At 36.5% G+C, this 118,639-nt stretch overlaps 6 protein-coding genes across 14 annotated transcripts in view; 4 read left to right on the forward strand and 2 right to left on the reverse strand.

Moving 5' to 3' along the window:
- Nucleotides 1–1,711: 1,711 nt before the first annotated feature.
- On the forward strand, nucleotides 1,712–6,085 carry PDCD5 (programmed cell death 5). Its single transcript, XM_062586076.1, has 6 exons — nucleotides 1,712–1,800; nucleotides 2,347–2,387; nucleotides 3,239–3,300; nucleotides 3,686–3,777; nucleotides 4,030–4,101; nucleotides 5,073–6,085. Exons 1-6 carry the CDS (start codon nucleotides 1,735–1,737, stop codon nucleotides 5,118–5,120), a joined length of 381 nt encoding a protein of 126 aa, XP_062442060.1. The 5' UTR covers nucleotides 1,712–1,734; the 3' UTR covers nucleotides 5,121–6,085.
- A 1,232-nt stretch (nucleotides 6,086–7,317) lies between these two features.
- ANKRD27 (ankyrin repeat domain 27) lies at nucleotides 7,318–56,288 on the reverse strand. 9 transcript variants are annotated; one of them, XM_062586069.1, is made up of 29 exons: nucleotides 56,232–56,288; nucleotides 45,982–46,112; nucleotides 43,882–43,992; nucleotides 42,636–42,792; nucleotides 41,018–41,172; nucleotides 40,643–40,702; nucleotides 40,487–40,540; nucleotides 40,342–40,407; nucleotides 40,183–40,259; nucleotides 39,675–39,796; nucleotides 38,733–38,811; nucleotides 37,741–37,873; nucleotides 32,257–32,349; nucleotides 31,299–31,426; nucleotides 30,725–30,807; nucleotides 29,809–29,924; nucleotides 28,920–29,012; nucleotides 28,345–28,542; nucleotides 27,959–28,018; nucleotides 27,711–27,830; nucleotides 24,044–24,088; nucleotides 20,395–20,517; nucleotides 18,393–18,590; nucleotides 16,504–16,623; nucleotides 15,725–15,886; nucleotides 14,014–14,122; nucleotides 12,524–12,605; nucleotides 11,835–11,907; nucleotides 7,318–9,931 (listed from the first exon to the last, which is right to left on the reverse strand). In XM_062586069.1, the coding sequence occupies exons 2-29, from the start codon at nucleotides 46,081–46,083 to the stop codon at nucleotides 9,656–9,658; spliced, it is 3,195 nt and encodes a 1,064-aa protein (XP_062442053.1). In that variant the 5' UTR covers nucleotides 46,084–46,112; nucleotides 56,232–56,288; the 3' UTR covers nucleotides 7,318–9,655. The 9 variants fall into 9 exon arrangements, with proteins under 9 accessions (XP_062442053.1, XP_062442052.1, XP_062442055.1 ...); XM_062586068.1 differs by lacking the exon at nucleotides 56,232–56,288 and adding an exon at nucleotides 55,764–55,831 and having other exon boundaries at nucleotides 14,014–14,104; XM_062586071.1 differs by lacking the exon at nucleotides 56,232–56,288 and adding an exon at nucleotides 55,764–55,831 and having other exon boundaries at nucleotides 7,318–9,599.
- Nucleotides 56,289–56,716: 428 nt separating this feature from the next.
- RGS9BP (regulator of G protein signaling 9 binding protein) lies at nucleotides 56,717–61,878 on the forward strand. Its single transcript, XM_062586306.1, has one exon. It carries the CDS (start codon nucleotides 56,765–56,767, stop codon nucleotides 57,476–57,478), a length of 714 nt encoding a protein of 237 aa, XP_062442290.1. The 5' UTR covers nucleotides 56,717–56,764; the 3' UTR covers nucleotides 57,479–61,878.
- A 4,512-nt stretch (nucleotides 61,879–66,390) lies between these two features.
- On the forward strand, nucleotides 66,391–71,232 carry NUDT19 (nudix hydrolase 19). Its single transcript, XM_062586437.1, has 3 exons — nucleotides 66,391–67,116; nucleotides 68,596–68,803; nucleotides 69,897–71,232. Exons 1-3 carry the CDS (start codon nucleotides 66,415–66,417, stop codon nucleotides 70,121–70,123), a joined length of 1,137 nt encoding a protein of 378 aa, XP_062442421.1. The 5' UTR covers nucleotides 66,391–66,414; the 3' UTR covers nucleotides 70,124–71,232.
- A 3,732-nt stretch (nucleotides 71,233–74,964) lies between these two features.
- TDRD12 (tudor domain containing 12) lies at nucleotides 74,965–109,900 on the forward strand. The gene is given in 28 exon segments (XM_062586598.1): nucleotides 74,965–74,988; nucleotides 75,861–76,022; nucleotides 76,350–76,486; nucleotides 77,927–78,046; nucleotides 80,029–80,084; nucleotides 81,536–81,621; nucleotides 83,505–83,706; nucleotides 84,323–84,402; nucleotides 87,185–87,289; nucleotides 87,683–87,868; nucleotides 88,570–88,726; nucleotides 89,873–90,000; nucleotides 91,103–91,294; nucleotides 92,405–92,533; nucleotides 94,098–94,212; nucleotides 98,063–98,202; nucleotides 98,305–98,525; nucleotides 99,290–99,393; nucleotides 99,595–99,778; nucleotides 100,203–100,413; nucleotides 101,203–101,295; nucleotides 103,332–103,507; nucleotides 106,004–106,116; nucleotides 107,700–107,754; nucleotides 108,854–108,967; nucleotides 109,053–109,206; nucleotides 109,300–109,366; nucleotides 109,739–109,900. Coding segments are annotated over 28 exon segments (3,597 nt in total). The 3' UTR covers nucleotides 109,825–109,900.
- A 2,252-nt stretch (nucleotides 109,901–112,152) lies between these two features.
- SLC7A9 (solute carrier family 7 member 9) overlaps nucleotides 112,153–118,639 on the reverse strand; it is an 11,880-nt gene continuing 5,393 nt past the window's right edge. The window contains exons 6-12 of the mRNA XM_062586528.1: nucleotides 117,999–118,043; nucleotides 117,591–117,714; nucleotides 115,735–115,838; nucleotides 114,855–114,951; nucleotides 113,995–114,144; nucleotides 113,194–113,368; nucleotides 112,153–112,217 (exon numbers count right to left, since the gene is read on the reverse strand). Coding sequence (XP_062442512.1) covers nucleotides 112,153–112,217; nucleotides 113,194–113,368; nucleotides 113,995–114,144; nucleotides 114,855–114,951; nucleotides 115,735–115,838; nucleotides 117,591–117,714; nucleotides 117,999–118,043 — 760 coding nt within the window. The remainder of the gene's footprint in view (nucleotides 112,218–113,193; nucleotides 113,369–113,994; nucleotides 114,145–114,854; nucleotides 114,952–115,734; nucleotides 115,839–117,590; nucleotides 117,715–117,998; nucleotides 118,044–118,639) is intronic.

A 118,639-nucleotide genomic window follows, 5' to 3' on the forward strand; every position in this document is an offset into this window, starting at 1 on the left:
TGAATTTACAGCAACAGAGATGTACGATATAGATTAAAGCTTCATCTGTGAGAACATACTGCACAGCAAAAACCAACAATTACTGTGTTTTCTGCTTTATAGCATAATGAGCAACAAATACTCTTGTAGAGCTAGGGCTCCCTCTGCTGCTAACATTAAAGAAAGAAGAGCTTTACTTTAAATCCATTACAAAACGTGCTCCTGAATTTTAAATTTAGGGAGGTTTAAGTATGCTTGACAGGTGATTTAGAAGGATGCAAGATTTTAAGTTACAACTGATAGACTCATGTTATCTATATGGTACATGCAAAGTAGAAAGCTCCACTCGAGAAAAATTAATTTCTACCAATTTTTTTCTCCATTCACTGCAAAAGTTCTTAATTAAAATCATTAATGAAACAAATACTTGACAATTTTTGTTGTTTTTAAAAATGAGGTTAGAAATATTTGGCAATATTTCTACAAAACTTACCTTTTTAGGAAGTTACGACTTACCTACCCTCATAGGAGAGCTACTGGCATTTACAGTATTTGTGGGTTCTGATTTTTTTTTTTTTTTGGGGGGGGGGGAATAAAAATCTAAAAGTGTTACTGGACCAAGCACAGCTTTTAACAAGAATGTGCAACTCCAACCAATATTAAAAGCTGTATCTGGGACATCCACATCACTCGATCAGCAAGATTGAAGCCATCAAGTGAATGTTTCCATTGCAGTCACCGGAGCTGATAATAGAGCAATCTTGCACCAGCTCAGAGGAAGGCTGGTGCCTGCCGTCAGCTTTCTCCATGGCCAGGCTCCAGGCCCTCCACGTGGCTCCTAACTGAGCGGCGTCATTTCATTCCTGATGTCGCAGTCCCCACGGTCAGCTGTGACTTTAGGGGGCACTACTGAAGCGCAAACAAACTATATGCGGTGGATATGAGACTGGTGGTAAGCTACAAGGAGAGAGGAAAACGGACGTACCAGCATAACGCTCTTTCCCCAGCCTAGCAGCAGCTCGCCTGGCGCTAAGGGCTCTGCGCTGCGTCCTCGGGGAAGCCTCGCCATGGATCAAGGCCCGGCCCAGCAAGGCCTCCCTGCACAGCAGCTGGGTCAGCACTTCCCAAAACCAGGCGATTTTCCCCACTTTCTCTTCATAGGGTCGGTCCTGCTGCAGGCACAACTACCCCTCAGCGAAATCACGCTGCAGGCGGGTTGGCGAGCCCCGACCCAGCAGCAGGGCAGCAGGCTCGCTGACCAGCCGCCGCAAAGCAGGCCCCGGGCAGCGCTGCCGCAGCTCCCTCGGGAAGCGGCAGGGCGCAGACCGGCGGGGCAGCGGCGCCCGGCCCGGCGCGAGGCCCGCGAGGCCCGGACGCGGACAGGCACGGGCGGGCGCCAGCAGCTCCCTGACAGGGACGGGGCGGCCCGAGCCCGGGGAAGGCTGCCGCGGCCGCCGGGCGCTGAGGAGAGCCGGGAACCCGCTCGGTGGCCGCGTAAGCACCGCTGAGAGGCACCAGTGTTCTCGCTCAGCCCCCTCCCGCGGCCCAGGAGAGGGAGGAGAGGGGCCGCTCTACACACAGACACGGCGCCATGAGGCGACGCGAGGCGAGGCCGCGAGGCCGCGAGGTCACGCGCCCCGCCCTATCCCGCGCTCCGTGCTCGGCGCTGGATTAGTAACGCCTGGCGCGGTGGCGGCGGTGGCGCAGGCGCAGCGGGTGGTGCGGGGGCTGCGCCTGCGCGAGCCGCCCGCAGCTATGGCGGACGAGGAGCTGGAGGCGCTGCGGCAGCAGCGCCTCGCCGAGCTGCAGGCCAAGCACGGGGTAAGGCGCGGCGGCCGCTCCGGGCCCGGCCCCGGCCCCCTCGGCAGCGGCGCGGCTCCGGGGCGGTAGGGCCTGCCCCTCCGCGCGGCCCTGCGCCGTTATAACGGGCAGCTTCCGTGAAGCGAGGCGCGGCGGCGGCCGCCCGGGGAGGCGTTCGCGCGGCGGGAGCCCTGGCGGCGCGGCGGGCGGTGCGTTGAATCCGTTACTAACGGACCTTACCAGGTTTAATGCCTTTGCCTGCTTTTAGGCCCCAAGAAAGCTTTGTTCCGTTAAATCTGAGGAGGAGACCTGGTACGTCCGGGCCTGCGGCAGTCTGCGGATAAATCCGGCAGCACTAGTCCCTGCGCTAGCTTACCTTCCTGCAGCGCAAGGAGAGCGGTCACTAGCGTCGCGTGCTGGTTTGCTGGGGCAGCCAGTTCTTATTTTCCAGGATCTAGTCTGTGGTCAGGCAGATTTGGCTTACGTTGGTGGCTGCGGCAACACTTATAGTTCTATGTGGAACGTTTCTGGATGATCGTAATGATGTATCCTTTTCTTACCCTTTAGGATCCTTCTGGTGATCCATCGCAACAAGAAGCAAAACAGAGGTATAAACAGGAGGGCTTAAAAAAAAAGTGTTCTATTAGCTTTGAACTAACTGTTTTGATTATTTATTTGGAATACTCAAATGAACTTTTGTTGCTGTTGGAAAAGACCAATAAATTGAAAAGTTAAAGATTTGATCCAAGGGCATCTAACATCTGGTTTTTGAGTGGTCCAGATGTGATTCCCATGCCATGACTACATCGAATGTTCCACAATATCTCCTTTTGCTTTATGTCGGGCAGTCTGAATCCTGACTATAAAAAACAACAGCTAGCATTTGCACTAAGTAGAAATAAAAAAAAATAAAAATTAAAAAGCCAGACTTCTGCAAGAATTTGAGGTGAGAGCACATAGTCAAAAGTTTAATTGAATTACGTAAATTCTGTTTTGCAGACTGTTAGTCAAATGTTGTAAGTATGTGAAGACTTACTGAAAAATGCTAAGTAAATATCAATTTCTGCTTGAGTCTTTCAGTTGCATGGGCTGTTCCTTATGTCTGCTCTAAAAAATATTGTCTTCGATGAAGATCCACATGGAATTGAATGGAGAATTTTTAAATGGATAGCATATATCTTTCTAGCAAGATGCAACAGTAAACTGTAATAAGCTGTAAACTCCATCTTGACATTTTTTTTGGAAGATTATATAAGTTACTTAGCTCTACGTATTTTGAGTATGGCGTTACCCATGATAGAAAATGCTATGAAGGGAATCGTGTGAATGTGAGCTTATAAGGGATCTCAAAATGTCACTTACGGGAATTGAAAGTCTTCTGTAAACTTGACTGTTTTGTGCATATTATTCTAGGCACCTGAAATTTCACTTCTAATGTGTAACTAACTTTTCATTACAGGGAAGCAGAGATAAGAAATACGATTTTAGCTCAAGTCCTAGATCAAGCAGCTCGTGCAAGATGTAAGTGTTAAGTAATTTTCTAATTTAAAGTATCTCTTTTACTGTACCCGTGTGCTGCTTAAATCAGACACTTAGGTGGCTGTATAGAGGGCAGACTAGAAAAATAGTGTAATCAATGGGAAGATAGAACTATTATAGCTTTTCAAGCTATAATATCAATGATTTGTTGGGATAGGATTAACCAATATCTGAATGTTTTTTATCAAATGCTTTCTTGAATTAATGATAATCACAGTGAGAGGAAAAATAGTTCAATCAGAAACAAATATTTAGAATGAAAGTGACTATGAAAAAGATAGTTTTATGGTGGCGTTTGTCACTTTTTTAGTACTGGTGAAGGTATTCATTTTAAAATAAAATGAACAAAACCTATTTTTCTTTGCAGTAAGCAATTTGGCACTTGTGAAACCAGATAAAGCAAAAGCAGTGGAGAATTATCTTATACAGATGGCAAGATTTGGACAACTACCTGGAAAGGTGAGTTACGTTTCTCTATTTCTCTTTCTTGTATCTATTCATTTTCAAACATAATGCCTTCAAGAAAGTGTCTTTGTTTTCAGTGTCTGTAAATTACCGAACTAGAAGGGATGGTTGAGAGTTTCTAAATACTATATACTATACAGTTCCATCAGCCAAATACGTTTTATATGAAGGGAAGGTGCGACTCAGTTACTTGATACTAAGCATCTCTCAGAATGTGTTTATATGGCTTTTGTTCTTGTTTTGTAGGTGTCAGAACAGGGTTTGATAGAAATACTTGAAAAAGTGAGTCAGCAAACAGAAAAGAAAACAACGGTAAAGGTAAGCTTTGTCTAATAAACACAAATTTAATTTGTTTTAAAAATATGAAATATAGTTTATTATGAAAACAAATGAGTAGAAAAAGGGCATGTATTGCACAATTGCATGTAAGGGTAGAATTTGCTTTCTCCTTATCACCTTCTTCCCCACACTGGTAAGTATTGGGGTTTAATTATAGCTGTCATGATCAGTAGATAATTTGCAGATTATTGCACCGGGAAATCAGGGTTCTGTTGTGAGGCAAACAGGCAGAACAGTGTAAACAGACGGTCACAGAAGTGCAGTGACTAGTAGAAAAGTACTTGGCTATGGTAAGTAGAAAATACTGCTATAGCTAGTGCTATTAACCGATTGTATGCTACAGTTCCTCTAGTAGGCTCACTTGAATTTCGAAATTCTTATTGAGAAACATCTGAAACTATTCACTGGGTGGATACCTGCCCAACAGTGAAGATACCATTCTCTAAAAACATAGAAACATTGCAGAGGTATCCATAGTTCTGCTGCATAATTCAGACCCTAGAAATTCTGTATGTGCAGACTCTTCCTTATTACAGGACCGAGTTTCAAGAAATGTGCCTGTGAGTGACCTTAAAGAGGCTGAGGAGATATAGATGATAATGCTTAGATGTTACCAAGTCAGACAAAAAAAACTTGTCATGGACCATATCCTGTATCTGGCATTTGCTAGAAGCAAGTACTGGGGAAGGAAGATAAGAACAAGGCAAGGGAAATGTGACCTCTGATAATTAAATTATGTAAGGTAGACTAGCTATGTAATGCATTGCACTGGGGAAGAGGGGGTATTGCAATGGGAGGAAGTCTTCTGCTACTGTGTAAGCTGCAGTAATTCATGCTGTGAGAAGACTGAGAATTTTGTACTTACTGTCAAACATGTAGCATTTCAAAGGCTTGCTCTGTGTTGGATTTACTGTGACCCTGATATTTTCATTTCATGTATTTCATTTTAGTTCAACAGAAGAAAAGTATTGGATTCTGATGAAGAGGAGGATTATTAAATACACTGTAGGACTGTCTGCCAAACAACTTGCCTGAAAAAAAGGCATTATACTGTATCAGGCAGAATGAAAGATCTGAAAATGTTTACGTTTCTTTACTTTTTTTTTTATATACATAAAGGCCAACAAGTGAATGTGTCTTGAAAAATAGATCTGAGAAGGGGATTTTATAATTTACACTGCAAAAATTTAAGAGCCCTGAGCAGTGTGGAGTTCCCCACTGCTTCCTTATCATGAACATTTTGTTGCCCCTTACTCAGTGTGTAAGCTATGCTTTCAGCACTTGCACACCCTTAACTTTCTGTTATTGGAGATAGAGATACCATAAGATCAGGAGCCAAAGTACAAAGTTGGGAACAACTAGAAGTTTAAAGACTTACCTCCAAGTAAAAATCACTGAAGATCAGTTTTAAGCAAGATTTTTCTGAGTCCATGAAGGAATCCTATCCAGCAGCTCACTGGTTCTTGAGTCTTTACTGGAAATCTAGAAAATAGTGTTTGGTATCAAAGTACTGACGAGCGGAGTTTGGACCAGAGGATTTCTTATCAGGCAGTCTGTGTAAAGAAACTGCAACTAGCATGTAACTGAACTGTTCCCCCATGAAATAATCAAGTTATCTCAAAACAAAGCAAGTTAAAGTTTAGTGTGTAATGCAGCACTGTTCAGACACTTGGTATCGTATGTTTTCTAAACTACCTCCATTTTTATCAAATGGCTGGAGTGTTTCTTATTTTGAGAGAGAAAAAGACAGTTTAGCTAGATTCTCTAACTCCTGCATGCATAAAATAAAACTGAATTTGTGCTATAGCTTTATTCAAAGATATGGTTATAGAAATACATAGGATAAATACTGTAACATTGTGTCAGACATTCTACCACTAGAAAACACTTTCCTGACATCACCTGAGAAGCGTGTGATTCAAAATGCAATGTTTTGGGGACAGAATAAAATTGCTTAAAATGACCAGGAGTGGGTGCTTTTTTCACCTTGTGTGAATGTAGCTAAAACACTTATTAAATTCTGCTATCAACACTGTAAGCTTTATTACCTTCTTCTTGGAAGGCTGTTCCAAAAATCTCAGTTGTAAAGACAAGCAGTAATACTTCTAATTTATCTTAATTTCTACCTTTTGGAGATTAATTGGATTGTACAGTAACATACAGTAACATTTTGCAGACAGATAAGTGTCCTGAAGTTAACTTAGCAGTACAGATTGCTGGGGAAACATCCCATGGGTACTTCCTTCAAGTACTATTCCATTTTAACCTTTTGTCATGGTATCTTTGAAAATTAAGGAATTTAGTAATGACAGTTTGCACAAGTCTGTTGACAGGCCTCACCAAGCTTCTTTCATCTACTTAAATCATTTGTTGGGCAGGATCCTTCTAGCAGGATTATACTGGAACTGTTCAGGAACTAAGTGCTTTCTTATATATCCAAAATGCCTGGAAATACATTTTTATCCTAGACTGAACAGTTTTATAAACTGAAGCATGATTTGGTTTTTAAAGCAGTCTCAGGTTCAAAGGACAGGTGATACTGTAATAAAGTAGAAAATTCAAGTTAATTCTAATACACATGTACTTTCTTTAAAACTACCTTAAAAGTGTTAGATATTTGACTATAAATTTTGTTGGAAACTACAGTAGGCAATATGCACCAGGTTTGCATTAAATTGCCTTATTAAGCTACTTTCCCTGTCTCATATTTCTTTCAGAAAAAAATAATTTTTAAGGCGTTAGTTTAACACTGTAAAACATAAGGACTGCTTTTCCTAACTCCTCCAACTCCTTGTGCCCATATAATTTTAGTTGTGCTTAAGGTACCACACTTGTACACAGTTTAAGCAGTATCTGTACTGCCCACCAACAGAAGAGCAGCAAATACACACAAGGGTGTATTGTGGACTCTTTATGTACTAGGAATGTACAACTCCCTGCTTTAAAAAAAAAAAAAAAAAAAAGCCATTATAAAATGAGCAGAGTCTCCTCTTGTAGGTGCACAAGTATCCCAGTAGAGTGGGCAGACAGAATAGGGCAGAATAGTTCTCTAGTTAAATAGTCTATAAGTTTTTAAAATAAAATTTACCAAACAATTATATAATTATTCATATCAGAGCTGAAAGTTGGACTGCTGCAGCTGTTTCACTGCTTGCAATAGAATGCAACAAAACATTTTATGCTTCAAATGCAAGTATAACAGTATTTAATAGATTGTGCTTTCCAGGTATAAGGAAATCCAGTTTGCTTTTAAATAGACACTAAGTAACTAAATTCAGCAGTTCACATCCTCTCATAATCCTCTCTTTAATTCTCTTTAACCCTTTTCAAAGGTATTTAATCAACAATATCGTAAAACTTGTTTCCAAAGCCATATGTGGCCTATTATTAAGGATCAGCAAAATTGGCTTGACACTGTTATGATCTTCCTATCGCTCTGTTGACTCAGGTTCTGTTACAGCAGTATAATCTGTACTTTTAGTCTAGGAAGATAGCACCAGTACTAAACATCTAATAAACTGATTTTTGTCAAAATGTCTTAAGATGAGAATCAGTCTTTTATTTAAATGCATGGTGTAATTAAAACACAAGTTAAATTACTTCTCACAAGATAGTCTGAAAATCAGTTATATAAACATTTACCTATATTTTAAACTTTACAAGTAATATCTAGGTATTTCATAAGCAGCATAGCCTAGTATCTCTTCCCCCTTGCCCCTCTGGCTTGCAATAGCTGAACATCCATCATACAATTGGTTTTTAACTGGAATTCAAGGCTAGAGAATAAAACTTTGAATAAATGTAAAATATTCTTCTTCAAATGCTCACTTTCTCTAACAAATTTGTATTGCACACATTATCATGTGTGGCAATCCACAAAAACAGGACAGAAGGCAGAAGAAGAGAGGCACATGGAAGCTAAGACTAAATTCCAGTAAATCCCCTCAATTTACACACATGCACAAGGTGAAATTTTCAAATGCCTACAAGAACAAAAGTAAGAAAAACTGGATACAATGCTTTAAATAAGCACTCAAGCAGCTTTTTCAAGAATTACTTTTAATGTTTTTTTCTTTTCCATCATTTGGCACAAATCCAAGGCACATTAGAAAAATCAGAGGAACTCATAAATTATTAGAAAAATAAACAAATTAACCTTATCTCCAAATGTCCATGTTTGTATTTTTTGCACAGTTTACCCCTTAGATTAAAAAGTTACTTGAAAAAAATCACCAGTCTGTCCTCCAGCTTGGTACTTTCTCAGACAGTTATACTAATACCACGGTTAAAAGAATTATTCATAAAAATACCTTCTGAAATAAACTGCAAGCTGGACATGATAACTCAAAAATTAAAAATATTGCATTTAGAAACCTGGTTTACGCTATTTACATATTCCTCCTACCAGAACCACGTTTAAAACTTTTTAACTGAAATAGTGGAAAATGAAGTCCAAAATTAAGCTGCCATTTCATAGATATTTGTGAGCTTTCTATTCTTCAGCAGTGGTCACCTCCAGAATTCAGTCTATTCGAACAAATGCTTACTGACGTCAGTAATAGCCTTCGTAATCAAGAAGTCCACCTGTTTAAATAGCAGTCAGATAGGAACAGGCTCTTAAGCAGCAGTTTTGTCTAACAGTTTTACCCATGAATTGTGAGTATTTGTGTGGTTTTTGCATGATTTGCTTTAGAGAGGGAAAAAAAAACTTCAAACAACTTTACATGTCCTTATACACACTTGTTTCTGCCTTTTTTTTCTTTTTATGAGGTTGTGAACAGTGAGTCCAAAGTCTAGCTTCATCAAGCGCTCTCTACCTTTTCTCAGCATCTTGGCTCCTGTAAGAACTTGATCTTGCAGACCCAATACAGGGGTACATTGCAAAAAAATTAGCACAGATTACTTCCCTTCATGTTAATAGCATGTATAAATCACTAACATAGTGTCACAGATTTTATCAACTTGTTTTCCCAGCTACTGAAATATACAGAAATATATATTATAATGGTTTGTAACATTACAAAAAAAATAGAGACATTTGAATTACTTCTGGCAATAAATATGTATTCACCCAATATATCTCTATATATAAATATATATCCAATGTTGTGATAAAAACTGAAAATGCAAAAATTTAGATTTTTTAAAACAAAGTGGGCGGCTGAAAAGTACAATACAGGATTTTGGTTGGTTTACCATTTCTTATAATTTTTTAGTAAGTGCTAAGTGGAATAGAAAAGCAATTTTGCTATCTGCATCTCAGTATGTCCCTGTTCACTGAGATCAATAACAAACTAGCTAAATAGCTATCTCAAAAAAAAAAAAACAAACAAACAAAAAAAAAAAAAAAACCAGAGGATTCAGTCTTCAAAAGTGCTAGGAACATTCTGTTTCTGCTGAAGAGTCATCCTTGTGTCCTGTTCGGAAGGCAGAGCTCGCAAGCATCACTGAATTCCTTGACATCCAGCAGAGCGATTCTGAAATCGACACCACCTAGTTCTTCAGCTTTTGTCACCAAATTCACAGTCTCTTGTCAGTGTTCTGAAAATAAGTCATCACTGCACTCTTCTGACTGTGAAATATTTGGTTTTCTAAGACTGGCTAAACCGCTTTTATTGCTGATACTCTCTGCTGAAAGCGGCACATTAACAGTGTGTCTTCGGTGCATTAGTTTACTCCTATCAAGAGCTTCTCTCACATCATCATGTTTCACAAATTCAGTGCAGCCTGTGTCAATAATCTTAACCTTGCTCTGGTCCAGCGTTTCAACAGCTTTTAACTTGGTTTTATCAAAGTTTTTAATAGCTAACTGTGAGGGTGGAAAAACAGGACATATTAAAGCATTGTCTATTTTCTTCATTTTTCTTCATTCCAAAAAGTAAAATGATTATAGTGTTTCTTGAATATAATTATCACACTAATTTCATGGCATTCTTGATAATGAGAACACAGCCGATGATTAAAAATAGCTTACTTTGTAGGCTAGTAATTATCCTCATTATATATAAGAGGAAACAAGGAGAAAACAGGCTAAGTTGCCCCAGGCTACATATAAATCAGCACCAGAACTGAAAAGATAATCAAGGCATTCAAAAACTTTTTTTTTTTTAATCTCTGCACTATCCTAGTTTTATCCTAACCTTCCAAACACCCTTTTAATGCAAGTCTCAAAATATTTGAGCTTCACAGCCATTTCTTTTATCATTAAGTAATATGTAAGCAATGATGCAGCCAGATTCAACCAGGCACTGCTGGTTGCCTTTAGAACGATGTTCTAAAGGCAAAACTCTCTGCTTCCAGATCTTATCTCTCAGGGAAGAGGCCACTGTAGTCCCTCTTCTTTAAGACTCTCTTTTGGTCACTCCAACTATTCTTGTCTTCTATTTCCATATCTGCTCCTGATTCTTCCTCTGCAGAATGTGTGGCTCTCCTTGATAACTGGCCACTTTACAAATGTGAACGTAACTAAGGTATCAAAGAGTCCAGGCATGCTAATAAGAGATTTTCTAAGATTAGAGGAATTAAAGGCAAAAATTAATTATGATACGCTTTTACTGAAATAATAGTAATAATATTGAAAAAGTTTCAAAGAAGATTATGCATGACTAAGCCCACTAATAATTTAGAGCTGTATGATCGGCAGGTTCACAGAGCCGTGACAGTCGCACATGGTGAAGGTGCTATACTACGTATCATTGTCGCGTAGTAGCTTCTTGACATCTACCATGCTTTCATGACTTACTGCCTTCAGTGATCCACAAACATAAAATTTAAATCTCACATTTAAAATGGGGTATTAATATTAGAAAAGATAAAATAACACAGTTTTATGGCATTTCATCTGACATTTTCAAACTTCTTTGCCAATGTTAAATCTCAAAAGGGATCTCTGAAATAGGACAGCATTCCCTTTTAGAGATGGAGAAGAGAAACAAAGAGACTGCATTTCGAAGGTACTTAGGTCAATCTAATGGGTAGCTACTGAGCTAACCTAGCAGAGAACTGTTAATTTTCATTTGAATAGGGTAGTTTTTCTCGCTAGTTAGCATGCTGAAATGGCTCAGCAGAAGGTCCCATGAGAGCTAGTCAGTGCCAAGAAGGGAGGGGGAGCACAAGCTCTGGGGGAAAGGCAGCAGTCAGCAGTTAGATTGGCTTAGGTGCCATGGTACCCCCAACCGCAGATGAAGTGACTTATCTAAGATCACACTATACATTCGTGGTGCAGCTGACAATGCAACATGCAGTTTGCTATCTCCCTTGCAAACAAACCCTTTCTTGCAGCAGGCTTATCATGCAAACCCCAATTTTAATCTGGTATTTCAACAGTCTAGCTGTTCCTTTCTCCTCCAACCTTCTGTTTCAACCTACTGAAAAATTTCTCTCTTGTCAGTAGCATCTCTGCTTGACTACAGCTTTTCTTACATGCTGTAGACTTTTCAAGCCTTGGTATATCCCAGATTTTGCTGGACAAGACAGACAACAAAGAGATGAAGCCTGCAGTAAGTGACAAAGAATAAGAGGTTGTAATAGAAGCACCACTGAAATTTGGACAATGAAGAAACGTTATCGGTCTAGCAAAATAGGTCAGGCCTTTTGGATTCACTGACCACCATTAGTAAAGAATCTTTCCTGTTAAATGTATTATATTAATAGCAGATAATACAAATAATGACTACATTATACAAATAATTCAAACAAATATTTCCTCTTACCTGATGCAATAACTGATAATCAAAATTAGGGACACTTTTATCTCTTGTTATTGTTCTCCGTAAATGTTTTGCTCTAAAATATATTTTAAAAGAATTAAATTTAACTACATAAAGCAACATACTTTCACAGCAATTTTTTCCATAAAAGCCTTGTTCACTAAAAATCCACCAGATGGCACTATCTCAACACAGAAAGACTCTATTATCTGCCAACACAGTTTTTTTTTCTCTCTGAGAATGATGGCCTACTAGTATTTCCCATATTTTATCACAGAATATATGCCAAAGTTTAAAGTGATCAGAGTCAAAACCCACACGCTGAGTGAAGTACTAGCATGATATTTTTCAAGTGGTCTGGCATAAACGTTCCTACCTTATGGTACACCAAATTCTACTAGTGCAAGAATATTTTAAATAAGTTTACAAGTACTCCCCTGCTGGCCAGCTTCTCCCTCCTGCTGCACAGCACGTCACTGCTGCTCACCATCAGAGCGTATCTCGTATCCAGACCATCAGTCTGGCGTTATTAATGCGTTAGCCTCTTAACAATTCTCTTAAGTATTCTCTTAATTGTCAAATTAGTTTTATCTGATGTGTAACAATGCTTGACCCACTTTTGGCCTTTACTGTATACTTTTTTGGCTTATGGGAAACAACAAACATACTTCCAAGGAAGCTTCTATGCTTACTTGTTAAATCTGTTAATTGATTGGACCAGTTGCAGTTGTCTGCTTATGGGATCATCGGCTTTCTCACATGGCTTAGAATTCACTAGGGGTTTAAAAGAACAGGCAGCTGAAATTACAACTGAGTCACACTTAGGAATTAAACAAACACAGCTCTGAAGGAAAAGTGATCCCTATTCACATTCAATTTAAAATTCCACAGTAAAATTATAGCAGTAGTAATTTGAATCAGAGTCAGGATTTCTGTTTGGAAAACTCACAGCATTTTAAGTTGCAGGAGTCAGCGTTCTCAATCAGGATTAACATGATTACCTGGCTTCTGATGAAACAGTGCAATTCAGGACTTTGAGGCTCTAAATTCAAATTATTACAAACCTGAATTAAGACAAACATGCTATTCCACCTCTTATTTATATTATTCATGTTGCCTACTATTCTTTTAAAAATATTTACAGAATATTTGAAAGGACTATATCAGTCTCTAACATCAGCATACTGTGATAAATTTCCTTTTGTTATTACTCAACAAAATATTGACAGTCTTTCTCATGGAAGCAGGCAAGAGTTATTTTGAAAAACCCTAAAAAAAAAAAAACAAACAAAAAAAACCTCACTGATGCTGAAATGGGCACTCCTGCTCCTACTTTTCCCTAACTCCTGGTCATGGAGTCCCACCTTCTTCTTTACACAGCACTGGTGACACCAGATACTCTACGAAGCTGAGCTGTCTAGCTCACCACAAAACTCGTTAGTCCTGCTCTCCCAGCTTAGTGAACCGGATCAGCTTGGAAACCGATCCGACAAACTTCCGAGCCAGCATAAAGGAACTAGTGGATAAGCAAGACCAGAAGCTGAAGGGAGGAGGAAAGAGGTGAGGACAGACCAGGAATAAAACGTCTCCCTTTTAAGTGGCAATAACCAAGCACATCGGCTCAGCTGTACTGTCAAATTGTACCATGCATCTCAGGGTATTTGTTTAGAAGGTATTACATGCTGTCATTGACAGAAAGAAATCTGCAAATCTTGCTGACTGTCTGAGGAAGCTACCTCTGCAGCTCTTGATTTCTGTCCCAAAATCTGAAACCATAACTAACTGAAAGATCACTACCTAATCTGTTCTAGGGCAACTTAAATGGTAATTGGACGTGATTTAAATTAATCTCTTCTACTTTTGCACTGAAAAGGTCGAGTCTAAAATGGTTAATTATATCATCTCAAATATGCCAAGTTTTCTAACTTTTAAGTGCTTTTGTATGCAAAATTCTCCCCTATGCACAAAAAAGGTGAAAACTGAGTCTGCAGAAGATGTCATGAATATAATACAAAGTCAGTCACATACAGCTGTAGTATTTTAGGTGTTAGCTGTAATAAATATGCAAAATAGCTGGCTGTTCTTTAATGATACATAAATTAAGTATATTCAATATCTGAAGCAGTCATGTATTAATTCCCAAATCTCTTTTTATTTATACCAGTGAAAATACAACACACACCTTTTTTTCTTATCTTGATAGTAGCATGCTGCTCACAATCCTTTTCTCTCTCTTCTGATGTAGATACATAGCTTGGTGCTGTTTCCAGCAGCTTAATGATATTTGAATTCTTAAGTTTAAAAGTTTCCATTTTCACCATTATTAAAAAAAGAAAAACATCAGTAGAATTTAGGATTCTAGTTGCAGAGTGTGCTAATTGCTACTAAAATAAATGTACCACACGAAAAGTACATCTTTCTAAATACAAACTTTAAATTACATGAGTTTAAGTAGGGGCAATTGCACTGTATTGGAGTAATGATTTTATAGTCTTGAGCTAGTATTTTAAGCTGTGTTATTTACAGCTAATCTAATTTATGAATAAATGATAATATGCATACTGAAATTAATGCAGTAGGGCATTTCAGGGCCATTATCCTGCATCTCAGAGCCCATTACTGTGCACAAAGCTGGGGGACGAAGCATCAAATCTTTCAAAGAGTGTAACAATTCCGTATAATGTAGTATTACAGAGTATGTTATTGCTATTAGTAAAGGAGGTCAGAGTTCTGGATGACCCGATAAAAGGTATCAAAAGGCATGAAGGGGAAAACATGGTGGACAGAACAAAAGATTGCTAGCAGAGATGCTGATTAGCGTTTGTTCTCCTACACTGGACATTTCTTCTGCTCCTTCTGTCCTTCTTAACTTTCTTTCATACATGGTATATCTGTGCTTTCACTCTTTCTGCACTCACACTTTTTGTCTTGGATAACTTACTTTAGAAACACCACAGGTACTAGTCATATTATTGTACATAGTATTTATCATCTCCCCAGCTGCTCTGATTTTTGAGCAGGAAGCAACTTCTTGATAATTTAGGTCAGTTCATATGTTACTCTGCAATAAACACAACTTTCAGCTCCTACAGAAGGCAGATTTTCATTACATGTTGTATATTGCTGCATATGGATTCCACACAGCTTTTTTTTTCAGAGAGTGAACTTGACAGAGTGGTTTGTGGATTCTAATTTTGTTTTAGTCACAATGTTTGCAGTATATTCTCTGTTTTATTTTCATATTTTAACAAGGATTCTCATGAAATTATGTTGAATTAAATGATTCTAAGTTAATTTCTAGTTATTTGAATACAGAGTCAGAATTAAGAGTTCAAGTGCAGCTCATCAAAAGAAGCACATCGAAGTGTTTAGCAAAATACTATCAAAACACTTGAGAGAAAGAGGAGGATAAATGAAGAAAAAAATTCAATGGCAAGATAGCAAATGAAAAACCTTCAAAAATAAACACTGTATTTCTGATACACAGAATTCTGTGCTCTCACATGCCATTTTATCTCATTTTTTAAAAGCAAGGATTTGGGGGAAAAGATAAAATTTAACATTAGTATGTCTGTAAGTACTTATGGTAACCTTGACCATAAAGAAAATAACCTCATTAGTTTAAGTGTACCATACTCAACATCTGATAATTTCACAGGTGCATGGTTTTTAGTGTTTTGTAAATGGATTGTCTATTTTTACAATGTAGTAGATTAAACAGGAATTTTAGTCTTTATATCACACTCCACTGTTAAATACAAAAGTCTTGATTAATGATGGGCTGAGAATGTTATTGTGATAAACAATTTTTTTTGTTGTTTTTATTTCCCTTCACATGATGCATATTGAATTTTAGTAAAGTCTGATCTTAAAAATAATCTTTCTGCACTCACCGGTTCAGCGCAGTCTGCGGGGGTACAATGCCTCTCGTTCCTTACGTGCGTCACTGCACCGTTCCGAAGCAGCAGCTCCACCAGAGCTTCGTTCTTTCCTATCACAGCCTCATGCAGTGCTGTATTTCCTTTGGCATTAGAAAGGTTAACAGAAGCTCCATGCTGGACAGCAAAATAAAATTGAAATTATCAATAAAAAGTAGAACGAAATGGAGATAGTGCATTACTATTATCTTTTCTCTCCTCTTTTTTTTTCAATATATGAGGGAGAACAATGCAACAGAACCCTTGTAGCTATATACAAAAAGCAGAAAGCATAAGCTAGCAATTACTAGTTTAACAATAAGCCACCCAACCATACTGTTTCGTCTCTCTCATATACACAATTTCATGGATCAGCTCATTTCATTTTTTCATTTATCTGCTACAAATACCAAGTTTAAGAGAGATTTCTAAGCAAAACACAAAAACATCTGCACAAAACACAAAATATCATACACTATACAACCACAAGCAACAAAATCTGCCACCTGCCACAAAAGAGTTCCATAAAAAGAATTAGCTGTACAAGAGTAAAGTAATATTTATCTAATAAAATATCTAATAAAAAACATGAAGGGAAAGGGCTGAAAGACTGAAGACAGGAAGATACACTCATTTTTTCCTGAGAAGTTTTAGTGGAGAAATGCGCAACTAAAAATACTAATCTTGAGCACTGGATAAACACAAATACTGCATGAAAAACACTTTTCTGAACATTTTGTTTTCAGTGATCTTACCTCTAATAACAAGGCAGTAGTCTCATACTGACCATTCGAACATGCATAAATTAACGGAGTATTTCCATATATATCCTTTTTATTTTGCTTACCATTGTAATCCATCAGACACTTGACCACCTACAGGAAAAGTAACAACATTTTTTAAGACACTAGCTAACCACAAACATGCAGTGAAAGAGTCCTATTTTCAAGCATGTTTTGGGGAATTTAGGTAACAGAGAATGAAAAATAGATGAAAGAAAAAAGGACGGAGAAAGCAAGTCTCATGTTGGCCAAACAGATTACCACAAACATCTATTCATAGCATACTGGTTTTCGTATTTTACCTGAAACGTCTAAAAAAGCCCTAAACAACTGGAAAAAAAAAAGGCATAAAATGAAAATACAAGCAAATTTGCTTCTGGGATATGTGAAAAATGTATCTATTCAGTAACTTTACAAAATATGAAAAACAAACCTCCACAGCAACAGATCCTACCCTCCTTTCCTAACTCACCAGAGTTTCCTAACTCACTTGGCAGAGTTCTGTGCATTGTAAAGACCCCATGAATTAACGTTCATTAACCTCCAAGTTGGAGTCATATTCTTCTGTGACCTTCTTGCTCCCCTCGTGCTTTCCCTCACCATCACCTTCACAAGTCTCTCAATTTTTATTGTGCATGCAATCATTCGCTTCTTTCCTCCTACACCTGATTTTCCACTTTTCTGTATCTTCCGATTTCCCATCCCCTCATCTGAACTGCTTTTTCATTACCAGTATTTTTCCCCTCTCGTTTACCTTCTCTCCCGAATTAATGCCCTCCCCTCATTAGTTCATGCCTCTCCTTCAGTGCCTATGCTTTGTTCACCCTGAAGTATAGGATGAAGTTACCCTGCTACCTTCAAAGCTCCAGCAGGCCCATGAGTTGGCCCATATACTTGCACGAGTGACTCTACTGAAGATACAACAGATATTTAATACTGTGGCTATTGAAGATACCAAGTCTATCGCACCAATAGACGTATATACCTCACCTCCTTGAACTACAGAGAGAGAGATGAATTGTTCTTTGTTTCTGAACAGTTAATAGAAGCTTAACAGAGTATCGAAGAGCCGAGACAGACCGACGCAGATCTCTGAAATGAACAGAGCCACGTAATTGGAAATCTAAAGGGAGGAAATTAATTCCCTGGCTTGGGATTTGTCGAAATTCAGATCTGTCCAGTGGTGACCACAGTTAATTTAAAATACAGCAAAAAATTCCAGTGATACCATAACCTCAGAAAGTAAAAGCTGCGCACAGCTCAGTTCTGCAATTCTAAATGTTGAAGTGATTCAAAATATATGAATATGTAACCACAAGAGACATATTCCTTCCAAAGGACAGCTACAAGCATGATACAAACTGAAGGCAAACATCCAGAAAAAAATCTAATTAAAATATTGTCATTTTACACTCAACAGGGCTATTTTCATGAAATCTGTTAGCAGAAATTCTGATAACAGGAGCTAGTTATTACAGGTTTGTTTCTTTACGAAACTTTAAGTGAGAGTAGACTTTAAAACACAAATTTACAGTTATCTAAAAAGAAAAAAAAAATACACAGGAATATTCAGCTGCATGAGGTATTCTTGTAGTGTCTTATGTAAGATGGTTCCACTATTGCCAGCATTCTCATTAAACCATTATTTTAGGACACTAAGACAGAAAAGATGCCTATAGAAACTGTTTCAGTAGAAAGATGCTCTTTCTTTCTGGGGAGTGAGAATTAAAATATAAAATAAAAACAGAATTCCCAGACTCTCTGCACTATTACTGATTTAGTTATGTTGATAATTTCACAAAATAGCTTTTTGTTGGTGGTCAAGTGCTAAATGGCTTGTATTTATGAAGAGGACCACTTACCTGAAAGTGACCTTTCTGGCAGGCTAAATGAAGAGGAACTGCACGTTTTGCATTCTTGGCACTGATATTGGCTCCATTTTTCAACAAAAGAGAGACAAGTTCAGAGTGTCCATGCAGTGCAGCCATATGCAATGGTGTAAAACCATCTTGATTTGAAACATTTACTCCAAGCCCATTAGCAGGGATCCTTGCAAATTTCTGTTGAGGAAAATACACAACCAAGCTAATTGATTATGCTACTTTCTATTGACCAAAAAGCAATCAAATACCTACTAAGTATACACAAACCAGAGAGAAAAACATTATAAGAACTACTGCCATGGGGTCAAACTTGAGACCTTCAGAAGTCACTTAATAAACCAGGGCAGCTTGGTTGTATTTTTCAAAGCTATCATGGTTTTATTTTTCTCTCTTCCAATACGATAGCTTCCTGTAGAGAAATTCCAGGTAAAGTATTCATCTTATTAGGGAATGCTAAAGCTGAGATGGAAGTAAAAACCACAACATCTATAGAGTTGTTAGGATGTCCTCACATATAGAGAATAGGTGTTAATATTACAAGTTATTGTACTTTTATTTACACGTAAGTTTATGTTCTTGGAAACAGATATTAAGCATGTATTTTACTGCCGTATGAAGCTTGAGATATCAAGGATAAAGTACAACTAAAATTAATTTTACCCATGCAGAAGAACATTGGCCCAGGGCACAGACTCCTACAGGGAATCAAGATAATGAAAATACCTGGCCCACAGCTTACACAGCAGTGCAAAACATCCTGCTTCACTCCTCTCTCAAACTGCACAGGTGCTCAAGACTCACAGTGGCAAATAATCTTTCATTCTGCCTATCCTCAGTATGCTTTAAATGTATGCCTACCTAATACCATGGTAAAATTAGTTAACAAGTTCCTACTACTCTTCATTCAGTAGGCAAGTAAATTCACTGGAAAAGTGCCATTCCTTCCTTGTCATCAGTAAGATGAACACCAGGGTCTCAAGCAGTGGTATCTTTAGCATATGATAAAGTGTACCCAGTACTCAGAGTAAAGGACACAAGTTATCAGAAAATAAATCACAGTGTGAAAGTGAAGCATCTAATGACAACTAGTGTACTCTACCCTGCACAGAATAAACACAATGTGTAGCAATGAGGAATTCAGAAAAAAAAATTAAACCATCTCACAGGGTGTTCTCTAATAGAGTCATGGTTACTTCAAAGTAGCCAGAACACCGAAAATTCATACTTAGTTTTATTTTGCAATGACTTATCCAGTTATGTAAACCTTCAGACAGACATAGTAACAAATTTTCTACCCGAAGTGAAAGCAATTGGTTTTCTATTTCCAAGAAGCTGGGGCCATTCCTTCAAAAAAAAGAAATTATGTATTGTAAAGTCTGATTTTTCTCTACACTGTGATAATTAATGGGAAAGGATGTCTTTGCAAACATATTTTAACACTGAAAAGCATTTAGATATAATTTGTATGAAAGAAGTTTTTTTAAAACGTTTTAAAACAGTTTTTTTAAAAAGGCTTTATCAGCATTACATTGATTAAAAGGAATAGCAGGTATTCCTAGATAATCTGATTACTAATCAATTCAGCAGATACATTTTTTAACTGTCACAGAGTAAGTCATAAGAGGCCAGAAGAAACTGAGGCTTAGAAAAAAAGACCGTCCTCATTTATTCAAAGTTGCTCAAAGCTTAGAGACAGCAGTCTACAAACCCTAAAAGCAAACTGTGAAATTTTTGCACTCCATTAGGTACTGAAACAAATTTCTGAACACTACTCTTGTATCCAAACCTTCATACAGTCTAATTAAGAAGAGAACTACTTCATGTCATCACATCAACTGTTATGGTCTGTACATATTCAAATGCTTTTTAGATAGAAATACAGAAGTGAAAGATGTAAAGCAATATGAGTACTACTCCCCTGGAGCTGAAGATTACATTACAAGAATACAAATTATACTGTTTAAAGAATTAATATTCTAACCTTTTGTGCTGGCCCACATTTTGAGCACTGGCATAACGGATGGCAGAATTCTGGTTTTGATGTACTGACTGTGTCATCCTCATCTTCTAAGTCATCTTCCATCCATTCCAAGAGATAACGTACCTGTCATAAAAAGCAAGTCCTCTTTTACACAGTCCAAAGGTTCCATGTCCTAATAAATTTGCGTAGGTACACATGTAAAATTTTACAAACATATGCTGCTTGTGTATAACTCAGGGAGACTACATATTATATAGAACTATATAATCATCTCCCAGCATCAGCTCCCCCAGGTCAAATTAAAAAAAAAGTTATTATTGACAAAGCAGCTAGAAAGTTCACCAAGTATAGCAGTAAATTATAAACGACTTCCTGCTGCCTAATGAAGACCTCAGTGTTAACCTCTGTTCAAACCCTCCAAATCCTTTTAGCTCAGATGATGAAGATTATAGAAAGATTTGTGCCAGCTCCTGTCAACATGAATTTTGTTTTTTTACTCGCTTTAATAAATACAAGAAGTGACAGGGATGAAGACATTTTACCACCATCAAAAACTACGGGGACACTGACTTGCCTTAGACCTGTAACTTCCCAAGCTTCACAGTTTTACTTCTTCTCAAAGCATAATGCCTCATTCTGGAGAGCTGACAGCCCCTTCAGAATAGTTACTCTCAGAACTTGGTGCATCCTGTGCAATCTGCGAGTAGGGATTCTTACTGTGTGTTAATTTTGCATTAAATCTGATGCAACAAAAAAAGCAGTTTAAGAAACACACTTTTACATTGGTGTTCATTAATCTACTGTGAACTGAAGAAATCTTAGAACTAGAGCGACTGTCCTAAGTCTCCATTATCATACCATCTGGCAGCTTTACACCTGACATCCATCTAGCCTAACACTGTGAGTTCATGTTACGCTTAGTGAGCGAAGACTTTCAAAAAGTTCCTAAGAGAAGTGGTTTTTTTTTTCTTCCTGAACAATCACAGCATATTTTTTTAAAAAAAATCTTTCAGATCCACAGCACTTTTTTCAATGCCTCCTCTTGCAAAGCTCCGCTAGCTGTCACAGCAGAAATCTGTAACAGTGCTAATGACCCTACTGCAGCTTCTGTTCCTATGGAAACAGATCTCAGGCTGTCAGAACAAGAAAATAAATTTTTTTAATAATCTTTTTCTTTCTAAATAGATATGCAAGCTGTAACCTTTGCCAGCCAACTGGACAATTATTTCCATAATGAACACTTTTATATGAACTTGAGAAACAGGGAAAGAAATAAGGTGATTTTGTCATCCAAATGCATAGCTTTATGCTTTACATTGCTGATATCTCTTCATCAGTGCTAGATACTAGTTTTTCAGCTAATAATAGCAGCATGTTTGATTTTCCATAAACATTTTTATGGTGCAGTTTAAATTTCAAAAAAATCAGTGAGAATTTAATTGCAACACATTCATGTTTACTATTTGCATATGCATTTTAGTCAGGAAGATGGTAAATGCCACCATTGCATGTATTGCTGCTTCCTGCAATTACTTAAGGGCTGACTAGGAAACAGTTACTAAGATTATGTTGGGTTATAAACTAGGATAATGATATTTACTTAACAACTGCACAGCCCTTTCCTGTATTTTATTATGTACAGAGCTGTATGACGCTTCATTAACACTTGTAATTCCTAATATGTATCACTCAAATGAATTTTTCAGAACACAGACCCAGCACAGAAACCTTGCACAGTCACTCAAAGTTTCATAATTTTGCCCTGTGAGTTACAAAACAAACAAGAAAGGTACAATCTTACACATTTTTCCAAATACAATACTTTTATGATTTCTGTGTGTCTTGTCCATTTTTTCAGTGGAGTGACTTTGGATCTTATTTTTCAAATTTCCAGAAGTAAATGGCAATACTAACTCAAAAATATGTCAGGACTGATGATGAGTATCACAAATTGTAGGATAACAATTCTGAAACTGATATGAACACAGTCATCAACTTTCTATTGGAAGTGAAATCCAAAATACAGGGAAGTTGTGAGTGTCTCAGAGAACTTCTTCTCTGTACTGAGCAGTGAAACCTAAATGTCCTCCCAGCATAAAATATGAAAAAAAAGTATTACAACAAACGAATAAAAGTCTATTTTCATGTGTGCAATACCTGTGCATACACAATTATTCCATGCACTACATACAGCAAGGAGTACTCTATGATCAAAGTCTTACAGAACTTGGCTACTCGGGGATCAAAAAACAACTGTGGATTAAAAAAAACTATATTACTACAACGCACCATAAATCAATAAACTGTAAATCTCACCATTCAGTTTCTTGAACTGCTTCACAACATTGCCGCTCAAATAATTGCATCAATTCCCATATGGGAAAAGATACAGTGAACTTCTGTACCATAGGAACAAGCAACAGGGAATAACGCTTTATATTGGATTTGATGCCAAAAATCAGATTTTCCTAAAATCTCACCTATCTTGCCCTGTTCGGTTTTGTTTGCTTTGTGCTGCCTGTACATTCAATTCAATACTGTCACCTCAATATATATTTTTACAGTCCGGCAAGGTACCACATTCCCTAACAATGACATCCAACAGTGCAGAGTGAGCACCTGCAAGCAAATAAATTGTGCTTTCCCGTAATACTTCATTTCAATATGCCTACCCTGAATTGTGTTCTACCCAAGTTTCTATGCAAAGATCTTTAAAGAGTAGGCCTTACTTCTAAAGGGATGAAATTACTTAAATTGTCCAAAATAAAAAACAAAAGGATTCTAACATAGAAAAAAAATACAATGTTATAGTCACACAATGCCCTCAGAGAATGTAGCTATGACCCTCGGGAGCAGCAGCAGGAACAATGACCAAGAAAACTTACAAAAATAATACAGAGGAAAACTGACCCTGGCTATTGGGAATACTGGGGGTAAACCAAGGTAATTCCACCAAGATTCAGAGTTGCTCCAACGCAAAATCAGCATAAGCAAGTACAGAATTTCCCTTTCCTCCCCTTGTATTTTACTCACGATCAATTCTAACTCTTCTGATGAAATGAAATCTGGAGCTCTGTTATTTAAACCAGAGCTTGGGTACAGGAAAATAACAGGACTACAATGGATTCTAGTATGCACTCATCCCATCCTTTTAAATAAATCTCCAGCTGTTGCAGGTCATGAAAAATTCTTGGGTTTTTTTTTGCAAAAAATGCTACCAAGCAAAATTCTCATCAAGATGACCTAGTCATAACTTAGTCTGGGGCTCTTTGGTTTTTTTCAGAATCAGAAGGGTGCCCAAACAGACATAATTAATGTACTTCAAAGCAGTGATTAAAAGGATTGTATTTAAATTAGTTAAATCCACAGCTCTCTTCTAGCTGGTACTGCATTGTACTACTCAAATTTAGAGTAATTTCTTTTTTGTAAGAGGTCATGGAATTGCCAAAATAATGACACTTAAATTACCGTAGGTAAAGTAATTCTGGGATATAGAGTGAATATTCTTGGTAGAAAGTGAGATGAATTTGATTAATTGTGCTGAACTAAGCAGATGATACATTCTTCATTTACTATTATTCATAGTTTCCCCAATTTGAATTAGGTAAACTGAATTTAAATAATATTCAGCAACCATTCTATGACTTACCATTTCCAGATCTCCATCAGCAACTGCTCTTAGGAGTTTTTCCACCTATTCATGAAGAAAACAACATTTATCTGCTTTGTTGTTATTGGTATTAAGCTGTACTCTGAGCATCCTGCGTCCTTTACTAACCTCCCAAGCTTGATTGACAGGATTACTGCTGGCCCATCTCACGTTTATTGATAAAGTTTTAAAGGAAAGGGAAAAAACATTTATAAAACACAAAAGCTGTGTAAGCCCATGGCCATTTGATGGTCGCTGACTTGCTTGGTTGAAGATAACCAGTACTTACCTAACTGCAGGACATGTACAGTCTCCACATAAGCAAAACCATGTAAGCTGATACACCACATGATGGTGCAGCACATACTTTTGTTGTGAACCTAACACTACAAAAAAAATCCTCAAGACAAACGCTCACCGTGATGAATAGTAACTGTTTGGACTCTTGCTGAACTACCCTATGCTATCAGAAGCACACAGAATGGGAGGTTGTTTTATTTTATGTTATCTGTGATAAATGTAAGTTTAAGATCAAGATTAAATCCAACCTCAATATAATTACAAAATTTGTTTTTTTACCTAAAATCTGAAAAGATTCAAACAGTATTTTAGTAGCAGCAGCAAAAGCCAGGTCTTTGACTGTGGTAAGTTTTTCCAAGCGACCAGAAGTAGACCAAGTAGGTAGGTATAGACCAGTTAATGTGCAAGAACATCTGCTTGGCACAGGTATTCCTCTGTGCAGGAGCTCTGTTCCCACTGCCGTATGTGGGAAAGGTCAGCTCGGGGAAGGCGAGCAGAATGTGCTTCCATGCAGAAGAGATGGAAGGTGCTCTGCAGAGCACCAGTGCCATTCCCTTGATCCCTCCTCTTGTTCATGGAAACAGGAGAGGCATGTGTATGACCCCACCACCACTTTTCCTCCAATTCGCTACTCTCACGTGAAAGAGTTGAGATCTGACTTGACAGAAGTGGGATACGTGCCAGAAGAAGGGCAGGGAGAATCCATTAGCACCATCAAAAGGCAACATGTCTGGCCTCTACAGGTTGCTGAAGAACTATTAAATAAGCTGTGAAAGACTGGTTCAGCATTGTAGGAACAGGATATGCTCTATCACCAGAGATGCTGCTTTGTAAACAAAGTTGTTTCAATATTAAGAAGCAGCACGTAAGTAGAAGACGTCATGGAATAACAGAATTGCATTTCAATCCATATCTCTAAATGACCATCTTGTTCACTATAACTGTGACACAACACACTCATGACAAATGTTCTGTGTGCTGGGCTGAAGGACTGAATTATAGCATAAAATATTTTCCTCTTCCACAGTTGGGTTAACCCTAACAGTTCCACAGCATGTTTGTGTTCAGGGAAAAGCACAAATCAAAGTATCTTCAACTACGCAAATATGGGAATGGAATCTTAGATGAAAAGCAAGCTGACTCTGACAGCACTGTCTGGACCTGCGAAGAATGAGACTAAAAGAAGTCCCGTTTTACTGGTCTGATCATTTCTTCAGGGTTTTAGCAGAAGACCAGGATACATCTACTGCAGATTAAGTATCAGAGCTAGATTATGAATCCCTCCATCCATTTTTATCTGTTTTTAGGGACAACTCAGTATCTAAAATATTTTAGATTAATTGCTCTCTGGAGATACCAATTTCTCTCCACTGATAACAGAGGGAAACAGATGACTGAAAAAATTTCCTTTCAGATATCTGAAGTTATGTCAAATTTTGCATGTATATATCTAGAATGGACAATACATAATACAGAGAATAGTACCTCTTACACACTTCCCTTAACAAAATTCCCTAATTAAGTCGGGTAATGCCACCAGAGACTGTGAAGGCCCTGAGGATTGTCAGGGGGCAATTTTATCACACAGATGCTCAGCAGTAACAGTAAGTGACCCACAAGGCTCTGATAATTTCTTTCTAAAGTAAATACTTCCTTACAGTTCCAAAAAACTGCCTGAGGCCTTAGCAGTGGAGAAATATATAGCATCTGTTATGCAGCTATTATATAATTCATTAAGAATACTTCGGAAAAAGTCTGCTACAGGCATTTTCCCATCCTTCCAGCTTTCTCAATCCTCCATTGAAGAGTAGTGCCCTCTTTCAGTGCAAATACAGAAGAAACAGCCATTTGATGAAAGCTACCGCAATTCACTCACATGCTCAGTTTTTCTGTCACTGTACAGAAATTGCGCTGCAAGTTTTGAGTCCTAACCGAGGAGCTTCCAGATGTACACGCCTGGCTTTCTACTCTCTCTTTTCTAAGTTGTAAAGAAGCCACAGACAAAACATACAGCATGACTGACTCATTTCAGCAAAGAGTTTAATCCACCAGCAGTGTGGATTAATAAAGATCTCACTGTGTCCCCTTAATCCATGGTCTAAGCCCTGAAGTCTGGGAAGCTGGCAAGGTCAGTTTTCCATTACTTCCAGCGGCAGATTCCTTCATGGAGAAGTCTCAGGATTAGGCCCTAGTTTTTTTGCTTAGTATGAATAATAACAGTGAGCCCATGTGAAACTTGGCAAACAATAACGAGCTAAAGCTGGTTTACAGGAAGAGGTCATTAACCCCAAGTAACTAAGGTATAAGCTGCTTGTAATCTTTTTCCCTGGTTTGAACTACAGTCTCAGCTCCAGGGTGTGATAAATTTGTCCCCTTAAGAAAAAAGCAAATCCTCAATCTGCTATAAGGTGAACTTTTATGTACATTGTACCTTATCTGCAGACTTTGGTACTGTACAAACAGGAAGGTACACACCAACATCAAGCCTCTCACAGAGCAACTGACAATAAAGTGTGAATTAATTTTGTCCAATCAAACTTCACATCTTTGAGTTTCATAGAATAAATAGTTTTAAGAGACAAACTTTTGGAAAGAGAAGAATTGTTTCATAGAAGGAAAAGGAAGAATTTGTATGCAGAGATGATATGGACAAAAAAAATGAGGAGCTCAATTTTGAAAAATGGAACAGGAGGATAAGAAAAAATAGAAGAGAAGACTCAGAAGCAGTGCTGATAAGGGCTTAAGAGAGGATAAATGGAAAGTAAGAATTTAAGATGTCATGTGAGAGAAAGATGAGAAAGAAAATGCAGAGGAAGGCATCTTGGTCAGTTTGGTCAGAGGAAAATGAATAAATGTACATGCAAGATGTTCAATACATAATATATATTTCTTCAGATGTTACAGAGTTAGTTTCCTATGCCTACTTTGAAAATTTGTCTTAATGTTCTAGTTTATCATCCTGTTTGCCAGTTTGCTGGTACCATTCTTTCATCCCTGAGAGATTTTGTAAGCTGACAATGGCATTTAAATCCTGGACAGCAAGGTCCTTGGGGCACTGACTACCATTATAATTTTGTAAAAATCAGCAAATTCTCAAATTATGTAGTTAGCTATAGTAAGTTTGAACAACTACTCCAAATATGCTTTTGTTTTTTTACCCAAAACTGATCCAGAGGAACAGTTGATACCATATAAAAATAAGTGTTCAGATACGTAGGTGCAAGCACATCAGAATAGCAGCACATCATTTTGCAAACCAGAGAGAAGGCTATTCCTGAAGAAACAGTTTAAACTAATGTTGCAAAGCATCACTGCTCCTTGTTGCCTTCACTTCGGTTATTATCAAACTTGTATCTCACAGTCTTACCTCTCTGTAAGTATTCTTTACTTCTTCTTGTCTTATATCAATTGATACTGATGACAAGCTTGAGACAGATGATCCTCTGCTGAAAGTTTCTGTTGAGCGCTGAGGAGACCTCAGCGGCGACTTTAATAAATCAGCAAAAAACCAAAAACAAAACAAAGAAAAAAACACAAAAAATAACAGTAAAACTTGTGTCAGATTAAGTAGGTAAAGCTTATGCAAAAAGATTAGAAATTTGCACTAGTTGTTACCTCAGAAGCACTCTGTCCCCTTTCAAATGTTAGATAGTTTAATTCCATCAATGACAAAATCTGAAAAGAAATATCAATAAAGAAAACCAATGTAACTCCACTTAAAGAGAAATTCACTGACTGAAACAAATTAGGCAACAAAAACTGACCAGATTAAAAGCACCAGTTTACAAATTTATGTTCTATGCTGCAGAGAGACTGTATTCATTCTATTAAATTTAAAACATGACCATTCTTCCTCAAATGCAAACATACATTTTAATTTTAATAATTAAACAACAAAATTCTATTAACAAGTAAGCATCCACCTCTGTGCAGTTGCATTAGGAAAAACAAAACAAAAACAAAACAAAAAAAAAAACAAGCTAGATGATAAAGAAGAATACCTTGGAATTTAATGCACACTGTAAGGAAGTCTCTTTCATCCGGTTTTGAATATTTGGGTTGGCCCCATTTTGCAAGAGCACTTCTATGATCCCTTGATAGCCCCAACGAGCAGCTATATGGAGTGGAGTATCTCCCTTTTCATTACCAACATCTAGTCTACAGGAATGCACGTCATAGTAGACTAAAGCTTTGACACACTGGAAAGACACAGAATGCCATCAATAATACTAGTCTGTCAATTCATACAGCATGTGCAACCCTAAATAATTATGTTGTTTTTACTGCTCATCTTATAATCCATTCCCTATGAGGCAGACTTTTACAGCTCCATGTCACTAAACAGAGTTAAAAATCAAATAACTAAATTTGCACAATAATACTAATTTTAATGTGAATACACAACAAAAATCACTATGAACTACTGAATAACACCCCAATTTATAGCAAAGAATAGCTACCCTCCAAATCTGTTTATTTACTTCTTAAAATATGCAACTTTAGTGCAAACTGGCATCACAGTTTAATTCCATTCCAATAGGATGTCCATTTAGTTTGATATAAAACAATTACTTACATCCTCATGACCGTAAGTGCAGGCTAAATGAAGTGGTGTATTTCCATTATTGTCCTGAACATCAGTACTTGCCTTATAATGCAGTAAGAGGAGCTGAAAATAAAAATAAGAGAGGACATCTGAATAACTAAAAAAATAATAAACAAACAGTTGTTGCTCTGAAGATTGCTTCAGGTTTCTAGCATGATAAAGCACTTCAGAAAAACTAGCTATGCCTCTTCTGCTTCAAATAGCAAGTTGTAACTGTCCGCTTGGCCTTCCAGCACTGTTTATGCTCTACCCTCTGAACCAAATAAAAGCTGCTTCTTACATATTCAGAGTTGTCACTGAAAAAATGAATCATCTGCTCCAGCAAACACTGCAATACATTCTACATGAAAACTTACCCTATATTTTAAGAACCTATGCAAGTGAAGACATAGGTTAACGGTAATTCAAGGATCATATATACAAAATTCAAGCACACACTAATTAATGTGACTGCATATTTCATCTATCTTCAACACAATTTGAAGTAATTGAATTTATCTCAATGACTGCAATGGTTCTTTTGCCTTAATCAAGAGCAGAGAAACTAGTAGGATATCTACTTGTACTGTGTGTCGGAGATCTGAATTAATAAAGCAGATGAATTTATCAGGCGTACATAGTTGCCAATTATTGGTTAACACAAATGGCAGAAAACCTTGCTCTGTACGAAAAGAAAAAAAAAACATCACGCAAATTAAAATGCTGAAAGATCCTTAACTCTGACAGCACACACAGTTCTGGTAAAAGCTCTGGAAAACCTAAATGACAGTACCAATAGAACAGCTTAGATGAGAGTCTCATATTAATTACTTAGGATAAGTATTTGCTTTTATTTCTGATGAAGTGTTTTGGTGCTTACTGTAACATTTTGATATCCTTTCTGACAGGCAAGATGAAGTGGAGTTGAACCGTGGTAGTCTGTAGCATTGACAACAGCTCCTTTGGCTACTAGTAAATCCACTAATGATGTTTGCCCTTGGAAAATATACCATCATTAAAAGACAGAAGTCAACCTTGCACAAGAACATAGCTATTTTTCAAATTAAAACATGAGCTATAAACCATGACACCCTGCACTTTGCATACTGTATATTCACTTCCTGAGAGCTTGTTTTGGGGAAAGTGCATCATTGTATTGCAAAACACTCAAGGTCGCAGCTCCATAAAAGAACTTCCAGCTACAAGGAAGCTATGCTTGTATCTTGAGAGTAAGAAAGGATAGAAAGGAAGTCATGTCACAAAAAGTATTCTCCTTTTGCAAATCAAGGTATTAAAAAACAAAAGAGATGATTAAAAAAAACTTCCAAAGTAAATTAATACATGTCTAATAAATGTCTAATAAAAGATAAATGTCACAATCAATAACCATCACAAGATAGGAGACAGTATAGACCTACCATGCATAGCTAGCTGCAAGAAAGATAAAAGATTAGTATCTCAGTCTCCCAGTTCTTTAAAAAGACTCGTTTCTGATGACACTGTGATACTTTTTTCATGACTGAAAAATGAACTACTGTGGTACTTGCTAAGGTAAAACTGAACAGCCAGAAAACAAGCAAAGAGACAATAACTTAGGTATAATAAACTGAGCCTAAAAGAAAATGCAATTAACTTCAGTCAAGGCCAAGATACCAGTTTTCATAGCCTATAACCAGAAAATAATTTAATGTAAAATTCATTGTACAATGTAAAGTTAGAAAACATGTTAGCATGCCTTCTTGTTTATGGATCATAAAAAGGAGAAAGCATTAGTGAAGAGAAACAAGATGACTCACCACAAATAGCAGCTATATGAAGTGGTGTATATCCCCTATCATCTCGGGAAAATGGAGTGACAATGGAAGGATCATTCAACTTCCTATAAAATATGGTGGTTTAAAAGAAGTTGTTACTTATGCAGCAGGGATAAGGAGGAGAGGAAGAGAGAAAAATTGCCAAGGCTGACAAGGAATGGATTTCATAACTTTTTATCCTCTATTGTTTTGTTTCACATCAATAAATTACGCTATAGAGCTTTACATTTAGTTAAAAGATCTATTTTTGTCCATGACACACAAACTAGGTTCAAGACAAGACGCATTCTTGTCTATCAAAGGACGTACGGTGCCCATCACAAAATTTGCCTGGTTCCAAACTGTTCAGTAATTTCCTTTTCATATACTCGTGTATTTTGGAGGATACCCATTATTTCTTCTGTCTTCTGAAAAAGTATGAACATATGCTCTGTATTCTATCTTGAAGTGCTACTAACATCTTCAATAACCAGAAGCAGTGTATCTTCTAAAGGATATCTTAAATCAAAGCTTTCATATAGCTTTTGGAGTATTCGCAGAGGTGAAAAGTCCTTACCCAGAAACTAGCTTCTCACATTTGTCACAGTAACAGAGTGGATGACACATTTTCTGTACAGTGTCTTTATCACTGTCACCTTGACTTAATAATCGCTCTACTTCCTCTTCATTACCTGAAGCAATATGCTACAAAAGGCCAAGAGAAGAAAGAGAATGAGGAACTGATATAAAAGGCCTTCTAAAAGAAGAAGAAAAGTAATTTACTGAAGCACAAAACCAAAGAAACTGATTATAAAAGACACACATTCAAGTATTAGAAAGCAGAAATGAACAATGCCACAGTACAAACTCCCTAACTGGCATTTAGTATTAAAAATGCTCTGTTCTTGGCTTATCTCACTTTCTATTAAAAAAATTAAAACAATTCTTATTGTTCTCTTTAGACTCAGTCACAGAACAACTCCCTCTGTGCAAACACATTACCATAAAATTACTAATTCTCTTGCCATAAGCTGTGAACAATGTAATTAGAAACTCTACTTTGTGTTCTTGTGCAGGCACAATTCTTTTAGTACGACACTAAGAGATTAATACATAACATGAAGGGACTGTCAGGTGACTACATTTGACGTTTCTCCAGCAAATTCTTTATCCTTAAGCAATGAAAGTGGACAGAGACAACCAGCTGCTAATATCGCATGTGTGCGTTAAATGGACTGATCAGTAACAGCAGCGGCAGCAGCCATATTTCATCCTCATTGACTTTCATATTTTTAGAATGTGCTTTTAAATCTACAAGATCATATTAACAACCTGTTGAAGTTCTGTCATGAAAGTGTACTAGACTACAAGCATACTTACATCATCTACTAAAACATATTTTACAGGGCTAACATAATTAATACTGGATTAACACTGCATTGAATTTCAGAAAATCATACAAAGGAAGGGGTATAAATGTGATTTTCGTAAGTATATGCAGCATTCTGCATATACTAAACAAGCAATTCATTTACCTTAAACAAAGAATCTATAGGAGTGGTAGACATCTGGGACAACAAGTTCATCCTTTGTCTCAAAAGCAACTTGTCACACAGCCTCTCAGATTCCTGAAAGTAGTAGATAAGTCAATTACCTATATATTAATTCACAGGTAAAAAGAAAGTACCTTAAAAATAAAACTGATTTTGAAAAATACTAAACACTGTATTTACCACCTGTTAGCTGTAAGACACACATAAATTCTACAAATTCATTTTCACATTTAGGATTCTATTTCCAAGACTTAAAGGTCTGTCCAACTGCTCTTTAAATAAAAAATAATCAGATGTTCACCAGAGTACTCCTTGACCAAAATTCTCCATCAGCTGACTGTGCATTAGTGAAATTACGGTTGACTCATCTAAAACCAAAAAACACAGTAAACCTAGAAAAGCTACAGAAAAGGCAACAGGAAAGATGAGAGATATGGACCAGCTTCCCCATGAGGAGAAATTAGGATTCTTCACTCTGAAAGAGATTTGACCGCAACAGCAGTGCATAAAATCACAAAAAGCACAGAGAAAACCTGCAGAGAATGATTATTCACTATTCCTCAAAATTCAAGAACTGGGCTATCCCCCCAAAATTACCACAGGTAGGATAAATTAGGTCAGGGAGAAAAAAAGAAGAGATGGAAGTGTTTCTTTTTTATTATTAAATACTGTAATACTGACTGCCATAGGACACCACCAAAGTCAAAAGTATAAAGGATTCAAAATCACATTAGACCTTCATCTATTGGTGGCTTTTAAACAGGATGACCCAAATGCAACTGTGACTCAAGGACTCCTCATTCTGCTGATTGCTGGGGGATAGAAGATTGTGCCAGCTGAAGGGTTAACTCTATACATGGCAGTTTTTACTTTCTCAGCAATCTCAAGATACACTTTAGGATTTGCTAAGAACATATATGTTTCCAAAACCAGGAGAAAATTCTTTAAGTAGAATAAGCTTTTAAAATGGCCGTACTGAAGCTCATATGAAATAAAATCGCAGTTTAAAGAAACCACTTTCTTTTGTCTAAGAAAGCAGATGGAGACGCTTACCGTCATCCAAAAGAAACAACATCCAAAGAAATTTTATTCACTGTTAACCACAGCCGGTGGCAAATCAGAATCAACTATCCCCCAAGACCTCCAATAGCCAAATTGAACATTACTGCTGTTAAGATGGACACACCATCAGATCAACTTCCTAGATGGTTTATGATCCACTCTCTAGCCTTCTTCAATTAAGTCCGTAAATGCCAGATATAAATGAATCAAAAAGTCTAACTCTGCTCTTAACATGAATAGTAAGTTAACATGTCAAAATTAACTTTATGAAATTAGTAAACTGCAAACAAACATCACCTGAACATTAGAAATACAAGTGCAGCAAATTTTATAGGAATTTGGATCACTAAGGTTTCAAAATTAACCCTGATGTCTCTTGAAGAGATGTCTAAAGAACCCTCATTGCTAGAACCAACAATGTTGTTAGAAGCATACCTACATGAGGTTTGCAGAGATAAAAGTTCAGACCTGTACTTCACAATGTACCTATAAAGAGTATTTTTCACAATTACTATTTTAATATAGATATATAGATAATCAAAAATTACAGCAGAAACTTAGAAATTGCAAAAGGAATAGTAAAGGTTTGATCCCTACGACAATTAGAATCTCCTTCATAAAACACATGCTTTCTTCAAAATACACTAGTCTGTAAGTTTGTAGACTGCTAATGTGTTACGTGCTTATACATGCTCTCTCCCTCACAGCACACTCCATTTAAACAGTAGTTTTTAAAGTATAAACTAATTATGAACACTATATTTAGCTACGTCTGCTAAACCAAGTTTTTTTTTTTTTAATAAACACACAGAGGGAAAAAAACATCAGTATAGAGATACTCTATTACAAAGAAAAGTGTTGTTGGCTGACCTGAAATTGTTTTTTCTATTTTTGTATTTAAATGTGAAGATGACAGTTATCAACAATCTTTTCAAACCTAGGTACTTTAGTTAAAAATCCCTAAGATTCTTCAGTGTAATCAGGAACAACTTCTGTAAGAACTAATTGACCAAAAATCACATTAAACAGAGAAAGATGTTAATGTTTTACTGAAGATACCAATTCTTGAAAACTCTAGTCAGAATTTCTAATGCAAATGCTCACAGTCAGTTTAATTCTTTAACTGTTCAGAATCTAAATAACTAGTAAAACCTAGTGTAGTTTCAGTGATAGTCCTTCCACAGTGGCTTTTACAAGAAAAGATTTCCTCCATGTGTGCTAATTAACTTAAAAAGCCACTTGAGGCAGCAATCCTAGTATAGCAGAAGAATCAGGTATTGGTTAAAGTATTAAGAAAGAAAATAGCTTCAAGACAAAATTGCTTGTACCAACTTAACATCAACCTTCCTGCTCTAGGGAGTAAAATAATAAATAACTTACTTTGAGGGTGAGCCCTTCTCTGGTATGACAGAGCTATTTGGAATCCCTATTGTCTGGAAAATAAGTGTATCTAAAGATTAATTTTTTTAAAAAAAATCTAATACTATCTCTATATGGGGGGGGGGGGGAAAAGAGAGATATTTGTACCTCTGAGAGCTTAACCACATGATAACCTACCTAAGATTTTAACAGATTACAGTTTAGGACTTTGGAAACCCCCCTCTCCTCATCCTCTTAGTTACAAGCATCGCACTCGAGTAGCCTCACTATGCATTGAAGTCTTCCTTTCCCTTTGCCACTTGCACTTCAGCTTCTAGGGGACAACTCCATCATCATCTAGAGCTCTCTCCATACAAGAATCTGGATGCTGCCTATTCCTCAGTGGCTGGTTTTCACTGACTACCAGCTCAACTTTGTTCAACCCTTTGAACTAGAAGTAGTACATATCAACTGTAACAGAAACTTAATTGAAATCCAGGTTAGTAAGTACTAGACCCTAGTTAAACAAGATTAACTACCCACAAGAAAGTCTACTGTGCTGCAAGTTACATGCTTCTTTTCTCCCTTGGACCCAAACTCTAAATGTCATTCCAGCCTTGGATCATATTGGGTGAAGAGATTTGGCAGGTTTCTAAGTGCAGTTTTCTTACTGACCTTAGTGTGATAATTTGGCCCATTATCCCACAGGATATGTAAGCTCCCTGCAGACTTCTTCTGTAGATAGCTTCATTAGGAACCGAACAACAGTCATTTGCCAGAAGCTCCATCTGAAGCCAGTTATGAAATTAAATGTAGCTGCAGGAGTGGTGTAGTGAAGCCCTAAGGCACAGCAATGTTCCTGCTTAGTTACATCCCATAACCCCTTCCAGCACAACAATCTGGAAACAGAGCCATGGAACACCAACCTCGTGACCACTGCTTTAAGTAGGAAGTTATTTCCTTTAGCAGAGAATAAAGGAAATCTTTCAACTGACAGTTTCTGAAGGGAGAGCAAGCAATGCTACCTGAAGCTCCTACCATGTACTCTCCATCTCCTTAGTTCTGTCTATTCCTGTCAAGTGATTACTTGCTTCCCAGTTTCTGCCTCTTCGTTATGTACTAACTTTTCTCCCTCAACCCCAACAGCTGGGGGAAATGGTCTAATTCCTTTCTTTCCAGCTTTGGTAAGGAGCAAGGGGTCACTCATTTCTGTCTTTAAGGTTCTACTGGTTCCCACTATCTCATCCTAAGGCAGCATCTCAGCTGCCTGCAAGTTGTGTTGATTCTTATGAAAGCCAGTGCAGAAGAAAGGAGTGCCTGCTGCTTGCGTACAACACACACTGGAGGCAGAAAGCAAAAGGAGACTAACAGCTGGCTCAGCTCCAGGCCTAGAGTGATTAATTGAAGAAAATATTACTTGCTCTTATGAATATTGTCTATTGGTGCAGATATTCTAACTTAAGTAGCATCAGGCTGCTCATGTTAGGACTTCAAGGATGTAGTTCACTTTTCAGGATGGAGGTCTCCCAAAGAAATCTCTTATTGGCAGTAGTACTTATCAAGAAGCTATAACCACTTAACAGCAATCCCAGCATAAAAGCTACTGCTATCTTTAGCTGTGTAGGGAGGGCCAGGACCAGGCATTTACAAGAAACAGTTTTTATTCTGGGAATTTAAGAGCAACCTTTCCCTTCTTCATCTTGCTGACACTTTTGTAAGAGACTGAATTCTACTTTGGTTCCAGTTCTCCATCCAGACATCAGCAATGCTATTTGTACATTGATTCGAGACAGCTGCAGGAAGTCAAATTGATTGGCAGGAGGTTTCTTTTCTTTTTAAACTAGTATTTTTTTATTTTTTAAACATAATTCAATACAGTATTACAAACAGTCATTACATAAGAGTGCTTTTTTTCTTTTCTTTTTTTAAGTGTACAAAACAGACCTATGTGTGACAGGTTCATGGAAAGATCCCAGAAAAATAACAAAATCACAAATAGAAGGCTAAAATATTAAAGTTACTTTAAGTGCTTTTGCTTTAAGACTGTGCCCCAGGTTGTCCCATCCCAAGCCCTGCACACTGAGCCATTAGTCTGGCCCCTGCAATTAGATTCCAGTGCTTTGCAGCTGGGCAGACTGAGACACCAAATTCCCTCTGGTTCCAAGCTCACTCCTTTTGGTTTCCACATCAGATCAGGAACACCTAATTTTGCAACAGTAGAAGCTTTTACAGGAGCAGTAAGACTGGATCGCTTCCCTAAATAAGCTACGAGGAGTTTTTAGATCACAGAAGTTTCTAAAGTCACATCAATGTCATCCTTCATTGCCCTGCAGTGATTCAACTTGATTGACAGAAGGTCCAGCTGCTCAGTAGAAAACAATTCATGCATCCACAAGTTTCCTGTCTCTGCCACGTTAGAGATCCTGAAAGCCAACATGACTTTCAAATATCACTAATATCATGCAGTCCTGCATTCCCACCAGACTTTCAACCTGAGGTTATGAAGTAATCTGCACTGCAAAATAAACTGATTTTTAGACTGCACTATAGCAATATTTACTGAATAATTCTAAGTTATTCTGTAGTCTCCCATTCTGCTATCACAGACAAGCTTTCTAAAACTATTAAAGAAAGTCTCAGTATTTCAGAGCACAGGCTATGCCTACTCCAAAATACTGCATTCCTTTCACAAGCATGATACAAAGGACAAATAGGAGGTACTAAAAATCTTACTGAAAACTCAGCTGTCAAGTAGTGCTGTGAATTTTTTCTCTAATCATATGAAAAGGCAGACTTGTTTGACATTTAACTATTTCCTCTTGGAGTGTAGAGGTATTGCTAGGTAAGGATAAGAACTATAATTTAGATAATCTCAGCATTTGCTTCACATATAGTTACTCTTAACCCATTCTTCAAATGACAAAAAAAATTATGTTCAGCTGTTAGCAGCCTCTGAACTAGATTACTCACCCTTGCTCTCCACTCAACAGCACAAAGCCTCACAAGCTTATCAAATATACATGTGACACACTAAGAGTAGCTTACTGTTGATCTGCCAGAAAGGTTGCCTTGTCGGATATATTCTACTGCAGCTTCAATTGAGGTTAGACAGTATCCCAATTCATCCTTCACTGAACTGCAAAGCCTGAAGTTCTTGATGTAACTCAGGTTGGCCATCCTGTAATTAAGTTAAAGTTATAGACCATTAAAGATAAGATGGCACTAGCATGACGCATCTTAATACCGTAATTCATTTTACACAACCCAGGCAGACAATAGGCGTAGATTAAGACAAAGGATTGTTAGGCTACCAGTACTGTGTCTGGTCTGAGCTTTGGAGATGGATCAGAACTCCACACATCAATAAAGTTATAGTTTAACTATTCAATGGAAAGTAAGGATGAAATAAGGACTATCTAAGACAAGACAAGGATAGCAGTGGGAGATAATGTTTCATACAATATACCCTTCAAGCATCATAAGCATCAGTGTCAAGTGATTGCTATAAGCTGAAGAAAAATATACTAATACCAGAGATCGTATGGCGTCTCTAACACTGCAATTCAGTTCAAGTATAGTTCAAAGGTTTAAACATATTTCAGAGGTTTAAATATACCTTTGTAACAGTGGGATAAGATTGAAACAATGGCATGTCCTAGCAGCAAGCAGTTAAAAATATTCTAGTTTCTGTATAAAGTGCAAACATCTGGAAAGCTGCAGAAGAAAGGTTTAGCAGCTGCAACACAAATAAGGACCAGTCTACTGTGAAGTCTGTGCAGATTTGGTAGAAGGAACCCCCTGCATTACCACTTTTTTTCCCAGACTTGAAATTAAGAGTGGAAGCGGAGCATTATAAGCAAGGCCTTAATTGTTTCACATCTATAATACAAACATCTCTGCTGTTTGTCCTATTAAAAATAGTATTTCCTGCATTACATCAGTCCTAAGTTAAGTGTTCAGAAACATTTGCCTCTACAGCAGCATCACATACAGAATTGTATCACGTACAGCTTTGTATGGCCAAAGTAGTTACATACCAGTTTGGGATTTCTGTTTTTACAAGCAAGTATAGCAAGACAGAGAGAAGATCATCTGCACACATTGTCTCCATGTTAACTAAAAGAAAGAATTTATATCCAATTATTAGTCATGCAATGGCTCAAACCAAGAGTTACACCTATATATGAAGTTCTGCCTTCTAAGACAGAAGACAATGTAGTCTTTCAAAAGTGTTCTCAATCTTCCTCCAGAATAGGCTAGCAGGAGCAAAAAACCCAAATACAACTGCAGTATTTGATCAGCATTCTTTCCTGTATGGAAAGAGCCAGAGCACAAAAATTCTGCAGTTTCTGATGGCAAACCCTCCTTCACTCAACATGCCTCTCCATAGCTCACGAGTCTTCCTGGAGAAAATAAGATATGCAAAGTTCGCTTTACTACCACATTTGCTCAGTGGAAGTATCTTCTCTCTCCAGGCTACATAAACTGAGTACCAGATTAAGAGACTCATGCTTTCCCACAATGGGATTAATCCATTTTTACATGCTGCATTCAAAGGGCTAAAAGTTGTCCATCCCCTATCAACAATGTATTTTGCAAAGATGCATCTCAAGAGTTGTGGCTGACCCTGCTTCATTGTGTGTAATTTTGCGTATACACAAGAGTGATCTAGCAGCAACCAGTGTTAAAATGGATCATCCTCACATCTATGTAAGAGTCCTAGCACACACAACTTTTCACATGTTCTAAAACATATGTAGCTAACCAAGTATCCCATCTCATCTCGTGAGAAGTAACGTTGAAGAATCTTCTATCTTGGCTTAAAGAGCTGCAAGGGAGACCCCCCACTACTTAATTATGCAATTATTTAACCCACAAGTAGGTGATTTGAACAGGTGTTAGCCAATACGCCTGAACCACTTTGGGATGAAAAGCAAAATCCAAATTTAAAATTAGTTACTAATTCACTATTTACTGACCTCTTTGGCTAGGAGACTGCATAATAATTTGTACCACTTTTCGTAGACAGAGTAGCTTCTGTTGAGGGGAAGTACATTTGTTCAGCTGACCCAGTTCTCGCTTTGCCCGTGGTATATTAAAACTATGAAATTTTTGAAAGAAAAGGTTAGGATACATCAGATACATCCTGTGAAGAATGTGCAAAACTCAAAGTTCAAACTGATTCATTACTGAAATGAGTAATGGTATTAAGAGATTTCTATTCCCCCTCCCAAGTGTGCTTGCACTTCTGTAGTCTGTAGATGGAGAGAGAAGCATAAGAACACCAAAACAAAGATGATTAAGATTGGTACAACTGCCCTAACATGACACTTGCCAAGCATTTTTTTTTGGTCTTGAAAGAATGAGAAGCATTAAAAAAAAAAAAAAAAAAAAACTTATACTGTCTTAGAAAGCTACTTTGTCTACAAAGAGTCCTACTTATAACAGTCTCTTGATGACTTAAGTCCACATTGTCTCATCTCTCACCTGAACTCAGGCTTTATTCCAATGTCTTTTTGCTGGAGATCTTGAAGGCTCCTCGTGATTTTGTTAAAAGCAGCATCCTGACCAACAGAAAGGCAGCAATTTTTAAAAATGCATTTAAGTAACCTGTAGCAATCAACTAACCAGTTTAACCTTACTTACCTCACTTGCCTCAATAGTCCCCACATATTTAAAAATCAGATCATAAATAGCATGGTGAATATACATCTGTGGAAAAAAAGCAGTAGTTTAGCCATGAAAGGGAGTTAAAAATAGCTCACTATTTTCTTCAGTTTCAGACGCTTACTTCAACTGCTTGTTTAATCAGACTCATCTGCTCTTCTTGCTTTGCAAGCATCTTCTAAAAAAAAAAGAAAAACCACACAAAAAAGCAAGAGAAAGTTAATGTTACCTAAGCAGTAAGTTACCTATGCACTACATATTTAGGAGAGTAAGTATTTACCAAGTGTGAATCTCTCAAAAGATGCTGGAGACATTTAGTGTAGAGTGCATTGACAGAATCCTGGGGAGTGCAGAAGAAAAAAAGATTTTAGATCCAAGTTAATCTGATTTAAAGAAGAAAACAAACAAACAAGAGAAATCTTGCCTGCCTTAGAGAAGTATACATTTTTCAACTATACCAAGATACAATTTATAACTGAAAAAAGCACTTTTTCCCAATAGTTAAGATGTGGTAATTTACAATTAAGAATTTTCTTCCTTCTCATCACCCCCACAACTTTGGACTGTGCTGATAGAGAATCTCAAAAAGAGAAGGATACCCAAAGTGAAGTGAATTGTATTTAGTAAATTAAACACCGAATATCAAGATACTGACTATGTAGTGACGCAGGCTTTTCCTTTCATGTTCTTTAAACGCTCTGTAGAAAGATCCTATGTATTTATCAAATCTCTCACAGTGCTTTCCCAAGAATTCCCTAACATCTTCAATATTTTTAAGAGAATAGGAATTTGATGAAGTTGTAGATTCAGCTGAAATGAGAGCCAACAGTTAGCACAAGTTTAATACATATGCATAATAAAGTACTGTGTCTGTAGACATACAGCTAAATTATGTGCAATGCAGCATTAATTCAGACTATACACTTAATTGAAGATGTTACTTTTAATGAAAAGAATTCAACGCATTTAAATAATCACTTTTAAAATAGGCTCTCTTGCAGAGAGATAAAATGCATGGGATTCCTCTCTTGCATGGGATAAAAGCATTTTATCCCAAGCATTTCTTCAGAACAGCCAAAACCCTGATTTTGCATGCTACTCTATTCAGTCATAGTTTATTGTCACAACCACAACCTGAAACACACAGGCTGGAAAGGGGAGTAAGAAAAGCAAGCCACAGACTGAACTGGAATGCCCATTCAGGGCAGTCAGCATGCTGTAAAAATCACATCCTGGATTTTTATATAACCTCTTCTTTACTTAGGCAAGCTCTTCCCTGGAGAAGAGCTAAGTTACTCCGTGTAAGCTTTATTAAACAAAATCTATCTTCCCTCTGAGTAAGACAGTTGTATCACCCACTTAGAATTCATGTAGCTTCTCCAAAAACATTCTCTGGGCAAACCTTTCATTTGCAATCTAGGAAGGCCAACTAACAACAGGCTCAGATCTCACTGATCTCAAGTTACTTCGAAATTACAAATTACCTCACTCCTGAAAGATTGCTATACAACTACAAGTAACTGGGGGAGAGCACATTAAAAGAATTTTTTTCAGATCTGGATTAATATTTAAGCCTACATGCATTCCAGCTATTTTGTTTCAAGCTTCCCTGTCATCGTTTGTTACTAACAGAGATTCTTATCAATTTAGAAAGACTAGACAGTTTTTATGTTAGGAGCAAGCACGTGTTTTAAGAATCTTCAATCTTCTAATCAGTAAACAGAGGTTACTTGTTATATAAAATCAGCAAGGAAATCTAGTTGTAGTCACAGCTTTAACAGCAGCCTTGGAAATAGTGCTAAGTTAAACTTAAAATAACAATGAGACAGACTACCACCAGAAGGGCTGCTGCTTAATTATGCTATACTACTTCTAACCACTGAAAATGATTGTATAAGAGAATTTATCTCAATTCAGTTTTTGTGCATTCCACCTTGCATCTCAAGACAGACATTATGTTTAAAAGACTACATCCTAATTTTAAGGAGTAAGCACTAAACTTAGATGCATTGACCTAACAATCAAATTGGATCAAGTATTCTGTGGATGATTTCTAGGGCTTAGACCGGGTCATAAACCCTACAAAACTAAGTTTGGCTGGCAACAACCTAGTATCTCTCTCCATCAGCACACCAGCAACTGCACCAGTACATTAATAAGTGCTGAGAGCTTTCAACCAGTGTTTTTCAGAATGAAAGAAAAGTATTAAATCTCAAAGACATTAATTTGTTCACTTTTCAAACAAGACCAACTGGTCACATTTCAATACATACCTGAGCTTTCTGTTTTTTCCAATGGGTGGGCTATACACAATATACTAAAGCTTTCTTCTTTCTCATTGTAAAAGGTTTCCTCAAAAAGAACGGGTACTGAGAGATTATAATTAAAACCAGTTCCTAAAATGACGATGTTTCCTTGTATAAAGATCTCCTGAAACAAAAAAGAAAGTGGAAAACTCCTCCAAACAGAGTTACTCTTTGACATTGCATAATTACATTTTTGAGGAAAGAATCTTGCAAGACAAGAAAGCTCCAGATGCAAAGACTCCACATTCTGGGCTGTGTGGCTCTGAAGCAGAGACTCCTTCAGTCTCCAATAACTAGCTAAATCATGCTTATACTTGCTTTCATCACAAGTCCACTCCTGGAGGAGGTATTAGATATTCTCCAAAATGTTAAAGTAAATACTTGCAGATTTTAAGGCACTTTCAAAAGAGGCAAAGAATTGAGAAAATATATACAACTGAGGCCTAAATTCTGGCTTCAGAAAGAGGCCATATATCTTGCTTACATTTCTTAAGCTCAATCTTATCCTCTCAAACAATTCCTGTGAGTACATCCACAGTAGGAGTATCTAGATAACAGACTAGAAACCAAGCTCTGTCTCCACTGCAAAATAACAAGGAAAGAAGTTTTGATCCAAGACCTATGCAATGCTAGCACTGGTTATCATGGCTTGGTGCCACATTACAGTCAGTTTCTACTGGACTTACTGAACTGAATTTGTGTATCAGGCTTCAGATGCCATTTGACACCATCCTAATTTTGTCTTAAGGCTTCGTGAACTTGCATCTGTATACAAAGCATGTATGCTGCTATTTGCCTGAAATGAGACATTGGATTCTTAACTGAAATAAAGCTCATTCTATCACAAATCGTTAAGTCCTAACAGCCATAAATGAGGATTATTATTTGGTTTATGTATTCAAATCAAGCATGTCGTAACAGAAAAACATCCTTAATCTTTACAAAGCTGCTTCAGCAAAGAAGCAAACTGAAATCAAGAGGCAGTGATACAATCTGAATAGTGCATATATTCTCATCTACATGTCAAAATACAGCTCCTCCTAGAAAGCAGTATATCCATAAGAACTTTGGCTTAGATTGGGCAACATAATATTTTGCCAGGTATTTCTAAATCCAAGTTACTTCCTGTAGTCACTAGCTCACACTGTCATCAACTGCAGTGATTCATTTAGTGGAGTGTCCAAGCTACATTCAGATATCAAAACAGAAATACCTTTCCATTTAAGGTCTGAAAATTTTCTTCTAATGGTCTTAGAACATAAGATTCAAACTGGCAAGTAGAGAGACTGTTGCTTGAAAGACTTCCTTTGCAGGGAACTAATACCTACAGAAAAAAGTTAAACACACAGTTGCAGAAAAGTTAAGAAAAATGTAGTGACACCAGTCAGACCCAGACTGCTTTTACCCTTACGCTTCAAGAGCAAAAAATTGTTTTTTTAATGGAAAGAGGAGACCATTGCTAGACATACAGTTCAATGATCACCCTAGAAGTTTCATTTTGTGTCTTCACTCTTCAAGAAGAGTGATGTAGCTGAAGTAGGCATTATGAAGAGAAGCAGTATCTTTTAAGTTAGTTAGTACTAGCCACCTGAATGAGTTATATTAGGTAGCCAGTAACATTAGTCAGAGTATATTTTAAAATTAAAATTAAAAAATTAAAATCTATCTGAAGGAAAAACAAATCTAGAAACAAAGCCAGAAAGTACAAATCAAATCTGTAAGAAATTATCTTGAGGCTACTGTTCACTTACAAATTAACAGTTTGAGATGAATTCTTAATTAATAAGCAGCATATTATATTTTAACATCTGTACACATTATGTTAGCCTGATTTTCAACCTGAACAACCTCACAAGTACTAAATTACTCAAGAATATTCCTGCAGAGTCAAAACCAAACTATATTGATAAACAGAACAGAGCAAAAAGTTTTTTGCTACATCATCTCAAGCTTTAGCATTATAGCTAATCAAATGTATATGTTAAAGTACATTAACATACACTTTTAGTCACACTTTAACACATAGACTGAATTCAGTCTATATATTAAAGTGACCAGAATAAATAGCACTATGTAGCAATTAGTAACATCATCATCAGAATTTTACTGAAGCCAAGCTCAAATTTATTTTATCAATCCTATTTCATCTAATCTTGGAATTTTTAAGCCAAGTATTCTCCACTGGGACGACACTGTTTCAAAAACTTCAGTGCTATGAATCGGTACCTTCTAGTTATAAGAAAATATTATGCAATTACGAAAAAATTACGAAGGAAGCAAGAGGTGTCTTAAAAACAAAACACCCCCCCACACATTTAACTATTTCTACTCAAGAGCTAAGAACCTTCTTCAGAAATGTCAAAATGACCTACAATTCAGACACTTATTCTGGAAGCATGAAGAGTAATGACATTATCAGCACCAGAATCACAAATATACAGAGATCAGACTTATTTCTAAAGGTTAATAAAAGTACATAAAAGTTCTACAAATGTTAAAGCAAAATTTTGCTTTCACAAGTGCTCATTCATTCGTTATTCAGGTTATTACCTATCCCTCTGACCCTATAAAACTACTTAAGAAAACTGAGTATATAGGTATTTAAAGTATGCTTGTTATTCCACATGAATGCTGAGACAGTCATACCCTAATAAAACTTGTCAACCTTATATAATGAGTCTGCAGTATAGTTAATACAGGGAAGTAACAATATCAGAGATACAATAACTAAGTCTTAAAAAAAACAGGACTGTTGAACAGATTTCAGCAGTTCTGCTGATCACATCACCTTAAGTAATATGCAATTCAAAGAGCTTTCTCCAGTTTTTCAGTTTCATAATCAGGTAGTGATCTGCTTCAAGTTTAAGAGTCTCCACACACTTTGTTTTGGACAAAGACTGAATGTAGAATACTCAAATTAGAAATATTAAAGTACTATAGTTCTTATTCCAATAGCCTGGTTTAATGGCTTTGTTTTGCTATGCTGTCAAAGGAGAAAGAATCTGTTCATCAAGGTGTAGAGACCAATTCCATTTTAAATTACAAAGAAGTGCAAGAATATATAACTTCAGTTAATAGTTAAAAAAAAAAGACTCCTCTAAAGGAGGAATCATTTTGACCCTTTACCACCGTACAATACATCAGAAGGTCCATATTTGTAGATAATGAACAACTTCAAGCTAAGCAGAGTAACTTTTAGATTAAGTTTTGTGGGGGCTTGTACTAATCTTCACATGAGTTTTTAGCAGGTATGTGATTTAGATATGTATTGTTTCTGTTTAATAAGCAGCTGTATAAATATATTTATACTTACAATACCATGAAATTCTGCAACTTTGCTGCAGAGATCAGGACGCCGTTTCTGAATGGCCAAATAAAAAGGATTTTTCAAGAGATCTTCATCATACATAGCCATATGGACTTCAGATACTCCAAAGAGATTTTCTAAGATACATATAGAGAATGATTAATATATCACAAATGACATCTGTGAAGGCACAGAATTTGGAAATACACAGAGAGCAATTTGTTTCCTCTTGTTTAAAAAGAAAAAGCAGTTCTAGATTTTGATGCGAGATGCCAATGGCATGCTTAACTAATAAGAACATAAAAATTGTTCATAAAAATAGAAAAAATAGTTTTCATAGTAAGACATTTTCTGTTACATAAACTCATTATGTCTCCTTAACTGTTCCCAGTGCTATCATCTAACAACGCGTGATATGTTAGGAGAAAAGATTTTTACATTACCATCACTTTGATGCACAAGTAACTTGCATTGCTAAGGTCTAAACCAGGCCAAGAGACATGAATTAACAGCTCCTCTACAGCAGATTCCACTTCATCACAAGACACTGATGTTTTTGCAGCAAGTTCATGCAAGTCATAAAACTTGCCTGTGTAAGTATTACTGACTCACACACATCAAAGACACCCAGAGAGTTTAACATGAACCCTTGTGTAAGGCAATCCTCAACTTTCCAGGGAAAGTTTCAGGGAAGAGGCACAACAAGTATATCTGAATATTTAAGTCTTAATTAAAAGGACACCATGAAATTCATAGTTTATGGTCATCTGTACTCCCACAGAAACAGGTTAAGTGATCTGAAATCAGGCTAGGTTCTGGAACACTTCTGCTAAGTATCACTACTGGGACTACTTTTGTGGACAGAAGTATTTCGGCTGTAAGACAGATGCATAACACTCAAAAAAATCAGTGAATAAAAAGGTGACTGAAAAAAGCTCCAACCTGTAGACTGCAGATCACTAGCTGTTTCACAAGGACGAGATGATCTCTAGAGGCACTGAACTCTGTTTCCTACCTCAATTCCAGTTCTCAAAGAATATGGCACATGCTCTAGACACACAATAGGCCCCTTCTGGAGCAACGCCAGAATTATTTTATTCAGGAGAATGGAAAGTAAAAGGCTTACAAGCACTGAAGAAGTCTGCCCTGTGTCTTCCCCTCCCACCCAGCTCCATTTTGGAATCAAATTTGCACAATTTCCTCACATAACTTCAGCTATATGCCCTAGGAGAGGGTGAGGGCAGTAACAGAACTTTAATATGAACACGATGACTTTGCCCCAGTTAGTATTCCCTTGTGCTTTTTTCAAAATGGTTAACATTTAACACATTACATGTTCAGCGTGAACTTCTAATGCTTATTCCACTCTACCTGTAATATCTTACTACCTAATGCTGTACTGGTAGCAGAAACATGTCCTTCTCCGCACAGGAGAGACTGAAAACATTGTATGGCGGTTTAATAGAGTGGAAAAAAAGTACACCCAACTCCCAGAGATTTCTAGATAGTACTTCAGTTTCAGCAATGCTGTTAACTGATCTACAGTGTTAGCTGATCTGCAGTCTGGTACCTCCTTACTATGTGCAAGGAGATCTCCCCTAGAAAGCTAAATACAAACATGATCCATTGAAGTTGCAGGCAATTTCCAACACAATTTCCAACACCAGTTACTTAAACATGGACCTGAGCTTGAATCACTGAAGTTTACCAGATAACTGACACAACCAGAGTTTACCTGTGAAGTTTCAGATAAAATGATTCAGTCATTTTTAAAAATAAGATAACATTATAAGATTAAGAGCTTCTACGAAAGAATATTAATTTACCAATTTCAACACTTCAGACTTTGAAGTACATAGCTGAAGTTTATTTATGTAAAGGAGAAAATAAAAAGTTGCTTGATGACATCTTTGCAAGAGTAGCCAAGTTCAGAAACTACAAAAGAATTCAAATTCAGTAAACTAGAGCTTTGCATAAGATCTGTCCTATCACATCTATGTAAACATAGTATTACCACTGGCAATTCCACAAGTGAGGATTGCTATAAACACTTCCAGAGAGGCAGTTGCAATAAAAGTTCAAGATGTGGGCTTCCTCAGCCTGTGTCTGGGGTGGTGGGGAGCAATACAATCCAGTGGAGGGTCTGCTATAAAGATATCTAATCATAAATCCACAGAACAGAGCTAAGCCAGACCTCAATAAGCAGCACTAGCTAGTTATATAAACCTGTTCGCTGAACAACTGGCTAAGCAGCAATTCCAAATCAGATCTTGGCCACAGATCACGGTCCAAACAAGAATCAGAAACATTATTTTAAGTCAAATGCCATTCAGGGCTGTACAAACACATGTGTAACCTGCAAAATGCTCAATCATGGCAAGACTTGCTTTAGAGTCCCATGTCCTGTTTCAGGTGCTGTACTTCAGGGGAAATGGAACTGACTGAGGAAGAACGTAAGCGAGAAAGGCAAGAAAGGCTAAGCAACAGGATCTAAGAGAATATGACAAGTAGATGTTGTTTAAGCTGAAGAAACTGCATGAAACAGATGGAGTAGGTTTTCCTGAACATGTATCAAGCTCCTTTCAGTGAAAAGAATTTTGTCCATAAGAAACAGACCTCAGTTTAAGTTAAGACAACTCAGATTACAGATCAGGAACTCATTTCCAAACAGAAGATAAACGTGTTTTAGATTGCTTGGCAAAGTATCAAGTCTCTGATGTAAATCTTTAAGAACCTGTTAGACAAACCACTACTAGAAGTGATATGGATATAGTGAGGCCAGGAGGCTGGATTAGACGATCTTTCACGACATCTTCCAGATCAAGGTTTTATTGATGAAGTTGGCTCACTAAGGTATCCTCATCTTCCTTTATATTTGGTGAATTTAATGGTCAGGATCTGGTCAAGTAGCCAAGGACACTATGATCCTCCCCATGAGACAGCACCCTGGACAGTGGTAGAGAATGTACTTGGATACCATACAGTATGTGGGGGAAAAAAAGAGCACGCTGACACTGGAAGGCAACCAAGCATTAGTGATTCCAGAGGCAAAACTGCAGTGTGCGAGTGAGTGCTTCCAACTGTCATGTCTATATTGCAACTTTTCAGCCTATTTAATCTTTACATTCGAAGTCATGTTCTCACAGCAGGAAAGAGAAAAAAATGAAATATTATGAATTTTATCTAAAAATCTTTATCTCATACTATCAAGAGACTGACTACTGTCTAAAAAGGTAAGTTAGGAACAAAATTTTATGTAGTGCTTGGAAAAAACAGGTGAAGAGATGTACTGAAGGTGAAAAAACTCCCACAAAAGCCTACAGCTTACAAAGCTTGCTACCTTTATTTATGGTTGCTATTTTATTTAGGATGTGGTTTTTAAGTTCCTGCCTGCACCCCTAAAAAATACAAGAGACTAAAGTGCTTCAAAAGCGACTTCTTCTGTCACAAGAAGAGTTCAAAGTGATATTTTTCACTTCCCAGTTCACGAGACCACACACCACAAATAACTCATTTTGGATCATTTAGCAGCAGCCTTGCAGATTCATTTACCACAGACAAAGCTACCGATTGCACTGAATCATGTTCGACAGGTCCAGCAAAAAGTCACATGACAAGAAATAGCATCTGAACATAGAACCCTCACATTTTAGCTACTATAATGTACCAACTTGCTATAATCCCAATAAGGAAACCGTTAGTTCACAAGAGTGCTTATCACCCACCCTGAGCAGGAGCTGACTGTGAAGACTGAACTACTAGCTGAACACATGTAGCAGAGCACGTGTTCCTGCACAGCAGGAAATAACCACCATTAGCCAAATGAGTACTATCTTGAGAATCACTGTTCTGAATTTCCTTCTCTTTTCTCTCACATTTTCTTCCTGCACCTGCTCAACTCACAGTCAGTGCTACATTGGTAGATGGCCACCATATTTGATTAAAATGTGGGTATGCAGTAGGAGAGCAAAATGTTTTAAGTTAACTGAAACAGTTACATTCACTATGTTTACTTGGATATCCTTCACCTATCCACAGCATTCTCCGTGGAGAGAAATAGAAATTGGGAGGTATAAGCCATGTACAATTTAAGTAATTACAAAACCACTAAGTCCTCTATACTGTGCTTAAATAGGTTAAGTTACAGAATCAAAATAGTACACAAGTTTCCCAAACTTTGGCTCAGGCATTTTTAAGATTAAATCAATTTCTTTCTACCTCAAAAGTTAAGTGCATCTGAAAATACTTCCTAATGCATTGCTGTAGTCCTAGAAATGCATTAGAATACTCCATTGAGAATTTGTTGGCAGAACACAACATCCAGCATGAATTCAATTTAACTGGGGGTGGGGTGAAGGAGACTTATTCCTCTATCTTCCTGTTAGACAGCTTTAGATTTACTTACATTAAGGAAGGAGGAAAAAGCACAAAGCTATATGTGCATTACCAGAACTGTTTAATGCTTAACAGAAAAACCATTAAAAATTGTCACAAACCTTATTCACTAGGACCTTTATTAAATTCTATCATGCTGAGCTGTAAAGCAAAACACATGAGTACTAATCTCATAAAAGGTTTAAATGGAAGATATAACTATCACTTAAGTGTATGGCTTCATGCCTACAAACACATATAAATAGCTCAGAAATTGCTGGAAGAATAGAACACAGCTGATCAGAGGATCAAATAAGCATTGTTAGTGTTAAAAAAAAAAAAAAAAAAGCATGATCACAATTTAAAAAAAAACAGCCGAATCCTTTCTAGCTTAACAGTGGAACAATAGCTTTTAATGATACATTCAGCAGAAGAGATAGCTAAAGTGAAAAAATCATATCATTGAATCTAATCGTGTCACTGTTTTCTCTAGAAGACTAGAAAAGTCCCATGACTTTTAGTATGGAATACTGTGAGTGGGGCCTCACTGTGAAAGTTTGGAAACTGGAGTTTTCCTTTAACACAGAGCCTTTTTACAGACCTGTCCAGTTTTCAGTTTCTTTTGACGTGCATTTTGAAATAAAAAGACAAGCACGCATAAAAGTACAGATTAGAAGATGTCACTGCACAGTTACTTGAAAAATGTGGACATGATGCAAGCATCAAGCTGAACAACTATTTACTTATTTCTTAAGCACGGTATCTTCCGAATGTTCTGCTACACCACAATTAAAAACCTCACAAGGCACATCACAGAGAAAAATCTCTCTTAACAAAATTAAAGGCCTTTGAATATAAAACAGTATTTGAATATAACACTGAACAGAGTAAGATTCAGTGTTTTTACTAACACATCTTAATAATACTTCTGCAGAGCAATGACAGTAAGGTAGATACCGACACTGGTAGAAAATGATTGGCCTAATACAGTAACTTGACATTTTCTGTAAGAGAGCAAGGAAGTTAAGAAGTTACCACTAGGATGCCAGTTATCAAGTATAGTTGTGTTCTTGTAGAAAGGACACATCTACAAAGAAACAGAATGGTTCCCAGTCATGCCAAATTCTTCAAAATCCTCAACACCACATCCACTAGCACGCCATTCAAGAAGCACAAGTCCACTGAATTTTATTTACATGGTAGTATCATGAAGTTTCACTCCCCCTTATCCTCCCATACTAACTCTGATCTTAACTCATACACTCTACAGCAGTAACAACTAAGCTAACAATAGCTAAGAGAACACCACTTTGTGAAGGCTCAAAAGAATGAGAAAAAGCGGAACAGAATTATGGATGAAGCATTATCCATAACTGTAAGATATTTTGTTCAGAGAAGCAGCCAGATATACATTTTTGACACACAAAGCTTGTATGGGTATTTATCGCATCAAACAAGAGGGAGTAATTACTCTCCAGTTCTAAAGGGCTTGAATCTCTTCTGCAGAGATACTTTTTTCTCTTTAAAAACATCTCGTATTAGCAGGAATGGCTGAAAGCTAAGCATATCTTAAAGTGATTTGGTGAACAAGAGACAGGAATTTATCAGTGCAATTTAACTAGTCTCTGTACAAATGAAAAAGCTAGTTAATACTGTTTTACCTAGACTATTATTCCTAATATTTACACTACTTTACACTACTTCAGGGTAAAGGTTACAATCTCGACTTGAGTCCTTAAGTCAGCATTCAACTAAAAAAAAAAAAAAAAAAAAAAAAAAAAAAAAAAAAAAAAACACACTTCTTTCTCAGTCTATCAGTACACAAGAAACTCTCTCCTCTAAGGGACAGATGCTCAGCATCTTACAGAATGTAGCTCTAAGGCATATTCCACTGCACTCTGCTTAACAGGAAGGAATAAAGGAGACAATTTATCCCTTTTAGGCTCAGCTGCAGCTTATATTGCTTTCTATTAAAATGAAGTATGTCAGAATTTCTAACAGCTCTGAGGTCTCAGACTCTGAAGTGGCAAAATTGCATCAGTCAGCTCAAGGCTTCCCAGCAACCTGAGAAAAACTAACTTCTCAATTCAAGAATTTCAATCTGGCTGCAACAGAATGTATTTTGGAAAGGAGGGAGCAGGAGAATTTCAGGAAGATATACACTAATTTTTTCCAACACACACTTACACACACATTTTTTTTTTCCAGTGAAAAGTTAGAGCTGACACTGATCTCCTGGATCTTTTCTGGTCCATCTCTGCTTTCCCCAACCCTACTTCTCTTTCCAGGCGTACAGGCTCTCCCACCACCCAAACAGGCCTCCCAGAGACACTACAGCACCCAGCAGCAACAGCAGAGCACTGTGGAAACTGGAGTTACATCAGTTCTCAGGTAGGTTTTGATTATGAATCCCATTTTGTAAATTCTCAACAAGCAATTATTCTTATAAAGAAATAAGAACATTCATCTTTATTTGAATAACACATTTCCTCTTACTTGTCTTGGAGCTGAGGCCAAAGAACATACAGGCCTGACTCTTAACAATCACCTAGTTTTCTTCTCTGCAGAGAATCAGCATTTTAATGAGGAGCTCATCCCTCAACAGATGAGCTTACTACTTTTATCCAGCCACCTCTACTGATTTGGAGACAAATTTTCTAGTCAGTAGCCGCATATAGCAACAAACAACATTCTTCTCGAGAGAATGAAGATCACATTTCTAAATCTGAATTCTCTCTCTTTTTTTAATATTGAAAAGCTGTTATCCCCCACCAATACTATTGCTGCATGGAGGTATCAGATAGGAGACCCTAAACCATGCACAAGCAAGCAGCAGAACAGACAGCACAGGAATGCCAAGCAGCGAACCAAGTAAACAGTTAAAAGGAACACATTTAGAGGAAAAAATATTAACCACAGAAGGTAGAAAGTTCTCAAAATAGCTTTTCAAATAAGAAAGCTTCCTCCACATATTAGCAAGCTGCTCTTGTATAAGGCCATCTCCTTGGGCTTGCAGAGGTGTCAGGGAAAGTACCTGAAGGTGCAGCTGACAGGGCAGATCCTTTATCAGCAGTCAGGACGTGCACAGGTCGGGGCAGGGGGAGAGGAAAAATCAACACAAACTACAGGGTTGAAACACAAGAATAAAGGATGTTTTACTTAAGCCAATTATTTTGATCCTTTAGTTACTGGCAAGACAGTACCAGAATTCCCCAGCCTACACACTGGTGCTGCAGTGGGTCTGAACACTGCACAGCTGGAGATGTGTCTGAGTAAAGCTTCTTGACTATGGAGTGACAGAATACCACTGCTCACAGCAGATTAATAATATCTGATATAGCAGATATAATGCTGATACCAATTCAGCGCAAGACTAAAGTGCAAGACATTTGAAGCCAGAAATTATGAGCTTTCTTGATTACCTGAGTTCAGATTGCTCTGATATCAGACAACTGGATAGAAATATAATACATTCCTTGTTTATTACTTACATTGATTTTTGTGCATCTCAATATGAAAACTGGCTACCCTCCTGGCTAGCACTTCATTCTAAAAGCTTAAACATCAGATTAAAATATCTGCTTATGAAAAACATGTAGAGTTACACCAGTTCCCTCAGCAGGCGGAGGAGGAAGGTGAGAAACAACTTAATGGGTAAACTGTTCTAACAAGTGAAGTAAATGATTTTAACCACTGCTGGTCTTTTGATACTCCATAATGCGCTACACACAAAGCAGACTTGCATTTACTTAAAATTCTACTTAAGTCTACTGAAATGAGATAGAGGATTTAAACAAGTTCAAGCATGTTCAAGAAGCATCACAGAGTACTTTACAAACATTTTTAAAGGTACCAGTATAGGAAGAATATGCTCTTAATGTCTGTTTTAATTAAGCCTTTCCATAGAAACAGGAAATGCATTTCTCCTCTTACCCATTACACTGCTTCCTCATTCACTTCTAAGGATTTTTAGACTTCATCCTAATACTTTTCCCAGAACAAGGTGACTTCAGCTAGTCAGCATCTTGCTTGAAATTATTATCAAGATTTTGATTTTCAGAACAGCACGCCTATCTGACAAGCTACAACTGAATTTTAAGAATTTCTTCAATCTGCCTGAATAACTGTATACAACCTAACTCAATTTAGAACTAATCTAACGAACAGTCCCTTTCTTCCCACGTGGTACATCTGAAGATGCACTTAGGCATTATCTGATACAGATTATAAATACTGCCACCTTCAGGCTTAGGTCACATGTTCCTAACACAGTAAGGCCCCCCCTTTGCAACTAGTTTTAGAGAAGCATAGTTTCAAAATTGTGATATGCTGCAAAGAATAGTAACTTCAGTGATGTGCAGCAGACTTTAAATGCAGCTACTATATATAAAATGCATAATTTAGTTAGCAATAAGCTTAACTCTCAAGCCACATAAGACTCCAGATTCAAACCAAGCGTAATCCTTTTTCCACCTGACAATGATTAAGCAATTACAAGACCTTGCTTACAAGAAGATCAAAATCATCCCTTGCTTCTTCATTCCTACTAGGAAAACATGCATTATCGATTCACTTCTAGACTAACACAACATACAAACTGGTAGAGAGCTACTCAGTTTTCTCTGTAATAACTTGCCAACCCACTAAAGTTATAAAGCAGCTTCTTCCACGAGTATCAAACTCACAACAGAAGCTGCCTGTGACTTACTAGGGCCAAAGCAAAGCCAGAGCAAAAGAAAGTCACAGATAGATGACTGAACTTCCAAGCCACCAAGATCCAGAAGAAGAAACATTGCTTAGCTCCCTCAAGGTGGGCTGAGCAACAGAGAGCTGCTTTGTCACAAGTCTGCTCCTCAGGGTATCCTACCTTGCTCACAGCTCACCTTTCGCTACCCTGGCAGCATGTTAAAGGAAAGGGTTACTCTTCCCCATCCTAAGTATCCACATCTTCTTCAAGTTACTGCAGCATCAGGAAGCCATTTAGTTACCCATGGAGATATATGTGAAGGCATATGTTACAATAATTAAGTTTTCCAGAAGTTGTCTTTGCTAAAGATACACCATGTGCTACAAAGACAACCCAGCTTAGTCTGCTATGTAGTACTCAAAGTTACCAATCTCACCTGTTTTTCCAGAATACTCCTGCACTCTAGGTTACACACACAAAATACATATTTAGAGTATTCTAGTGTTCAGTGCTGGCCTTCGTAACAGTACTCCAACATAAGGGAAGTCTGCAAAGTATGATTTTGGCTAGTGGGAGACTCTAGTGTTTTCTGCACCCGCATGTACTCGAATCGAGCTAACGGTAGATATCCCCCACTGCAGACCAGCTCTTCCCACTGGCCTTCTTACACAACACGAGCGGAGGTAAAGAAAACGCAAGGCTCTCCCCAAGCGAGCGGCTGAAGTACCGTAGCGCCTTGGCTTGGCCGCGGCACCACGACGCCTGGCAGGAAGCGGAGAGCATTGACTTCGCATAAACAACGTCGGCAGCGGGGTGAGCTGAAGTTCAGCGGCGCGATCAATGTTTCTGTCGCTTTACAGCGCTACAGCGGAGCGGGGGGAGGCAGCTGGGACGGGGCGAGCGGGACCCGCCTGCGCGGCCGGGCGCGCCCGCGGCGCCGCACGAACTTCCTCCGCGGCAAGTTGGCGCCGGGCGCGGAGCAGGCCGCGGGGCGGCGCGGGGCGGCCGCAGGCCCGGCGGCAGCGCCGGCCCCGCGCCGCGGCCCCGCCGGGGGCGCCCCGCCCGCGGCGCAGAGCGGCCCGGAGGCGCCCGGGACCGGCCGCGCTACTCACACCGACAGCAGCGCTCCCCTCCTCCCGGCCTCCCGCGGGGCCGCTCCCCTCCCCCGGCCGCCCCGCGCCTCCCCGAGCCCTACCGGGATCCAGGGCGGGCCCGGCGCGGCGGCGGCGCCGCACGAAGCCAATGGCCGGGCGGCGGCGGGCGGCGAGCGCGAGGGCGGCGGCGGCAGCGGGTCGGCGCCTGCGGGGGCGGAGCCTGCGAGGCCTTATAGGGCCGGGCCGGCCGCGCCCGCGAGGCCGCGGCGCTGCCCGGCGGCGCCATGTGACCCGCGGCGCCCGGCTGGGCCGCCCGCGACGTGGGCGGCGGCTGGCGGCGGCCCGCGCGGGGCCGGGCGCTCCTCGCGAGGGCGGCGGCGCTGAGCGGGGCGCGAGCTGCAGGACGCCCGCTCCGCGCGGCGCGCTGGACGCGGCGGGCGGCGGCGATGCTGCCGGCGCCCCACGCCTCCGCGCAGCGCGCCCGGGCTCCCGCGTGAGAGGGCGCTGAAGCGGGCGCGCCCGGCGGCCACTCGGCCATGCGTGCTGGCTGCGGCGGGCGGCGGCGGCTCCGCGCGCCCGGCAGCGGCTGAGCGGCGGCGGCGCGGCGGGGCCGCGGCCCCGCAGCCCCGGCACCATGGTGAAGGAGGAGTGCAAAGCGCTGCTGGACGCGCTCAACAGGGTGACCGCCTGCTACCGGCACATGGTGCTCACCATCGGCGGCACCTCGGACTCGCAGAACCTGCGCGAGGAGCTCAAGAAGACGCGGCAGAAAGCGCAGGAGCTGGCGGTGGCCAACCGGAACAAGCTGACCACGGTGCTGAAGGACAAAAGCGTGAGTAAGGAGGACAAAGCCGAGTTCGAGAGGCTCTGGGTGATTTTCTCCACGTGCCTAGAAATCCTGGAGATCGATATGAGGAGAGCCCTGGAGCTGGGCCATGAGTTCCCACTAAACGTCCCCAAGAAGCACCTGATCCAGACGGGCATGAGTGGGGGAACCTCTGGCGTGGCTGCCAGGGCGATGAGCATCCAGAACATGAAGTACGAGGCCGAGCACAATATAGACATTGTGGATTTGAAGGATCTGGAAAACGAAATCAACCAGGTAGGAGAGATGATGTACGAGATGGAAATGAAGGTTAATGTCCCGCAGTGGACGGTAGAGGCTAAGCAAGACCCTGGGGCTGAACTAAAATCCACCATGAGTGTGGGCGCTTCTTCTATTGGCATGATCTCTGTGGAGGAGAATAAATCCTTCTGCGATATCAGCAAAGTTCTAGCTGGAATTATTTTCTCCGCTGTGCTCATTATCGCTATCGTCCTGGCAGTGTGTGTGGTAAAACTCTCGTAGGCCGGCGTGGGCTCTGACACGAGCCATCTCTCTCAAGTCTGTCTCGAGTGTTTCATGCCTCACGATTAATTTTGAAATGGGTCACTTGGATGAGCTGAGAATTCAAACCTAGCACTTGAAAAACAAAACAAAACAAAACTTCTGTCTCTCAAAATCCTAAATGCACCATTTGTTTCTTCTTGTATCTTAAAGAAAAAAGATACAAATCAGACTGCAAAATAGGATGTGTTCATTTGATGGACTTGTAATGGTTAACTATGAAGTATCAGGGTATTATCACTACTGGCTATAACAGGGATTTGTCTGCTATTAATAGAGCACTCTTCTCAGAAGCCTGTGTTTTTTGTTCTTGAATAGGCTCTGATGTTTGCTGCTGGTCATTGTTTACAGTATTTGAGAGCAGCACAAATTTGGAGGCTAACACAGGTGTTTTGCTTGACAAAGTGAGCAGAATGTCTGGAGATTTTTTTCATCAAAAACACAAGATACTATAGAGGAGGGGAAGGAAGAAAACCCCAATAAAAGAATGTGAAATAGTGGCTGGGCAGAGGGTGGTGTGGAGGAGGATGGAGAAAACAGAACAAGCAATGTTTGATACAAAATACTGTTTGTAGATTTGGACGGGATTGTACAGAACCCAGCTGCATGGGTTGGCACAGCATACGCTAATGACTAATGACTTTCCAGATCCAGAGAGAAAAAATGAGGAGTTGTTTATTCAGAAAAATACTAACAAGCCTCATGTTTCTCTTCCATATTTACTATGATTTTATCTTCCTCTGCAGAGATGCTAATTCTTACCACTAGTTCAAATTATTCTTTCTGTAGAAGCAGTTTGAACTTCACAATTAACTCTGAAACTAGAAGTAATGAATCTACCCATGGCAGAAGCAGACCTTTCAAAACATCCAAAAACATCTCTCTCATGTTGGCAGACAGAGTTTTACATATGTTCAGTCACCTTTCTGCAAGCTCCTGAATTATTCACAGAAAAAAAATGAAAAAAAAAACAGAAAAAAAGAAAGTATCTCAGTTTTGTCTGATTAATCATTTGAGGAAGAGGAAGCCTGGAGGACTGGACCCACTACTGGTCCAATTAATCTGATACACTGCAGGGTGTATATACAGAGGGAGGTAAATGCAAGAACAGCATAGAATAGAACTTTGACAGTTTTATGGGGAAGCATTAGAAATGTTTAAATGTAAAAGTGTGGGAACTGACACTAACTTTATAATGTCTTCTTTAAGGACCTATGTTATGTTTTGTGTTATGTAATTTATGGAAATTTGTTCTGTTTAAGTGAATACACATTACCCATTCAAGAATAGGTACATATATTCTGTACATATTTTATAGTGCCATAGACATACGGGGCACTCTGCAGACAAATATAAAGACCTTGTAATACATTTTTTTAATAGGTAGTTATTCTAGTGCACTAATTATTACGGACAAATTATTAAAAAGTCAAATGTATCTGGTGAAGTTACTAGTTCATGCTTGTTAAACAAATCATGTTGACAGCATTCTTGAAGAGCTAATTTTTTTGAGTTGGGAACTAAGCATAATTTGAAAAACTGCAGCAAACATCTTTCTTTAAAGCTGAAGAGAACTGGGTTTGGGGGGAAAAGGTGTATGTCACATTTGAATCTGGTCACTTGTAGGTGGGAAAAAATAATGTAAACAGGAGGCTGGAATTTATGTTTGTAGAATACCATTACTAGGAAGGAAAATGTGAGTTTTGCACATCAATTCAGTCTAGGCTCCATTCTTATGGGGATTTACAGTGTAATAAAACTTCACACTCCTTTCTCTTCTATCATTCTATAGGATGTGTTTAGTATGTAGTGAATCTAGATTCTTAGAGATCACAAACAGCACTCTTAAAAGTCAAGTCTGTATTTACTGGCACTGTTTCAATCTGTCCAGACAAAGACATGGTGAAATTGCTGTGTATTGATTTTTTTTTTTAAAGTGTGAAGATCTCCTTCACAATTGTATCAAGTAAACATATTTATGGAAAATACAGCAAAAGCTGTGGGGATAATATACAGCTTTGGATTGCTACTACCAGTCACTAAGGATTCATGGGTATTTTCACTGCCTCCACTCCGCTATTACTTAGTTCACGTGAAGATAGATGAGAAGTTGGACTCTATTCTGTGCTTCTTGAACAATCCACATTCCTTCTAAGATAGGATGATTTAACCAAATGTTCTGAAAATGCAAGTAATGAAAGTCTGGCTCTGTGTGGGTAAGTAAATGGTAGTACCTATTATTTTGTGTCTTGAAATACTGAAGTTAGCTGTATTAGAAGAATTATTAAGAATAGGTAATCTCATCTTCAAAAGGAAGCCTCTGTGAGTTGATGAGCTGTAAATTTTCAGTCCATTCATTGTTTGGATTTTGAATAATACAGGACCCCAGGACTTCATGTAAGTAGCCTATAATTATTTAAGTCTTATTTCATTATGAGTATGCATACAAAATAGTATTTAAAGGACAGGACCTTGGAAAAAAAACATTTTCAAATCTTCAGACAAAGAATACTGCAAATAAGTTCATTATTAATTTGTCCCTAAAAATGTGAACTCTCTTATATCTAGGTTATATGAAATTAAAAGATTAAGTAAAACTCTAACAGAGGATTGGCACCATCATGGATAATGTTCCTGCCATTAATCTCCTAAAAAAAACCCCACTCGATACAAATGTACACTCAGTGTGACAGAGGTCAGACACAACAGTACACATATTCAAAATAACATGAAACCACCATTTCGCAGAAGTAATTTCCCCTGAATTGATTTTATTACACTACAGTGACAACTTCCTTCTAAAGCACTTTTTTTCCCTGAAATAAATAATTGCTAACTACAATTCACAGCTGCATTTTGGCCTTCACAGGGCAAGACGCTCTTTCCACTAAATAATGTTAGTGCTTGAAATGGGAGCAGAAACTGTCCTTAACTATTCAATTATTATTGTTAGACAGCTTTGAATCATCTCAGAGTGTTCTACTATAAAGAATACCAAGAGAATGCAGCCTCCCAAATGAGAAGGATTAAATATCTTTATCAATTTAACCATGAAAATATTTGAATTAGCAATGAAACTGTATGTGAAAGAAACTGATGCTTCTTTTATATTAAGACATAAATAAATGTGCTAGATTTGCAGCCTTAGGTCTTTTCCTCATTGGAATGCAACAGAAGAGAAATTGGAAGAACTATTTTTGTAAGTGAAAAATGTAAAGTCAAACATCAAAATACTGAGTATTTAAATAGTATGATAAAAATACAAATACTCTGATGCTGATCAGTGACTGAGAATGTTACTGTGTTTTCAGTGCAACAGAAGATCCTCATTGCTTAATTTCAATCTTGTTCTGCTTCAATTCTTTTGTCTTTATTCATAACATATATACATTTTAGTGCAAATTTGTTATATACTAAAATTTTATCACTGACTTAAATTACATTGTTTTTTGTCAGAACAGGTGTGGTATTTTCTACACTTAGTATAAAGCTTGTTACTGCCACTGTTTGTTTATCTTAAAATAAAGTATGTTCATATAACTTATTGGATGGATTGCAGCAGTAATTAAAACCAAACAAAAATTAATATTAATATTGCTTGTCAAAGAGTTCCTTTAAATGAGAAGTTCCTATTTCAACCAAAGTAATTGAACTGATATACTAAGCCCTCAAATTAAAACTTTCTTTAAATAAACATGCCCCTCTCAAACCACCAAACTTGAATAGAGTGATGTATCTTAATTTATACTACAAGGAAATCAGTGGTCTTGACAAATCAAGAAATCTTTGCCTTAAGAAACAGCTACCAATAGGATTCAGGATAACGTATGATGTTGCCTTCCGCACTGCTTGTTCAGTACTGTTGCTTGGGTAAAAGTGGCTCTCTGGCTTGGGAGATTGAAAACTAGAGAAGACTAACATACTGGATTCTTACTGCATCCAAACTCTGCACTCTTTCATCCAGCAAAGCTTGCATTCACTGCAACTAAAGATGTAAACAACTTAAGGACTATGAAATTTGGTCCTGTGGTATTGGTAGCAACAGCTATCAATAGTGGTATCAAACTATCAAACTGTTTTTGTTAAATGCAGCAATCTGAAATTTTATTATGGGATTCACAGTCTGTAAGCATAAATTTGTAGACTTTTTTAATTTACTAACAAAATGAACACAGAACTATAATTAAAATGACTCTCCTCATGTTGTAAATTGAATGTAACATGAAACTCATAGCATTATGAATATAAAAGTTTCAAAAGTCTTCATGTAAATATGAAAAGTGTTTTTTATGTGAATGCAGTTACTGAAAAATGAGTAAATTGGCTGATGTCATTAACTCTGGATTAAAAGTTAAACAAGTGCTTATTGTTTGTGGTCTGAAAGGATTGGTTATAGGCTTTTTTTCCTCAAATACGGTGTGTTTTGTTTATATACATTTTCCAGAAAAAAGAAAATAAAAACTAAGTGTTAATGGAACTCCTAGTCAACATATTTACCCTTCACAGATTTTCATTATGTAAAAAGTCATTCAGAAAGACCAGCGGATTATGGATCTCTAAGTGCTTTCTCTCAATACGATTATGTAAGTCTTTTAATGCGGGAAGAGAACTGGACAAAATCGTAGTCTACACGTGAGCAGCATTTGCTATGGTAAGCATACAGTAAAAGTGGAATTAGAAAAGAATGTCCAAAAATATCTGTGTTGAGGGACGGACAGGAAAAGCAAAGCAGATGTATGCAAATATGCCTTAATCTTATGTTAGCAAAGTATGTTTTTTATTAAATATAGTACACCAGCATCGGAATGTTAAGCTATGGCTTGTCTGTAAGGAGGTAGTGTCTTATATCCAGTATGACAAAGGATACAGCATTTGTGAAACTGTCGACCCATTCTCTGATTAACTCAGCACAGAACTGAGAGTAAAAATATTCTGACTTGTCACAAGTTGATGTCAATGTTATTTGAAAGACAACCCTTTCCTCTCTGTTTCACAGCACAAGAGACTTTTGTTGGAAGGAGGTGGTCCCAGAAGGCTGGATTCTGTCATCTATTCTGACACTTTGTTTCTGCAGTATTGTGAAGCAGCTGGAAATGAAGCTTAATCAGTTACCACTCATTAAACCTTTGGAAAGGTGAAAAGTCACGTGGCATCTAACTGACGTAAACGTTCTTCACCTTCTTATAATGCCAAGCACAAACAGCATTTCATGCTGGAAGTAATGTGACTAGAAGCCACGTGGGCAACTACATGTCTATAGGGTAAAGAGACTACTTAGTAATTATATTCATTGTTCCGTTCAAGGCTCACAGCCCAGAATTTGGCTAGAATATCTACTATAGTTCTATTTTATGTCATGAATCCACCTCTGGAGCCACCACAGTATCAAGTCTTTTTTATTTATATATTTATTTATTTATTACTAAACTTCATGTTTTCTTGGATTTATACTATTGCTATATGACATTATCTACCATATAATTAGTAACATTTCCATCAAACTAAACAACCCAATAAATTTTCTAAAGGCTACCTCTAATTCAAATGCATAGAAAAAGGAGTCTCAATCATAGTAGAAATATATAAACTGTGCCTTTTACCTCATTTGTATTTGTTTTAGTCAGTTTTCCACTATGATTTAAAATTATCAGTCAAATCTGTGATCTGTTAAGTCTGTCACTTGCACACAGATATGCAAAGAATACATATATTCTGATTTACGTGTTGGGAGTAAAGAATTTTATAGGATAAAATATGAATTTAAGAAACAGGAATTTCTTTATAAAAGTAGCAAACATTAGGTCATACAGCTATATTATGGAAAAAATAATTCAAAAATTCAAATGCAATTCCTTTGTATGATCTTGAAGTAGCCATAGAGAGATAGCATAATCTTTTGGGAGAAAAAAAGAGAAAGAGAACACAAAATAAAATATTTAAGTATCTATACCATACAAAATGCCTGAGGACTAAACCCACAAAATGTGACTCTCTTACCAACTGACAACTTATGCATGTGTAACTATATGTTTATATGTGTGTGTACATATATATGTATATATACACATACATAAGAGAGAGAGAGCTAGACTGACATTTGCTTTCTGGGTCCTAAAAGAAACAATATGAATCTTTATTCATACAAGCCATTGCTCAGCTTAGTGAGAAATTATACGTGTAAAGATTAGTCATGTAATTAAAGGCTGCAGAATTAGAACCATAATTTCAGTTTTCATGAAAGCTGTAATCCATTATGCGCCTGTTGGAAGCAGAACGTTTCCAGTGTTTTTAATGCTATCTGTAACCTAGTTTCCTGATCTGCTTTGATCTGTCGGAATATTATTTTATATGAAGGTAGCTATAAATTCGTTTCATTTTTGGCCAGTCTCCATAATGATGCTCTAATTAAAACCCTGAATTTTCTAGATTTGACTTTTACTCACATTTTGGAAACACTACTTGGTAGAATATACAATTAATAATCTATTTACTTTTTTGTATTTCAGTACCTTTGGCTATTCATTGTATGACATGAACTAACCAATCTAAAAGCTTTAAAATCTGCTGTTTTGAAATAAGCCAGTTTAAGAAGTAGTAAACATGCTCATTAAACTCTTCCTTTTTGATACTTAATACTTTTGGTTAGAACATTTTGTTAGTTGGCACTGTATCTGCATGGAGATGGAAACTTTTACCAAGTATGAATAAATTAAACCAAGAACTGACCTACTGTAATTGTATGCAACTCACAGGAAATTATTTAAGCCAAATTAAATTGTGAAATAGTGGTGGATTTTGTTTTTCATCTAAAATTAATTACTGCAGTGGTGTGATTTGCACTCATCTGTAATTCAGCAGACACACAAAATAACTTACGCAATGATGTAACATAAATGAATTAAGTGGTTCAATTGCTCAGTATTCTAGACATGGAAAAATAGAAAGCTAATTTTACAATCATTTCTGTATCTCTAGTGACCTGAATCTTTTTTCTTTAAAGGAATCAATGCTTTTCATTCTTCAGAAGTCTCATAAACAGTAATTGGAGAGAAAAGCATTGAAGTAATCTTTACATTGCTGAAATATGATCCCGCAAAGAATCATTATCAGTGTAATCAGTGTTTCATTTGATACTACTTTTGCATAGCTTCAGAATGCTTTATTTTTCAGTACAGCACTGTCTGTTTTTCAAAACAACTAACTGAAATACAAAAAGTATTCAGGGTCCATTGAATTGAGGCTATTGTATGTTCTGGCATACAAGCTGCATGAAAGACTATTTGAATTCTTAATTTTTAGCAAAAGCACTTTAAAAAAATCATTTATATCTAGAGGGAGATCTGACTCTCCAGGCTTCTCTTTTATTTCTTACTGAGTGTCAGGAATAGTTACAAATACCTCTAACTTTTGCTATGGGGAGACTTTTCTCCAAGTTAGTCTCTTGTATTCCCTGTCATGTTGCTGACCCTTGAGTTAGGAAGGCTACTATTGGTATGAGAAAAAGATGTCTTCCTTACCCTGGGATGGTCTGGAAAAAGGTAGGAACTGGAGTGCAGAATAATCTCTCTGCTGTATTTGATCCCAAAGGACTGCTTCAAATGCTGAGAACAGCCGTAAGCAAGCCGTATAACCAACCACGTAACTACTTCTCTAGCCACAGGCTCTGTATATTGTTGAGGGTGCAACACACACTAAAGCCACACACTGAAGTTTCCCCTCATGCAACAATGTCTGTGAAGCTAGATCTGCCAAATTTAGGACCACCATACACCAATGAAGGAATTTTTTTCCAGAATATTCTTGCCTAACATACTAGCATTTGCAAGACTTCAGACTGCTTTGTGCAAAAAATAAGCTGCAGACCAAGTTTAGAAACTTCTTTTAAGATGACAACATAATCTGCACCACTGTCTATTATCAGATTTTCTTAAGGGATGTTATAATGTTCCAGGGATATCATACATTGCATTTTTGCTGTAGCAAGAGTTTCCTGTATGTACAGTTGATTTGAAAATGATGGCGTTCATTATCTGTACATGAGTACTTCCTACTTAAAATACCAAAACTTAAAATGGCAAACCTTTACCTTTACCTTAAACCAGCAATACAAGGATTCTGAATAGGTGGAGATTCTGTATGACACACGCCAGTAACACTGTTAAAACACATATAATATCTGCATATACGTGTTCACAGACACCTCATTCTCAAATACTAATCTAAATATCTTTTTACAGGTAAGTACTTTTTACAGATAAAGTACTTTAAATAAGTACTTTATTTAAGCTCTCAAAGAATGTCTATTGTTTGACTAAGGTGAAGTAATTTATATAAAAATTAAGCCCAGATTTGAACTGATTTTAAATAAGCAAGAAATCTCTGCTAAAATAATTAACTGTAGTCCTTAGTATTTTACTAATAGATTCTCTCTGCTTGGTATGCATGTAGACATACTAAAGGTCTAAGGGATCTGTATCTAAGGTTCGGATATGCTAAGGATTGCTGTGTGTCTGGCAAGAGGATAAGTTATTTCCCTGTAAAAATTCTTCTGCTTAACATTTAATTGTACTTTTCACATTACATAGTAGGAGAAGGTATATGACTTTTCTTACTAGATGACTACTTTTTTGAGATTTATCTCAGCGGCTGGATGGGCATTAAAAATTCCTCCACCCTCGGCATTCAGCCAAGCTCTGCCCCCGAGGGCACCGCTTGCCCGATTAAGGTGACGCCGGGCCGGGCCCGGCCGGGGCGCGGCTCGCTCCCGATTCGCCGCGCGGCGCCAGGCGCCCGCCCCGGCCGGGCCCCGCCGCCGCCGCCCGCCGCTGCACTGGCTCCTCCGGGAGCGCAGGCGGCGGTAGCGCCCGCGGCGCCATCGCGCCCGCCGGCTCCGCAAGATGAGCTCGCGGCTGCGGCACTGGAGGGAAGCGGCGACGCTGCTGCTGGCGGCGGGCGCGCCGGCACGGCCGCCGCGCTCCTCGCTCGGCCCCTGTGACTACGAGCTGCTGCTGCTGCAGCGGAGCTCCCGCAGCGGCTTCCTGCCCAGCGCGCACGTCTTCCCGGGAGGCCTGGTGGAGGCGGCGGATTTCTCGGCTGAGTGGCTGGGGCTGCTGCCCGCCGCGCCGCACTGTGGGCTGGGCCTCGTGAAGCCGCCGCCTCCGGGCGGCAGCCGGGCGCCGCTCTTCGCCAGCCTCCGGGAGCGGCTGGGCTCGCCGCTGCCGGGGGAAGTCGCCTTCCGCATCTGCGCCATCAGGGAGACCTTCGAGGAGGCCGGGGTGCTGCTGGTGGTGCCGGGGCGCGGGCCGGCGGCGGGGCGCGGGCCGGCGCGGCCGCTGCGCGGGGAGCGCCTGCCGCCCGCCGCGGAGCTGGGCCGCTGGCGGCGCCGCGTGCAGGAGGACCCGGCCTGCTTCCTGCAGCTCTGCCGCCACCTGGGCTGCGTCCCCAACATCTGGGCGCTGCAGGAATGGAGCAACTGGCTCACCCCCGTCGGCAGGGCTGGCCGCGGCGGCCGGCGCTACGACACTGCCTTCTACCTGTGCTGCCTGGAGGCGCGGCCGCCGTGCACCTCGCAGGACGACCGGGAGGTGACAGCCTTCCAGGTGGGAGCGCCTGCCGCTGTCCGAGCGGCAGCAAGCAGCGGGCGAATTCCTTCTGCCCCACGCAGCCCCCCTGTTCACCCTCCTTCTCCCACTTGCACGGCAGGTGACAAGGCGATCAAAGAGCTACCCAGAGCTCTGGACGTGCAAATAACTCTCCCTTTACGTGGGAGCAATGGGAATGAGCGCGCCTCTTCCTGATAGTCCTGCCCTTGCGTACATTTCTGTTTATAGTCAATATTTAATCAAATGTGCTGCTGGAATATCTGGTAGAAGAGGATGAGTTTTTGGAAGGTTATGGCACAGAAAGCTTTATGCTGGAGGACCTGTTCGGCCTCCATACCGTTTACACCTTGAATTACGCTGTTTGGAAGGTGGACGACTTTTCTGGAAGACTCCTGCACGCTCAGTTCATGAGGTATCAATGGGGCACTGCTGTTAACTGCCCTCTAACATTCAGTATGCTTGGAAATGCTCTGTGGTATGTCCTGAGTCTTTTGGGGCTGCCAGAGTAGCTAATAATTTTGATCTCTTGTAGGGTTAGGTGGAATATTTTACCTAATATGATTAAGCTATATTGATTTTTGATATCTTTAGTCAGAAAGGGTAAAACAGAGTAAGGACTGGTGGATCTTTTTAAAAACAATTCAGTCAGATGCATCAGACTCTTTAAACAAACCTTTTTTTAAGCTTCTGAAAAGAATTTGAAAGCAAGCTAAAAGTTGGTGACAAACCAAGCAGTTCTGTAAAATTTTACCTAATGTTTTGGGTATCATTAATGTTTCTGTACTTTATTTAACTGATCTTGCTTACAGAAATTTAAAAGCACTTGATATCTTACCTTCAAAGTGCTTGTGCTTGTTAATAGTTTTTTATTTGTTAATATTGGCAAAATCTACTGTACATGTTTATTCACCTGTTTTACGTTATCCAGGTCGTCATATGAGATGAGATCAAGATTAGGAATAGTTTACACACCTAGAAGAACTCCATGTTTATTAAATAGGATAAGTAGAATATTTTAGGTCTGCTCTGAAAACAATGTATATAGGAAGCAGCTGTTTAGAGATAATCTTCAATTAATTGTTGAAGCATTGGTAGCAACCTCTGTTCACTGAGTTCTCACTGAGGTTTTGGTTTTCTGTTTTTTTTTCAGTAGACTTTTAGTCAAGTTCTTAAAACTAGATTGAATTTTAGGTTCCAAAGGTGGCATGCCATGTAAAATGAAGGATTATTTATAGGAATGTAACAGATTTTTTTTTAATTACATTTTCAAGCTTTTTGATTTTTTTTTTTTTTTTTTTTTTTGCTTTTATTTTGGCATAGATTATACGTGGCTTTTATTGCATTCAGAAAAGTTAGATTGCTTCATATTCTTATTCTGTGAAGGCTTCCTTGCTAGTGCTACGGACTTTAAAGTTACTGATACTTTCAGTATTTGCTGATGAAATTATTATTTCAAATTTTTTTCCCCTCTTACAGTGGTCATCACCTGCAGAAGCCATTGAACGCTTTAAATCTCAGGAAATATGGCTTGCTCCTCCTCAGTTCTATGAATTGTGTAGGTTGTGCAACTTTTCCTCACTTCATGAGCTACATCAGTTCAGCTGTGAACGCGCTCTAGAAGGATGTGAACGTTGGATGTCAGTGACTTTAACTGCTTCAGATGGCTACATTCAGCTATTACCAGGTAAGAAACTAAGTGAAAGTTCATAAATATATTAAAAGCTGGGGTTTATACCACATGGCATAAATCATACTATAAGTGGGAAGAAAAATATTCTTAGAAGTCAAGTTATTCCTGCTGTTTGTCTTTCTTTTCCGATACAGATCATGTTGGCCACTGTCAGAGACAAGCTGCTGGACCATATGGAAAGCATAGTTATTTCTGCACTTAATCATAATCTCATTAAACTTCAGCTATCATATGGTTGCCATTAATACCTTAAGTTATGAAGAAACTTTGTCATTTCAAGTTACTTCCATTTTTTTATCTGCACAATATCAGAGTTCTTCCTATTTGGGCCTTTTTAATGAGAATTCTCATTGATTTCAGTTGTCCACTTGACTTTGAAAGATCAAGCAGATAAGCATAGGTGCAGCATCAGTTTTCAGAATTGTAGCGATGATATAATGATCTAAAGACTCATTCTTCTTTTTCCCCTTTCCTCTTACTTACGTCCTTCATTTCATGAATGGTATACATTTTTGTTCTTGTCTTAATAATTAAAGTCCCTGTTCCTTCTCCCAATTAGTTTTCTTTTTGCTTTCTCCTGTTCTCTTTTTTTTATTGTTACAATTATCTCTAAAATTTCTGTGTTGTACTATTACATTGGCTCTCATGTAGAGTCACATACATTTATATGGCAAAACACATTCTTTTCTTCAACAAAAGAGTGAAGTAATAGTTTCTATTCTTAGTCCTACTGTAGGTTACCCTCACCTATCTGGAAAAATCTTTCTCTTGTTTTCCCCTGTAACATAAATTCCTATCTCATAAGACAGTGATTAAGGCATGTTAGTGAGAGCACTGGGAACATTTATTACAACACCTAAAATGTACCCTGTTGTGTCACCAACAGATACTTTACACAGACAGATACTGTGGCCATATTGTTAAATACGGAAAAGTATGGAGGCAATACACATTTATATTGTGAAATCTATTCCCACTGAGTTTCATGTCCTGATAAAAGTTTTAAAACTTGCTAGTATTGTTCAGTCAAAAGGCTGAAAAATAAGATGGGCAATGTATAACTAAAACTTTGTTTTTATTTTCACAGGAGATGAGTTATATCCAGAAGATCCAGATTATACAGGGGAAAAGAAAATGACCTTGTCAACAGATAAGAAGATTGAAGATCTAATGAAAGAAGGCAGTATATTTCACAGGATAGTAATAAAAAACATCAATGATCTTTCTGTTTATGTTAATATTCAAGCAAAATATAAACATATGAACCCAATGATGATAAAATCTAGTAATTCAGATTACAATAGCAGATTATAGCATGCATTTGGTTTAAAATTAAATATATTTAATTACATTTGTATTCATTGTTAGTGTTTCTTTTAGTCAGAGACTAAAATAATTTACTGCCCTGCCAAAGCATTCCATTTGGATATAGGTTTGAGATTTATGTATATCTGATTCTCTGAAACTGCACAGTTATGCCAGTTATGATATACATGTGACTACTGAAAATTCGACACAACCATCAACTTCATTATATGATTAAAATTAACAGTAATTAGATGGTAATCATACTGAACCATTACCACCTTATTCTACTTACATACTGATAGTGGAATATGTGGAATATGATGTAACCGTGGTCCTTTGGATCACACTGGTTCTTTTCTCACTGAAAATTAAGTGAACATATGTTCAGAATAAATATGTTTTGAATTCAAGAATTATTTTACTATGTTTCCCAGACTTATCAGTTGAACAAGTGTAATGTGTTCATTCCATTTTTGTTGAAGTCTTCCAGTCTAATCTCTCTTTCATTTTGGGGAAAGCCCATGCATATGTTTATATGTAAACTTTGCTAAAATTTACTGATTGTCTTCTAATTTTGATTTTAAACTTAATGTTTATATTTGATACACCCAAATTGTTTCTATTAATGGTAGTGATGCAAAACTTTTACCTTTTGAAATTTGTAATTTGGACATAATCTAAATCAGCTATCAGATTGAGTGCAACCATTCTCTATTGTTATCACACTTACTTTAAAAGATATTGACAATTTTAAAATAGAAAAAATAAATTGTTCAGCTCTGAAAAAGATAGAAAGAACTTCCGAGTTAGTTACAAAGCAGCATGTGGGATGTTGAAATGTGTAAGCAGATGTTTCCAAGATACTATTTTCTTAAATGCATCTTTGTTATGAGATTTGAAGACTTCATAGGAAGCATTGCTGCTTGCTGGTGCCAGGATTTTTGGTCTGTTTTGTTTCTTCAGTGTTACAAGTGGAGTAAGTGGGGTGGTGATGTGAGATCTCTTCCATGGGGAAGAAGAATCAATGATGACTTTTATTAGCCAGTAGAGCTAAGCAGAAAGCTTTGTGTTCTGTATTTCAATTAAAATAAAACTTCTACAATATTTTCATTAAATTGAGTCTGTTTGCAGCATTCATTTCAATTATCTTTCTCTTTTATCTGAAAATGCTCAGACTGTTTTTGGTCTTGCAGACCCCATTGAAATGTTTATACCTCTGGTAAATATTCCTGATTCATTGTAACAGTGTATTATGATTATAATCTCATTCAGAATATTCTAATTCTTTTGGACATGAAGGAGACAGCAAAATGAGTAAAACAGAGCAGAGGAAGCAAAGAAAGCGCCCTCTATTAATGTCTTGCATGATTTTAGTTTCTAGAGCTTCACACTGGCCACTGTAGAACCAGAAAGATGAAAAGGAAGGGCATGTTAACAATTGTGTTTGTGAGGTCTGTGGTAACAAACATTTTGGCTTCAACATGATCTTTAAATTATTATAAATGAACAAAAAGTCATCAGAGTCATTTCTAGGCTGTTCTACAAGTTACATTGAAAAGATACACAAATCTTAAAAAAAAAAAAAAAAAAAAAAAGATACAGCAGCAATAAAGAACTGGTTGGGCTCTGGTTTTGCACTTTCTGTGTAGAATGAAAGACTCCTCTTTGAGCTGGTGATGCAGTAAATGGATGCTATTCTGTCAGTCTGGGAATGGAAGATAGAAACGGGAAAAAAAAAATTAGGGTAGTTAGCAGAAGCACTTTTAATTGCTATTCTGCAGTAACAATGGCTAAGTTCTGTTCCTGCAGACAGAAGCTTAAAGAAAAAAATCCTTTAGTCTCTGTAAGTGGCAAATGATAATGGAAAATAATTATGTAATCTCCTACTGCTTTTATCTTTTGCAATCCGATCTTTCAGACTTATTGCAGAATTTTCCTGCTGATCTGTCATTGTTATGTTTTGTGGATATTCTACTAGTTCACTAATGTGGTAGAAAGTGGCTATTAGAAAGTATTTTTTTAGGAAAGAAATGAATCAGCAACCTCAATACAGGTTATTTTCTTATGCAAATTTTTACAAACCAGCATGCTTTGAATTATTTCTGTATTAGCCTTTAATTCTAATTTAGCTTGTGCTGTGTGTCAGAAACAGTACAATACTAAATCTGTAATTTCTACTTTTTAAATTAATAGTCTGCCTCTCCACCTTTAGATTGTTTCGTGAAACTTAAAATACATTCTTTCTGCACCAATAAAAGCAACAGCACCCACTAGGGGGAGCTTGAAGATCAAAATACAAAAAAGGTAATAAAAATGCTACGTCTACACAGAAAATGAGGGTAATTGTTAAATGGAAACATGAATGTCTTGGTATATACAGACAATAAGTGTTTTGTAGCACTAAGTTAAAAAATACTGATGACTAAAGCTGAAGTTGCAAAACATTGAGCCAGTCTAAGTAAGGGCTGCTGACAAAAAAAACAGTGTTTACTTCCCAGCTGCGTGTTCTGTCCCCTTCTCCTAGGCTGGTGTGCTGTCTGTGTAAATGCGGACAGAAAGCAAAGTCAGGCTGAAAAAAAAATTAAGCCTAAATGCAAACGGGGATAGAATACAACAGAATGAACAAACAACTAGATAGCTGTTTTATCACAGAGTTTGAGATGTGGGGATGAAATAATCTTTTCTCTAAAACCTGCACATTGTGAGGCACTCCCAACAAGCTGTTTTCAGCTGAGGATTTTTTTTTCTTTTTTTTTAAGGTGTACAGTTACACTTCAGTGAACAAGCAACACCTGCTTTCTCCCTACCTGCCTGATTTCACTAAGCTTTTAGGAGCACACTCCGCCTCAGAGCGCGGGTCCTCCAGGAGGTCGTGCCGCAGCGACCGCCGCCCGGCGCTGCTTTCCAGCTGCTCCGCCTCGCCCCTCAGTCCGGCGGGACGCCGGCGCCCCTCACAGCCTTGGGCAGGGGCAGCAGAACGGGAGGGCTTTCACCTACGGCCCACTCGCCACAGCGCAACGCTCACACAGTCCGCAAAGCGCTCGCGCTCTCCTCCCGCCGCTTTTAACCGCTCCGCCCTCGCCCGCAGCGCATGCGCAATAGCCGCAGTCGGCAGGGCGCTCCCTCTATACGCGTGCGCACTGGGCGGAGCTGCGCTTGCGCACTTTAGTTAATGCCGCGCGCGGGAAAGTTAGCTGATGACACGTTGCCTCGTTAGCTGCTTCTGGAAGCTTCTGAGGAGAGTGCCAGGGTGTCAGCCTCAGTGTTCGACTAAGCGCTTGTGGCCATAATGCGGCTGGTGATTAAGGTTAGAGGTTTTGCTCCTCTGAGGAGGAATATAGTGCAAGATGTGAAGAAAGCTATGGGGATGGGAGGAATAAACTGGGGAAAAAGTTTCTTAGCAGTCATTTCCTTTATCTTCTTTGGTCTTCTTCACTTACGTTTTTTGAGAGCCCTGTTAGGATGAGGTTGGGAGGAGGGAGAGTGGCTGAGAAGGGCAACCAATTCCCTTTCTGGAAGTGTTTATACCAGAGGTAGGTTGTAACGTAGTTAGGCATCCTTTTGCCTCCTTCCATATGCTTGCCACAAGGCAGTGGTTTAGAGTGAGAAGGTTTGTCAGTTCTTCCTTCTTTCTGAATTAAATATGCTTCATGATGTTGGCATGGCCCTGGGATTTATGCAGACATTCCTATTTTCATTTACTTCTTAGTACTTTAATGGATATGTATGATTACTAGAATTAGATTAGGAGAGCAAGTCTTTTCTGTGGGTATGCTTCATCTGTAATGCCTTTTTTTTATTACTGGTTTTGCACTTCTCAGATGGATGAAGGGAATTTGTTTGCATCTCATGTAATTTTTGAAATTAAAGTATCCTTAAGTGCCTGAGGAAGGAATATGTATCTTTGTAGACTGTATTACAGTGCAGTGCTAGAGATCTTGTTGGTACACTTCTGTGGTATATTACTAGGTACAGCTTCCGAAATAAGCTTAGCTGTTCTGTTGTAGCGTTGAACTTGGAGTAATTAGCACCATCTCAGCAAAGCATGTTGCTAATACAACCACAGGGCCAGAGGTACTGCTTTTGATTCAGCACTAACTTGTTCAACACTAGCTTCAGAAGTGGATGCCCAATGTCTCGACTTTCCTCTCCCAGAATGTTTTGTTGGGCACCTGCCTTTAGGGTAAATTCTTGTGAGCAGTAGGCTAAACATTATACCGATGAAGTTGTGATGTGTGAATCTGCTGTCTGTATCCTAACGTAATATACCTAGGAATTACAATGGAATAATGTATTATCTACAAGCTAAAGCGATTTGCATTCCATTTTGATAATGTCAGATGTCAGTAAGATTTTCCTTGTGTTAAAATCGTTTTCTAAGGTTGCAACTCCATTGTGTTTTTTAGTGATACAAGCATTCCTCTGTGGTGTTTCTGTTCATTTAGTCAGGTACCTAGATTGTTGCAATGCTGTTTTCAACTGTAATATTTCTGTTGACCTTCAAATGTAAGACAATGGCCTATATACTGAAAATAGACTGAAGATAATAGTGTGTTCTGATGTACTGAAAATGGATGTGGTTGTATGTGAATGTGAATGGTGAGTCTTAACTAGGCTTCAAAATAGTGCCTTATCAAGAAAGCAGGTTTAAACCCTTGAACATGTTTTAAACACACATTACCTGCCAACATTAATAACCCTTTCAAAAGCAGCCAAAATCTTTGTGCCTGCTGTGTATGTACACTCCTCGGATATGCTTCAAAACTAATGGCAGCTTTAAAAATGGTTAATTAAATGCTTTTTTTTTTTTTTTAACAGCAGTGTTAAAGAAGACTCAGTAGCTGAGAATGATGGAAGTCTTGATATTAGAGGTATACTGATAATTTTAAATGTTGAAAGAATTGCTATTTGTTTGCTTCAGTGAAGCTCTATGGAAGACAAATTTAGAAATAAGATGATGCCTCTGTATTGCCATTCAGCAGACATTTGTTACACAACCTGTATTTGACCCCTCGTGTATATGTTTTCTTATTTCTCTTAGGTGTTTATCCTGATTTCATTTCAAAAGAGATCAGTAGGGACACTACTGAAACCTAAAATGGAAGATGTGATGTATAATCTTAAACATGATATAGTACTAGTTTCTCTTGAATTCCGTAAAACATTTAGGAAAAAGTTGTTGCTCTGGAACAGTGGGGATCCAGATTAGCTTAAATACTGTGATATAAATGTTTACAAAGCCTGCGCAGAAACCTATGGGCACATTTTAAAGAAGCATGTCTTTTAGGTTTTCCAAGGATGAAGAAAAGTCCATCTATGGAATTCTTTTTTTTTTTTTCATAGTTCTTGAAGACTGTGAAATTACAAAGCTTTGTCTTTGCACTTTACTTACAGCGTTCAATTTAAGCAATTTTTAAAATAACATTATTACCTTTTATAATGCACATGTTTTGTTAACTGAAATGCTAAAGAAACTTCCGAGGTGGGAAATCATTTAGTGAACTAGTGATCTGAAGCGGAAATACGTTTTTCTTGTTAACATTCTGTATGTGAAGTGTCAGTTGCCATAATTTTTAAGGTACCTGTCTTTAAGTCTTACTTTAGCTTTTACTGCTCAGATGTCCTTAACAACATCTCACCGTTTTAGTGAGAGATAATACTATTTGTTTTAACCTGTCTTCTTCTTTCTTCCCCCCCTTTTTTTTTTTTCTTTTTCCTTCCCTGTGTTTCACTTTTTAATTAGATTGAAGATCCAGGTTGCTTTTGGGTTACTGTAAAAGGATGTGGGCCTTATGTAGTCAACGAAAAAGAATATAAAAACCTGAATGCTGAAATGAATCAGTTTTATGACAAATCTTATCAAGATGCAGATGAAATAAAACCACTAACGTTAGAAGAAGGCCAGGTAAAATCATTACTCTATTATGTACACAGAGAGAGAAATTGCATTATGTACAGAGAAAGAAGTGGCATTTCTGTTGGTTTGGGAGTAAAGTATCCTAGCTATGCGTTAACCTTCTTTGAATATCGGTGTGTAGTAAGGTAGAGAATGGCATCCATGCATATTATATGTACTTCAATGTAAACTTCATAGCTACTTAAACTGTAATGCTTGCAGATAGAAAGAAAATTGAGGTCTGTATAATAAATACTACATTCTTGCCTCTGAAAAAAGCTATCAGTATAACAAGCTCTGTTTAGAAGAAGTTACTGTCTTTGTTTTTTCTTTCAGATTTGTGTGGTTTTTAGCAAGGAACTGAAATGCTGGTGTAGAGCAGTTATTAAGTCAATCATGTCCTGTACAGATCATTATCTAACAGAATGTTTTCTTGTGGATTATGCCAAATATATTTCCGTTAAATCAAATGAGTAAGTGTTAGTTTTCTCTTTGAGACTGTCACTGTAACATACTTGTTAGTTAATGCACACAAAGGTTAGCTGTCACAAGGCTTTGGTTTAATTAAGGTGTGGGTTGTGTGTGTGAAAGACTGCTAGGTATATGATGGACCTTTGCCAGTGTGGATGCAAACTAGTCTTTGTTCTGTGTTTTAAAAATCTTTTCTATTGCAGATCTTTCTTTAATAAAAGAAAAAAAAAAGAGAGAAACTGAAAAAATTACAATTTATGTTATGTCTGAAATGTACAGTTGCCAATTAACATTATTTAAATAATATTTATCTTCCTTATTAAGAGATTATTTTTAATCTTGGTAGAATATAACCAGTTAAGATCACTGGCAAAACATACAGAAGCAAGATTTCAGTTGTTGAATATCTTTGATATCTACACATGGTAGTAGTTTTTGTTGTTACTGTTTTAAAATTCAATGTATTAGCTTGTTTACTTTATTAAGAGCTGACAGTCTGACTTTACATGGTGTGAAAAGGTGAATTTTTCCCTTTTTTTTCTAATTCTGAATAAAACCAGTATGAAACCTACTGTTTCTAAAATCTTGAAATAGAGCAAACAAGCAAGCCTGTTTCAATTCTCAGATTCAGATACAGTTCCCTTGTTTAAAATACGCAGCTTTGAGTACAAGAATTTTTATTAAATGTTAATATTAAACTCTTGAAGTAATTTAGCGGAATGAAGAAAGCTTATTTTAAAAAAAAATTACGAGTTAAATGATTTTTTTTAACTATATGTCTGTTTATCAAAGAGCAGCTTGATTATGCTGTGAATTAAGAAGTATGTTCTGATAGAAATAAATTTATTGGTTAATTTACCACTTTTTAATAAAAATCTGAAATACAAATCTTAACATATTCTATATAGTATTTTGCTGTTTATTAAAAACCTCTCAGCAGACTGACTGTGAGGGATGATTACTTATCAATGAACATTTTAGTGACAGCTTTACACATTTTTTTGGAAAGTAAGTGAAAATGCAAAGGAGCGAAGTAGATACATTTAAATTAAATTTACTTCTTGTTGATCTTAATCAAATCTGATTTCTCAATCAGAAGTAAGAATTGAGAAATGGCATATGCAATGGCAGATTGCATGCACAATAGCATGAGGGCTAAGTATCATGAAAAGACTGAATTGTAGAAGATAAGTATCAGAAAACTTTCCAGTAAATGGGAAGTGTATTAATTTCCAGAGCAAATCTATTCACTAATTGCTCCTGACAGCACTTCTCTTGGAGAGAGAAATGAAACAAGGGTTCCAGGAAGTTTGCCAGTAGGAGCCAAAATTCTAGAACCATTATCAGGTACAGGATAATGGAAGGATGTGTATGAGGGACCAATAATGTGTGGAGAGAAAAATTTGCTCTGTAAAATGGTATTATTTCTGCTTGTTTTTAAGCATTCGAGTTGCAGTGGAAGCATTTATGCAAATTCCATATAGAGCAAAACAGTGTGGACTGTATCGCACAAAGCCAGTGACTTTGCATATCAACTTTTGTGAAGATACTGCAAAAATAGTGTAAGTAAAGTTTAAAGGTAAGTGTACCATAGTCATAAATGTTTTAGATGTGAAACCTTGTTGCAGAATTTTCTCAGAGATTTGTTTTAGGAAGAACATAAGAAAACAGATTTGGGAAACTTTATTTCAGGCAATTGGTTCATGAACAGAACAAGCTGCACTTTCAAACTAAATAGTTGAAGTTTCCTCAGTACCCCGTTGAAAGCTTCCAGGATCTCTTAATTTTGATATTTTCTTTAACAAGTTCTGGCTTGAACGGCCTATGTAATTCAGAACTTTTTATAAATGTTAGATATTTTCTAAAAGCCTGAGAGGAAATCTGCCATCTTTCCCGTAGTTAGAATAATCACTTACTAAAGACGTAGGAAGTTATGTTCACAGTTCTATCTGTGTTGAAGATTTTCTTCCTTCATGTTTTTGATGCATTCTTCCCTTCAAACAAAAACCCATCTACATGGAGTCAAAAAGAGTTTGTGGTTAGTATGGTGTCTCTACCTCCCACCCCCATTCCTAGCTTATATTCCAGTTTCATGATACCATGACTCTCAGACTTGGTGAAAATACTACTTTTAGACTAAGCAAGTAGATGTCTGCAGTTTCAGAATTCACGTTGTCTGCTTATTCCAATTTGATTGCAGTAAGTTGAGTAAGAATGTTATACAGGTTGTTTATTTCATTAATGAGACTTGGACTTTATCATTGATCTGTTTTAATTTTTTGATACTTATTTAGACACTTCAGAAAACTTAGATAAGCTTCTAGCAGTTCTTGTCCTTCCTTTGCCACCCCTTGAACTGTTTCTCAATATCTAGCACATACTTTCTTTACTAGTTCATCTGTTTATGCGGTTTCTTGCATGTGTACTGCTTACTTTCTTTTTTTTTTTTTTTTTTTTTTTGTGGTCATTCTACGTTTAGCCGAACTTAAGGTCTGCAGCATTGTTTTTAGATAGCTTTCTTTTCCATAAATCTGCCTCTCCACATGTGTGTGTGTGTGGGGGGGGGGGGGTGTTGTTGTGGTTTTTTTTTTTTTTTTTTTTTTTTTTTTTTCCTTTAATTCCTGTTGTACTTCCCATATCTTTTTACTGTCAGTTTCATCTAATTGCAGTTGTGAAGCACTGGAATAAAATTTCCACTAGGGTCTGTTGGTAATGCAGAATAGGTTTGTATTCTTACTATTCTTACCTTGAATTTCAGGAAGCTATGTTGAAGACCCTGTCAATTTGAGAGGGACATGATTAGTTCACTGGGGAATATAGCTCAATAGCAAGAAACCTACTTGGCTTTGCATGTTACTAAAGAATATTTGGAAATAGATGGAGTCAGGCAACTTATATTTTTCTTTAGAAGAAGAAAATTTGATTTGATTTCATTACTGTGACAGAACAAATATTATTCTAGTTTGAACTGAAATAGCATATACCTAGAGTGGGCTATCTCTAAATTATCGGAAAGGTAATAGGTATATAAAGGATGCAGCTGTGTCTGTCTTAGTGCTCTTTATTTGATTACTTAAAAATATTTTTATACTTGCAGCTGCAGATTGTGGTAAAGACAATTTTATGTTCTGTTATAGGCCTTGTAGTCTTCAGCACTTTAATGTTTGTAAAGTACTTGTTCAAAATTACTCACTAGTTATTAGAAATTAAATAGAATTTTAAAAAAGTTGAACAAGAATTCTGCAAAACACATTAATTGTGTTTTTAAGTATCCTGTTTTATGTTGGATGGAGGCCATCGGATCTTGACAAAACTATATCCAGTAATATTTAATCAGAGTTTAGTTTATTGATAAACTATAAAGCATGGTTATAAAGACTAAACTTGTACTATAAGTAGTAAGATTCTGCTAATGTGTTCTAGTGGATGCAGTTCTTAAGATTGGTCATGATTTGAGACAAGTCATTTTTCATATGCATTGATTTTCATAATACCGTTTTAATTGTTGATGTTACGGGGTAACTGGTTGTGTGTATTTCCCTAGACCAGCCAAAAGATGGGATTGTGCTGCTACTCGGTATTTTCAAAGCCTTCTCAAAGGTAAATAAAATATGCTGTCAGAATCGATTGATGCTTTTACTTTGGGAAAAATAGACTATCAGAGCAATTAAGTGCCTGGGTTTATGTGTTTGATTAATTTTCACAACATATAACATACACAAATTAAAAATGAAGTTGCGTAATTTTTTTTTCTTGTATGAGTTGACTAAGCCAAAACTATGAATGGATCTGTGCCTTGAGTATTGTGGGCTTCTGTGCCATGTAAACCTTGATAACTGATTAGATGGTATCTGGCTTTGGATTTCTCAGGCAGGCTAAATAGTATAACACTCATGTATAACATCTGTTTTGGATAGTGAAACCTTTCCATGCCATAGCTTAAGACCTCTGATTCAGCATCCCAGCCATCTTAGCTAGCTGCTTATGTTGGGTAGTCTAGTACTGAAATGGCAGGGTCTGTCTTACCAATTTACCATTTCATGTGTGTAACTTGATCATAGTTATGTTATTTAATAGATTGTACTTCAATTAGATATTTAATAAACTAGAACCACCTGCTTTCCAGTCTGTTTTTTTACTTTCCCACATTCAGTGTTCCAGTAGCTCATACAGTCTTTCTCGTATCTAGCCTTCTGTTTTGCTATGAGACAGCTGTTGGTCTTATAAGAAATATATACTAAAATTGTCTTTAATCCTCTTGCTAATATGCTTCTATCTGAAGAAAGCACATACTTTTTTTTATATGGCTTTTGTTCTACTTGTGAGTAAGCAAGCATTGAGAGGGAGAGGATGAATATGTAAGTAATAAAGAGTTTTTAGGCTGATAATGTGGCATAGTAATGGGAACATAGTGCTTTTCATGATTTATCCTGTTTCTGTACACATCTTAAGTGTCATAGATTATTATGCAAAGTAAAGGTTAGTAGGGAGCAATGCTAACATTAAATTTAATTTCAGAGATATCCCTAGGCTAGAGACTGTTAAGAAATAATTTAAACTTTTATTTACTAGTACATTAGTAGCATATACAGAAGAATACTTCAGAATTTTCTAACAAGCATAATAATTTAATACCTAAATTTATTGTTCAAATAAAGAACATAACCGAACTATTCAAATGTGCAAATATGTTTGTCTTAAAGAAAAGTAGATCTTGTGATTAGAAAGTATGCGTTTGTACTAAAGATTGTCTGAGACTAAAAGATGAACTAAAATTTTTAGTGTAGAACTAAGACTAGTTTTGTCCTTCCAAAACCAAGGACAAGTTAATTCTTGTAATTTGGATATTTTTTTTTATTGCATTATTATACTCCTATTTCATAAAAAAGCTATGACATTTGTACTAGTTTCTCTTCAAATAAATAAGTTTCACATTTTTTTTTCCCTCATGTAATTTTAGTCTAGTTTGGAAAGTACAAGCGGAAATACTGATAATGTGGTAAGAGGTTAATCTTTTTCCTTGTTTTTTGTGCTTCTGTTACTACATTTAGCGACTACCCAAATCAGAGCTCAGTTATGTGCTATCAAGGGTGACAAATTTGATGTTCTTCTTTATGTGACAATAAAAAATGAAAAGGTAAGATGTTTATATCTACAGATCTGTTCACACATGTCACTATATAAATCATAAAATTACAATCAGTTTAAGACTGAGTTTAAGTGAGTTTATAATTTCTGCCAGGTGCAGTAAAAACTAGTCATTTACTTACTGAAGGGTTCTTTTGTTTGTATTGTTCATCTCTTTCTAGAGGGATTCTGAGAGGCAAAAATTCTACTTTTTTTCCAGTGCACCTTTCTTTTGAAGTTATTGAATAACAAGTGAAGTGTAACTCTGTAAAACTGCGCAGATGTATCTTAGATAACCAAACGAAAGTACACGTTCTCATAGAACATATAGTTCTTTCTGCAGTTTTGCCTTTTCAAATAGTTACTTAATTTCTATCACCTTCTGGTTAAGCTGTGAGTTGTATCATTTATGATCTAGCTTGGTTTAGGTCCAAGTACAACTATTGGAAGAACAGAATAGATTACAAGAAAGAAACTGTAAGTGAGGCTCACAGAAAATGAATGATTGGTTCCAGAAGGTGTTTTTCTGGTGATTTTAGCCTGTTTAAAAATTCGAACAACAGCAATTATCTGAATAGGTCCATTTTATCCACCACAGCAACCTTGTTTGTCTTTGTTTTCTTCTTGACTAAATTTTTTTTTTTTTTTTTTTTTTTTTTTTTTTTAAGGAGCATGCAAATAAGAGAAAGCAAGTATTTTAGGGATATCTGTATTAGATACCCCTAAGAGTTCTTTTCCCAAACAACATATTAAATACCTAGAAAAGCATGTGAAAGCTAATATTAAAGCCAGATCACTTTCATTTTAAGGTAGAGTTATTAGAAGTAAATTGAAATGATCTGGAATTATCTTGAATGAATTTTTGGAGTGTTCTCTTGAATTTCCTGTAACTGTAATGCACAGCTGCTTATACAAAAGCATTTGTATTTTGGAGGTTGCAGCACTTAAATGCCCAGTTAAATGATATGTGTTTCAAAACCCAATACCTGTTCTTAAGCATTGGAGTATTTGTCTTTGCTTTAAAAAAAAGAAGTGAAATAATGTCTTTTGAGTTCTTAAACTTTTGCAGTTCTTAACATTGAATTAGTCTGCACTCTGCATTGAAATGTTACTTTAAAAATATGCAGTAATTCATTCAAATGAAAGACCATTTTGAATTTATTTTTCTATACCTTTTGTGGTATCTTCCTTACATTATTATGCAACTGTCTTAATGAAAAATCTTTAAATACCATTCCACACTTTCTCTTACATAAGACTATGTCCTCGAACCTCTAGAAAAAGTAGGTCCACTTGCATAAAACGGGTAACTTGACTTTTGCTAAATCTTTACTGTAGCTACTGTATAACTTAAGCCGCCCTTCAATATTATGTATAAATTAATTTATTTAAACATTACTTCTGAACTGGGATTTACCAAAGCTTTTAATGCTGGAGCTGTGATCTGTACTGTAGATAATAACTTTGAAGGTGCATACTAATTCTAATCTCTTCTATCAGTTTATAATCCCAAATAACAGTAGTGTCAGTGATCTTGTTTGAGGCAACAGGATTTTAGAATTTTGAGGTATAGCAATATTGTGTCCTGCCATTTCTTGATTTTATGCTTATGTTGAATCCAAAAAAAATCAGTGTGACTTCTTCAGTTTTGAATTTTTAGAGGGTCACAGAAAGAGTTATTGGAATACAAAATTTTAATGAGAAGTATCAAATTGACAAGAAGCTAATGCTGCTGAAGATGTATGAAGACTTGACTTCCTTTTCTGTTCTTCAGAAACAATTCATGAACACCTTTTCAGTCTTGCTATTGTTTAAAACTTCAGATATATCCTAAAAAAGTGTGATATAGTTTATTGCCTTTTGATACTGGATATGAAATACCTTGTTTTGTAGGTATGCGTTAATGATGATCTTGTCTCAAAGAATTTTGCTCGTTTTGAGGAGGATAAAGAGAACACAGAGCATCCTGCAAATGATCAAGAGAGCCAGACATCACTAAATGTTGAGTCTCCTCTTCTACTGAAAATTGTTAATCCTGCACTTGCTGTGAGCCCAATTCCGTCTCAGGAGAAGATATCTAAGAATCTTGAAACAGGTGAGCATTCTATATATCAGAAACAATCATATATACAGTGTATCATGTATCTTTAATTGTATATATTGAACCTGGACCTTCTGTTTTGATTTGAGTCCAACAATTGGATCAAGTAGTTTCTTCCAGCAAAGAATACATACGTATCACAAGAGCAGTTAGATCACCAGATGCAGGAATATTGTAAAGCTTTTTGTAGTGTGTAAGACAAAGAAGAGCTAAGAATGAGTTGATATGGCTGATAGCATTAGATGTTCTTACTAAAATTACTTTTAACTTTGATCAGTAGAGGGTTTTTTTTTTTTTGAGTTTGGAGGGCTTTATTTGAACGTAGGTACTTTAAAAACTGTTATTTACTATAAATTATTTAGTGTTTCAAATCTTTTTTTTTTAATGCAACTTTTTTTGTCAATATTTTAGTTTATCTGCATAGTTATCTTTTAGAACTGTAAAGCTAACTGCATAGGTGTCTTCCCCCCTCCCCCCCATTAGAGAGGAAATGATGCAAGAAACTCGACAAATCTGGGGCAGCCTACTGTAAGTAATACTGGAATACTGGTTTTGTATGTGCTCAGGCAACTTAAAAATTCTGTAACACATCTGATTATCTTCTTCCTAGGTCATGCTGTTTCCAGGTCCTGTACAGGACTGTACAGTCACCAAATGTCAAGCACAGGTCTAAATGGAAGTACTGAATCTGTAAGTATTGTATTTCAGATTATATTATCAAAGTTAGATAATGAGTACTATAATCATCTAGCTTGTTCTTCTATGTAACGTGAATCTGGGACTACACTAGTTCTTGTTGTATTTCAGAACATTCTACTTCAATCTTTTTTTTTAATGCAGAATGTAAAAATGCATCATTGCCTTTAAAAAGTTACCCTTCCGTATGCACTCCTTTGCTTATAGTTTTATGAAGATGGTAGCTCTCTTTACTAGACTTTTTAGTTCTCTGAATATATAGCAAGGTGAATTTTAATGTTTACCTGTAAACAAAATAGTCCTTACATTATACCCTGATAAGTGTTCCTGAATTCTCTTCTTGTTCTTGAGTGTTGAATTGTGTACTGAATTACACAACTGAAACTGTGACACTCCCATGGAAAGAAAGGAAAACAAATTGGTGTCTTCTAGACAGATATTGACTAGTGTGTCCGGTCTTTCTCTTTAAAGATCTCATGTGCTGTCCTGTGTACTCTTCTGTGAGAGATTTAAAGAAGAGAATTGCTTTTTTTTGTTAGCAGTGGCACTAGCTCTCCCCTCAGCTCAGAGGAAAAGGAATTTTACAGATGTTATTTTTTTAGCTCTACTGGGAATTGGAGGATGGCGACCACTCTTGAACTTAACCTGGAATATCTTAGTAAAAGTTTTTTTTTTTTTTTTTTTTTTTTGAAGACCACCATGAAACCATGATGAAAATAGTAACATGGATTGTTATTGGAGCAGAGCAGGGTTACTGTTACACCCTTCCATGAGTGACTAGCTGAATTATTTTTACCAGCCACTTGGGTGATGCAGGTCTTTCTGGAGAAGTTGTATCTATTTGATTGCTTGTGATTCATGGTGAATGCCAATAAATCCTCTCTTCAGTAATTGAAGATCTTTGGGGTGACTTGAGATTTAATACCTGCTACAGCTTACTCCCTTGAGGAGTTGCTCTGTCATGCAACTTAAGTCCATGCACACTCACTTTGTAAGTATGCATGTGGATAACCTACTCTGAAAGCCAGCTACAGATAACCTGTTTTTATTTTAACTCTGGTTTGTAGTGTGCAAGCTTTGGGGTTTTTTGTTTTGTTTTAAAGGCACGGTATGTGTGTATGAACTAATTAATGTGTTCCTACTGTAAATCATATTGATTTGAGTCCCCATTTAGAGCTATAACTTGAGATATGGCCATAAACTAATTTTAACTGTGTGCGAGTGATGTTCCTGTATCGTTCTTGAGTCTTAATAAAGAAAACACTGTGATGTAACAAGTTAGACTTTTTCCCTGAAGTTTCTTTCATCAAAATTTTTGCTATAATCAATCAAGCTTGCAATTTTTTACAAAGAGAAATCCAAATAGTTGGAGAATCCTAGAGTTTGATAATTCAATTTTAACTCTGTAGACTTAAATATAAAATGTTGGGCTTGAGCAGTATTTTAGTGTTTAAAAATCTTTGTCTTGTTAGATTGTCAAAGCAATGTCATGTTTCCCTTTGGAGGAAAACACAGCTATTCCTGTTCACACAGACAGGTATGGTTCAATGTGTAGAATATTTAAAATAGTTATGTAACCAAGTTTGTAGGAACCGTAGTTTGCTTTTAGTTACTATTCTGAGAAAGTTTAGGAAAAAATGATAAATATGCTTTTCAGGAAGAGGGGGATTTGAAGTTGCTGACGTTCGTCTACACTACACCAAAAATAGCAATTCCTTCTAAAAAAATGTTTGTTAAACTATTTTTTTTTTTTAGGAAGTACTGCTCTACACATTAAACAGATTAAGTTGTTTCAGTTGATTCTTAGCAGTTGATTCTTAGCATAAGTTACAATATTTTCACACTTGATGAAATGAGAACATGATTTGTGCTATGCTTGCTGATTTCCTAGGCTGCATGTCAGCTGACAAATAAGTGATAAGGCTGAGGTTTTTCTTGATACAGCTTCTAACTAATGTGAAGGTTCCTCTTCCATTCCTTGAAACTTTAAGAAACTCTTTTCCTACATTCAGATCTGAAGTTTTTTTTTTTCCCAACTTGAGGGAGTTACCTATTAATTTTTATGAAGCTTGCTTTTGTGTTATTTTTAATGTTGAAAAACTAGTGTTAAATTTTCAATATTATTTCCAGAATGATGCTTACTTGATTTTTGTGCCATTAGATTGGAAAGTTTTCCTATTTGACATTTACAATACATCAGAAATAATTCATGAATGAATTCTTGCTTTGTGAGAAGATTTTTAGAAATACTGATGGTATTTATAAACTATATTTTACTCTTTCATTTATGTTGGATTTCATGTCTGGACATTTCTCAGACTCCTGCAGTTCTTAAATTCTGATCCTCTGAAGACACACTTTAATAAAGATGACCAACAGGTATTTTAGGCATTAACTTTCATTTAATTTGTTCTGTGCAAATTGTACTAGTCAGGTTTTTTTTAATTGTACTTTAAATGCTGTAGTTGAGAACAGTGCACAGAACATAATGTGGTTTTTTTTGAGTAGTTTAAGGCAGTTGCTGTGTTACAACAATCTTTAGATCTTGTATTAAGCAAGGGATACTAATAATTTGTCTCACCACTGTGGTCTGTGTAACTGTAAATACACTTTAAATATGATCCTTATATAATAATGAAATCAACTTGTTTTGCCTATTTTCATCAAAATACCATTTTAAAATAAAAGAAATGCTTTTGTGTCATTGTATACAAACTATAACCCTTTTATTACATATAGCCCTTAAAACTGTCTTTCCTTTGTCATATAGTTTCAGAGTTTGCAAAATGTTAGTGCAGAAGGCAACTTTGTTTTCCTTAGCAACAAAATTGAGCCATCTTCAATTCTGGAAACAGCACCACTTTTTGATGATCTGAAAAAGGTAATGCTAATGTTTAGTATCACACTGAATACCTTTAAGGCTAGTATCATGTCTCAACATAGACTTCAGATAATATGTCACTGTGGTGATACAATATTTTGCTTGAGGAATGTTTAGGAAGTTGTTTACATAACTGAATAAATAAAGAAACTTTAGATACTAGTCAGACTTGTGCAGCTTTCTTCTGATCAGCCACTGCCACACATTATAGGATTTGAATGTAGTCTTAGCTTATTAAAGTAATCACCCCCAAAAGATTTTTTTCATACTGCATGCTACAGATGTTTATTGGGAGGTGGGTCAAAAGTCTTTAAAACAGTCGTTGTTTCGTCGTGTTTTGTGGTATTTACGTTTAATTTCTTGCTTTTCATGCGGAACTTTTAATTTCTGTAGGAACTTGCTCGGAAAAAATTTTTAGGCCCTGACTTCACAGAATCTTATTGTTGGCCACCAATAGCTCGAGGATGTGATGTACTTGCCATCTCGCATCAGGGAAATGATCCTCTCTTATATATTCCACCAGTTCTTACGTTTTTGCAGTCGGAAAGTTGCTACAAATCCTTGCTGAATAGGAGCGGAGTATGTATATATTATAGGGTAGTATCAGATTTTCTGTTTTAAAGTACGGATGTAGAAGTACATCATCTAGAAAAAGGATCCCAAAAATGCTGAATGTTTATAACATATAGATCCTAAGTAGTCTTTGTATAGCTCTATGATGTTTGTCAGTTCATATAAGCCCCCTGCTTAAAGGCTTACAGACTGCATGAATCTGGAGGTCTGAAACTCATTTATCAAGTAATGTCTAAGAAATGATTAATGTCATATCACTTAGATACTCCATGAAGCTTTGATCTCGATGTGATAACCTGTCCTCACAAAGTTCACGCTTGTATTTGCTGTTCTAAATATCTGAATTCCTTTTGTAACTTTTATCAGATAATAAGAACAGAATCATTAAGGTTAGAAGGGACCTCTGGAGATTGTCTAGTACAACGTCAAGTAAGATAAGATGCTGCTGTTTATGTTTGAATTTTTGGACATTTTACTATAAGTTGCTGCATGCATCCTTCTTTTTGTTTCCAGGTACCCTGACTTATGATTCCTTCCATCTAGAACATCTGCATTTAGGATACATTATAGTACTTTAAAACGGAAGCTTTTAGTTTTTAAAATCCTGTTTTGCAGACTTTATTTTTGCCTTAAATACTGAAAATAGTATAGTTTAATACTCTGAACTGTTGTCTAATACTGTGTAAAAATTCTGTGTATGTTTGTAGCCATTAGCATTAGTTGTATGTCCTGGATGGAAGAAGGCACAACTTGTTTTTGAATTATTGAAAACATACAGCAGATGCTGCAGACCACTTCATCCCATGTTGATAATAGTTGGGCAAAACAAAGAAGAAGCTAGAAATGTGAAAATTCATCGCGGATGTAAGAACTCCATCACCAACTCCATTAGTAGTGTATAGTGTTCCAGTAATGCTATTTAACAGTAAATGTTATTAAAGCTATTCTGCGCTATTCTGTCTGTGAATCTAACACCTGTATACTCAGATTCTTTGTTTTAAGCACCATGACCATTATTCTTGAGTCAGATTAGTTGTATGGATATGCTAAAGATCATGCTGAACTAGGATTAATCTAGGACTTCCTTGATTTAGAAACAGTTTTGTAATAGATTTGGTTGATATGTAAGCATACATTGCTAACCAAGGTGATTTTTTTTTTTAATAAATATTTGGGGAACAGGTCTGATGCTACTTCAGCATACACATTGGATGTGATTCTGCTCTTAATTAAAAAAATTGGTTAAGTGGTATTAGAAAAGTGAGGGATTAAAAAGGAGATAATAGTTCACTGAAGACAAAGTTGCATAAATTACCTATCTAATGTCATTTGAAGGGTTTTTTATGGCAGTTTTCTTTTTATTGCAATCTGCTTACTGTGATAACTTCAAAGTGATTTGTGTATTTAGTAGTGTGTGGAGGATAACTTGCTGAGAAGAGGTAGCATAGAAGAGATGGCATAGAAGAGGCAAAAAAGTTGTTGAGACTTGCCCTACTAAATCTGTATTTATTAAAAACTCTTTATTTAATTTTGCTAATCTTGTGTGGGCTTTTTGTTAACACTTAACGATCTCGGCTGTGAGATCAGACCATCTTGCTCAGGGCTTTTTTCAGTCAGGTCCTGAAAATCTCCATGGATGGAGACTACAGCGGCAGACTGAAAATGACTGCCAAACAGAAGTCAGACAATAGGACTCAGAGTGTGTGTGGGGGGTTTTTATTTATTTATTTTTATATATATATATATATATATATATATATATATATATATATATATAAAAACAGACATGTATGTATATATATACACACACACTAGCACATATATATACACATTTGTTTCGTGTGTGTATATATACACATACACAAGCGTGTGTGTATATAAATATTCAAGCTGATGCATCTGCAATGCAGATGTGCTCTTTTTAATAAACAAGTATGGTCTATAGCATTTTTACTTACGTTCTTTCAAGTTACGAATTAACAATACACCAATTTTTTTCTTCTACTGTAGGCGAAGTTATCGTGACTACACCATACAGCCTTTTGAGACTGTTTGAACATCATGGTTTATTATTTCTCAGACTTTGCCATCTTATTTTTGATGAGACTGAGGTACTGTTCTCTGAAGCTAGTGAACAGGTAAATGGGTTACACATTCAGATGATGACATGCAATTTCAGTTCTGTGTCCATAACAGTCTTAAAAGATGCAGAAAGATACTCCAAAAAACAACCCTTCTCAACCCCACGGCAGAGTGTAAGTTGGGAAGAGAATTAGAAATATCTATAGTTCTAGCAGAATGAATTACAAGAAAAGTAGAGTTGTAACCTCTTCTACTTTCCCTGCCATACATAGGGGTGTGGTTTGTTAGTTTATATAATGGAAGTGCTCTGTCTTACTGTCTTAATGCTGTTGCTTTATCCTGCATTATGATCCTGTCTTTTGAGGGAGATCTTCAAATGTTGTCTTGAACTGCTCCTTAAATCTTCTGGAGAGCCACAGATTGACACTTCTGGTTGTCTATAATCTCGTGAACTAAGTTGTTCTTTTAATGATCCCAAAAGATGTCTTAAGACTACTCTCTGAAGTTCTTTTATTCCTTTTTTTTTTTTTTTTTTAACTGAGTTTGAAAAGACAATGTTCTTAATTGGATATCTAGAGGATCTAGAGGAACCATATTGCAGAAGGGAGACCCTTTATCTTCATAGAAAAAGATAGAAACTTTTTTTTTAATCACTGAAAATTCTGTGACAACTTGTGTATTTTTTAAGGTGCTATTCTTTGTATAGGCATACAGCTGAATAGAAAACAAGATGGGGGTTAACTTACTGTAGGCAAAGGCATTGCTAAATATACACTTGTATATTTTCCAGTTTCTCTGTTTAGCATATTGGTAGTTGTTAGCAAGCTGACTTGTAATAGTGTGTTTTTTTTTTTTGTTTTTTTTTTGTAGAAGATTTTTGTAAAAGTCTTTCTGAAATTTCTCCTTTGGAAATTTATCTGTGCTGGCTGCCTCCCTTAACAGATTATTAAAATCTCTTCTGGAGAAGATGGTGTGTATGCACATGCGTGCTTTTCCTTCATGTTGTCCTGTCGCTTTCTTCTTCAGAAAGCGCTCAAATAGTAGGATAAAAGCACACAAACCAAACACTTTTTGATCAGTGTCCTCCTCACTATGGTTTTGTATTCACTGGAATAGAATAAAAGGATAGAGAAAAGTATAATTCTTTCTTTTTAATAGGTTTTTACCATACTAGATTATTATAGGAAAACTGTTATTATAGAGGAACAGCTATATTCACCACATCAGATTGTTGCTGTTGGAACTCGTTGGAATAAACATATAACACGTTTACTAAAGGAGTTCATGAATGATCCTTATGTTGTGATAACTGCTATGGAAGAAGCTTCCATATATGGAAACGTACAACAGGTAGAAATTTGGGAACGTTGCAACTGTTTGTGTACTAAGATACTTTACTGCTTGTGTATCTATTATGCTCTGTTTATAAGTCTGCTGGTTGACTGGTTTGCTTTTAAGTGGATAGTGCTGGAATCATCGCTCAAAACTCTGTTCAGATTCATTTCCTGTATCAGCTTGAGGTGATTCTTAGAAAACCTGTATAATAAGCTGAAGATCTTTTAATTTGATTTGTGGGACTGAGGTGAAGATACTTCCACAACTATTTTGTTAGTGCAAAGAGGTTTGAATTTTATTTTGAAGTGTTTGCAAATGGTAGAATTTTGTCACAAAAAAATTACTGAAATGTGTTTGGAGCTGTTGATTGTGAATGGCAGAACTACAAAGTAAGTTTTTTCCAAGACAGTGCTTGGAAAATGCTAGTCTTACTAATGTATGTAGTGTGCACTACACAACATGGAACTTACTTTCTGGAAATGTTAGGTTAAAGTTACGAAGTGTTATTAGGTGTTTTCTCACTTAATTTTCAATTAATATGCTGTAGTCCTTAAAAATAATACAAAATATTGTAACTGTGACCTGAGTTCTTTTGTGTCTAAGACTGTCATAAGTTGGAGATTAAATATGTTGGGATATTGGTATGACTAGACACTTGAAGGATGGCACAAACCTGAAAAAATATCCCTTCTTGTGATAAGTTGAATGTGTGATTTGACAGGATTGAGAGATGTTAAGTGTTTTGATGCTTTAGTTTTTAACAGTATCTCAGGCAGTGCAGTATGTTTTCTGGATTGATACTTGAAAATACCAAAGTTACATTGATAAACTTGATTAAAAATTAGATAAATGAAAAATCATGATGGCAATTTTAACAGAGCATTTTATTTAGCTGCTTAAATATGGAAGTTTTATGTTATATATGAATATATGTTTCTGCAAGCTACCCTAAATTGATCTCCTTTCCAAGAATTTTATCTTCTCTAAGCTCTGCAGAAAAGCTAGGGTGTACTGATTTCTCTGATTTAGGTGATATTGCATAACAATCTTAGTACTTATTAAAAGGAAGCAAAATATGTATAAATTATATGAATTATCAGCCTTGTGTTTTGCATTGACTTTTAGGTTGTACAACTTTGCTTGAACAGTGAGAGAATTGCTGTGTTGCTCAGAATACTGGATTTTACACCTAATAATGTTGAAAAGATACTGATATTCACTAATACAATAAACGAAGCAGAAATGGTTCATCAGGTAACAGTTTACATAGATAAAGGCTATTTAAAATGTTAACGTGACAAGTTAAAGTATTTTGGCCTTTCATAAGGAAAGGCTGTACATTTGGAAATTAGCTATTTCTTTCTGTTAGAAGTAGCTCACAGCTCTACTCTTCTACCAGCTCTAGAAAGGCTTGAATGACAGGAGTGTCTTACGTAGGAAGCATCCAATATTGAGTTCGTAACAAACTTAGGACTGTCAGGTTGAAACTTCTGAGTTGGATCGAAGTAGCTTTTCCTCCATAAAAGTTCTGTCAGTGTGAAGGGTTGGGGGGGTGAGGGGACTTGTTTTTTTTTTTGTTGTTTTTTTTTTGTTTGTTTGTTTGTTTGTTTGTTTGTTTTTTTGTTGTTGTTGTTTTAGCTGGTTATAAGAGTGATCTGAAGAAAAATAACTTCTATTTTGTTGCCTTTCTACTTTGGAATAATTAAAGTTGTAGATGGTTGTTGGTCTGATTTGAGAGAAGTGTTTTCTGTGAAAATCCACCAGAACTTATTTAAGCTTCAGGTCCTAGGGGATCAGGAAGATAAGATGCTCAGTAGAGGTTTTCTTAGAAACTGGCAGAAAATTTCTTCAAAAATTTATCCTCACAGAGCATGCTCTGGTTTTGTAGGTTTCTTAATGAGATTGTATACCAAATATTTTAGAGAGGGAGACTAAGGAATTTTTCCCTGCAATTAATCTTTCTGCAGTGAACATAGCAATGGATAGTAATAGAGAACAGAAAAAAAATTTCTTCTTTACTTTTGTTTCTTTGCTGGTCCTTAAATAGTGTGAATTAAGAGTGGCATTCAGTCTGATTGGGAAGCAGTGCTATTAAGCTTGAACAGGGAGGTGTGGATAATGGAGATATTACTGCTAAGGGAGGCAGGCTGTGAGGATATTAAAATCTTTAAAAACCTTAGAGATGGTTTCAAGGATGAGGAATTGAAAGGATGTATGGCTAGATTGCTCAGGTATAGCAGGCTTAGGTGGTCAGAGATCCTGAAAAATGGGAATATGTTCCTTTCCAGAAGCTGGAGTAGATCCTGTGATTCTTAAGGATACTTTAAGTGCAAGTGTTAGTGTGTCTGTAATGTTTAATCTTTTAAGTGTTAACTTAAAACATGCCAGTTTACTAAGTAATCAGTGCTTTTGTATTTCCCCTTTTAATTTGTGAACCTTGAACTTGCAAAGGTGTAGAGCCTTTTTAAGATTATTACATTCATGCAAGTTAAGTGTTGGTAGATCACTGAGGGATTTTTGGCGTGCTTTTTCTGAGAGAGAAAACACGAGCCTGCGTGTTTTTAGGTAATAGAATCCAGCTAGAACAGGATGCTTTTAATGGTGGGAAGACTTCAAATGGAATTTGCACCTTCTTAAACAACTGTGATACATTAATCTGTAAGAAGCTGGGCTTTATTAATTTTCTTTTAATACCAGAAATGAATTGGCTTAATCTTAAATATTTTTCATACGAACAACCCAGAAACTAACAAGATATACTAAAACTAGAGTTTATTAGAGCAATTGGGACAATATCGTTTTTTTATTTCATCATCAGGCACTGAGGAGCAATTCGATATTTTCCTTGAAAATACATAAAGAAAGCGAGTTTAATTTTGAATGTGTTTTAGAGCACTGGACAAAAAGTAGTTCTGGCCCTCACGTTGTGTTAGGTGAGTATTTTCTTCCTGTTTCGTTTGCAATGATTTCTTCATGGTGAACTATGTTCTACTAGCTTATCTTGCTGTTGCTTGCACAGAGTGAGTTCCCTATTTTTTTTTTCTTAGTTACCACTTTACTTGTTAGTGTTTCAGCTAGCACAGTTTCTATTTGTCTAGATCCCAGGGCCAGCTGATGAGAGGAAAGTTGTCAGTAAGCCTTACTTATTAGAGGAAGCATAAGGGAGTTCTTTGAAATATTGGTACTATAAAATGGTTATTTTAACTGACATTTAGAAAATATTCCACGGTTTTATGATTATGTACTAATACAAAGGTATTTTCAGTGTGAAGTAATTTAGATGCTCATAAGCCTTGGCATAAATGTTTCCCGTATGTTCTGTTAGAATTTAGTCTAACTCTAGTGTGAGCAGCTTATAAATCAAGAGACTCTTGCACAGTTTTAAACTTCACTTTTCCCTTTTGTTTGTTGAAAGCAGGAATATTGACTTAATTACATCTGATCTGTTGGGTCTGACTTTATGTTAACATTTCTACTTTACTTCAGATGTTTTCCTTAATAGCTATCATCATACTTCCTGTATTGTTACAAGGCTGTCTTAATACAGTAGTAGTCTAGTCTGTGTTGATTAAAACTGGATTAGAGAGAGAACTTTTTCTTTCTTTCTTTTTCATGTGTTTCAAGTGTTTGAAGGCTTTTATAATGTGAGAAGGATTATTTGAAAATGAGAGGATTTTGATTTTACAATGGTTCATATTTAACAATATGAGGAGTTTTTTTTTTTTCCTCTCATACCTCATAACCTGTTACAGGTTAACAGTGAAATATCATCACTAATCAGAATGAGAAACCAACTTTATCAGCCCAGATTTGACCATTCATGCCTGACCTATCTGGGCTGGTGCTAGGTACTGAAGGAGAGAGACCTGATCTGTTATCATCACTTTAGCAGTGCATCGTAGTCACCTCAGGGCTCCACATGTCTCAATCTTTCCAAAAGCAGAAAACTCTGAAAGGAGTGTTTGCTTTCTTCACTGTTTTTATTTTAATAGTAGGCACCTATCTGCTGTGATGATTATTCATTCCAGGAACCTTTTAAGAGAATGCCCTGATCAGGTTTTTCCATAGTCTCTTATTTTCCAGTAGCTATCCCAAGCTTCATTCCTATTTATCGATTCAGCTGCTTGCTTTATCTTACCTCCCCCTGTCCTTCCTCCTTCCCGTGTGCTCTTTACCCCTTTCCTCCAGCAAGCTGAAAGGAAATAGAAATGCCCGGTGTCAAATCATTGTTTCTGTACACCCACTTATTACTTTTAATTCCTGCTGATTTCAAAAGTCAAATTCACTGCTTTAAAAAAAAAAAAAAAAAAGGGCAGAATAATATCTTGGGGACTGTTATATTGAAAGATACACTATCCTACTGAATCTTAAACACAAGCCACTAAAGGCTGTGTGGGAAAATGGCTTCTTGCTTGCCCTGATCTTGAAGTTTTCCTAGGCATCTCTGTTAGCCAGCATCAGAAACAAGACACAAACGGGAGCAAAGCCACAGACCTTTTGTGTAATCTATATGGTTGCTCTTGCAATGATCTTAGCTTAGTTTTTAGTATGCTTCTATATGGTGCTGTAGTTCAGGCTTACCAGTTACTGAGAGTTTTGCTTGTTCAAGTCTTGAATAACCTCTACTCCTTCACCATGGTCTTCTACAAATGCCAGTGTCCTACCGCATCCCAGAGAAACTTCTAGGTAAAGACTGGTCATTTGGAGATACTTGCTCTTCTGATTCTTGGAAACCCTGCTCTTGACCAGAGACTGTGCAGATTCTTTGGGTTAATACATTGTTAAATTTTAGAAGTGTCTACAGGAAAGGTGGTTGTAAAACAAAGTCTTAACTTCTGCCTTTTATAATTTGCCTTGCCTTTGGGTGAGGAATGTCTTGATGATAAACCTAGTTTATTCAGTTCGTCTTTAAATTATATTTAAGTAAAATGCAGATATTCATAGCATTCAAAATGGCACAGGCATAAAATTCATAAGTAAAGCAGGGGCAAATAATGTGAAGATTAAATTTCTTTTCCCTGTTTCAAGCGATGGTTTGTTTATTCTTAATGTTTGACTCTCAAAGATTGTTTCTTTCTACCTTTATGGCTAGAGCTGTGCCTGTTAGAATTTAAAGGGTCTTTCTCTTGAACTGGATAATGTACTTGCTCTATGTTTTCTTGATAGCCTCTTGCCAAGAATGTGTCATTCCTTAGAGCTAAAGTCTCAGGTTGCATTCATTAGAGGGAACCTTGTTAACAACAATAGCTTTTAGTTGCTCATTAGCCTTTAGAACCCTGGAAAGTCTGGGTAGATTTAATTCCTTTCCAGAAGCTCACCCTTTTTAAACACTCATGATTTTATTCCTCTGTCCTTCTCACTTCTCTTGTAGTTCTTGGATTTACAGCCATCCTGTTCCAACTCTAGTATATTTTCTGATTTCAAAGGAAGCTGGTTAACTACTTGAAACTACAAGTTCTATTAATTTGTGTTTGTTTTTGACAAGTTTTGTCATTTGTAGTGAGTTGCTTTGACTCCCTGTTGCCAAAATTGGCTCAAAGCATGTGGGAACACTAGACACATTTCTAACATAACTGCATCCTGTTATAGAGTAAGCTCCTCTTTTTAATTCAGCATTGTTCTGTTTTCTTGGGAATTCAAATATTTTTGTTAATGTCATTTCTTCTAAATAATTAACTTCTTCCTCAACTGCTTCTACCTTTACTGAGTCCTTCTTGTGACTCTCTATATTTTTCTATGCTGGCTCTTGATTGAAAGAAAACATGGCTATAAAACTGTTTGTGTGTGAATGATCCCAAAGGCTTTTTCTCAAAACAAAACGGCATTAAAAAAAAATGAAACGAAGGAACCTTCTTCTTTCTCATCTGAATGTACTTGGGACTTATTTTTGTTATTGGTGGCTTTTAATCTATATTATCTTTAAGCCACCTTGTTTACTCTTCGTTCTTGCATTGCTTGGTGTTTAATGGTATAAATTTGCAGCTCTCAGCATACATAGCTACTGTCCCACCTTCTTGGACTTTCAATCCAAGAAAGAATTCCAGAGTTCTTGTTCTGGTATGTAAGTTGTTACAGAATTTCAGTGTTTCTTATTCAGTCTCTTTCTCTTGCACTCCCCCACTCCTTTTTCATTCCCTCATTTCTATCTTAAGTTAGGAGACTTTGTACGAAGAACAGGATAAATCTCCAGGCCTTCGAGATGCTAGGGTTTTCTACGCAGTCCATATAGTGTTAATGACTTGAACAAATTAGGAAATACAGTAACAGAAAATTTCTTCAACACCTTTAATCTGAATGGTAATCTGCTGAAGGGTGCATTCTGAATACTAGGCTTTTAAAAGCCTAGTATTTTTTATCTCTTTAAAATCTTAAAGTGTATTCTGTTCAGAATCTAGGGAAAAGTCTCTGTTTTGTCAAATGGTAGCAGGTGAGGATCATCTGCTTCATTGGTTTTATACTCAAATTTGACTTCTGTATTTATTCTTAGATAATAAATTGCAAAGTACTTTACACTGGCCATTTCTGATTTTGTTTTAATACTGATACAAGATAACACAGGAGGTGATTAGAGGAGACTAATGTGTAATCCTGTATCTTTGCCATATGCCTATGAAATTTAACTGAAGAAACGTAATACCTTATATGAGTGTATTAGAAAAGACCTTTATTTTGCTCTTACAGCAGTAAATGGGGAAAAGGAAACAGCTGTGAAAAATATGATGTAATACTTAAGATAATTGTAGTATATCTTAAATATGTTGTGTGTATAAAACTTGTTTTTAGTCTTAACAGATGATTGCACGCAGTCTTTGGGAATTACAGATGCAACTTGTGTGATACATTTCAGTTTTCCTTCTTCTCCAAGAATCTTTGGTCAGCGTCTACACCACATGTCTGACAACTTCTATAACGTGACAGAGAAGGTTTGAGTAAATTGTGAACAAGTTAATATTAACATTTAAATACTTATACAGTGGATAAGTTTAAATTAAAAAACAAAAATACAACAAAACCCCTTTCTTTAGGGTTCTTTTGTAGATCAGAATTATACAAAGGCAAGGTCAGTCTTACTACTAACAGAAAACAGTATGTGCCATGCTCTTGGGGTCCTGCACTATTTGAAGCGTGCTGAAGCTGAAGTTCCGCCAGAACTGCATGATTTTACTACCAGAGTGCTAGAAGCTGAAGAAGAAAAGAAGCTTACAAGGCCACTGTGTACCTATCTTAAAACACTTGGGATTTGCAAGTAAGGAAATAACAAGTTTTTCTCAGCACCCATACTTAAGCAACAAGGCATTATCTGCTCTGAATGATTACTGCTACTAGTTACTTGATAGATTTTCCTGTTGAATACTTTTATTTGGATCAATTTTTGCTCATGATTCTCTTCACTGGTTTGCTCGTTTCATTCTTTAAGTACTTCTATAAGAACAAAAATACTAGCATATTTTTGTGGAGACTCAGGCATAATCTGACACAGTAGCATAACTGGTGCTAACTCTTACCCAGATGCACTTGAGTGCACCTCAAGCTGTTGTTTTGATTTAGTATTGTAGGCACAATTCCACAGGACTGGTATGTGCTTTACCCTCTCCCCTATCCTCTCCTGTCCCTTGAAGGTGGGCAAATAGGTGATTTATCTCTGAGCTGTGTGCAACTGGATTGTAAGTAGTGTGTGAGGGAGGAAGCTAAAGCATTTTTGGGTGTGACTTCAGTGTAGATTCTGTTATGAGTAATGAGAAAAATGTTAATTTTTAGTACTTGTTTTCCTCTGAAATCTGGTGATGTTTTTATTATGAACTTCACCCATTAAAGATAGTTCTGACAGTTTTATCTGCCTATCTCCTTGAGTCACTGGTGCTATTCCATAATCAATTTCTGTCTCATTTCAGGCTGGTGCAAACTTTTAATGTTTAAAGTGTTCTAAGTTGCATCAAATATCTTACCACTGAAAATAAAGGGTTCTTTTCTAAACTGCCTTTTTTTTTCCTCCCCCTCCCCAATGCATAGGAATAGGAGAGTGTGCCCAGATCGTCATCTCGTTAATGTGCAAACAGACATACCCCAGAATATGCCAGATAAAATTACACCAATGCCTGGGTGTGTGACAGTAAGTTATTAGTATTTTTCTTATTTTCAGGTACCAAGAGGACAGGTAATAAGTAGCTATATTTAGCACATTACTAATATATATACATATAAATATATATATTTTTTTTTTCAGATTACGCTAATACTATTTTATTATGTACTGTATCTCTGGGATGTTTGTTCTTTAGGTTTCTCATCTTGGACCATCTTATGTTTTCAGATAGTGCCTCTCCATATTGTAAGTGCAACAAACTACTTTGGTCGCATAGTAGATAAGCAAAAGGACCAATATGCAATTCTTGCTGAAGAAATTAATGAGTATTTTAAGAAACCTAGTAATAACGTCTCTGTTGACAAGGTGGAGAACCTAGCATTGTATGGGTTGTACGAGGAAACGTTTTTCCACAGGTAAAAAAAATATATGTGTGTATATATGTATATATATATTTTTTTTTACGTAACTTTTTCAGGTGTGCTTTTTAATACAAAATAATTTATACCTATCCTACTAAAAAAAAAGCAAATAAAAAACCCTACTGCTCTTAATCAGTCTTTAAAAAGACAATCTTTAAAAGCCAAACGTATTTAATTTTCCAAATGGAAAATAGAGTGAATAAGCACACATACATGCACACACATGTATTTCGATGTAGTATTTTATAAAATGTGTATAAATAAACATTTTAATACAGAAATAAAAGCTTTCTATTTTTACTTACTGTGAAAATTTAATTTTTAAAAGATTAGGAAAGAGTAGATTAAAAAAGGGATTTTTTTAATAACTGATGTTATGAATAATAATTTGATTTTTCATCTCTTTACTTCCTTGAAGGGTTCAGGCGGTAGAGATTTCCCAAAAAGAAGGAAAAAAATTATTGCATAATGTTACAGTTAAATACATAGATGAAGGCAGAATGAGTCAAGTTGAGAGCCATCGATTGCTTCAGTTACCTGCAAGATTTCAGTGTCTGCCACCTCAGGCTGTGGAATTTATAGTTTGTAGTGTGAAACCCATTGATAATGAAATTGAATGGAACCCGAGGGTAATGTTCATCAATTTTTTTTCCTGATACTTCCTTTAAGTTCTGTAAGTTTCTTTCCTATGGAAAAACAGCTAATGAAGTGTAAACTTAATTTTCAAATTTCTTTATTTATTAATACTACCAACAGATACCTATATTGCTGGGCCAAATAATTATAAGAAGTTAATTTTCTTGGTATTTATGCGTACAGAATAATAAATTTATAGGATTGTTCTTCCAAATGATTTAATAAATTATATATCAATCACAGTAAGCATTCATACTTGCTTCAGATTAAAATCAAGTAAAATATGATCTTTAATACTCTGCTGTATCAGCTACTTTATTCTTTGTTGTCAGTAGACAATTTTGCATGTTTCAGGCAGCGATGCTCTAATCGGTACAATTCAAGTGATAAATCTCATGCTCTTTATTTGGGAAACCTTTTTCCAAAGAACTCTGTAAAGAAACCAGAAAACCTTTTTCCTATTTTCTTTGGAATTTTTCTTAAGTGGGGGAATAGTGCATCTGACTTCTTCCGAAATAAGTTATTGTTACTCTTAAATCTGTGGAGAGTAACAAGGGAAGGGTAACCTCTGTAAATCAGTCTGAGTTTCTTCCTAAGGGAGTGATACTATTTTAATCTGGTAATACTTTGACTATTTTATCAGTTAGTTCAAAAATTAGGGGGTTTTGTTCTTTGAATATGCTTATCATTGTTAATTACAATGAAACAACTTTCTCAGCATAAAATAACTGCAAAATTATGTTGCTGTATATCTCAAATAGAGTGAAAATTGTTTTTCTTAGGTTACTAGTCATATTTATCAGAAAATTAAAGGAAAACCACATGAAGCAAAAATAGTGTTTACTTTGGGAAATACGATTTGGGTTGACCCAATGGTAAGTATAAAATTATGGCATTAGAATGTATTTGATATTTTTATCTAAACTCCTTTATAAATGGTTTTGTTCCTTCCTTTTCTTTCCTTCTGTTATTTCTCTGTTTATTCCATTCAGTATCCACACAACACTATTCATAAATATTTCTATTTGTGTAGGTAGAATGTGATTGACTGTATCTTGAACTGTAAATCCAGAAAGCTGAACTTGCACCAGTAACAGATCAGCAAATAAATTCTAAAACTTATTCATACTATTCCAAAAAAATTAATAACAAAAATATGTTTTGGAAATACATTTTTTTGTGTTATTGTCTTCTAAAATTGATTCTGTAGTTTGTCATATGTTTTTCTGAAAGAGTGACACTTGTCCTTTAATGTTAAGATTATTATTATAAGAGGTTTAAGACCTCTCATACTAGAAATACATCTTAAATGTTAATTCTCTTTGTTTCTAAGTCTTTGCTTTCTTTTTTTTGAGATTGGGGAAGATGATGCTCCTTCCTCATCGCTCCACGTTGTGAGAACAAAAATAAGTGTGTAACAAGCTGTACCGTGATTTTTGCATTTGCAATGATTTAGGCACAGCTGACTTCTAGATTTGATGATCTGTTTTCAAATGCTCTTGTTTCTTTTTTTTTTTCTTTTTTTAATGTTTTCATGCAATCATTTTTCCTGCAGTGAGTTTGACTCCAGACTTTTCTGAAAATTGAAAGAAGCTCTTAAGTCCTCACTGCCTTCTGAATTTTCTTGATCAGAGTAGCAAAAATAGGTGCTTTTCTTTTCCTTTATTTTTATTTTTTATATATATCCTTCTACTTACACTAATCATCTGGAAGATTTCTTACTCTTCTGGGACACAAATTGTCCCGGAATTTCTTTTTATCAGCATTCAAAAAAGGACCCATAACCATCATTTTGATTTAAAGGCTGTGATTCTGACCCTTCAAGAGATCAAGATTTTTTATTAAGTCTTATCACTGCAGTAATCTCGGACAAATGACATAGCTGCTTTAAATATTTATTCTCTCTAAAAGTTGACTTTTTAAGCTTTTCCTGGAATTAATACTTCAAGGTCATTGCCATATTTGTGGTGTTTTTCAGTTGGTTCTCTGCCCCATAAGAATGGGATGGACCAAATATTCCTATCTGCAATACTAGCTTGAAGGGAATGCCTAGAGAGGAGTTAAGAGTGGGTTGTGCATGCAGTGAGGCTTCCCCTATATATTCTCCTAATCTCCCAAAATCTTGTTAGTAGACATTGTCTTAAGGCATAGCCTTTATTTAAGGGTTTCCTTTATTCTGAAAGCTACAGTAAAGGACAAAAATAAAAATCAGGTACATTGTTAAGCCTTTTTAAATGTGGCATGATCAAACTAGTTGCATTGTTGTGATGTCAGTCTTACAGATGTTATAAAATGAACTTATTTGATGTGCCTCTTGTGGCTGCTGGATCTTGCCAAAGAGCGCCGTAAGGTATTTCTGTGTTTTGAAATGTATCTTACTATGCTTTCTGTCTGTGCTTTTAATCAGCTATTGTAGATGAAAAGAAGTAGAAAGAAAAAATAATCTAGAAGTAATTCTTCTCAATAGTGTCTTTTTTTTCCATCTAGCATATCTTTTTTTTCCTAATGCCATTAGTTCGTTGGTGTTCTGGATTTTTGTTTGTTTTCCCTTACCCCAACAATTTTATTGGTTTGGGGGTCTAGAATTTAGTTAGTTTAACTGTATGGTGTGTATTTTGGCTGAAATTTGTGTAATCAGGACCAGATTTTCATACTCTTTGCTTTCTTGGTTCTGTTAGCTGGAACTAGCTATTGGTTACTTGAGCTGTTATCAGAGTAGAAAAGATGGTGACTCTTTGAAATCAGTGGAACATGGGTAAGAAATTTTCCCTTTTGAAAAACAGAGACAACTAGTTGTTAGTAATAAATTATTATTATTAAGTGGGGAGATACTAATTTGAAGAAGAGCCTAGAGGTGGAGAGAGACAGTCTATGAACTATTGTTTCTATGTATAATGTTCTATAATTCAAGGTCCGAGTTACCAGGCTTTCAAATTTGAAGATGTCTGTCAATGAATACAACGTTCGATCTGAGATTTTGTCTATGGGACTGGGAACAGACAATCCGGAACATATAAAACAACTTCAGAAGCTGTGCAGGCATGTGAGGGTATTAACTCATGAGAAGAACTTGGAAACTTTGTAAGTGTTTACATTATTTTTTTCAGCATATATTTTAGTATGGGAAAAAATTTAATTGAACTAGTTAGATATCTATATTAGTATTGCTGAGTAATACTTTTCATTTAGACACAGAGATTAATGGTGTTTATGGTAGGTCTGCCTTTCTCTGACTGTATTCTTTAGCCACAAAACTAGCCTTTGAGTTAGGTAGTCTTTAAGTCTGAACTTAATTTCTGTTGTGTTTGTTAAGATCAATAGTTTTTTTTCTTTTCTTAGTGCTTACCAGTCAGTACACCACCCCAAGAGAGTATATTATTAGTGAGTGTACAACTGCAGTATTCAAGCTGGAAAGTTTAGTGGGGTTTTTTTTTTTGTTTTTTGTTTTTTTTAAGGGTTAGAGCCATATTCTTGATGCATATGGCCACATGTTTGTTTTTGCAGTAACAGTACTGCGCACTTTCTCCTTGCATTTCCTTGCATCAGTCTTTCTGTAGTTAAAACTGAGTAAGTACTGCATATGTGGTAGTTGGGTTTTTTTTTCCCTTTTCTTAGGGATGTTGTTGTTTTGTTTTTTGTTTTTTTTTTTTCCTTTTCATAGGGATGTTCCAGGTTTAATAAGATGTGTATTTTTTAAATCTCTTCGAGTTAGAAACATCCATCATTGACAAGTTAAAAGGCTGGTTAGTTTACCTAGGTGAAAGAGCACATGGCTGTGGTTTGTCCAGGGTTCAAGGAATGTTGATTCAAAATGCATCTGTATGCATCTGAACATGAGAGCTGTAGCTTTTCATTCTGGCCTGTGTGGCACCTTGTTCAGGAGTGTTTCTTTAGCCACTTATCTTCTACTTGAAATTCCATCACTGTAAAAATATTGCAAGGGTTTTGTCTGTCTGACAAGACAAGTCTTTTTATGAAGAAGAGCAGAACAAATCCTTTTTTAAGAGTATTGCTTTATAATCACAAAAGCTCCTTGGACTACCATCATGGGCAATGGGTGTGTGGTCGCAGGGTTAAACATGTTAATTAAGGTTGCGTTTCTGTGGCTTATGCCAACCAAAAAGGTGAGGAGGACTAGTCCCTCTAAATTTAATTTCCATTCATTTCCATTGAAGTTCCACAGCTCCTATCTAAAATTGTATCAGATTTTAGTCCTATCCAGAGAATGTTTTTCCTATATTGTGTTCAGTTGTACCCTGTATTTGAGAACAACTTTTGTACTGTTGATGTTGAGAAGGCTTTCAACAGGTTTTGTTCCTTACAGAAAACTCTTGGACTGACTCTGAGGCTTCTGCTGCCTCAAGCAAAACCTTTTCAAATTTATTTATTTCTTCATGCTGCTATTAAACAGCAAGGTTAGTGACCTCCAAGTGGTCGCCAAAGCATGTTATACCTGAATCCAGACAACTTTGTGCAGTAGTTCTACTTCAAATATCTATAATGCAATCGTTTGGGTTTCTTTTTGCAGATTCACCAAGCACAACACTGTTGAAACAATACAGACTGCAGAGCTGACTGCAGCCTTTTTTGGGGGCAACTAAGCTGTAGTTAAATAGGGGGGATTAAGGAGCTACTGTCGGATAAAGTTGCCAGAGTAATTTTATTGAGTCAAAACAATATGATAGCACATGCTTCCCCTATGTGTGCTATGCTCTGGGAGGAGAGCCTGTCATACACCATTTACAGATGAAACCGAAGGAGGGCTTTCCACACTCATGTGAATTGTCAAAGTGCAATCAGACTAAGAACTTAAAAATGAATTATACATCTCAGATACTGCTGGTACTAAGTATACAGTGGAGGTCACTTCTTTATGTGATGCTTGGAGATCATCTCATGAAGACTTGGAAAATACTCCTGAGTTGCTCCTGATTAGTGGGGATATGTTTGTTCGTATGCATAGCTACATGTCGATAATGCAGATTTGTGGTGCTTTATTTCAGATTTAATAGACAAGGCTTCTGTCTAACTTCATCTACTGCTTACTTTCCCAGTTGTCAGCCCCTTTAAGTCCAGCCTCAGCTTATGAGGGACATTCTTGCCTGATGGCTGTTTGTAGGGTGCCTGTGTGGTGTACGAGTAATTAAACATGTTGTAAAACTCTAATTGCTTTAAAGTAAGCATAGGTTTCATGAGATATTGACATTCAAAGGTTGTTACTATTGAGGAAGAACTTAGGATATTGACTTTTTGAAAAGAAGTATTTGATTACTTCAACTGCATAACTCAGAAATAATTTCCAAAAAATGCTATTAGGTTGCTAACAATCAGAATTTTAAATGCTCTCATAACTTGGATTTCTGTATAAATACTCTTTCTGTGGTACTGAAATTCATCAGTGGTGATGAGTGATGTGGTGAGATTGAATACTAGAAGTACAGTTTTAGAAGTTTTGAGCTTTGTATATGTTAGAAGGAAGTTCAAATAACTTCAACAGAATTTCAAAGTATGATTATGAATGATTTAATTATTAAATGTGTTTAAAACTTTTCTTTTGAAAGTATGTCTTTTTATGTCCAAAAGCATAAAGGAGGAAATGGTCAGTCCACAAAATGTGTCCAACTTGGAGAATGTACAAGAAAACTCTACTGAAAGCTGTTTTTCTTCCAAAATGACTTTGGAGAATCATCCATATGGTAAATGTTCTCATAACTTACTAAACATTTTAAAAATTAAAAAAAAAAAAAAAAAAAAATTCATTTAAAAAAAAAAAAAAGTTGAATGAAAGTTTGGTGATTATATGTCAACCTAAAGGTCATTTTACCAAGGGCAGACTTCTCTAAGCATGCAGAATAGAACCATATAAATAATACTCAGTGAGCCACAAATACCTGATAATTAGCAACCTGGAGATGCCATGGGCTGTATCAATATAGCTGTACTTCTTTTAGTTCTCTGTTTTTGAGAGACTCGAGTTGTTTAGTTCTGAATGGAATGTATGAGGAGGAAATTTTTTTTTCTTTTTTGAGAGAGGATGAGTATTTTGCTGCCAAAGGTATAATGTTTAAGGAAGCTGGAGCCTGTTGGGATATGTGAGGTGAATAATAGTATTGTTCACTTGGAGGTCGTTTCATGTTTCAAATAAATAATAAACACTGCAAAAATTTCTCTAGAAAATTTCTGCACATGCTAATCAGAGTTAAACAGCAGTCAGTGATCACTCTGAAGCCTCACTTCTCTATTGCAAGGTTTTTCTGAAGGTATTTTACCTTTTGTCTTTAGGGGAGGGGGAAATAAACTTTGACTTGGTCTCCCTCAAAGAACCACTACACATACACAGCCCCATTCCCTCTCCATTCAGCACAAACCTAGTCCTTTTCTCATGTTTATATAGCTATCTGAAATTATAGTTAAAAATGAAAGAGTGCTCTTTGCTCAGTTAGGAAGTGTCATCTGATGATAATAAGGGAATGTATTCTTGAAATTGGTTTGCAGTAAACTCTAGTCATAATTGGGATGATCTTCATGAGAGTTCCACAGTACTTATTGAAAATGTCCAAATTCACTTAGAGTATTTTGAATAATAAGGATCATTAAAAAAAAAAAAAAAAGAAAGTGCAGAATTAGCCAGGAAAAAAGGATGTAATTTGTTTTACTGTGGAGGAGGATTCAGGTGTTCTTTTATTTATTTATTTATTAAATCCTTTAATATTAAAAAGGATGAAATTACTATGCTTAGAAACTGTTTTTAGCTTAAATAGGGAATAGGTTATTGTTCTACCACCAATATTTGACAGACCTAGTTTTTCTGAAATTCAAAGTTAAATGCCTGTCAGTCTCCTTCATTACTGAAAAAGAGGAAGCTTCAAAACACACATAATTACATTGAGTTTAACTCCTTTGTTACATTTAATAGCTCGAAAGTGATACACAAGATTGCAATTACAATAATTTAAATGATACCTATCACTTAATTTAGACTTCTTTGAATATCTTGAAGACTGGAAAGCCTTTTCCTGACCTGGAAAAGTATGATGAGAGGAGAGGGTTGTTCTGTTTTAAATATCAAGCATAATAGTCTTTCTATTTACAGTTTTCAGGTGAGTTACTAGCTTTATGAAATATTTGAGTGGGAAGTACTCAATGTAAATACAAATATATGCTTGCAGTAGTAATCTGGATGCTGACAAGTTATTTTTGTGATGCTGCTGCGATATTCTGAAGGTATGGTTTCTACAGTACAGATAAGAAACCCAAAAGGTATTTTATTTATTTTTAGATGGTGTAGCTGAAGTTAAGAGAGCAGAAGACTCTACCCTTTGTCAGCGTAAATGGTAAATATGTATATATATATATATATATATGTATATGTATGTATATAAAAAAATAAAACTCAAGAGTGAGTTGTTACTAGATTTTTACTTTTTTGTAATTGTAACTTACGTTCCTGTCTGAGTATTGATATTTAATGAAATGAATTGATTTTTTGTGTGTCTCCTTAATGTGTTTCTGTTTTGTAAAAGAAAAATCTGGTTTTATTTGGGGACTTTAAATGCCTATACATGGAATTATGGCCCATTTTCTCTTTGGAATGTGGATCAAGTAAATGCACATTTGCAGCAGGTTTTAAGATGCCTTGCAGGAGGAAATTGTAACATGCTTTGTGGATAAGACAATTTGTATAGCATGCAGTAGAAACGAATGCTGAATCCTTTGCTTATATAGGCCAGGGTTGTTTGTGATTATGAATATGCTGAGGGACATCTTATATACAGTCTGTGGGAAAGCCAGCAGCCAGTGGATTCCCAAATGTTCTTAAATTTCTTACAGATTTGGGGAGTAGACAGAGCTTTCCTTGGATGGCTTATTCTTTCTCTTTTACTTACCATGCTCGCTATGGGTGGTAATAAACATTTTCTTGCACAAGTACCAGAACGTGCAGTTTGTATTTTAGCCTCTTAGAAAAATTCTTGTTTAGGGCGGGGGGCGGGTGGGTGATTGAAGTTTCAATTTGCATGTATTGCCTTCTGCAGCTTAACTACCACAGTGGAAAGTCGTTTCCAGTAAGTTGATCTTTTTACTATTACCTTTTCCATTGTTGTTTCAAGATTAAACTACTATAGTATACTTAAATGAGGCAATATGGTTGATCAAAGTCAATGCACTGTTTCTTCCCCCTTTAGCTAATAGATACGCTCCTCCAAAGATTGAGACCCTTGTGGATTTGTAGCAAGCTTGGCTGACAGAATATAATGTGCTTTCCTGGCATTCTACAGTGTCAAATTATTCTGGTTGACTACCCATATAGATGCTAAAACGCAGCTGCTTACTTGCACTGTAACGGGAAGACTGTGATAGTGTATAAGAGAGCTTGTTTAAAACTTACTTGTTTTCTATTTTGGATTAAGTCTGGTTAAAATTTATTTATTTTAGCTTTTATCCAGAAATAAAGTGGTTTCAAAATGAAGAGACTGTTACAGTGAAGGTAAAAATAGCAAGCATAGCTGATTATAAATGCGAGTTCTCTAAAGAGAAGATGGTTTTCAGGTAGGTTTAAGAAATGTAAGTTTATTAAGCATGAAGTTTGACTGTCAGCTTCCAATAACTTCTTAAAACTTTTTTGATGGTGTAGTGCTTGCTCAGGAGACAAATTTTATTTGGCTGACATGGAGCTGCATCAGCATATACTTGCAGAAAAGTCTACATGTGTGATAAAGGATAGAGAGGCTATTATTGTCCTTACAAAAGAGAAGAGACAATCATGGTGCAAGTTACTGAAGAACAAGGTAAAATGGAAATCAATTTGAAAAATACTGAATTTTCTCTACATACTAGGTGTGTTTCAGTACAAATATTTCAAATAATGTTTTTATTGACAGAATTCTCATGTGTGTTTTGATTTTGAACATTGGGAAGATTTTGAAGATGAAGGCCCATTTCCAGTTGGTAAGAAATAAACAAATGGTAATGTTTGTTATGCATAAAATAAGCATGCTGATTTTTGTTGTATAGACTTTAACTGAGCTATTCAGTTATTTCAGATATGTGACACTCTCGACTGATTCACTGAAGTCTTCTGAAAACAAATGACAATATTTCTAGTACCTAGCCACATATAGCAAAGCATTTTTCTTTTAGAAAAGTACAGACAATAAAAAACAGTTTAGTAAAGTAGTTCATAGTGTTTTGGTCTAGTTGTAGTCTTACAGAAGTCTACAGTGTTTTTTTTTTATATATATATATATATACATCTGTATATTGTTTGTTGTGAAGCTATTGGTTTTCTCACTTAATGTTACATCTCTTCATTACCTGCAGGTATTAAAAAGTTGCATTGCACTAATGCAGTAACAGAAGAATTGATGGACTCTTCAGAAGACAGTGGAACAGAAAGTGACGATTAATTTGATGATAAATCTCTTAATAAAGACTTATCCTTCAAAATAGCAGCTCTCTCCTCATATGAGAATTTCCAGTCAAGTTGGTGGTAATGATTATACAGGTTGCAGAACTGTCCTTAATTAGGTAGGAGTAAAATCACAAACAAAGTCCTTGCCTTCAGGTTTTCAGAATCTGAAGAAATGTTCCATGGAAGAAGTGTTATGTACATCTTTCAATGACTTAATCTTAAAATTGTTGACCCTTATTGATGATGTGCATACATGCAAACATGTGCTGTCCAAACAGTAAAAATAAATGCAAGGATTAAACTTAGTTTGTCAAGCAGTTGGATTTATTTGTAATTACGTAGTTTCTGGTTTTACTTACTTGAATGAATTTACGGTGTTAGCAATAGTTACGGGGCTTTTTTCCTTAGGTAAATTCTGGTGTCCTTGCAGACATACAATATCACTTTTATTAGTGATCATCACATTTGTCAGTTCTGCATCAAGGTGTCCGTTCAAATGTTGATTTGACTCAGTTAACAATCTTTTGTTCTTACTTGGTTGGAGATGTATTAACACGGTACAAAATGCTGAATTCTGCAGCCTTTTTGGAATGAGCACTGATGGAGGCATAGATGTTTGTTTTCAGTTTTCATGAATGCTCTTACTTCTTCCACTTCAATTTATTTAAACCCACCTTTCTCTTCTAGATAAACAATGAAATTTTGTCTGTTTAACATTAATGCTTAGCCCTTTAATATATCGTCTTTCAGAAAATTATTTTTCACTGTTACATTTGTGCACATCAAGAATATTTTGCATTGAGGGAATAATTTAAAAGCCATTCATAATACATGAATCTGATATCGATCTCTTTGCATCCGTAAATCTCAGTGCACTTTACAGTCCTCCCAACATAACTACATGGTGATATAGAATAGAAGTTTAACTTTATTGTATCCTTAACAAACCCCTACCTCTTGCTTGGTAGGGGTTATTCTTTCATGAAACACTGGTTTCTTTTACTTCAGGAGTGTGGGGAAATTGTAGTAATATGTTTAGTGACAAATACATATTTTTTTGTAGTGTTCATGCATAAGGAAAGCTTGTCTGTTCTTTCTGAATATTTAAGAGTATTGCTGATGCCAATGGAAAAATTAAATGCAACAAAAAAGCCTGTAATTATTAAATGTGTGGTTAGAGATCAATACTCACTGTTGTGATCCTGATTACAACTGAGCTTAACAATAATCTTCATTTGAGTATAGATATTTACAAAATTTAAATTGCTTTAGAAGTACTTCAATGGAAATCATTAATTCAATTTTATTTTGATCCTTCTCTACATTATCATGCAAATGAAGAGCTGTCAAGTGACTAGCTTAAAAACCCTAGTGTTGCAAGATGTTTCCTTGCCATGCGCAATTCTACCATTCTTTGACTTGTAGTCAAAGAAGTCTTTGATAGTCTTTCTCAAATTAATCAGCTTAAAATATTGATAAGTGTCTTGAAGATTCCTTTTTAAATTTTATTTATTTATTAAATCCCTTTGCAGTGAGGGAATATAGAAGTGAAAGATACTACCCAGAATTTGCCAGTTTTCTGGGCAGAGAGGGCAAAAGCTGCTTATATTCGTGTGCAAGTCATCATCTAATCTTTTTTCTGTATTTTCTTCAGCTACCAAATGGAGCATATTTAAGATGTGAAATTATCTCTGTAAAGTCCACATATGTGCTAAGCATAATTTTTGTTATACTTACTGTTCTGTAACTTAAGTGGCCTTGGAAAAAATACAAATACCTGAGAAATGAAGCTTTATTACCTTGTAGGACTTTTTTTAGTCTCTTTCCGTCAACTGTGCTTTCCATTTTTACTTAATCTCCACTTTTTTAATCTTTAATTTTTTGATTTCCAATGTTTGATGTAAGACACTGAGAACAGAGTCAGTCTCTTTTTTACTTCTGATTGTGTGGCCTGTGGTAGGTAATACTGTGAATAGTAGCTGCTCAGTTCTTTCAGCAGCAGAACACAAGGGGGGATCATGACATTGTTGCTGGTAAGTATCTTTGTAATTGAAAACTTCTTAGTGTTTAATCTAAGTCATTTTCATGCAGAAAACAAGATGCCTTAACATATTAGCATAAAAACAGCACTGCCATCCACAGTAATCTGGTTTATAAATCTTTTATTCTCATATCTTCAGCATATTTCAAATACTAAATACTGTTGCAAAAATAGCATCCACCAAGATGAACATACCAATTCAGAAAGTATTAATGTGTGCCAAACTAAATGGAAACTACTTTAACCAGTATAGTACTTAACAAACCAGTGAAATAAAATATTTTATTCAGTAACTTTCTCTGCTGGAACAACTTCCAAAAGCATCTGAAGGTGCATAGTAATGGACTCTGAAAAGAAGAAGTAATTGTTAGAGGCTTTATCAAAGAACCTTATTGCCATTCAATTTTACACTGCTTTGCTAAATGATAAAATTAACCTGTAAGTAGTTACTTTCCTTTTCTGTATTGATGTCTCAAAACTTTTTTTTCATAAGATGGGGGGAGGGGAGGTCAGGTAAAAATAATATTGAGATCCAAGTTATGAAATCTCAGGGTTTTTTATTTTGATCTCAATAGACTAAACTGCTTCAGATTTGAATGCATAGTTTGTAAAAACTAGGGGTCACAGGGAAAAGACAGATAACAAACAATTGTTAATGTCAGTAAAACTGCTAATTCTGTCAATTTTGTCCAGCAGTTCCACTTTCCCCTTTAGCAATATCTATATCCTGTTACATACGTCCTGCCTAAGAAAATAACAAAAAGTTTCTTGTGAGGCTACACAAAATTGTTTTATAAATAGTCAAATTTTAGCATTGTTCTTGCTTCTTCAACTTCACTGAACAGCACTGTGATCAGTTTTGCTCTTAATGCTGTTAATGTTCTCTATTAAACTGCAAAACTGGTAACTTGAGCTGACAGCAGACTACCTTGTGGCATAAAATAGCTATGATCTTTACTTAATGGTTGGAACAACTTTCTAAAATCAGAATTGAAAGACTTACTCCAGAATTAAAATAGTACTATTCATTAAGTTCACTTTCTTTGTGCCACTACAGTAATGTATTACTTTTCAAAGCCTTTTGTAAATCAAATTGCTTTTCTTTAAATCAGCTGTAACTGTGTTTTCACGGGGCAAAAGTAAAATATAATTTTTACTAAAGCTCGCTATGTATACCTTGTGCTATCAGTCTGGAAAATTGCCTTCTTCCCTTTCCCCCGTGCAATTTGGGTGAGATGGACCATATACTGAGCTTTGTAAGGACTATTATGTGTAGTTTAGCAGTGTTCTATTGAATTTTGGGGCTATTTGTAGTGTACTTACTTGATATTTTTTGAGCCCAGTGGAATTTAAAATGAACAAAAAGTACGTAAAATATAAGTCCACTGAGTATAAATAAGACACAGTATAAATATGCCAATTCAGGTGCAGTGATGATTGGTGCCAATACCAGTAAAATGGAGACAAACATCACTATGATCGGAATGACAAAAGGTATCTGTAAGATACAAAACATAAAAATTCTTAGCAAATTCAACTATTTTTTTGTAAGTGTTGTGTATGAAAGACTCAATAACTTTAGAAAGCTGTTGTCATTACCTTATGATGTGGGTTTTTTCCCTTTAAAAATTTCTGGAATTAGATGAGGCAGGTGGAAAAAGTAGCAAGAATATGGATAGGAAAAACTCTTACCCTAAATCATTGACCAAGATCACTTTGCTGATGTTCCAAATTGCAGTGTAACAGTTCTCATACAATTTAATGAATCCAGGACTGACTCCAGGGCAGTGAACCTTGGGTTCTGATACTTTGTCAGTGTTAGTCCTCTGAGTGCAGTTTCCCAGACCTGAAAATCTGCACCGAAATTTCTGCCCATGGTCTATGCAAGTAAAAAGCACTGCTGTCTGGGCCTTCCCCAGCCATCATGAACTTACATGGATGTTCTAGTGCAAAACTTGTTCAAAGAACAAAACCCCAAATAAATGGTTAGGTTTCCTTTTTTCCTTTGTTTATTTCTTACTAATTCTGAAGGTACAAAGGAAGGCATTTGCCTTGTATCTAAACTGCTGGATGACTGCACGTTTATGAAAGTAGAGGAAAAAACATGTCAAATGTTGAACTTACCCTGATTGGTCTCCTGAGTTCTCTTTTTGTAAACCTCATAACAATGAGTGCAAGTACAGTTAAGCCATAAAATATCCAGACTGCAAAACTAAAATAGTTTATGAGCGTATCTATGTCACCAGGGATAATATAAATAATAGCAACGGCCCCCTAAAACAAAAAGAAGAATTAGTATAGCTGTTGTAAGAGAGTTGAACTTCACTGATGTGTAGGTACGGTATATGTTTACAATGTTCCAGAACATGATCTGTGGGTGGATTTCATTTATGCGTTAGTATGGGTGTATGCTTACAGTGCTCTAGAATGTCATCTGTGTGTACTTCAACTTTTGGATGTGTGTGAATTGTAGCAGTTTTAAAGATAGTACCTATATCCTGCTAACATGACTTCTTTCTTTCTTTCTTTTTTTTTTTTTTTTTTTTTTTTTTGTCAAGAGACTTAAAATTGTGTTCATTAAAAGTACTAATGCTCTGTTGATCTATTTTGTTGTTGACTGCCTAGCTGCTGATCATAAGTGTATGTGTGCAATTCTTTTAAGTTATTACGGGTGGAGAGAGCAAATAAAATTTGAATTTTCCAGAAATTAAGTTATCTTGTCTTACCTTGAAGATAAACAGGTAAGATAAAACAGATAAAAAAAATCTGTAGTTATCTTTTTTTTTTACTATTATTATTATTTTTTCCTAATATGTATTTTGCAACTTTTTCTGTTCAGGTAGTCATATACAGATCATAATCCTGCAGATAAGTGAAGAGTTTTATGTCAAGGCTATGGGTAAGAAGCTTTGAAAAGCGTGTGTCACTTCAGATTTTTTTTTTTTTTTTTTTGATATTTTTCTGTACTTAGAATGCATACTTACAGAAAATATGATAGCAGGTGCTGGTGTTAAACGCTTAACACTAATGTAAGACAGCACCTTTAGCATGTGCCCTTCACGGCCTGCTACATAAACAAGTCTGACAAAACAAAAACAAGGCAATCTAGTTAGTGTGGTAAGTTTAGGTGCCATTACTTAAAAAAAAATAAAATAAAAAAAAAACTTGACTACCACTACTTTTCAGATTTGTATTACAATTGACTAGAATTTGTCTTGTGTACATTGGGCCTGCTTTGGAATGCAGTGGGATTTAAGGAATAGCATAGGAATGAGTTTGAAACTGGTTCTGTTTTTAGAGTCACTATTTTGTATGTTTCAGTTGACTGAAAATATTTTGGAAAAATGTTAGCTCCTCTTTTAATTAAATATTTCATTTTTAATTTGTTTCATATCAAAAAGCTACCTCAACAATCTTATATCAAAAATTGATCTTTAGGATACTTCAAAATAGTAGATGGGAATGTTGAACAGTTGATAAAAAGGAAGAGCTTCTCTTTCCAGTTCTAATCTTGACCATTGGTAATATAGTCATGTTCTTATTCTTAAAATCTTGCTGCTTCTACTTCTTGATAGTTTTAAAACTCAGCCAGGAAAAAAAGACCTGTGCAGCACACCTGCTTTGAGTTAAGAATCAGAGACCTTATTTTCTAACTCTTTTCAAACTTGCATAGCCACTGCTTCTTTTTGAAGGATAAAACCTATGGCTAGATTTGCAAGTTCTTTTTAATTAGGTTTTGATCAGAAGAATGTATATATGTATATGCGTGTGTGTAAATGTAGACATATATAGAGAAATATATGTATAAAATTTTCACCAGTTTAAAAAAAAAAAAAAAAAAAAGTCCTTGGAATGGGAGCTTACCTGCCTGTAGTAAAACAGGTTCCATTGGCAGATCCAATTGTAGAAAAGGCGACAAAGAGAGGAACTATCCAAGAGGCTGGATAAAGGACTCTATCCCCAAATGTCTGGGATGTGGGATTAAAATGAGTCATTTTGATTACTGTTTGGCCTGTTCAGTAATATTGGAAATTCTTAAAAAAGAATACATAAATATATATATTTTTATCATTAAATCTATAGACGTTTTGTGTTTTGTTATCCAAAAATACTTTGCCAAATGAACACCTGAGTTAATTCATGCAACACTCTAGAGAAAAGTGGAATATTGTTTCTTGGTGATTAAGATGCAGTGCGTGTTGAAAACATTAGGAGACAGACGTATCCTAATTCTGATAGATTTTATCAAAGACACCTACTTTGGGGATGTTTTTATAAATCAAAACAAAAGATAACTGCAGCAGAGCCAGCCATATGCAAGCTGATTTCAACCTACAAAGAAGGAATAACGGGCTGTGCTTTGTACATTCACTGATAACAAAACCTAAACTTGCTGAAGTCTTTCACTGCATGTTTTTGTTTTTACCTATGCCACCATATGTTGGCTATTGTTATTGCAGGATGGGTTAGATATAATGTAGGTACATTTATCTGTTATAAATGAATCTTGTTGAAAAGCTTTTTGGCAGGTGGTTTTGGGGGTTTCTGGTAGGGAGTTGTTAACTTTTTATAAAAGGCAAGCATTAGAAGTTCAGAGTTTTCATAAGCGTAACATGAACAGTATGATTTATTTATCCAGTACTAGGACACTAATCAGCCCTGAGCAAGAAAGCTACTTTTTGATGTATTAGACCTCTGTATACAATCTATTTGCTCTACTACCTTTATACTACTCAGTGGCAGTTCTGATGTTTTCTTGTTAATTCGGTCTGATCACTTTAGCACTAGCTAGTGTATGCTGTTTAGAGAGCATATGTTTATTGGTACACTGAAGAGGAGTGGCAGAAATACAGCAAAATTCTGCAATTTAAGAACATGAAAAATACAATCTTGCTTTTAAGTACTTCTGTATTAGCTCACCTCTCTTGTCTTACACCACATTCTGCATGTGCTAGGTACTATTTCCTTTTCCCTAAAACTGCATAAGGACAAATACTGGCAGTTGGTTAATATATCCCATAAAATTGGTACATGACCTGTCAACTGTGGTTTATAGACAGGTGTCCCACTAGCGTCAAAGTATTGAGTGGAACTGAAGGGACAAATGCTGATGATACTAAGATTTTTAGAGTTCTATGTAGTGTTCAATGCATTTCTTCTGTAATACTGTCTTGCAGCAATGTAAGAAGGCTATTTCTTTGTTGAGAAAAAAAAAAGCAAGAATAAGGAGAAGTTAATTATGGACTGCTTGCTGTTATCTCCAGATCTACTGTCACTTTGCATGTCCTTGTTCCTAATAAATACAGGAAACACTGAAAAGAATGAAGCAGCAGTCAAATGTTACTTCCTTCTGTCATTTCAGTGCTTATGCAAAACAGTCATCCTCTGAGCTATGGTGTTTACAAAATGTTAAATGGAGATTCCATTGCTCTCACTTGCCCCCCTCCCCCTTTTTTTTTTCCTTGGGATGCGATAGAACTGTTTTTTAAAGTAAGCCTTACGGGAATAAATTTCAGGTTAAGAAATAACAATAAATAATGGAAGGATAAATCAAGGTAACAGTGAGGACTGAAATTAGTTATATTTTAAGGAAATTATATTTTAAGAAAGAATTACCTTTATTTGTTTTACTTGTGTGCTACTGCTGAAGATACTTCAGTGCTCACAGCCTGCACTGTAATCATCATTAGATGCTTTTTTACAAAAGGAAAATGACTTACCACAGCAACTGCCTGGGACTGCAGGAGTTCTGTTGAAGTCATTACGGTGAAATATGAAACATTTATCAAAACGTAACAAACTGTAACCAAGGGGATCCCAATAATTATAGATAGTGGTAGATTTCTGAAGAATGCAAAAGTAATACAGTATCAGCATTGCTATAGCACTGGTAGCTTTATGGTAGTAAACTGTGGGCTCTTACTTTCTTTCCCCAATATACACTTTAGATATATTTACTTTTTTATTATTATTATTATTGCAGTTCCATGAAAATCAAGATGAAGAAGAAATTCACTAGCATATGAAACCCAGAAGAGGTACTAATAGCTCTTTTCTCAACTAGTGTGGAGAAAATATTAAATGCTTGACTTTGTCATTAGAAGTACTGCCTTCCTAGGTATTCTTACCTGTAAGGATTTTTAAGTTCTTCTGTGATGTAATTAAGTTGATTCCTGGAAGGAAAAAAAAAGCATATCATGTTACTAGCAGTCAGATGTTGAAATACTAACATATTTTAAGGTCAGGTGTTATTTCTGGTATTGTTACTTTTTCAATTCTTAAAAAAAAAAAAAAAAAAAAAAAAAGGGGGAGGGGGCGGCAGCGAGGGCTCTAAATGATAAAATGGCAGGGCAGAAACTATCTCTAGAAGTCAAGAAGCTAGCCTCTTGACTTACAACACTTTTCCCTCTGCATTTGTAATTCAAAGTTTAGACATATCTTTTTTGAAGTCTAAGGTATTGAAATAAGATTGTCTTGGTTCTTGGATCAGTAATCCAGAATAACAAAAAAAAAATCTGTCAGACTTTTAGCTGAAATTCATAAGGTTGCCTTTAAACTTTGCAGTGCTTGAGTCTTCAAAAGAAAAGCACTAGCATACCCATTGCAAGAACTCAAGCAAGTCAGCTAACACTTCATAGTAGCTCTGTAAGTTATATTGTCTACCAAACTTGTATAAAAACCTCTTGATTTACACCTGTCAGAATTATAAATTTCAAGTACTGTCTTTTGCTAGATCATGGTAGACCAGATTGAAAGTTTTTTCACTCTT

The sequence above is a fragment of the Rhea pennata genome, chromosome 13 (genome assembly GCF_028389875.1).
Source record: "Rhea pennata isolate bPtePen1 chromosome 13, bPtePen1.pri, whole genome shotgun sequence".
Lineage (NCBI taxonomy): Eukaryota > Metazoa > Chordata > Aves > Rheiformes > Rheidae > Rhea > Rhea pennata.

Coding starts and splice junctions, on each gene's coding strand:
- ANKRD27 (XM_062586067.1), bottom strand. CDS start 55,830: ATGCGAAGTCAATGCTCTCCGCTTCCTGCCAGGCGTCGTGGTGCCGCG. Junction 40,703..41,017: donor AAAGCCTGCGTCACTACATA/GTCAGTATCTTG, acceptor TGCACTCCCCAG/GATTCTGTCAATGCACTCTA. Junction 24,089..27,710: donor TAAAGAATACTTACAGAGAG/GTAAGACTGTGA, acceptor CTTCATGAATAG/GTGGAAAAACTCCTAAGAGC.
- PDCD5 (XM_062586076.1), top strand. CDS start 1,735: ATGGCGGACGAGGAGCTGGAGGCGCTGCGGCAGCAGCGCCTCGCCGAG. Junction 1,801..2,346: donor AGCTGCAGGCCAAGCACGGG/GTAAGGCGCGGC, acceptor CTTACCCTTTAG/GATCCTTCTGGTGATCCATC. Junction 3,778..4,029: donor TTGGACAACTACCTGGAAAG/GTGAGTTACGTT, acceptor CTTGTTTTGTAG/GTGTCAGAACAGGGTTTGAT.
- RGS9BP (XM_062586306.1), top strand. CDS start 56,765: ATGGTGAAGGAGGAGTGCAAAGCGCTGCTGGACGCGCTCAACAGGGTG.
- NUDT19 (XM_062586437.1), top strand. CDS start 66,415: ATGAGCTCGCGGCTGCGGCACTGGAGGGAAGCGGCGACGCTGCTGCTG. Junction 67,117..68,595: donor GGGAGGTGACAGCCTTCCAG/GTGGGAGCGCCT, acceptor CCCCTCTTACAG/TGGTCATCACCTGCAGAAGC. Junction 68,804..69,896: donor CTACATTCAGCTATTACCAG/GTAAGAAACTAA, acceptor TTATTTTCACAG/GAGATGAGTTATATCCAGAA.